Source organism: Pinus tabuliformis, chromosome Q (genome assembly GCF_031772625.1).
Source record: "Pinus tabuliformis cultivar Carrire ecotype Pingquan chromosome Q, CPIR1, whole genome shotgun sequence".
NCBI lineage: Eukaryota > Viridiplantae > Streptophyta > Pinopsida > Pinales > Pinaceae > Pinus > Pinus tabuliformis.
The window spans coordinates 1,043,613,640-1,043,757,818 of record NC_142296.1 but is presented as its reverse complement, the minus strand read 5'-3'; the positions used below and the strand labels follow the sequence as shown (position 1 = coordinate 1,043,757,818).

The following is a 144,179-nucleotide window of genomic DNA, read 5'->3' as shown; positions in this document are numbered from 1 at the left end:
CAAATCCACCTACCATATATCAACTTTTCCCTTCAAGCCAAAAATGGCTACTATGGCCTTCATGTTCTCAGAATATTCATGCACTCTAAATTATTTCTTCATTCCCAAAAACCAAGCTTCTTCCTCTTCAACCTTCTTTATCTTTTCACTGAAGGTAGGGAACTTTGCTTTCTTGAACTCTTCTTACTTCTCATTTGATAATGGTGACTTTTGGTTACAATACTCGACAATTGGTCATGGTTGCTTGAATCTCTTTCTAGAGCATTAAGTGAGATTTTTCCTCTCAGTGTGTCTTCACTTGCTTGCCTATATCTTTTCCTTGACTTGTTGTCTTATCCACTTTTGGTCCCTAATCCCCGCTTCTAGATCTTTGATGGGCTTTGCTTGAATTTTGTGCCTACCTAGATAGTTGGCACCAAGCTCATGTTGCTTCCGCATTTACAAGTCTAATAAGCTCAGCAAAATGAATGTGTTCACCTCTTCTTGCCTTTCTTGTGCTCTGATCAGTGATGATCTTTTCATTGTATACCTTTCAATTTCTCATTTCAGCTCTGAAACTCCTGAGAGTATCCATCCAACCATAAGAATTTTCCTCTGACTTCTTTCCTGGATTGAGGTTAGATAGGGAGCATACAGACTTGGAATCCAAAGCCCATGACGGAAAAAGAGAACTGCAGAGTGAAGAAGCCATTGTCCACCAATTTTTGTTCTCTGTTTGCGCAGTATTCTTTCAACTTTATTCCCTCCATTTGCCTCAAGATAATGCTGACATGTTGAAATATGGATGGTCAAGTGTAAACGACCACAGAATGAAGGACCTGATGAGTTGTTATCTCACATTGCAGTTTTAAATCCGAAAGTAATGTTGGTGTTACTCGATCTCTATTTGCAGTGGTTACTTCGACTTTGATTACCATGTTCTCAATGGTGGATTGTTACATGAACGACAAGCAGGGACGGCAATCAGGGAGGACGGCAATCAGTTCAGGAACGGCAAGCAGGGACGACAATCAGTTCAGGAAACCTGTCAAATGAAGTGAGCAGTATGAGCAGTGAACAGTGAGCAGAGCAATTTGGGTAGCAGTAAGAGCAGCGAGCAGCAAACAGTGAGCAGTGTGAAAGCAGGGAGTTTTTACGCAGCGGAAGTATTGAGCAGCAAGCAAGCAACAACAAATGCATTCAAACATGACAAAGGAACCAGAAATTTCAGAACATGTGGAGACAAATGATTTAGGACAAGTGAGAATTGCATCATCCGCCAAAGCTGGGAAGTGGGTTTGGGTCAATGCCAAACAATATGAGGGCATTCTAAAACGAAGAATAGCTTGTCTAAAATGGGAGAAAACAAGGAAGAAACTCCCTCGCAAAAAGCACCCAAACAAGTCTCCTCCACAAGCACGTGGCAACAAGAAGCCCAAAGGAAAAACCATTGATGATTTTGCCTTATATAGTCCCACATCCACACCTCTCACCTGGTCATCTGATCTTTATGTGAAAGAATTGTTAAATGCAAAACAAAGGTTGGAGGTTTTAGAAGCTAAAGGGCAGGAAAGAGATCATAAAATTCATATAATAACGGCTGAGAACAAGGCATTAGCAGAAAGCAATAAAATTTTAGAAGAACAAGTGGCATTGCTACAGGAAGCTCTCCTGATAGGGAAGACAGAATGGCAACGCATGAAGGCGGATGTGCAAAATGTAAAGAAATCTGTAGTGGAAAGTACAGAGGTGGTGAATGTGAAATCATCCCAGGATAAAGGGAAAATTATTGTCCAAATAAACAACCATGAAGAGAATGCAAGAGAAGAAATGAAAGAAGATTCCACCAAAGTTTCCAAAACTTGGGCTCAAGTTATTAGTAATTCTTCTAATAAGGTTGACAACATGCAAGATAGCAAAGGCAAGGAAAGACAAAATAGGGCAGCAAACATAGTTATTAAAGGGGTGAAAGACTATGGGAAAAATGAATGTACTCTTGACCTTGCAAGAGACTTCTTGAAAGACAAGTTGCTATGGCAAGGACAAATATACCAAGCATGGAGGGTGGGTAAGTTTAACAGGGAGAGAGCCAGGCCCAAAAAAGTCATTATGCCTAGCTCACGTGATAAATATATTATTCTAAGCAAGAAGCATCTCTTGAGGGGTTCTCGTTTTTTACTAGAAGAAGATTTAACTGTAAAACAACAGGAGGAAAGAAGAGAGGAAATTTTAAAGGTTAGGGCAGCAAGAGATGAAGGAAAGAGAGCATGGATTTATAAAGGCAAAGCTGTGATAGCGCAATTTGGACCTCCTTCCAAAATAGAGCAGCAAGATGGTAATAAAGAAGAGGTAACAAACTCTTCAACAGGAAATCAAAAAGCAAGGTCAGTACGGGAAAACAGGGACAAAGACTCAAATGTGAGTCTTGCACGTCAAAATAAATAGCAATCAAGTCATACCCAGGTTTCCTTGAGATTATTTTGTTGCAGCTGCAGAGGTTACCCATGGAGACGAGGACCTGGGTTAGGGCCTATTGCGGAAAATAGAGACATAATTTGCCTCATAGAAACACATGAGCGTGAAGGGTGCAAGACACCTTTGTTTGAAGGATACTGGAAGATGGCAGTTTGGAACAAGGCAACAGGGAATGGCAAAGGGCACGGGGGTATCATGGTTCTAGTAAGGGAGAAAGAAGGTCGTCTCATTCAGTTAGAAAAAGAAGACTCAAATAAGCAATTCATTTGGTTCAAAATATCAGAAAATGGAAACCACATCAGAATTGTAGCATGCTATTTTGCGCCACAGGTCTCAAAAATCTACAAAGGTAGAGGGCTTGACCACAAAGACCCATTTGCAGCTTTAAAAGCGGATATTGCAACATATTCTCAGCTAGGTGAAGTCCTTATAGTGGGTGATTTCAATGCTAGGACTGAAAGTGAGCAAGCTAGCATTCTTTGTTGTAAAGATGATTGTGACCCTATTTGGCTTACAGAAGAAAGCAATCATCAGTGGGAAAGAATTTCAGAGGACAAGGGCTGCAATCTCTTTGGTGAACAATTGCTTACTCTATGTGGGGCCTTTGATTTAGTCATTTGTAATGGCTTGACTAGATGGGCAAAGTCCGGTAATTTCACTTGCAATACTTACAATGGAGCAAGTGTGGTAGATTATGTAATTTGCTCGCATGGTTTGTGTGAGAAAATGGATGAAGTTCTGGTTGGAGATCAGCTGTGGGATTTGAAATCAGATCACAAGCCAATTTATTTATGTTTCTCTTGGATTGGAAAGAAACAATTAGAGTCAAAAATTCAGCATGTCCAACAAAATCTCCCACAGGGCAGAATTCTTTTGACCCCAGAAAATTGTAATACCTTCAAAATGACGTTAGAGAGGCTCTTTGAGAAGGAGAAAATTACAATTCACAGCCTTCATAGTCATGAATTAACACATCTAATTCAATGCGCACTTGCAAAGTGCAAAAGAACAAAAATTAAGAAGTCTGAAACAAATTGCTTTCTGGTTAATGCTTGGTTTGCCGAGGAATGCAAAAAGGCAAGGAGAATCTGGAAAGAGTCAAACAAGGACAACATAAAGCTCAAATCTTACAAGCATTTATTAAGCAAGAAAAAGGTTGATTTCATGGTTTCAAGGAGGGAAGAACTAATCTTCCTTGGGAAAAATAATCCCAAATTATTTTGGAAGGAGCTCCAACCGAAAAAGATACAAATTGGAAATAATATTATAGCTTCTAAATGGTTTGACTATGCAAGACAACTCTATGAGCAGGTTCCCAAGGTTGACCCTCCCCCCTTGGTCAACACGGATACTAAACTCTTCACGGTACAAGAGGTAGAGATGGGTATCAAAAAGTTGGGTGTTGGAAAAGCAAAAGACTTAGCTGAACTCCAAGCAGAATATCTAAAGTGGGGCTCAAAGATCCTTGCACCTCACATTACAAAAATCTTCAACAACATCATACAACAAGGGCTCCCCACAGATTGGACAACTAGTCTGGCAATACCTCTTTTCAAGAGCGGTGACATCAATAATCCCTCAAATTATAGGACCATCATGATAAACCCTTTGTTTGCAAAGCTATTTGGAAGCATGCTAGAAAACAAAATTAGCAAGTGGGCAGAAGAAAGAAATAAGTGTGCTAAAGGGCAAGCAGGTTTTAGACCTAAGCATTCAACAGTTGATCATTGCATAACTTTAAGGCACATCATTGAAAAAGTTTGGGAGAATAAGGAAGAAGTCTTTTGTTGCTTTGTTGATTTCAGAAAAGCGTTTGAATCGGTTCCTAGGGATAAACTTTGGCAAAGAATGGAGGAACTTGGGTTCCTAAACATTTGAGAGCAGCTGTGCATAGGCTGTATGAAGAGGTGAAAGTCAAAATTAGAACTTCGACAGGCATTTCTGAAAGTTTTAGAAGCGATATCGGGGTCAAGCAAGGTTGCCCACTGTCTCCTACCCTTTTTGGTTTATATATCGACAAGCTTGAGGAGTGGTTAAATTCGCAAGGGGGTGATGGTATCTATTTGTGCAAGTTTGTTATAAGGCTTCTTTTGTATGCATATGACCTTATTCCGATTGCTAAATCGGCGCTTGGTTTGCAAGAGCACTTACTATCCCTTGAGCATTTTTGTAGAAGTGTGGGGATGCAAGTCAATATCAGCAAAACGAAAGTAGTGGTCTTCTCTAAGAAGAAAACATAACCAACATAAGTTCTACTTTGAAGGCAACATTCTGGAAGAAGTTGCGGAATACAAATACCTCGGAGTTGACTTCAACAAAAATCTAAGCTGGAATGGTTGTAGAAAGAAAAGAACTTTGGGGGGTTGGAAATCATTTTATGCTTTTCAAAATAGGTGTAGAGAGGCAGAGTTATGGGACTGGAAGACCACTCAAACTCTTTTTGGGCTTCTAGTGATTCCAGTGATTCTATATGGTTGTGAACTGTGGGCTAGTAGTACTTCCGACATGCAATGGAGACAAATTGAGAAAATTCAGAAGCGTTTGATTACAAACAAATTCAAGATTAAAAGTGCAGTGCCTTATGATATCTTGTTAAGTGAAACAGGGGCTGCTCCTATTGAAGCAATCGCTATGGTGCGAGTCATAAGTTATTTAAAAAAAATTGAGCAAATGGAAGAGGGTAGATGGCCTAAGGTTGTCTTTAATGATAGATTGTGCAAGAGCAAAAAAACTTGGATGCAACAAAATAACAAATGGTTTAGTAAATGGGATATTTGCTTGAACGCGTGCCCCATAAATAGCAAAGAGATAAAAGCTTTTGTTATGGAAAAGTTCCACAAACGTACTTGGGAGAAGGAGCTAGGAAGAAAGAAAAATTACTATATTGAAGTGTTTAATCCCACTCATAATCATCAACCAAAAGCATACATAGAGGCCAATATCTCTTGGAGAGCCAAAATTCTTATTGCTCAGTTAAGGACTAATTCTCATCAACTCCGTTGTGAAACAGGGCGCTAGAAAAGGCCAAAGGAAGTGTGGGAGGAAAGGGTATGCATTTTTTGTTCTTCCGGAAAAGTGGAAACAGAAAAACATTTCATTTTAGAATGTGAGGCCTTCAAAGACAACAGGGAAAGTTATGCAGATACGCTGGCAGCTAGCTCTTGGGATAATCTATTTAACGAGGGGTTTGTCGAGAAGACGGGAGCATTTATTGTGAAGCTTCACAAAAAAAGGGACGAATACATCAAGCAGATGAAAAAGTAATCTGTCCCATAGGCTATCTTTAGCCTCGTGGACGTTAAAATAATTTATTTCTTCTTTCTTCCAACTAAGTCCTCTTCTTGATTATGATGGTATTTATTCATGCTATATTGTACCATTCTCGTGCTCATTCCTCTATATCTTGCTAAAATTTTGTGTCTTCTTATCTTTATCAATGTTGTTACACACACATAACCATTAGTTAAATCAAACACAAATAAATATATTTACTCATCATCTTGGTATATTTTCAATACACATGCTTATTCGAAACTAGTTGTAATATGTTAATATGCAGGTTAGAAAACATAATAAGATATTATCAATCTATCAAGCCAATAACCATATCAGTTGTAAGTCTAAAATCAATACACATTACTATATAGAAATTAAGCTATCAGATTAAGTGTTTATATACTTTCGAAACTGGTTGTAAAATCAAATCCCATATTAATATATAGGTTAGAAAACATAATAACATATGATCAATCTGTCAAGATAACAATCATATCAGTTGTAAGTCTAAAATTAGTACGCATGAGTCTATAACAATTAAATTATCAGATTAAGTGTTTATCCTTTGTGTGTGTCTGTGAGCCTCTTCAAGTCTAGCATTTAAACTTCGCTCTGATACCACTTTATAACATTCCTTCCCACCCCCTTGTACTATCCTGGGCTATGAGAGGTGTTACTTATTGATTTAACCCAATCCCCAAGGTCAGTTATGAATATGGGGTTACAAAACTCCTCTTTTTCAACTCAAGGCAGATCCCACCATTGTGTTCAGCTTGTCAAGAGATTTTCGGTGATATAAATTTTATTTCAATCTGACTCTTGAATTGAAAGTTATGCCCATTTAAAGTTTATCTAATCATATTAGATCACGTGAGCATTAAGTTACCACGTTGCACTGCCACGTGAACTCATGCGTGAGCCCCACCTAGCCCTTCCCCATTTTTCCTTGTAAAATTTGATTGTTATATGCAATTCTGAGTTCCCAAAAATCTGGGTGGGTTTACACAAGTATTTTTACACGGGTCCATCATGAGTTAACACCAAGGGGCTAAGGTGAACGTAGGTCATTGATCAAGCCCTTATTACAATTGTATCTCCATGAGGTGGCACCCTTGACAATAATATCCACGTCGGACTCCCCCATCCCACCCCCATTAATTCGCAGTTGACCAGGGGGGCCTCAAAGTGAATGAAGGCCATTAATCTAGCGATGCTTTGATCATGTTGTCTGAAGGAAGCCTCTTGGAAATTGAGGGACTACAGAGGGTGCATCAATGAGTGGTGGGTGGTTTCATTATTTGGTGGAAGTGTCACGATAATTATTGTCATTTTTCCACCACCACCACCCATTCCATGTTATATTGCACACTAGTTATAATCGTGAGCAATGGGCAGTGGCAAGGTCTCACACCACAACCACGGTTGGGTCAACCTCTTCCTTAATGGTGCATTAATATTGCATACTCGAATTTCCAACTTGTGGTAAGGTCAAGTGGCACCCACATGTCCTCCCCGTCACCCCGACAAGTCATCATAAAAGTGACCCACCTCCACATCCAGGCCGTGCCACCTAGGGTTTTCAACACCGTGACATTTAAGGTTAAACAAATGAAAAGAGTTAGTGAGCAGTGGGTGGTGTCAGGGCTCCACATGCACTTGACATGGGGTTCACTGGATCTTTCCATTTGGCATTATGTGACAATTTCACATTATATCATGTCCCAAAGCAATATAGGGTGTCACACATTTATCCAATGTTGACACACCCCCAAACCTTCAAATTGCTTGGTTGCATCAAGAGAGGTCTAACTCAATAGACATTTGGGGCTCCACAAGGTTGTACATTGCATGTCAACCCTAGATCTCAGATACACCTTTAACTTCACGAGTAAATATGGCCTTGTGCATTGAATCACCAATGTCGCGCCCCATTTTATATCTTCGCATTTTGGATCTTTGGTTTAGGATGGTGCATGTCCTGAGTATGGTCCAAACCAAATCCATTCCATTTCCATTGATTACATGTGTTGTCCATCCAGATTTTTGGATCACCGAATGCATCCATGAATGAGATTGGAAAATTCCCCCTTTTAATATCTGGTTACAAACAACACTTGGGTGGTGAAGAAGTATCTGACCCAAATACAAGGTTTATTAAAAGGGCCATCTGGTCCGGGATAAGTTTTGGATTACTGCGAAGGCTTTACATAACAGGAACTCAAGGGAATTTACCAACATTTCCTGAATATTGGGACTTCTGCCAAAATGCCAGATCTCTGGAACAATGGCCAAATCTCAAGGAACACACCTTCATAGGCATTATGCCATGTCCACGAGAGCTACAAGGTACCAATAGAGCTTAACTTATCTTATAGTTTAGGTAAAATAAATAAGTGGCTCCAAAAGCCAAATTTCCCAAGAAAACTTTAGGCCAAGATTTAACCAGTGAATTTCAAGGTATCACGACCATAAAATCATTACACCACTTCTAACTTAAATGACCATCAGCACAAGATGAATCTACATTTAATGCACAACACATAAGTTACCTTCATAACATATGAAACGAGTTACAATCTTAAGTATGGCAATGAGCCATTAAATTCATAAACATGTTAGATAGTTGGAAACACTTCTAATATCAAGTTAGCATAATGACCTCATGCATACAAACATATTCATATAAGTAACCTTGTATTTCATGAAGATAATAACCATCACATAGTGTTAGACGTTCACATATCCATAAACACATATAAGGAAACACATTCACCATGATCATGCAATGAATTCAATAACCTTCTATGGGTAGTGCTAAACCATAAACTTACCATTAACATGTCAAACAAATTCATTATCCATAGTTCATTTGTGCATAGGTCATTATACTTATTTGGATAACTTAAAATCTTTGTCAACTTAGGGAGGGACTTCAACTCTCCACCCAACCATAAGCCAACTACATTTCAAACTTTCTTGTAGCCTACCACCCACGAATCAGATCCAAAATTTGTGGGGATGCTTGCTTAGGGAATTCACCCAAGGCTCAACTACAATATTGCTTAGTTCTAGGAGTCTGAATCCACTATCTAGGTGGTTTATTAGTTGTATTTTCAAAGAAAGAAATGCAGAAGCCTATAGCCCACCATACAAATGCTTTATCAGTCTCATGACAATACTTTAGTGGCTCAGTTCACCCTCCCTTGAGTGGTTTGTCAACTTTACAACATGCACCTGAGTGGTTTATCAACTCATTCAACAAGCACTAGGTAGTTTATCATGTTATTCAACAAGAACTTAGTGGTTTCCAACTTACTCAAAACTTTCTTGTAGCCTACCACCCACGAATTAGATCCAAAATTTGTGGGGATGCTTACTTAGGGAATTCACCCAAGGCTCAGCTACAATATTGCTTAGTTCTAGGAGTCTGAATCCACTATCTAGGTGGTTTATTAGTTGTATTTTCAAAGAAAGCAATGCAGAAGCCTATAACCCACCATACAAATGCTTTATCAGCCTCACGACAACACCTTAGTGGCTCAGTTTACCCTCCCTTTAGTGGTTTGTCAACTTTACAACAGGCACCTGAGTGGTTTTTCAACTCATTCAACAAGCATTAGGTAGTTTATCATGTTATTCAACAATAACTTAGTGTTTTCCAACTTACTCAATAAGCACTTGTTATTTAGTCCTCTGACTAGCCTACCAGGCTTGGACACCCACAGTCAAACGACCTCAATACATTAATATAAGGCTTAAATACCCCGATTTTAAAGAATAGGACTCTATTGAACTTCCAACATTGCTCTTGCACTCCAAGTCCAATGTCCCCTACTTGTTTCTCTATTGTCCTCCCTTCTCTTGCTTTATTTTTCTTCTTGCCTCTTGTTTTTCCTTGAGTCTCGTCATATTCCACATGAGATTGTGTCCCTTCCTTTCCTTCACGTCGCAAAACAAAACATTTGCACTCTCCTCCATCCAATCATGTCTTCCCAAATATTAGGTGGTGGTTTTATCTATTATGCCATCAGATGCCACTCTCACACTTCTCTGCTCTCCCTCAGATTTGGATTCATGTGTCCCTCTCTTCAGGGCAACATTTCATGTTTTCGTCATTTAAAAAAAATAGTTAAATTAATACTCGAATTATTTACAGGACTTTTCTCAGCCAATTGTGGTTGGCATGTTGGCATTTACAATTATTACCAGATATACAAAAATAAGGGGTATAAAGGCGATATTGTCACAATAGGAATGTTTCTCCCTTAATTTGTCTTTGAAGGTGCATGGCTTTTGAATGGGCTCTATTCCTTTTAGAGGAGTAGAGGGTCAAAATTCATTCCTTATTTTTGTTACTCCCAAAGCTTATACATTTTGAACTTAGATTATATCTCACTCCAGTTGGATATTAGAACAATCAAAGTCCTAGAGGGAAGAAATGTACATCCTACAATCTCAAACTCCCGTTGAGCCCCACCTAGACAGTGAGTACAACCTTCATAACATTCATAATAGAACATATCCTCCTCTTAATAGCTTGCACTTCGACTATGTCCCATGGATTCAAAGAGATGGGATTTTAAATGAGGCATGCAAAAATATTTATATATCTTCCAAACCTTGACATCTAAATGGATTCCACAAGGTTCAAGTAACTAGGATTTGAAGGAGTACTAAGACTGTAAGCCTTTCAATGATATATGTTCTAGTCAAGTGGGAGGTTAATTCAACTTTCAAAGGTAAAGAAGGTGAATTTGCATGCCTAATTACTCCAACTCCCCCAAATAGTTGAGTCGTGGGTCCTACACTATAGGAGTATTAAGGGTTAAAGTGTTGAGAGTCTTAACACCATGGCCTTAACAACTCAAAGATCGACTTCTATCTGGTGGAAAAGTGGCATGTGACTTTCTAAGAGTGGACACTTCTAGGTCGTTATATAAGTCAGGTGACAACTCAAACTATTGAGATATGTATGGAGTTATTACTACTAGGTACATGCAAATCAACCATTGAGAAACTATTGAGTGCCTCAAATTACACTTTCATGTTTATGAGAAAGAAAAATTGGATGTTTGATCTTACCTAACCTTGTGGTCTATTCAATGATGTTGGGGTTCCATTTGTCTTCCACCTTTGTTTTATTAAGCTAATAAGTTCCTAATAATAGTTAATCTTGGGCAATTTTATATGCCTATGGAAGTTTTCTTTCTCGATATAATTTTCTTGCTTGAAAATCATTGATTGCAATTATAATACAGCTTCAAAATGGGGCCTAAGATTTCTTTCATTGACATAAATATCGAAGACACTTTGAATATTCAAACTTAGTGGATCTTATAGACTGTTACATCATAAATGTTCGAGGGAGAGAACATGGAGCTATGAACTTATACAAATTACAACTATGCTATAGGGATTTTATTATGAAGAGATAACACTTTAATACATCAATTACCATGACCCAACAAATTGACATATCATTTCAAAGAAAGGTCATCTAGTTGTAGAGTTGACCAAATGTCTATGTCGTCCACACAACATGTAACTCCTAATTCTAATAAGTCTAAGGTTGTCATAAAAATCACAAAGATCCATGTGCTCTCATCCATTCCTAGAGGATTTGCAGCTAATATGAACCTTGCAAGTCCCTTAAAAGACAAATAAATGTGTTTAGTCTCCATACAGTGAAACCATGTGGCTTCAATGCAACTTTTTTGAAAGAAAATACAAAAAATACACAATTTTATGGCTTGGATTATAGTTCAAATAAAGGAGAACATGGCCACATTTAATTTGGGAGGAGTATTTAGTTATACGGCCAATGTCCAAAGGACATATTTTTAAGTGAAGAATACTTTTATGGTGATTTCATGTGTAGTTTATGATGTAATGTTTGTCCAACAATACCATATTAGGGGCCTGCGAAGAGTCCATTAAACTCAAAACACACTCATGTTCATTTTTTGCATCCACTTGCTTGGAATCCCATATGTACAAAGGTGTTTATATGTTGAATGGTCACATCATATTCATGATGTAGGAGTTGTTGCAACACATACACATATGGCTTAACCAGGAGGTGCATGGGGTGTCAAATATTCCAATTTAAGGTCACAAACTAGCTAGACAATGAAGTGATGTATCAAACCACCTTGTTGTTGGGGAAGGCATGTTGGCTCTTTAAGAGGGACCACAACCATGTCCATTTATATAGCGAACATGACCATCTAAAATTACCCCCAAATATATACTAGAGAGAGTTTTGTTGATTGAATTATATTGATAACCATCAAGACACACTATTAAGTTCACGGATACTTATCAAACTCAATTCATATGCAAGCTTTTGTCTTATAATGTAAGAGGTAACAATTTTGGGCTAACTAGATTACAAGGTATAAGTATAAAAAAACTAGGGTTGGTGGCCATCACAATGACCTCTCTTCCATTTCATGAGAACTTCAAATTATTTGGGAATCACATGAAAACTAGGGGATGTAATATCAGTTGCACTCTAGTATGTTAGGAATATGAAGAGAAACCATAAAACCCTAGCAGCTGGGATTAGGCTTAGAAGTTTCTATATGGAAAGTAACAATAAAGTAGACACTAAAACCCCTAAACATTTTAGTGAAAATATGAAGCTAAATAATGAAATAAAGGAAGATGATGAGTAGGTTGGTAGTGATGGGGAAGTTGTAATTGATTCCCCACACTCAATGCAAAGGTTTTAATTAGTTTTCGATGGAAATTTTTATACTCCAACAACATTAAATGGTTTAGGATTGCATAAACATGGTCTAAAGGGGACCTTGACCCACTCATAGAAGACATGGAAATATGTTACAAGTGTTCCACCTCATACCAATAATGAAGAAACCATACAAAGGACAAAAACACCTTTGAAAATTTAACCATATGACATGGAGTAGGTGATAGGGATGATGAGGACTAAAAAAAATGTCAAAATTTCAAAAAGTTACATGAATAAGAACCTTTTCCACTCAATAAATGAAGATATGTGAAGATGATGTCCCTTAAGGAAAAGAGGCATAAAACTCACGTGGGCATGACGTTGGAGTGGAGACCTTTAACTTCTTTTCCCATGGGAAACCTTGTGGGGAAACTTAAGGGACACTTCCTCACATTCATGGTTTGCATCCTTAGTAAACTCATCAATCTACTAGACCAATGGAACTCACACATGTAGATTTAAATAGGCCACCCACTGGCACAAAACTAGCCAAATGCCCAATAACATTCACGACAAGTGATTGAGCTAGCCCCTCAGGTCTGGAGACCTCAAACATAATAAGATAAATCACGCCCAATTGTCTCCTTTTGGTTGTGCTAAACATAACTAGAATGATGAGTACAACAATAGGCTAGGTTTACATAGAACACTGAGTATTGGTGCCTAATAGAGTTGAAACTATAAACTTGAAGGCTAAGGAAGAGGTAGAAAAATAGGCTAAGAAACCTATTTCTTACATAAAACAATGCTCTCAATGATCAGTGCTCCTTAGCTTTCCCTTGATATTGTTGTGTTTGATAGTGTGCATAAAAGATTTGAAGAATTTAACGAGTATGATCATGCTTTGTGGGTGTAGAGGATACAATCCCTCGAGTAGTGAAGAAAAAAGAGAAGGCATTGACACAATTTTGGATGGTTGTCTCTAAGCTTCACAAGGTGGGTACACTGTTAATTACCGCAAATGAGAATTTTAAGACTTGTGTGTCTATAGACGAGACTTCATCACTAGAAACTAATGGAAAATTAATTAAATATACATTGCTAGAGGTCAACTCTTAGGAGAAGAAATCCATAAACATGTTTTAAAATGTGAATATGTTGGAGTTGTGTCACTCTTGGGAACACAAGGTCAGAGTCTTGATCACCATGAAAGTCTTGAGTAGAGTTGAAGATGAGAATAATTAACTCTATTTCAAAATAATAAGGAATAAAAAGATTGTGTTTTATTTCATGTGTCGGGGCAATAATCAACATATCAAGAAAGAATTATAGTGAATCAACACAATAAAAAAAGGAGTCGTCCTCAAAGAGTTTTGAGGGCAAGCCCTAATTAACAAAAATGAAATAATTTACAAAATCCAATTAATATTCATCTTTACCAATGAAACTTAACTTTCAAAAAATCATATCAAAAATAAAATGATAAAAATACAAAAACAATATGCATGAGAGTGTTTGAAAGGTCTAATCTTAGTGAATGCCATGAAGAGTCCAAAGGAAAGACAACATTCCTTTAACCATAATTATTTCCAATAATATGACGTTAACGAGGCACCATGACATGTTTAATTTAATTTCCTTTTACTTTTATTAATTTAGTTATTTTTCCAACATATTACTTCAAATAGAATATTCAACTTCCGTTTCATTTTTATTTTTTCTTTTCAAACTTTACCTTAACTTTTTGGATTTTTCTAAATATGTACGTCGATTTTCCTTTATTTTAAGTAAAAGAAGTTTTGTTAAATTTTATGGTGATTCACCGCATAGTGTTCTCTCTATATCTTATTTCTCTCTCTAATCTTTGTCTCAAAGTTGATTTATAAGTTTCCACCATTATTTAAATAACACTCTTTATCTTTATATTAAAGTAGGTGGCTAGGCCATACAAGTTTTCACATTTTCTTTTTCTTTTTATTTTTCTTTATCAACACCTTTAAAGCTAAAAAACAACAATGTTTCTTTTACACAATTTTCAGTTGGAGTTTTAAGGTTTACTCTTGGATTTTTTTGTGACTAAACTAAAATTCCAATCAACATGTAATCACCTCATACTTAAAAATCAATCTAACACCTTAAAAATCAATATAAGCGTTTTGCACAATTTTCAGTTGGAGTTTTAAGGTTTACTCTTGGATTTTTTTGTGACTAAACTAAATTCCAATCAACATGTAATCACCTCATACTTAAAAATCATTCTAACACCATGGAGAGAGAGTTTGCAACATATTTCATATTACTAAAATTCCAATCAACATGTAATCACCTCATACTTAAAAATCAGTCTAACACCTTAAAAATCATTCTAACACCATGGAGAGAGAGTTTGCAACATATTTCATATTGTAAGTAGAATCATATAGAGATATATAGCAATAATATTATGGATATGTATATTTATATATAAACTGGTAAATATTATTTATAGAAAAGATTATGGTAAATGCACATTGGTAGATACATAGATGGATATTTCTTAAAAGCCCAAGGTGCTTTAGAAGTTGATATTCACTAGCATACATCCGTTGAAAGGTCCAAAGTTATACCTTATAACTATACAAAATTTGCAGATACAAAAATGTACCGGGGTCTTCTAAATTCTTAAGAAAACACTAAGTTACTTGTTGGAAAAAGGCAGATTGTCAGAAGATGTTTCCCTAATTGTTGTAGGTTGAACTTTTGTTTTAAAATAAAGAGTTTCCACCTCAAAACTAGAGAGCATTAAACCTACGCATAGGGACGGTTACGAAGCAAGCTGACCCAATCTGATATGATTACTGATTAGTAGTTCAACGAAATCCATACAACACTTTAAGTGAAGGAGAATATGAATTAAAACCTCCACTCTTAAGCTTGAATTACCCTCGACCATAGATAGATAATGCACCACCACATCGAATTCCTTACACAACTCCTTGATTTCCAATTCATGTTGGTGGAGGGAATCGCAGTCCCCCATAATCCATATTGATCATGTTCATGCCTCCAATAAAGAAAGCACTTGATATTGTATCCTCTATAACCTATAAAGAGAGATGAATCCTCTCTTACGAGCCTTCGCACCAAAACAGTTCCAAATGAACACCCACTGCACTAGAATCCAAATTCTCTAACGTAGGATAAGCTATGAACCAAGGTCGATTTATCCCATAAGCTTTGTATGAGAAGGGATGGGGGGTATTAATTCCCAAGTTGGTAAAGATATAGGCCACAACGGTGAGAGGTGGTAATAAAATATCCTTACTCCCCTCTCTAAGTGTGGTTATAGTCGCTATAATATCCTTGTGATTCCACGATGAGATGAAACTTGGATTATGATTAAGATTATGGGATTGGTTGGTTGATAAGTAATCCATTAATTGAATACACCCCCTTTTTTACCTAGTTAGGTAGCCAAGCTGGCTTGTGAATAAGCCAATATATTATTTTTCCTTCTCACATGAAACCATTCAACCTTGCACTGCACATTTTCCACCAAAGCACAAACTCCGCTAAGTATTGCTTTAATCCTAGAGTCTTTAGCCCTTATTTCATAATGCATGCATCTCAAAATGACTAAAGAGTCTTCTTGGATGAGAAGATGTCTTGGATGACAAGATTGTGTTGAGATAATGTCTTTCAATAAAGCATATGCCTCTGCTAGGTTTTGGGAAAGTACTCCTAGTTTCTAAGCAAATTGTCCTTCTATTTTTACTTTGGGGTTGAAGACTGCCCCCCCCCCCCCCCCCCCCCCCCACCCCACACCCGCCTCCCATAGCTTCCCTTTCAAAGCTCCATAAAAAAAGAGAACATGTGATTCCTTTGAAGTCTAACATCAAAAAAAGTCTTTTGGTTCCAACCCAAGCTACCGCATGATTTATTCAACTTGGAATGAGGGACTAGGGTCGACAAAGGATTTAGATCGGCTAAATGATGCCACTATTGATCTGGATTGGATCATTATATTTTTTTTCATCCATCTTGATGTGTTCATGGTGGAAAAAGTGGAGGAATCAACTCACATGATCATTCTTAAGCCCAATTTCGCAAATTGGGGTTTGAAACCTTTGAAAGCAATTAGAGGCATCAAATGTCATTTTTTGGGGGTAAAACTTTGTTTCTTAAGCGCAAACATTATTACACTTTTCTACACATAGATACCTTTCCAACGACGCAAGAATCATCTCAACTGGAGTCTGCATGCAAAAGTTATGCCACTCAAAAGTTGACCTTCTTGTTTTGACCACCATAATTCGAGAGGATGTCAGGTCAACCCCATTTATTCATGGAAAATGGGATAACCACGTGACTATGCTGAAGAAGATAATAGAATGTCAATATTGTAACTCTATTTGAGAGTCGAGGGAGTCAGAATTAATCACTACTAGGCTATTGGGTTGTGCTGTAATTAGAATACTAGGAGGAAAAGGGGTTCCATTCTATTTGATTGCATTTTGTTCCACAGATGAGCAGAGTAGCCGAGAGTGGATAGGGAGAGATAAAACAAAGAGGGCTTGTGCATTGTAGCAATTCATGGGCCACAAACCTCGCTTCTTTGTACTTGCATCCATTTCCATTTAGAGAAAGAGAGCATGGTGGCGTCACCTTCTAGTTGGGTTTTCCCCATAAAGGTTTCCCTGGTTATATTTTTTGTTAATTTGTGGTTTGTGAGTTTTATTTCACCGTTCTATATTTTTTTCATAGCTTATCTATTGCATGCATAAGAATAGCACATTAACTAACAAATATCGAAATCTAAGGAGAAATTAACTTTCATAGTGTAGATTTTGGATTTTAAGCTTAATTCTATTAGATATGTTGTGACAAATTGTCTAGTGGAATATCTAAGACATTTTACAAATCATATTGGCATCATAGTAGGTTCCTTTAGGTATATTTTGGGGAGTTTCAAGGGATTGAGATATTTAAGACGAAAGTCATAAAACCTTAGCAATGGCCGACAAAACTATTAATAACCCTCAAGATCCTACAAAGGAGAGGTTTGCGTGTGTGGAAGCACAAGTTGTAGAAATAAACCGCAATGGGCCTCCTCATGGAAGCCCTTAGTAATAAGCTCGAGCTATTCCTAGAAGATAGAGGTTCTAATGTAAGGGATGGATTAGAGGGGAAATCAATCGATCAGGAAGAACTATAGAAGGAATCTAAGAAAGAACCCAAAAAGGATCAATCCAATTCGAGTGTTGCAAACCATTCAAAACTCCTATTCAAAATTAAAGTGAAGGTTTAAATCAAGCCTCATAAAGTTGAGATTTATACTTTGAAGTTAAATCAGTAGTTGTAACAATTAGAATTTTATTTTAGTGTTCATAATATAGAGGATTAACATAAGATTTCATTTACTCAGTTAAAATTAGAGGGTCATGCCCTGACCTTTTGGGAAAGCCACACACGGACCCTAAGGTTGGAGGGCGATCCTCTAGAGACTAAATGGGTGGATTTCAAAACTCTCATAAAGTCACAAGTTTACCCTATTGGGTATGTACAAGATCCGGTGGCATTACTTCAAGCAAAAGTAGGGGCAGAGTGTACAAGAGTACTCCACAAAATTTAGAAATATGGCCATAATGTTGGGTATCTTCGCAAAGAACCTAAACGTACTCCTCAAGTATCTAGGGGGCCTACATATGCATTTGCAGAGGCAAGTGATGTTGCTCAAACCTAGATCAATGGACAAGGATTGTGTATAGGCACAATAGATAGGCCAGAAGAAGGGGTAATCAAATGGATCAAAGTGGAAGGAGCACTGGGAAGCTTCCAAGGAGGGGAAGAAAAATTGGAAAGGGAGAAAAGATAAAAAGACAATAGTCACAACACACCAATGTAAAGATCCTTGTAACCAATGTAACATTAAAAGCCATACAGAGGAGAAGTGTTGGAAGTTGCATCTAGATCTTAAGTAGAAGAACAAAAAGAAAGATGTACAAAAGAAGAATCCCATGGCCACTAATTCGAGCAACTAGGTTGAAAGCAACTTGGACATGGATGAGAAGATCATTTATACATTGGTGTAGAAGGAGATGAATTTGAGTAGCCTTTAGCAACGAGAAGAGAAGAAAATGATTAGACCCTTCGATATAATGACACATGTCAAGAAGACAATGGTTGATTCTTTGTTAGACTTAAGATCATAGGAAAATCTCATTGTAGTAGAGCTAGTCAAAAAATTGGGATTGGAAGTTTGTGATCATCCAAGCCCATCTCCATTTGGATGGGTAAATAAGGATACAAAAATAAAGGTAACTAAGCAATGAAAAATTATATTTGCTATGAATGATGATTTTTTTGATGAAGTAGAACTAGATGTAGTTCCCCTTAATATATGTTGTGTGGTGTTTGGAAGTCCCTATGTGTACATGTGGGATGCAATCTTCATGTGGAGAGCCATCTAGTATTGCCTCATCAAGGATGGAAAATCCTTCATCATCAATGTGCACAAGGGTAAGTAAAAAATTCACTGGTAATTACCAACCAAGCCAAGGCATTGATCAATTATAGCAAGAAGTATGTTTTGCTATTTTAAAGAGAAAATTAGTATGTAGAAGAGTTAGTAAGAGCAAAGTAATCACTAGAGGGGTGTACTAAGGAATAGAAACAATATCTGGAAGAGTTGCTACAAATATACAAGGGTTTGTTTTAGGAGCCTACAGGGCTACTAACCAAGAGGGTGGTGGAGCATGAGATCTAACTATTGTCAAACTCCCCATTGCCAAACACTGGGTTTTATAGGTAGTTAGTTATAGAAGCAAGTGAGATGAAGAAGAAATTGCAACAACTACTCGAACAACATGCCATTCAACAGAGTACCTCACCATTTGGGTCACCCATCATCATTGTGCCAAAAAAGTAAGGGACTTGGAAGATGTGTATTGATTACATGGAATTAAACAAAATCATGCTTAATAACAGGTGCCTCTTGCCCTAGATAAATGATCTATTAAATAAATTTCAGTAAGCCAAAAAAATCACCAAGCTAGACTTAAAGTCAGGACATCATTAGGTTTGGGTCAGAGAAAAAGCTACTTGAAAGGTGGCCTTCAAAACCAAGAAAGGTATGTATGAATGGTTAGTCATGTCGTTTGGCCTATGCAATTCACCAACTACGTTTATGAGGTTAATAAATGATATATTATGCCCTTTTATAGGTTAATTTGTTATTGCTTATTTAGACGATATACTAGTATACATCGCTACCTAGAAGGAGCACATCTCACATTTGATATAGGTGTTAAAGACTTTAAAGAAGCACTTGATCTTAAGAAGTGTGAGTTTGCACAACAATATTTGGTGTATCTAGGATATATGAGAGGCAGAGGAGAGCTAAAGATAGACCTTGCCAAGATGGAGGCCATCATGAAGTAGTCGATGCCTACTAATGTTTCTTAAGTCATTAGTTTTGTTGGGGTAGCACAATGCCTAAGGAAATGTATAGCCTTGTTTTTGGGAATAATAGCACCACTCCACACTATAACAATAAGTGGTAAGAGTTTCCAGCGGGGAAAGAGTCTATAGAGAGCCTTTGAAGAGTTAAAGAAGAAGATTAGTCACCACTCATTCTGGCATTACCGAACTTACAACAACCCTTCGAGGTGGAGACATATGTGAGTGGGTATGCTATGGGAGCGATCTTGATGTAGGGAGGAATCCATAAATGTTGCCATTATGGAGTATTTCGTGGGGAAGTTCTTAACTACCCTACCTACTACAAGGAGTTCTATGCCCTAGTGAAAGTTGCGAAGAAGTGAAAACAATATATAATGGAAAAGGAGACAATAATCCACACAGATTGCTAGCCACTATAGTATGTTTAGGCCCAGAGTAAGCTACAACAAACTAGGCATTACAAATGGATGGTTTTTTTTTTATAGTAGTTTCATTTAGTGATCGAGTATAAGAAGGGTGACACAAACAAGTTGGATGATATTCTTTCAATGCCAAAGATCACAACTTTGGGAACTTTGATGTACACATTCACCCATGGTGCATACATAGAGGCATATTCAAAGGATGAGGACTTAAGGGAGGTGTTTTAACACTTTTAGAGCCAGAGTCGTGTCCAAGATGGTGACAACATAATTAACTACCATCTTGAGGATAGGTTACTGTACATGTTGGATACGTTATATGTTCCTAAAGGTGAGTGACTATAGTTGATTAGATCAGTTTGCACTTTTATGGATGTACAACACTTTGGCAGAAGGAAGAGAAAGGCCAACTTGTAAAGGTATGTGTATTGGCTTAAAATCAAGAATAATAGCTAGGTTCATAAGAGGATGCATGCTTTGTTGTACCAACAAGCCAAGTAACAATAAACAAAGTCTACATCATCCCTTTTCTATACCCACTTGTTCTTGGGAAATCATTTCCATGGACTTTGTGGGAGGTTTACCAACAACCAGGAAGGGACATGACTACATGTTCATGGTAGTTGCGGGTTCATCAAGATGTGTGTTCTAATGCCCTTAAAAAGACCATCAATGGCTATGAACCAATAAAGTTGTTCTTTTAACAAGTTTGGGTGCACTTTCGGATACCAAAGAACATTATTTTAGATAGGGACACAAGATTACTTAGTGCATTTTGGGCTACATTGTGCGAGAAGATGGACATGAAGTTAAAGAGGTCTACAACATTCCATCCATGGATAAATGGGCAGACAAAAGTAGTCAACATTAATTTATTGAAATTTTTGAGGGTGTATAAACAGAAGCATATGAAGACTTGGGATGAAAATATGGCAACACTCTTATAATATATCAATCCACACTTCTATTGTGAGTCCCCATTTGAAACTTTTTTTTGGATATTTTCCACCTTCACCTTTGGATATTGCATATGGGAAGCAAGGAGTGAGGGGGGATCTCACAAGGAATGCCTTAAGGGAAGAAAAAATTGTTGAGAAGATCATGCAAATCCATCTATAAGTACATGAGACATTGTAGAATTCATAGGAAAAATACAAGCATGATCCAGAGAGAATAGAGAGGTCATTTAAGGTGGAAAACAAAGTATGGTTATAGTTGAATAAGGGGAGGTTATAGGGTCTTGGTAAGAAAATCAAGGATTTGCAATATGGTCCCTTTGAGACATTGGAAAGGATGGGAGATAATGCCTATAGACCCTGTCTACCCCCATGCATGAACATTTACTCAGTGGTGAATGTAGAGAATCTAAAACTTTATGACCCTTCCATATTAGACCAAAAAGAGGAATAAGTTCTCCCTTGTGTATAGGATTTCACACTAGATGCTTAGGAAAAGTTGATAGAAGATTAAATTTTGCAGAAGATGTCTAAAACCACAATATAGGAGTAGCATGAACTTTGGTAGATTGGGTTGAAAGGACAACTTCTAGGCAAGGATAAATGGTACACCCAAGAGAAGGTGGATGAATAATTTCCTCATCTCATTCAGTAGAAGCTTTTGAGGACCAAAAGTCTCCCAAAATGGGGAGGTGTTATTTGAATTGAATTTTTATTTGTTTTTAATCCATCTTGATGTTTTTAGAGTGGAAAAAGTGGAGGAATCAGCTCACAGGACCATTTTTGTTGTCCGGACCCAATTTGGTAGATTGGGATTTGAAACCTTCTAGAAGAATTTTGAGGCATCAAACAACATTTTTGGGGGATAAAACTCTGCCTCTAAAGTGTAGTACTTAATAGCACCATTTTACACACAAATACCTTTGGAATGACACACGAATTGCCTCAATTAGAGTCCATGTGAAAAAGTTATGTCAATCAGAAGTTGACCTTCCTGTTCTGACCACCATAATTCGATATGATGCCACATCTTCCCCCATTATTCATGGAAAAAGGATAGCCACATGATCACGATGAAGAAGACTCTAGAAGAGTCAATATTGTAACTCTATTTAAGAGTTGAGGGAGTCAAGCTTAACCACTAATAGGTTATCGAGTTGTGTTATAACCAAGACATTAAGAAGAAAAAGGGTTCCATCATGGATATGGAGAGAGAAAATAGAGAGGGTTTTTGCACTGTAGCATCCCATAGGCCATAGGCCTCACTTCTTCATACTTGCATCCATTCCATTCAGAGAAAGAGAGCAGAGTGACCTCACCTTCCAACTGCATTTTCTCCCAAAAGGGTTTCCCAGGTTATATCTTGTGTTAATTTATGGTTTGTGAGTTTTATTTTGTTGTTGTCTATTTTCTACATATTTTATTTATTGCATGCATAAGCGTAACAAAATAATTAACGAATCTAGAAATCTAAGGAGAAATTAACCCTCATAGTGTAGGTTTCGAATTTTAAGCTTACTTCTATAAAATCTGTTGTAATGAACTGTCAAGTGGAATATCCACATAAGTTTATAGATCAATTAGGCTTGTTTTATGTCATCCAAAGAGGGGTTGGCCTAAAGTGAGAGAGTGTGAGAGAAGAATTCCAATTGGAAATTGATAGCTTTATCATAAACATGCTTTGGAAGAAGAACAACTTGCTTGAAGATGGCTTTATTGCGAACTAACTAGATTTTCCATAGCAAAAAATTTGGAATTGCCATCCAAAATTTATTGAAATTTGGTTTGTTGTGAAATGAGCCACAATAATATTGATGCCAATTCATAAATAGATCTATCCAATTTTTTGAAGAATTCATTTGATAGAGTGGATTTTCGAAGAAGTAGTTCCATACTTGTTTTGCATGTTGTCATTCTAACAAGATATGTTTGGATGATTCAAAGGCTGTAAGATAAAAGCTCACATCTCGAAGGCCCTTGGATTCCTCTTTTTATTAAGTTCTTTGCTATTAAGATTTTACCATGAGCCGATGTCCAATAGAAGAAATTAACTTTTGGAGGTGCATTATTGAGCCAAATTTACACCTAGAGAATCTCTTTAGGCACAATATCTGTCTATGTCAATTACCCGTTGTGGCCTTTTTTATAGTATAGGCTTGATTTCCCCAACAATGACTGTCTTTTGTCTTATCATATTTAGGAGCACTTCCTGCTAAGGAATATTCTAAGAGAGATGTTATAGGATCTAATATGCCTGGGTAGTTGCCTAGATTTCGTCCACGTTACATGCCAGCTAAATCTTAAATCGATATGTCCATTGCAGTTGTTTTGCCTATATTATCCAACCACTATTTTAATGGACCAAAGGAAGTATTTTCAGTTAAATGGGGACTCCCCATGATGTTGTCCATCCATATTTTAACATGTTTCCTATTTCTGAGGTTTTTGGATAGATTTGGCTTGATGATAGGAAGAAAAACTTTAAGCACTCTCTAGATTGGAGATCTTGAATTTTTAGATAGTGGGTGATATAAGCATCTCTTTCATGAACCCTTAAATATTTCTTAAAAAATATTTGTTTCCACCATTTGGCTTCATCTATAATCATGTGCCTTTATATTTTTTCTCTCATTGCTAGATTAACTAAGTTTAGGTCTTTAATTCCCAGGCCACTAGATGCAAGAGGGAGCCTTGACACTTGCCTAATTAACTATATGAAATATCTTATGAGCCGCACTTCCACAAAAATATTTGAAGTTCTTTGGAGATTTGAAGTTTGATACCAGGAGGAGCAAAGAGAGATGAAATTTGGAAGATGGGATTAGTTGATAAAATTGCTTTCAAGAGGACCAACCTACTATATAGGTGTAGCCATTGAGTTCCTCGTGATATCATATTACTTTTTAGTTAAGATATGATTTTTTTCCAATGGGAAGAGGAAAGAGAGTGCAGAGTAATAGGAATTCCCAAATAAATGAAAGACTCCCATTCATCTTTGAAGGAGAATGATATAATTCTTGCAATAGAGCTCACAACTTGCTTACTTACATTTGAGTTGTAAACATGGGGTTTATGGTTATTATTTTTTCTTCCTAACACTTTGAGAGAACAATAAAGGACTTTCTTAAATCTGGTGGCCATAATTGCTGATGTTCCACCCAAGATGATCATGTTGTTTGCAAACTATGAGTGGTTGACTCTCTTAACCCCTCAAACTATCTTTTTCCTTGGTACACAACCTAACATTCTTTTATTTTCTAGCATCCTACTCAACAAATCAATCATTATATTGTAAAGGGATGAGAATATGAGCATCCTTGTATTAGTCCTCTCTTTGCAAAGAAGAAGCAAGTAGTTCTATCATTGAAAAGAGGACAAATGCAAGGGGAGTTGATGCAAACTCCAATCCATCTCCTACATTGATTACAAAATATAAATATATTTAAAACTTGGAAGAGAAAAGAATGATTGACCCTATCAAAGGCATTTTCCAAATCAAGTTTGATTGCCATACCTTTGTCACCTATGCTCTTGCATGTATGGATGGGCACTTGGACTACCACGATATTGTACATAATTTGTTTATCTATTAGGAAGCCTCCTTTATTTGTTGACATAATTATTGGCATAAGAGGTTTTAAGTGATTCACATTGATTTTCAGAAGGACATTATAGAAGACATTGCATAAATAAATAGGTCTGAAACAAGAGAAGGAAGAAGGATTTTCTTTAATGGGAACTAGGGCCAATTGTTAAATCCCACCCCTCCACCCCCATTCTAAAAGATTTTAGGACATAGCCCAAAATTCCGATCAAATTAATTTTTATAAGGTGTCAACAAGATTTGTAGAAATTGATGGTGTACTTGTCTGGAATTGAGGCTTTGTCCAACTCAAGATTCCAAATTGGGGCCTTGATTTCATTTTCTTCAATTTCTTTCATGAGAACATCATTATCTAGAATTGATATTAAACTAAGGACATGCTCCAAATTTCAACCATCTCTCCCGAGTCAAGATCTTGGGGGGTTGCATATATTTCTTGGTAATGATGGATAACTTATTGTTTTATGTCATTAAAATTATTTAATACTTTCCATTTTATTGTTTTGATTGATATAGCATTGTTTTTCCACTAAAGTTTTGTTTTCCAATGGAAGTATGCAGTACTTTTATCCCTTGTTGAAAGTCATAAGCTCTTTGATTTTAGCCTCCATTCAATCATTTGTTTAGATAACTTTATGATAATTGAAGTGATCTTCTATTTCCTGATGAAGAAGATGTGGTGTGAATTCCTCTTACTCTAGTTGATGTTCAATGTGTTCTAGTTTTTCTTTGTAAGATAAGATTTCTTGCTCTATAGGAATAAAAATTTTTTTTGCCTAAGATTTCAAGGCTGATTTGGCAAGTTTAATTTTTTTGCTTTGAGATATAGGTTGGTGAGGCTTTTATCCAAGTGTTCCAATCCTGGTTCAAGAGCCAAAAATTTGTATTTCCTTCATTTCCAAGCTTATTAGGCAATGAGTAGAAACAAACCAAGGTATTGTTCTTGAAACTGAGGCAATTGAGAAAGAATGATGAATGAGAAACCTATATACTTTGGTTGTGATATTCCCCGGACCATGTTTTTTGTTGGACTGAGTGTGTTTCCCCAAGTGAGGCTTAATGTATGGTAGATCCTATGATATAATATGATCTTCCATATTCTCTTACTCTAAGACCCCTCCTTTTTTGACAAGTCCAAAGTTTTTGTTAAAATCTCCTCCCATAATTCTTCAATCAAAGATTGCATGCTCCTGAATGATATTCAAGGATTCCAAACAAGTTTGTTTTACTTTTGGATTAACAAACATGTAAATATTGGTAATAAAAAATAACTCACATGACTATATATGGCTTAAAGAAGTCATTAGTGAATGATGATTTTGATCCACTTCTACAGAGAAAATGACATATTCCATGTCTTACAAATTTCTCTTGAGGCACCTTTTGAATGGTTCCTCTAGATACATGCACTAAGATCAATAACTTCCTCACACTTAGTTTAGTCCCATAGATAAGTAGGATCACAGGCCATTCACTTCGAATAATATTTCTCAAGGTTTTCCTCTTTGTTTTAGAACCTAATCCCTTAACATTATAGCAGATGATCTTCATTATTTCTTGTGGACTTTACGATGCCACCCCCCCACCCCCTCTAATGAGGAGGTCCCACTACTTTGACTTATTTATCTAGTGTTGTAACAAAGATTTTAAAATACGTTTCTTACCTAAATCTTTGTCCCTTTCTACAAATTGTGTTTTAGAAGTTCTATATGGAGGATGACCCTTGCGTTTAGACTAGTCTAAAGTAGAGTCATCCCATGAATATGAGAATGAACGAGGGCTTTTTGGATATGCACCTAAAGGAGGGATTAAGGAAGAATACAAGCCATGGGAGGAAATGAAGAGGCTAAAAAAACTACTACATAGGATTATGGAGGAGGATGATCAACTCTAATCCTTGAGAAGGATGGAACTCAAATATCTAGGGGAGAGATAAGTGTCTTTGAGATCCGCTAAAGCTTCGTAGCTATTAATCTGGGTTAAAAATTGTTCATTTCTTCCCTACCTCAAAGAAGGGAAGTTCCATAATTATAACCAAGTTCTTGAAGGATTTGTTCTAGTAGGCTTTATGCTGAGGGTTTTGTTTTAGAACATAGGAGGAGCTTAAGCAACATTCGTCTACTTTTTATTTCCCTTTCACCACTTTGTAGTCTACTATTGGTCCATGTTCACTGGAGAATCCTTTTGTTGAGGAGCAAGTTGAGGGTATGCTCTAGTAAAATACTCGTACTTCTGACAATGCCAACATTTAAACGAAATTTGTTTGTATTCCACCTAGTAGATGTGCTTCTAGTCCTTAAGGGTTCATTGAATGAATTTAGGTAAACCCTTTTCTAGATCTCATTGCCACACATGTTCGAGCAAAAGAGAAAATATAATTTTTTGGGATTGCATGATCTATGTATTTCCCAGGATTATTACCAATAGATTTCAAAGATTGATCATTCCAATAATGAAGAGTAAGGTGAGGAAGAAAAACCCAAAATGGGACAACTAAAAGGATGTCATTCTTGGGTTAAAATTGGAGTCCAACAATTCAGATATATACCTCGTTCCCCATGGAAGTATGGTCCTTTTCAAAATATCATATCACAATCTTCCTTGTGTTGAAGGAGGACAACAAAGTATCCACACCCAAAAAACTAAAAGGAAATCTTTCCTTTAACTAAAGGTTTCCAACTTTTTTGAACCCATACAACGATAATGTTTGGAGATTGCCATAATCCAATAAACTACCCAATCAATCTCTTATTTGCCTAGATGTTTTCCATCTAACAAGATTTTGGAGGTAAAGGAATAACTAGAAGTTCATGACACTACAACAAAACCCTGTGATTAGCATCCCTTTTTGCTTCCTTTTTTGTGTCTAGAGACCATTTTTGGTGCTATTTGTGTCCATTTATCAAATATGGTGCAAAACTTGATGCAAAGTTTTCACCAAGTTTTGCACCAAGTCTTACATCAAGTTTAGCACCAGGTATTGTAATAGGTTTTTGCACCAGATTTTACACCAAGTTTTACACCATGTTTTATGCCAAGTTTTTTGCCATCCTTTGCACCATGTTTTGCATCAAGTTTGGCACCTAATTTTGTTTCACCATCTTTTGCATCCTCTATTGCATCCACTTTTTGCACCTACACTTGCATCAACTTTTGCATCCTCTTTGTGCCAAGTTTTGCATCATGGTTTGTGTCTAGTTTTTGCATCTAATTTTTCATCTACTTTTGTTGCATTGACTCTTACATCTTTTTTTGCATCCATATTTACATCCTCTTTTTCATCTGTTATTGTGTCCACTGTTGCATCCATTTTTCTTGTGCCATAATTTGCATCTAGTTTGACACCTCCCTTTGCACCCTTTTTTGTTTCTAAATTTGCATCCACGATTGCATCCTCATATACATCTAGGTTTTCATTGACTTTTACATCTATTTTTAATCCCTTTTTATATCCACCTTTATGTCAAGATTTGCATCAGGTTTTCTGTCTCGTATTGCATCTACTTTTGCATAGAATTTTGTTGCATCAACTTTTGCATCATTTTTTACATCCATTGTTGCACCCATGTTTACACCCACTTTTACATCCATTTTTGCATCCTATATTTCTTCTTCATTTGCTTCTTTTTTTGCATCTATCATTACATCCACTTTTGTTGTAACACAATTTGTGCCATGTTTTGTACTTACTGTTGTACCCACGTTTTTTCCAATTTTGCATCCATCTTCGCATCCTCTTTTTCATAAAACATTGCATCTATTTTTGCATCCACTTTTGTGTTGGGTTTTACGTCTCATTTGTATCTTCTTTTGCATGTACTTCCATTGCATCCATATTTTGCATCCAATTTTGTTTATCATGTTGCACTCGTGTTTGCATCCACTTTTACATCCCTTATAGCATCTTGTCTTGCATCTAAGTTTGCATCTTTTTTTTTGTCTATTATTACATCCACTTTCTCATCCACTTTTTTTGTGCTATGATTTGTGCCATATCTTATGCCTATCATTGCAACCCACATTTTCTTCCACTATTGCATCCTCCTTTGTGTCCAAGTTTGCATCAAATGTTGTTTATGTTTTTTGCATCCCATTTTGAATTTAGTTTTACATCCACTATTGATTCGTCCAATTTTGCAACCAATTTTGTGTTCACTATTGCACCCATGTTCCCTTTTTCATCCAATTTTTCCTCCTTTTTGCATTCAAGTTTGTGTCTTTTTTTTTCACATTCATTGTAGTATCCACATTTGTTTCACCACAATTCATGCTAAGTTTTATGCCTACTATTGTGCCCATGTTTTCTTCCACTTTTTCATCCATGTTTGAATCATATTTTGTGTTCAAGTTTGCATCAACTATTGCATATAATTTTTCATCCACTTTTGTGTCAATTTTTCTATCTTGTTCTGCATCTACTTATGTTTGCGTCCACTCTTCATCCAAATTTACATCTATTTTTACCCCCAATTTTTTTGTTCACTTTTGCATCCCTTTTCCAGCACACATCATATTTTTTGCATTGATGATATTTCTTATGACATTGAAAATTATGAACAACTGATGACAATGTCAATAATTATAACGATGATGATAATGAAGATGATGACGATGACATGAATTGTGATTGTTATGATAATGACAATGATGATAAAGATGATGGTAGTTACAATGACAATGATGATGATGATGCTAATGACCTTGGCCATTCTTCCCAATTTTTAAATGTTTTCATGGTCAAAATCATAATAATTATCTTTGGCGTCATCATCTGATCATCATTATCATTATTTTCATCTTGGTCATCATCAAGAACAATAATGGCATGAATGATGATTATGATGTTCATGATGAATATGACAACAATTATGATAAAAATTATATTAGTTATGATGATGGGGATGATGACAATTATAATGATGATGATAATGGTAGTAATGATGATGATCATCGATCATCTCTAAAAAATAAAGTTGTTATTTTTCTTGCATATATCATGTGTCCTAACAACCCTTTTCGAGCACTCGTAACATTTTTTAGGTTGATGATATTTCTTATGATGCCTATAATTATGAACAATTGATGACAATATCCATAATCATGATGATGATGATGATGATGAAGACATGAATGGTGATTATGATGATAATGAAATGATGACAATAATGATGACATTGATGGTGGTGATGATGGCGATAATGAAGATGATGACCCTCCCTCTAAACTAGGGAGGTACTCATAATGAGACAAAAAAGTACTCTCAAGTTGAAATATTCATATAAGAAGGGATCTAGATTGATAAGCATCAACGATGATTTACATCATCATAGCCAACATTGTCAAAATAGTAAGGCCTTGACTAACAAGTTTATCTCTCCATTAGATTAGAGCACAATGTTGGGAGGCATAAATTTGGACACCACTGCCTCTCTAGGCACCTACCCCACCAAGATGTTCACCAGGTTTGTCCTCACATGATCATTTCCTAATCCACTATCATAATATTTGACGCCAGGAAATTTCAATCCTCGTGACTATTCTTATCTTGGATTAATGTACTTGACTTATGGCAATTAGTCCTAGTCAAAGTCCAAATTCTCAAAGAATATTGGTCCCAGATGTTTATTCAATCCACCATTCTCCCTACTAGTGTCTTTACTAGGCTTATGATTGTTAGTCCTAGCCATAGTACATGACACATGGAAAATATGGTGTCTACCCTCACTCCCTCTCAACTAGAGAGGAGACATCCACAAGCATAAGACTTTCTCAAGAATACCCATCATTTTCATAGAGAATAACATCATTAATTTGTTTTCATCACATGATGCCTTTATGATTAAGCATTTATAGATTTGTGGCAAAATATTTCCCCTTTTGTCATTTGTGATGAAATAAGATCAAAAAGTGAAAGCCAAAATCATTAAAGATACACTATATTGATTTATCGAAGTCTAAACTCTAAGGTTGAAGTGAAAATTCATGTAAATCTTATATCTATGAGTTGTGCCAAACTTATTGAAACCTTATTCCCTAAGTCCTATATTTAAGAAAATGAAAAAGAAAGAAAAATAAGGGCCAATGAATGGTAACTCATGTATTCACTCCCTCTTTGGAAAATATATGAATATATACACTCCTAGTCACACTTGATCACATGTTTGTGATGGTTAAATCATGAATTCCTCTTTTCTCCTTGCATTTTCACTTCATCATTTAAGCACCTAATTGAGGATCTAGGGAATGTTTGTTGCCTAAGGCTTTCATGTCTACTCTTGGTTTACTTATGTCACACTACTGTCAATTTATGTGACGGAGTGAAATACATAAGTTTGTGGAGTTATTAGAGCGGTGTATTAAGTTAGTCACCACACACACATGTATTACATCTCATTGATCCACATGTGTGGGTTGGAGACTCATTGCTTGACAACTTTAATGGAGACTACTTTATGGCTTTAATGATATAGCTTACAACATATCTTGTTAAACATTGCGATCCATCCTTTCTTTTCCTCGAGACACATGATAATATTGAAGTCACTCCCAATAACCCATGGAGATGGGGAGTATAAATTACTTGTGCTAGAAGTAGAATTGAGAAATAGAGGTTTTCCATTTGCGATATTGGAGTCATAGACATTGGATATATGGTAGTAATCCTTGATGTCAATTAACTAAAATTATATTGTCATAATGCGAAAAGAGGTAAACATATTGGTAACCTTGATGTCTTGATCATTTCAAATAATAACCATTCCACCCAAGTATCTCTAAGCATCAATCACTACTACTTGGAAATTCCTCCCCCATTTTCTAATTATATGAGGTAGAACCTCACTTAATATTTTTGCTTCTTATATAAACATTATTGCTGGGTGCTTTACGTACCATTTTTCTTTTAGGAGTCTTTGTTTTCCTTTACTATTGAGGCCCCTCGTGTTCCATGAGACTATTTTCATCGAGAATTTACATAGAAAGGAAGTATAACGTGACTAAAAAAAACATGTCTCAAGATTTAAGTGCTTGGACAATTCCACCTCATGACTCCTATATTCCTTGACCTGGGACTAAATGGTGAACTTGATGGCCTTAAGGGAAATTGACCAATGAAAATCTAAAAAAGAGGTGAATTTTGACTTTAACACATACAATTTAATATACCAAAAAAAAATATACATAACAATTTCATCAATCAATGAATCATTAAAAAAAATATCCAAAACAATTTCATCAATCAATGAATCATTACATTATAAAATACAAACTATAAACATTTTGGGAACATTTTGCTAAAACATGCTCAAAAACCAACATATTTAACAATAATATGGACAATAACACATTTTGATAAATTAAATAACATATTATCAAGCCTAAAAAATGTCACTAACAGAAAACTATAAAGCATGCAACTAATGGAAGTGACCACTCAAGGCCACCATAAGACAATTAATCTATTAAGATCAAGATTAATGGGGACAAAGATCTACAAAGGACAAAGGCAAACCTATTTTAACTTTATTGTTTTATTAGCCTGGTTCAAGATGAACATTTCAAGATATCATGAAGAACATAATTAGTTTTATTGCATTAAGAAAACCCAAGCACATTCTATAACTTGGCAAGGAAGAGATGTATAACACCCATATCAGTGACACAACACATGGCATTGAGTTACTTTTTTATATATAATTTAAACTCCTATCATAAAATCGCAAATTTAGCATGAATGGAATCTTTAAAATCCATTTTTATAAAAACAAAATATATTTTTTCTTATAGAAAAAAAATACCAAAAACTAAATATATTTTTTTAGAAAATAAAAAAATACTAAAACTAAATATATATTAAAAAAAAACTAAAATGTAAGCAAACTAGAATTTGAATTTGACACTCTTGTTCACTTTTGGAAACTCATATGGTGGAATGTGATCTCTTTATCCTCATCTTTAGCTTTTTCCTAAAAAATAAAAGCATACAAAAGCGGGAAATAGCCATAAAGCATCGTGAAGCTTTTTCCTAAGCACAAAAGCATCTAAAAAGTGGAAAAGGCCATTTTTATATGAGGAAACATTATTCACCCAAAAGATTTTTCCCAAATTGAACTAATGATGAATTTGAGAAATCTTCATAGCCTTCACTTTCCTATATATTGGAGGCTTAGCCATTGAAAAAATGATGGGAATTCTTGTATTGTCACGCTGTTGAGATCTATCTTGAGAGGGAGAGTTTTGGAGCTATGAGTTGGGGGAGGTGTTGTTGCAACTACATCTGATTGTTGTAACTTTCCTCTAGCTCCTTTATTCATATAGATCAGTTGTTCTTCCTTCCATATGTTTCTATTCGTTCTTTACTTCTTCTATTTAACTAATGGATGTATGGAATTTTGGTTTGTATTTATTTATTCAATAATATTTATATGTTTTTGATAGTTTCGATTATCAAGGTATTATGCTATGAAGGTTGCTCTATTCTCTCTCTTATGCGTAGGACCAAGCTTTGGAGCTAGTTAGGATCACTTCCTAGCTATACTAAAAACTCCAAGAAGACATGCATGCGAGGACTCACAAGAATTCATTCTCTTTTTCTTAATCTATACTCTACATCTTGATCTACTAAGAATCCTAAGCCTTAGAACAACCTTTCTCTTAACTGGTTTGTCATAGGTTTCTGAGATAAACTGAGATGGCTTTATTTTCATCTAACCGTGCATTAAATTCTACAGCAAAATGATATTTAGAAACTTTAATATATTTCACGTAAATGAACTTAGTAAAATGAACCCATAGAGGGGGTCATAAATGGAAATAAAAGTAAAACTCTAAACAAGAAGCCAAAAGTGGATTTAATAGTGGATGCAAAATTGGGAGTAGAATTGGATGTTAAACAAGCCATCAAAACAATATGCAAACAATGACACAAAAAGGGTTTTAAAGTAAAATTTAAAAATGGTGCAACACTAGACACAAAGAAGGGAACAAAATAGGGCATATGAAAGGATACTAAATTGGGCACAAACAAGGATGCAAAAATGGACACCAAAATGCGTATTCAAAGATGGTGTAAAATTAGGATGAAAAAAGGATGTAAGAAAAGACACAAAACAAGATGCAAAATTGGACTAAAAAAGGGTGAAACCAAGGATGTCAAAAATGATGCATAACTAGATGAAAATTCAAACTAAAATCTAGGTGCAAAATGAGATGCAAATGTGGACACAAAATGTGGCAGAAAAAAGGATGCAAATTTGGAAGCCAAAAAGGATGAAAAATTAGATACCAAAAAGGACGCAAATTTGGACATAAAAAGTGGTGCAAAATTGGACAGAAAAGAAGAAAAAATGGTGCAAAAATGGGTATAAAAATGGCTCAAATTTGGATGCAAATTGAGATGCAACATTGGATGTAAAATGAGGTGCAACAAATCATTCAAAGCTTGGTGCAAAAATAAATGCAAAAGTAGACGAAAAAATGGCTCAAAATTGAGCGTAACAATAGACACAAAATGGGATGCAAAGGTGGATGCAACATATGGTTCAAAATAGGATGCAAATTTAGATGCTCAAAAGGATGCAAAATTGGATGTAAGAAATGGTGTTAAAAATGATGCTAAATTGGATGAAACAAATGATGCAAAATTAAATGCAAAATATGGTGCAAAATAGGATGCAAAAAAGGAAGATAAATAAAACTCAAAAGTAGATGCAAAAAATGGTGCAAAAAATTTGGCACTAAATCAGATTCAACATATGGTGCAAAATTGGATGGAAAAAATGGTGTAAAAAAAGGTAGAAAAACTGGCACAAAAATAGATGTAAAAATAAGTACAAAATTAGAAGCAAAAATGGCATAAGACCAGATGCAAAAATTGGCACAAACTAGATATAAAAAAGGCACTAAATCAGATACCAAAGATGGTGTAAAAATCGATGAAAATTATGACACAAAACTAGAAGCAAAGAATGCCACAAAAGAGGAAGCAAAAAATGATGCAAAAATAGATGCAAAAAATGACACAAAACTAGAAGCAAAACCTGTTGTAAAACCAAATGAAAATCTTGGTGCAAAATATGATGCAAAAAATGATGGAAAATTTGGCATAAAAAAGATGCAAAATTTGGTGCAAAAAAGGATGCTTTAAAAATTGTACAATAGAGCCAGATTTAGCGCCAGGCTTCTCATCCCAATTGAGAAAAAAATGCACTAAAATCTGGTGCTAAATCTGGCGCAAATTGTGTGTTTTGTTGTAGTGTGAATCTCCTACCAAAGTGAAGGGGGGGCATGCTTAACTATTTAATTCGGAGATGCTACCAATGCTTGGAAAGAAAACATGTAAGGATATGGATTTGAAGAAGCACCACCTGCCTTTGTGGAGGAGGTTGCCAAGGTTGGAGGAAGTGGCGAAGGATTTGCAACCACTAGGGTTTTAGTAGAGCTTTAGGTTCTTTGTGTATGTCAATTTTTTTCGATGCTAAGTTATTATAGATATTTTACTAGTACAAATTGTAACAATAAATTTTATTTTTGCAAATTCTTCATTATGAAATATTTTGCTTAAAACCAAAGATTTGATATTACTAGTCTAGTGCTTAAACATGAAAATACCTTAAGACTAAAATCAAAGCTATTAAAACAAATACTACACCATCCACACAATGAACACAATATGTACCATAGGAAACTCAACATGGAAAAGCCTAGTTAAAAGAGGAGGATCATGCCTTGCTCTTTTCTTCTTGAATATGAAATGCAAATATAAAGGAAGGTGAATTCATTGATAATGTGAATTGTATAACTACTATACCATCTTCTATTTCTCATGTTTTGCATTAATATCCCATTCCCTTACTTGGCTTAGCTATGAAGCAATAAATCAGTACAATAAGAATGAAACCCCTTCCATTCCTAATGTATTGATCATTATATAGGGTTATGGCTAGGGTTATTGCATGCCTCTAATCTCGATCAAGGTTGGGATCTTGCACTCTCTAAAATCTTCTTAAAACTCCACATGTGAGTAACTCTATATGTGTGAGCAATGGGGATTAACATGGCATCCACTCCATATCATGTTGGTCAGTGATATAGGTCAACCTATGGGATGAATAACTTCCTCATACGAACATTGATTGAGGTGATATTTATGCCCTCAGAAAACTCTCGATGCATAGAATAACATTAAGAGACTAAGAACTACATCAACAAAGTTTGACTTCAAAAATGACCATTCATAACCTCAATTGCGTTCCAAAAGTTTTGAGATGCCAAATCACCAAAATAAGATATATTCCTATGAGTTGTTGAAGCAAAAGGCGATTTTACAATGATTAGCAAAACAAATGGGGGTGTTTACACCATTTTGAAATGCTAAAGAGTAAGCCAAATGTTACAAAATTGTTTCGTACCCACTACAACATTAAATGTGACACATCAATTCTATCACCATTACCTAAACCTTATGTAAAATAAGCACTATAATCATGAGATGCACAATTACAAATACAATTGGTAGAGATCTTGTAATGTAATGCAATGTAAACATTTTAACAAGGTAAAATACAAATAAAAATAACCCTATAAAAACAAAATTGACCTATGGTATTGAGAACTCATTGTATTCATGTGAAATATAACCTATTTAAAGGGGGACATTAGACGAACCTAGATCCCTCTTGGCTCTTAGTAATCATAAGCTAAAATAAATCCACAAAGCTTCACACTTAGTAGAATTGTGATAGGCTCTACAATTGGTTAGGTTAGAGAGTACCTCAACTAACCCACTTCAAAATAACAATCTCACATAAATCCACAAAACTTCACACTCAATAAAATTGTGACAAGCTCTACAATTGGTTAGGTCAGAGGGTACCTCAACTAACCCACTTCAGAATACCAATCCCCCTTGATATTGATGCACTTCAGAATACCAATCCCCCTTGATATTGATGTGGTTGTCACTATTTAAAACAATATTTATAGAATTGTGAAATAAAATTTTATTTCAAGTATGAAAGTAAAACATTAATATATAATGCTTTATTTAGTTACTTTTAAAAATAACCACCTCTAATTGGATAGAAAAAATATTTGTTTATCTACCAAGGCTATATTAAACTTGAGCATTCCATATGGCAATTCTAATACCTCACCCCATAAAATTTAAACAAATACCTTAATGGAAACTAAACTCTGCCCAACCTAACTAATACTAATCCACACCTCATAAGTTAGCATTGACTTATAACACTCCAAAAACACAACTCAAACAAAAATAAATTAAATATAATTAATAAAAAAACCATTACCACCACTCATTCAAAATGACATGTACAACGTAGTAGTCAACAAAGTAAGGCGCCACTGAGATTTATCTATCTATCCGGAAATCAAGAACCTATTTTTTCCCAAACACCCTGTCCGCTTAACAATGCCAGCTGGAAACATGGGTCAATGTGGATCCCGCTGATTGAAGGTTCGGGCAAAGAGTTAGACGGTTAAATTGACGGAATATTAATTAACCCGGCAGCTGTCGGAAACGGTCCCTGTTCCCCCCTGCAGTCCAGCGCAGCAGCACAGCTCAGGTGTCCAACTGTCCACCTCGCAGGCAGTCAGATGGTGTCCTCGTGGCAGAGACGTTTGATCCCTTGAATTTCATCGCCGAGTGGGTCGATAAACGCGAAACCCATCACCGTAAGCTACCGCGTGCTGTCTGAACGCCGTTAAAATAACCCTTCAGCAGACACCTAACCTAACCCCACACATTTATGCGGCAGATCAAGAGATAAAATGGGCGTTATTTAACAGGATCTACATCTTACCAGAAGCTCTAGCTTGAGCTCAAGCAAGAACGAAAAATTCCTTTCTTCTCCTTACAGTCAGTGAGTGGGTCAGTCCGTCTTTTCGGTTCAGTTTTTTCTAAAATTTCGTAGGGCTTTCTGTTCTGGAGGATTTTCATGCCCTCGCGGTCCTTGCAGGTGAATGGGTTTATAATATTCGTCATCAAAGCTTCATTCTGATCTCTTTCGGGTCAATTTTTGTGGGTTTTCTCATAAAATTTGGCAGCCAGAATGAAGTTATCCGTGAAAACTTTGAAGGGCAACCGTTTCGAAATTGAAGCCCAGCCAAATGATACGGTGAGTGTGATTATTTTTTAAGTGTGATTATTTTTTAAAAGGAACTTGAATATTTGCATTTAGAGAAATCAGGGTTTAATTTTTTAATCATGGTCAGTTTCGAAAATCTGCAATGTATTGTTGCATATAATTTTCTCGAGATCTGTCTAAAATGCTTGCTTGACGCTTATCATACCATAACCAGCTAAGCGAATCGAGTCTTATAGGCCCGGAGTACAAGCTAACACCAACCAGGCTCAGGATTTATCAGAAATCTTGAAAGATCGTTAGAAAATTATTATCACCATCATCATCATGATTATTTTAAATTCCATTTATATTTCCATGCCGGCATAGTGTTTTATTGCACAAGAAATCGGACAGAACTGACATTCCAAAATTTTCTGGAAATTTTCGTAGCTATGTAACATAATCAAACAACTTTAAAGATGATATATGCCAACAAAGTATGGTTCCTGTGCCCAATAGGTCACTTCTTTCATTTGTGAATTTGATATTATCTCATTTGCGAGAAGGGGACCAGCTTTTCGAGGGAATGCATCCTTATGGTGTGCACACTGGAATGGATAGCCTTAAGAGTCAAGATTTGGGATAAATTGAAATACAGCTATGTTGAAATTTTCTTTTGAATACAGACAGCTATATGGCTGCGTCATTTGATGTGCTGGCATCTATCTAGTTTCACTGTTTGTTCATTTATATTTTCTTATACTGCATCAATTGACCACTGGCAAAACTGCCTGGCTCTAGTGCTAAAATCTGTGAACATTGTAAAAGGGGCAATTGTTGATTCATATGATTGAAGGCCTGATAGATGCCCCAGTTTGTAACTTTGTGGAACTGGAAGATAGAATGACCTTGATCAGTGGAGGAAGATCGGGTCTTTCACTTCCATGTTTTGACCAGTCGTGTAGATCTGTGTTCTCGTTTAAAACTGGCAACTTGAACATATATGCCTGATGTTCATATAATCAACTAAATGAATTTGGGCTTTGAGAGGCAGGACAATTTTACTTTTTTTTATTCTAAACCCAACTTCATTTTCTAAGAAAATTGTCGTCTTGCCCTCTGGTCATTTATTGTAGAGACGTATGATGAGATAGGAATAGAAAAGAAGAGCTTCTGATATATTTATCTGTTTGTGTACCCCTACCATTAATACGCCAAAAGTGTGTGGATAAGGTTCTGATATTCCTCGAAAAGGGTCAACAATTAAAACTTGTAGTCCAAAAGGGTCAAACCCCCTTAAAAGGGTTCATCATTAGTTTTGACTTTGTCTCTTTCAGTAATTCTGTTCAATTCACTACCTCAACTCCCTTTTTCTTCTTGCATGATATAAAAGGTGACACGTCCAAGTGAGACATCTTTTGCATAGTGGTGCCAACTGCCTTGGAGGGAGAGTTCTTTTACGTCTTACATGATATAAAATGTGGCACGTCCAACTGGGCACATCTTTGCATGGTGGAGCTGTTGTTAATGTTAGCTTCAAATGATGGTTTCTTTTTCTTTATGGGTGTTCTTGAATTATTTGATTTGGACGGGGTTTGAAGGAGAACATGATGCATGGCAATATTGTCCTAAACGGATGCCCTCATTGTGTTCAGGGGATAACATGAGAATTTATCATGGAACTGAACTTTTACATGTAGTATTACCTCATTGTGTTCAGGAGATAACATGAGAATTTATCATGGAACTTAACTTTTACATGTAGTATTACCGTGTTAGTATGAAGATGAGTGTTAATGCAATAAGTATGGGATTGTGAAGTGTTTTCCTCTTCTTTGAATGGAATCATGGTTAATAGATGGATAAAAAGGAACTATTACATTTAGTATTACCGTGTTAGTATGAAGATGAGTGTTAGTGCAATAAGTATGGGACTGTGAAGTGTTTTCCTCTTCTTTGAACGGAATCACGGATAATAGACAGATAAAAAGGAACTAACCTAACTCCACATTTTAATGTTTTGAATCCCCTGTTCTTATGTTTCAATTGAGCTTTCAATTGAGACTTGCATATTATATGGTACAACTATAAATGTTGTGGTTCTTAGGTTTTTTTAACAAACAACATTTGAATCACGGATAATAGACAGATAAAAAGGAACTAACCTAACTCCACATTTTGATGTTTTGAATCCCCTGTTCTTATGTTTCAATTGAGCTTTCAATTGAGACTTGCATATTATATGGTACAACTGTAAATGTTGTGGTTCTTAGGTTTTTTTAACAAACAACATTTGATCTTTGGAAGTTCTTGCAACAAATTCTAACACAGGCATTAGACGCCAACCCATTGAATGGGGGTTTCACCGTAGCTCCTATAATGGACGAGCGTGCATTACAACTAACGGTTCAATGGAACTTCTATGTGCACTATACTATGAGACCTTATGCACTACCACAAAATATTAATATATTTATTCAAACTTTCGAATAGTAATGTCTATAATATAGGTCTTAAAAAATGCGAAGAATATATTCGTAATGGATTCTAAACCTCATTCTTGTTATTGGATAAGCATGCCTATTTTGGAATAGGGCTTCCAAAATTTTAATTTAATTATCAATAATTATTAGGTGGACGACAGAGATTTAACTTTCAAAATTTTAATTTAATTATCAATGATTATTAGGTGGATGATAGAGATTTAACCTCCATCGAATATTCTTTGTAGTCTACACAAATTAAGTAAAAAAATGTCATATGGACAAGTGTCATATGAAATGAGTTATGGTTTTTTTTGGACATGTGGTATTGATAAGTCATGGTATTGTAAAAAACTTTTTTATAGAATAAGAGTATCCATGGTAAAGTGGGGGTAAATCTCCATGGTCAAAAATCTTGTTCCATGTTTTAAATGTATATATGTTTAATTTCTATATTAATTTTTTTATAATAATAATAATAATAATTTAAAATTAAGTTATAATTTAGTTAGTTTTTTATGACTTTTAATTTTAGTAATGGAGTAAGTGTTTTGATGTTTATTATGAAGTAAGTGTTTTTTATTATGAAGTAAGTGTTTTGATGTTTATTATGGATTGATGCAATCGACATTTACCAACCATTTAATTTATATGGCTGCACTACTTGTAATATTAATTCTCATGGTTGCCTCTTGAAGATCCAAATTTCTCGCTTCAACATTGTTTCTCTTGTAAACTATATGGGATTTTAATTGTTGACACTTAACATGATATTCCTTCACCTCGTGTTAGAATTTCACCCCCTAGGTCACTAATGCCCTTATGATCTTAATCAGTGTTTTTGAAACCGGCCAGTCGGAACTGGTATCTGGTCAAATCGGCCGGTCAGCAAGGCCACTGGTCCAAACCGGCTGAAAAACCTGGTCAGCCACCCCATTTTGCCAATTTTGAGCCCTAACCGGTCCTAATCGGTCGGTTTAGGACGGAACCGACCGGTTTGTGGTCAAACCAACCGGTTCTGTCCTAAACCGGCTGGTTAACTGCCACGATTGCGGAGGACCCATGCAGCGACTTATCCAAGGTGGTTAGGGTGTTTTGGAGGGAAAGTAAGGGTCCTTTCCCTCCAAAAACACCCTCACCAAGCCTTTAAGAGGTCCTCCTCCCTTTCATTTGTCTCACACATCTCATTTGGTGTGTTTGTGAGTTTGCTCGGGAGCTTGGAGAGTGTTGAGTTTTTGCTAGAGTAGTTATCTTGGAGGCTTGGAGTTGGAGTTGGAGCTATTTTGGAGATAGTTTGTAGCTGTCAGTGGAGTTGGCATCTTCAAGAGGAGGCTAAGGAAGCTAGTTTGCATTTCCAGGTAAGGATTTTCACTTGAAAATTACTCATTTGACTGCTGGCCATGTATTAAATTTTTTTATGTGTTATATATTTATGAACTTCTAACTTCTATCGTCTATGCTATCAAATCTCTAGTTCTATGCTATCAAATTTTGTAGCCTACATGTGCATTTGTTTTCCTAAATTTAGCTTTGGTTTTCCATGTTTCTTAGCTGCAATTTTTTTTAAATGGCTGATTTCTTTGCATATTGTAATTATTTCAAGCAAACATGGCTCCAAAAGGAAAGGACAGTGCATAAGCTCATTGTGATGTAATTGATGGAAAAATGATATGCAAATTATGCCATAAATCTATTGGAGGTGGGGGTATTCTTAGATTGAAATAACACTTGGTTGGGGTAAGAGGCCAAGTAAAGCCATGTGGTGCACCAAATGTAGTGTTAGGTTCTATTAGGGTAGAATACCTTTCCAAGCTTGAAAAGTTTTATGAGGATAAGGCTAGGGAGAAGGCCATCCAAGATGACATTGCAAGGAAGAGGGAATTATTAGAAGCCATGAAAGAGAGTGGGTATGATGATTATGAGATTGAAGACTCCTCTTCTATCCCTTCCACCAATGAACCCTTTCACTATGTTCATCCTTCTTTTGGCCAACCATCAAAACAAAGAGAACAAACATCCAATGTTATTTCTCATCCTCTGCCAACATTGCCTCTTCTAATCCCACTTCCTCCCAGCCAAGTCATCAACCCACTTTGAATCAACATTGGAAAAAACAATGCAAAGAAACTTCTCATCAATATATTGCTAGATGGTGGTATGATTTAGATATCCCATTTAATGATGCTCACTCACCTTATTACAAGCTATGTGGGACTTTGTTATAGCTGCAGGAAAGGGCTTCAAAGGCCCTAGTATGCATGACTTGAGGGGAGCTCTTTTGCAAAAAGAGAGATCTTCCATTGACAAGTATTTGGTTGAGCTTAAAGATTCATGGCTCAAAACAGGTTGTTCCATCATGTCAGATGGATGGAACAACTTGTTTTGAGCCATAACCGATGGAAAGAACCGCACTATCATTAATTTCCTTATTTCTTGTCCTCAAGGAACCATGTTTTTGAGATTAGATGATGCATCTGATAAGGTGAAGGATGCAACCCTTCTATTTGAGCTTTTGGATGACATTATTAAGGAAGTTGGGGAGCAAAATGTTGTGCAGGCCATCACAGATAATGCCTCAAACTATGTTCTTGCTGGAAAGATGCTTCAATCCAAATATTGGACCATATTTTGGATTCCATGTGCTGACATAGGCAAAGTGGAGTGGGTAAAAACACTGTAGAGCATGCCAGGTGCATTACAAAATACATTTACAACCACTCATGGGTATTGAACCTAATGAGGAAAAACACTGGGGGAAAAGAGCTTGTTAGGCATGCAATTACGAGATTTCCAACTCACTTCCTCACGTTGCAATGTCTTAATGGTCAACATAAAAACTTGCAGAAATTTTTTTCTTCTGATGAATGGACTGAATCTTGGTGGGCTCGTAGACAAGATGGAAAAGACACCAAAAAGAAAGTGTTTGACAATTATTTTTGGAAAAGCCCTGTAGAGCTTGTGAAAATTACCGAGCCTCTTGTTAAGGTGCTAAGGATGGTGGATGGGGAAAAATTGGCTATGGTCTACATTTATGAGGCTATGGAGTAGGCAAAGGAGCAGATACGGGCAACTTACAAGGACAGGTTAGCTAAATATGGCCATATATCGGAGATCATTGATAACAGATGGAACAATCAACTCCATCGTCCTATACACGCAGCTAGGTATTTTTTGAACCCAAAGTATCATTATAAAGATCGGCTAGGTGATCTGCAGGATGGGGAGGTCAGAGCTGGATTGATTGATTGCTTGGAGTGCGTAGTCCCTACCCATGTAGACCAGTTGGAAATACATTGACAACTCACTGTTTTCAATATGGCAGGTGGTACCTTTGGCAAAAACTTGGCAAAGATGGCAAGTGATGTGGATCAATCAGGTAAGAAATTCCAATTTCCAATTTGTTTTTCTTTTTAAGTTAAAATTGTTTATGTTGTTTACAATTCAAATTATAAACTAAGTTACTAATTATGTCTTTTTCTTTGTAGCACATTGGTGGGAGTCATTTGATGGTCAGTGTCCTCAATTGCAAAGGTTTGCAATTAAAGTCCTCAGTCAAACTTGCAGTGCTTTAGGTTGTGAGTGCAATTGGTTTGTTTTTGAGCGCATACACACGAAGAAGAGAAACCGTTTGGAACAAAAAAGGTTAAATGATCTTGTTTTCGTGCAATACAACCTTTGACTAAGGAGGAACCAAATAATGAACAAAACACCTGATCTAGATCCCATTGCGTTGGATGATATTGGGTGGAGGAGATTGAAGATCTTGTGTTTGATGATATGATTTTAATATCGACATGGCATTAGCGGGGGATGACATAGATTTTGTGGCGGCATCAGAACCAGGATCAGTAGCGACATCAAGGAAAGGCAAAGAACCAATGGAAGGCACTAGTCGTGCAGGTCGACAAACTTGTGCTTCCATTAGGTCCACTTCTATTGTTATTGGTGGCATTGCTACTAAGGTTGCAGATTAGGCTGAGGCATCCTCAGACTCTGAACCAGATGATGTCTATGTAGCTCCTGATGATGATCCCGTGTCTAGTAGTGGTGATGAACTTGATGATTGATCATGTGTACACTGTAGACTTGTAGTAGGCCAATGGCCTCATAGCTTACAACATTGTTTTTGGACTTTATAGGCCATTTAGAGCTTCATTGCTTATGCATTTTACTATTTTGTCGATGATATGTATTGCACTTGGTGCCATTTTGATATATTCACCTTTACATGGTATATAAATGAGCAAACTTTGCAAATTTTGTCTCTATTGGCTTGGAATCATGGTTTTAAATCTTAAAAATAGTTTTGTTTCATTAAAAATTAATTATTTAATGTATTTTTCTAAACCGGTTCGTTTAGACCTAACCAGTCCCGGTTTGACCGGTTCCAGTCGGTAACCGGTTCATTAGGTGGACCGGTTTGGTCACTGGTTCTGGTTTTTAAAACATTGATCTTAATCAAACAAGTAGATAGCTTAATTTTTAATTATTCTCAAAATTAAGATAATGAAAGCATAAAATTGATTTTACTCGCACATTGGTAATTACTCCTTCAAATCATCTTTTCTTTCATTTGAAAGAAAAATTACAAGGAAACCACCACACACTGTCTAAGAAAAAAACCAGTGTGCATAGATACCCAAAACACTAAGTTGCTAGGAAACATGGGTTCGGGTACGGGGATGACTATGTCACTTTTGAAATTTCAAATTTAATATCAAGCAGAGAGATATGAATCATGATAATAGATATATAGTATATGTCTAGGCTCCATTGTCACACTACATTCAAAATTTGCCTGAAGGGATTTCCACACATGAAATAGAAAATTCCAAAAAAAAGTGAAATTGAACAATGAACAAGTCTCAAGATCATTGATTTGGCTTCCTCAAGCCATTTTATCACTCATCAACATCCATGTCATCATGATCAACATCACTAAGCTCATTAGTCAACACGCTGTCTAGGGAGGCACTCTCATTTGAAGGCTCTTGCTCATCCATCATCCATGATTGACTAAGTAGGCGTACCCTTCACATACCCATTTTTGGGGAACCATGCACCCTTTTATGGGGTAACAAGTACCCGTCACAAAGAAGGAACGCACTTTTAAATTTTAGAGTATTGGGCTCTTCATACTCGAATCGGGTTTGGAAGGGTGTGTTTGAGAAGAACACGAACTCATTTTCAGTGCTTGGGTGCGCAAATTAGGTATGGGTACGCGAATCCCACCCCTAGGTTTGGGTACCCTTGCTTCATAGCGAAAACACCTTAAAGTTGAGCTTTGACAAGATGTTTTAGAGCTACAATTGCTGAGAAAACCAGGAACAATAGTTCTCTGCTTTAAAATATTGTGGTGCAAATTGTGCAACCGTTGTATGGATTCCATACAACTGTATGGAGTTGCTGCCTCAAACTATGTGCTACTTGGGAATGCCTCTTCTCTGGCTGCCTGTTCTTTCTCTCTCCCTCAATTGCTAAGTGTGTGAGAAAGCCTATACCTTGCCTTATCTTTTTAATTTTATAGGAGAATCTATTTGTAAGATTACTCTTAGTCTAAAAATAAGACTTTCACTTTTATTTTTTATAATAAAGTGGTTTACAAAATAGAATTACTTTTCCAAAATTAGGATTATGTTTTGAAAATATCTCAAACTACTTCTTGCATGTTCACATTGAACATGTGTGAAAGTTCTTATCGGAAATATGTTAATTTTAGACAACAATGGTAGGTTCTATGCTTTAGAGCAATTTTATTTCACTTTCTTTATGAGCCCAATATCAATTTCAATTTAGCAATCACATAAACATGTAAGTAAAATGTTGATAGAACATAAACATAAACAATAGAAGACAAGAGGACACAAGATGTGGCACCAACCAGGGACAAACCCCAATGTGGGGAAACCCTTGTTCAATTCTTCTTTTAGTCTTCAATAGTTCAACAAAGAGAGATAGTACAATTTACAAATTCTGATAATTTATAACAGCAACAAAAGAGCCCTAACCAGAAAAGTCAACGCTGGTCAACAAGGCAAATTTCTTCCTCAATTCAACTCGGTCAAACTGAGTCGACTTCGGCCTCCAATAGCAAGTCTAATCAGCGCAAAACAATATGAAAAAGTCTAGTCAAAACTAGTCAACAAAAGTCAACCATGCAGTGAACCCTAGTACAGTCAACGCTAGTCAACACAGGTGTCAAACAACCTCGATTTTTGTGCCTAGAATTGTGGTTTGCCCAAACAGAAATTCCTCACCCAAATTCGCAGTCAAGGAAGGTCAACGCAACCCAAAAACAACCTTTGAAATTTTCAGTCAAACCTGGTCAATGTTGAAACAGAAAATGACTGTCCTTTCCTTCGCATGTGTGGAGAGAGAAGTTGCCCAGAAATCCGTACCCAATCAGATAAGGGGAGAGAGATGTGTGAAGATGAGTGATGTCCAAATGAGGATGAGGCATCATGTATTTATAGGCTAACGTTGAGGATGAATAGATGCGACTGTTGGGCTTCTGAGCCCACATGAGTTTGCTGGTCGACCTTGACAATTTGTCCATAATCAAAATAAATTCATAACTTCATTTGTACATGTCAGAATGGGATGCTCTTTAGATCAATCCTACACCTCTCGGAGAGAGGAATCCAAGAAAAATATCAGTTGTCATAAATAAGATGACCCATGTGGAGTTTGGCCCTAGTTGCCAATTTTAATACTCCCTCTCAACTAGGGGGAACTCCACTTGGTAATCCATTTGCCAATTTGTATTATCTCTGCCATCCATGCACTGCTCTGCTCTGCTAAACCATGAAGAAGTGATTGAGAATGTATCATACCATTCTCTACTGACCCGAAGTCAGTCCCAATCAAAAGATAGTGTCTCATGCCACTTTTACTGACTTGAAGTCAGTTCCAATCAAAAGAGAGTGTCTCATACCACTCTTACTGACTCGAAGTCAGTTCCAATTGATCCCAGATCGATATCAGACATCCTAGCATAGGGAGTATGGTAGTACACAATGCGTCCATCGATAGTACTATGGTCCCTATCCTCATTTCCCTACTCATTGGCTAGATGAGAGGTACTTCCCATGAGTCCCAGACTGCATGGGTAGCATGTCTCGGCAGGACAAGGATGAACCACTCGTCCTGCTCACATTTGCCAAGGGGTATCACAGGGGAAGGATGAACCACTCACCCTGTACATAGCAAACCACTAGGGGAAGGCTGAACCACTCACCCTACGGTTGCTCACTGCTCCAAGAAGTACCCCAAGCCCCTTGGAGCTCCCAGAGCTCAATGTCCATCTCATATAGGACCCTCACAAGAGGGTCTCTCCACGATTCCAAATCGTTCTCGGAAGGCCAAGAATTTGATCTTCCCCAGGGGCTTTGTCAAAATATTGGCGGCTTGCTCATCAGTCCCAATGTGATGGAGCCTTGTTGCTCCTTGTTGTACCATATCCCGGATAAAGTGTTATTTGATATCCATATGCTTGGAGCGATCATGAAACACGAGATTCTCTGATAATAGGATCCCACTTTGGTTGTCACAGAGGATCATGGTGGTATCCAACACATGTCCAAACAGCTCACTGAAGAGCTTCCTCAACCAGACAGCTTCACAAGAGGCCATACTAGCAACTATGTATTCGGCCTTAGTGGTGCTCAAGGCAACCGATTTCTGCTTTGCTCATCCAGGATATCGAAGTAGAACCCAGAGAAAAACAACATCCAAAAGTGCTCTTGCGATCCACCACATTGCCAGTCCAATCAACATCGGAATAACCATGTAGCCTCACATTTCCAGCAGTGTATCTCAGTCCTTGAGTGATTGTGCCCTGAAGATATCTCAGAAGATTCTTGACGACAATCCAATGTATATGATAAGGCTCAACCATGTACTGGCTCAATGTGTTAACTGCAAAACATATGTCTGGATGGTAGTTCACCAAGAACATTAGTGCTCCTATGAGTTGACGATACTCAGAAGCATTTCCCAATTCAGGTCAAGCGACACTACCACACAACTTCTTAAAGTTAAGTTCCATCGGAGTAGTCACAGGCTTGAAGTCCCACCATCCCAAATCTTTCCAATATCTTCACAACATATTTTTCTTGAGAGAGGAAAATTTCACCCGGCTTTCGCCAGACCTCCAACCCTAGGAAATATTGCATTGGTCCTTCATCTCAAATTCAGAAGCCAATTCTCTCTTACATTTGTGAATGAGAGGGTCTGCACTTGTCAGAAAGAGGTCGTCCACATAAAGTACCAGAATGAGAGGTTTATCATTTTCAACCTTAAAGTAAAGGTTCGGATCGGCTTCACTTCTAGTGAATCCCAACTTCATCAGATAGCTATCGATTCTCTCATACCAAGCCCGGGGTGCTTGCTTCAATCCATAAAGAGCTTTCTTCAACCTGCATAGATGAAATTCCTAATCATGAACTTCAAACCCCTCAGGTTTTTCCACATAGACTTCCTCCTCTTTGATTGAACCATGCAAGAAGGCGGTCTTGACATCCATATGATGTAGGTTCCATCCTTGCGAGGCAACAAGGGCTATGATCGAGCAGATGGTGGTGTATCGGGCAACAAGTGCAAATATCTCATCGTAATCTACACCTTCCTTTTGAGAGAAGCCTCGAGCAACAAAGCGAGCCTTAAAATTTTCTGCACTTCCATCAGCTCCATGCTTGATTTGTTGTGGGGTCTAGGGACCACATCCCAGACACCATTCTTCATAATTGACTTGTATTCTTCATTCATAGCATCATTCCATACTTGTTGCTTCTCGGCTTCTTTGAAGGACGAAGGCTCATTTTGAATGATAGTGCTCATGGCGGTCAAATATCCTTGATACCTGTTTCGCTTCTTGCTTTCACGAAAACTCCCCCTTGGTGCAATGTGCCTCTTAACCATTGAGAGTCTCCCTAAGCCATGAGGGTTTCCTCTTGGAGGAGGAAGGCTCATGAGGGAGTGGATCAATAGGATCCATAAGTTCATCAACATCATGCATCGTTTCGTCCTCTTTTTCACCTTGATTTCCCAGTGTCAACTTCTTTGTCCTTCCTTAGGATAGGAAGGTTGTTGATCTTCCTGAGGGCCATATCTTCGTCGAAGGTGACATCATGACTTATCTCAACTTCCTTTTGACCAACCACATAAATTCTATATCCCTTAGATTTTTCACTATAGCCCACAAGGATTCCTTTCTTCCCAGATGCAACCAATTTGCTTCTTTTCTGTTTCGGCACATGAAAATACACGGGGCTTCCAAAAATTCTAAAATGAGAGACATCAGGTTCTTCGGGAATCTTGGAGTCCAATGCTTGATGAGCACATCGGTTTTGAAAATACACGACAATATTTGCAGCTTCAGCCCATAGAAACTTTGGAAGGCCTTGATCATGAAGCATGGCACATACAACTTCTATAATAGAGCGATTCTTCCTTTCAGCCACACCATTCTGCTCGGGAGTGTATGGCGTTGTAGTCTACCACTTAATGCCAACTTCTTTGTAATAATCTTGGAATTCATTGGATTCTAACTTGGGCATACCTATCACCATCTGTCTCACATCAGATAGGGCCTTATAATGAAGATGGGTGAACCTCCGGTGCCATGGTTCAGATTGAAGAGATGTGTCGCAAGACATGGCTCCTAATGGACTTCCTCCAACTTGATACAAAGTGTTAACCCTGAAACCAAGAGTAAAAGCATTCTTGAAATTTCTTTTCCAAACACGTACCTTTCCATCCATAAAAGCCACCTTGAATCCTTTATCTTCCATTGCTGAAATGGACGCTAGATTCTTCTTGAGATCGGGTACATATAGTACTTCTTGCAAATGAATATTGTTACCTTGATTCAATTGAAGGGTAACATTCCCTAGGGCCTACTCCCTTCACGGGATATGTGGCATCATCTCCAAGGATGATCTCCAACTTGTTTCCTTTTCTATCAGATTAGAGAGGGCTTCCTTGTATCCGGTGAAGTGCCTTGAGGCACCACTATCAATCAGCCAATTTCCCAAAGTGTCTGGAGGAGAGGCAGAGGAGAGGGCCGATATAAGATTGTACTCCTTTTGCTTATTGTTAACAATATTAGATTCATCATACCTGGAGTTCCTTGATTTCTTGGAGGGTTGACCATTTCCTTAATGTCCCGCATTCCTTTTTCCTTTGCCATTGGACATGCCATTCCTTTGATCGTTTTTGTTGAAGTTGCTCTTGGAGTTGTTATAATAATCATCATCTCGAGGTGTATCCCTTCTATTAGGACACTCCCTTGCATAGTGGCCAAACTTATTGCAAACAAAGCATCTTCCCTTCCTTCCATTTTTGAATCCTAGTCTTTCTTGACTTTGCTTCTTTGAACCTGGATTGTTCTTCCTCTTGGCATGAGCGGAGAATGCAGTGGGGTTGCTTCTATTAGAAGGCATTTCTTGCTACACCATTCTTTTTTCTTCTTGAATGCATCTCGACATCAATTCTTCAAACCCTGGAATTCGATCATTGTTGAGTATAGTGGTTCTAAATACATACCACTCAGGTGGGAGTCCTCTAAGCGTGGTGAGAGTAAGTTCTCTGTTTGGAATGACTTCTCCAATCGAGAGTAGATCATTCTTGATCTCAGTGATCCTCGAGAAATAGGATTGAATGTCCTCGTCCCTGCCCTTCTTAATATCCTTCAACTTATTCTTGAGAAAGAATTTGATTAGCATTACTAACCTTGAACATGTCGACCAACCTGTCGTATATCTCCTTGGAGGTCTTCAATTCTAAGATATAGGCCACCAGATGCTTGTCAATGTAATCCTTGATGATCTTCTTTGCTTTGACTTCAACCTTATTGTACTCGGTATTTGCAACAGCCGGTGCATTTGAAGGAGGCTCAGGGATTTTACGGTGCACATAATCCATCACTTCCTTCTCTTCCAAGGCCAAATCAAGAGACATCTTCCATCCATGATAGTCAGATTTATCATGGAGCTTGTCTTCAGCCGAGAAGTAGGATGAGGAACCCATTGAGTCTTTTGTCCTTGTCCAACTGTTTTTGGTGATTGCTCTTTCACTCTTGCTTGGGCGTTGTCTTCACCTCAACTCTGATACCATGTTAATTTTAGATAACAATGGTATGTTTTATGCTTTAGAGCAATTTTACTTCAATTTCTTTATGAGCCCAATATCAATTTCAGTTTAGCAATCACATAAACATGTAAGTAAAATGTTGATAGAACATAAACATAAACAGTAGAAGACAAGCCAAGACAAGAGGACACAAGATGTGGCACCAGCCAGGGACAAACCCCAATGTGGGAAAACCCTTGATTAAATCTTCATTTAGTCTTCAATAGTTTAGTAGAGAGAGATAGTACAATTTACAAATTTTGATAATTTATATCAACAGCAAAAGAGCCCTAGCCAGAAAAGTCAACATTGGTCAACATGGCAGATTTCTTCCTCAATTCAGCTTGGTCAAACCTTGTCAACTTTAGCTTCCAACAACAAGTCTAATCAGCCCAAAACAGTGTAAAAAATTCTAGTCAAAACTGGTCAACAAAATTCAATCCTTCGGTCAGCCCTATTACAGTCAATGATGGTCAACACAGGGGTTAAATTGCCTCGGTTTTTGTGCCCAAAATTGCGGCCTGCCCAAACAAAAATTCCTCACCCAAATCTGCAGTCAAGGAAGGTCAACGCTTGGTCAAGTAGCCCAAAAACAACTTTTGAAATTTTCAGTCAAACCCAGTCAATACTGAAACAAAAAATGATTGTCCTTTCCTTCGCACGTGTGGAGAGAGAAGCTGCCCAGAAATCCATACCCAATCAAATAAAGAGAGAGAGATGTGTGAAGATGGGTGATGTCAAAATGAGGATGAGGCATCATGTATTTATAGGCTAACGTTGAGGATGAATAGATGTGATTGTTGGGCTTTTGAGCCTACATGACTGTTGGGCTGGTCGACCTTAACAGTTTGTCCATAATCAAAAGAAATTCATAACTTCATTTGTACATGTCAGAATGGGATTATCTTTAGATCAATCCTACACCTCTCGGAGAGAGGAATCCAAGAAAAATATCAGCGGTCATAAATAAGATGACCCATGTGGAGTTTGGCCCTAGTTGCCAATTTTAACAAAATATGATTCTCAACACTTCCTTTTAACAAGGAAGTAATTTTGCACCAATCCAAGTTTGTCTCTGTATGCCTCAATCTTCCTTTTTTCCAAGGATTTGGTTAGAATGTTAGCTACCTACTGGTCCTTGGGAATATGTTGGAGCTCCCTTCTAAACCCTATCTTGTATGAAGTGATATTTTATTTGATATGCTTGGACCTATCACGGAACATTGTATTTTTAGAGAGTTTGATACAACTCAAGTTATCACAACAAATGATTGTAGGCTCAAACTCCTAATAAAACCAATTGCAAATTACTTGTGAAGTCAGATGGCCTCACAATTGGCAGTACTAGCGAACATGTGTTTTGCCTCTGTCAAGCCAAGTGCCATGGAAGTTTGCTTCTTGTTGAACCATGATACCATCATCGATCCCAAGCTAAAGCAACAACTTGAGGTGCTGTTCCTGTCCGTTGCATTGCATACCCAATCTAAGTTTGAATAACCATGCAACTTGACGATCTCCAAACTATCTTAGACCATACTCCATTGTGCCGTTCAAATACCTGAGCACCTTTTTGTTGCTACCTAGTGCTCCTGCCTTGGTCCAAGTCACATGGTTCGAGCTCAAGTTGGGGTTCGACAATGATTAGGTTTGATTCAAATTTAATTTTTTCGATGAGGTTAGGATGAGGTTTTCCATTAGGTTTTTCTATATATATTTTGTATATTCAACATCAATAAACATAAAAAATGTTATGATAGACTTGGAAACTAAAAGGATAGATCATCAGCTTAAGTTGTGATATGAGGTTGTGAGCTTGAGTTGTTGACTTGGTCAATGAGCCTCAACTTGTTGAGTGGGTTGGTTGTTGACTCTAAATGATTGTAAATGAGTGAAAATATACATTCAATGACATTCCCTTTCATAGTATAAACTATTGAGCAAAGACAACGTTGTATGGACCATCTTAGAAAGTGTGTGGACCATCTTAGAAAGTGTATCACCCATAGGATCAACACCTAAATGCTCATGTTGGATAGTTAATAGAGAGTAGAATGCCCTTCTTGTATTGTTAATTAGAGGTATAATATCAACCCATCGAATACATAGTAGTGCATCAACATGAGGTTTGTTGAACCTCAATTTTTTTTAGGTTCGTTGAAATTTCGAGCCTCAAGGTTGAAGTTCGATGAATCTTGTGACATAGGCCTTGGCTACACCATGAATTGACTAAAGGTGTTCACTGCAAAACATATACTGGGCTTGATGTTGACCAAATACATTGAGGAACCTGTCAATTGCCTATACATCTTGGGATCCACCAACTCTTAATATGAAGTTATCACCTTCTTCAGATTAGTGATCATGGGTGTGGTCATAGTTTTGAGGTTTGCTATTAGGTTTTTCTATATATATTTTCTATATTCAACATCAATAAACATAAAAAAGTGTTATGATAGACTTGGAAACTAAAAGGATAGATCATCGACTTAAGTTGTGATATGAGGTTCTGAGCTTGAGTTGTTGACTTGGTCAATGAGCCTCAACTTGTTGAGTCGATTGGTTGTTGACTCTAAATGATTGTAAATGAGTGAAAATATACATTCAATGACATTCCCTTTCATAGTATAAACTATTGAGCAAAGACAACATTGTATGGACCATCTTAGAAAGTGTGTGGACCATCTTAGAAAGTGTATCACCCATAGGATCAACACCTAACTGCTCATTTTGGATAGTTAATAGAGAGTAGAATGCCCTTCTTGTATTGTTAATTAGAGGTATACTATCAACCCATCGAATACATAGTAGTGCACCAACATGAGGTTTGTCGAACCTCCATTTTCTTTTAGGTTCGTTGAAATTTCGAGCCTCAAGGTTGAAGTTTGATGAATCTTGTGACATAGGCCTTGGCTACACCATGAATTGACTAAAGGTGTTCACTGCAAAACATATATTGGGCTTGATGTTGACCAAATACATTGAGGAACCTGTCAGTTGCCTGTACATCTTGGGATCCACTAACTCTTAATATGAAGTTATCACCTTCTGCAGATTAGTGATCATGGGTGTGGCCGTAGTTTTGCAATCCTCCAATTGAAACCTCTTTAGGAATTCAACTACATTCTTACATCGCCCAAAGGAAATCTCCCTTGGTCTCTTATCCTCCAACCCCAAGAAGTAATGCATCAAGCTGATGTTGTTCATCTTGAACATAACTTTTATATCTACTTTGCACCCTGCAATGAGCTTCTTTGCACTTGTCAAAATTGAGTCATTTGTATACAACACCAAAATAAGTAGATCAATTTGAACCAATATATAATATAAGCTAGAATCTACTTTGTTTTTGGTGAAGCCCGTTACCCATCCACATACATGACTAACTCTAGGAGGAAAATTTTCCCTAGATGCAACATGCTAGCCAATCGTTCTATTATGATCCATAGAAATCTAGCCTTAGATGCCTCTCATCCATTCTCCAAACAGTGCACTCATTGATCTACTCTACTTATTCGATGGAGGTGGGTCATCTATTCTGAGGTACTTAAACCATTTTTGCATTCAAGAGCTTTCATCTAATGTTTAAGGCATTCTAGTGTGGATCACATGTTGAAATTGGATTATAGACCGTTAGTGGTTGTGTACTTGTTCCCTTAGTTCACCTTGGTTATCGTATGTTCCTACTCTAGTGTGACTTTCCTTAGCGACTTTCTTTCATTGTCTAGGAGGAGCACAAGTAGTAGGCTCTGATAATGGTAGCGTTCCATGTTATTTATACTTAATGCTTGTCATGATTCTGCTATGTCTATTATCCCATCTTTTGTTTGGTTGTTGTCAATTGCATGTATTCCTTGTTGGTTTTGTCCTATGAGAAGAAGGGGTTGCAAATACTCTAGGTTGATGCAACTATATGTAGAGAAAAAACGTCAGCCAAATATCAAGATGCAAAAGAATGGTAAAGGGATGTGAAGCAAGCAAAAGGAAATTATAGCTCGAGCTCTACCTCCTCTTATATAGCCACTTGTCCTTGAGAGCATCCATGCATATCATGCCTATCAAAGTAAAAGGAACTCTCAATAAACATATCAACCCTAATGAAGTGATAAATTGTCCATGTGGGACTCCTAAATAGAAAAGATGTTAGTATGGGTATCGAAAGGTAAAGGGTGCTAAAGTTGGTGACACATCAGAGGAAAGCTATCATTGAATGAGTGCAAGAAAGATGCAATATAGTGGTTATGGCAACATGAGTGCAAGAAAGATGCAATATAGTGGTGGTGGCAACAAGTGTGCAAGGAAGATGCAATATAGTGGTTAAGGCAACAACATTGTTCGATGTGGTGGATCCAAATAAGGCAAATAAGGGTGGCAAAAAGTCTCAAGTCCAAGGGCACATAGGGTAGTCATAAGTGTAAATACCAATCTTAGAATGATATCTTTACTAACTCTGATAAATGATATGAATCATTTTTGGTGGTTCCTGCACACGTGAAACTAAACCCATGGCATGAAAGGGACTAGGAAAATACAATTGATAGTGCAGTTAGTGCAGAAATTGGAGATTGTATGGCTCAAAACTAAAAGAAGAATTCATAGGTCAAATCTATAACTAGATTTAACACAAAAAATAGAAATCACATGATGTGCATTCGCTGGTGTTGGAGGGTTTGCCTTATGTTTGTAGATTTAAAGAGTTTTCTCCATTGAACTTCAATTATGTCCATTGCAGGTTAGTCCACATTTGCGACTCCTTGTTTTCAATGTTTTCTTTTCCATCTCATTTTTTGATATCTTTTGAGTTTTCACCCTTTTTTGTCAATGTATGAAACCACATGATTGTCAATTTTTTTTTGTGCCCACTGCTCAACAAAACATTGGATGGATGTGTTGCAACTTGCAAGGTCAATAGATGAGGGAAACAATATAAGAACCTGGGGGGAGAGCACCTCACATGGTGCAATGGTTTGAGGTGATGAACCATGCTGTTGAACGAGAGGTCGACTAAGTGTTTGTCTTTGGATTCTTTGATGCCTTGGAGCATTAGATAATGGTGTTGCAAGACTATCCCTATGATGGGGTTGATTACACTGATGATCGCTAACATCCTTTGCTGTTGGATGCTGCATAGGTAGACATTAGTGAGAAGTTCTTAAGTTTTATGAGTTTTTTATACATACCAATAGTAACCATCATAGGAGATTTTGGACCTATGAGGTGGTTATAGAGTCGTGGTGGACAATGATAACCTATGGAGGGAGAGGGTTGGACGAGGACCATAGGTACTGAGAGCAAGACATTTAGTAAATTTGTAACTATGAGAGAGGCTCTCAAGCACAAATTGGAGGTGCTTGTTAAGGGCATCTAGTCACTCAATCTGAAAAGAGTAGAGGATAGAGTTTTGGATTCATAGGTTGGTATCCCACTAGAGTGGAGATTTCTTTTTAGAGAGGTTGTGAGGATGAGAGCCAATTGTTCAAGGTGGTGGAAATGCAATTAGCAAGAGGTCCTGCAGATCATGGAGGTGACAAAGGAGCACAACTAGCTCTTCCAACCACATGGGGGGTTGATTAGCTATGCTTATAGCGGGCATGGTGCCTCTATTTTGTATCAGCAGTTATTATTTTTCAGATGTTAAAACTTATATATAAAAACTTGTGTATTTAATGAAAATTAGGCTTGCATCTATTGTGTGTCTATAATGTTTGAATGGTTTTGTAAAGAACTGCATCTTATTAGCATGCATTTTACATTCTTCAGTATCAAATGTGATAAATTTTAAGCTACAATATGATAAATTTTAAGCTAAAATATGATTTTGCAAATGATCAACATAAGCATTTTGACATTTAGGTTCATGAACAAAAGTGAAATACTCAAGTTTTCTAGAAAAGTCAACGGTGGCTTTCCAAGTTGGCGAAAGTGAGTATCTAATATAGCCCCCCATCAAGGTTCAAGTGCTACTAAGTATTATGCTAGTGCCTTTGCTTGTGCTTGTGAACATGCTAGCATACACAACAAAAATTGGGGTCAGGTGTGAATCCTAGGCAATTTTGGCAGAAAAGATACCTGCCACTTGAGGCTGCTTAGCTGAAGCTAATGGAACTGAATGGTGCTAGGAACTGAATGGTTCTAATGGGTCCCTCGTAATGCTAAATCTAGTATGTTAAGCCTCGTCATGATAAGAGGGAACCAATCCAAAAAGTATGGAAAATATTTGCACTTTTCAATTTCTTCTCGAGGAGAAATGAATATGTTACTAGGAACAAATGACATTTACTGCTTTGCCGCATATGCAATTTCATAAGAAGGTTTCTTGGAGATCATAATCTTTAAGTTTATCTGGATTAAGTTCTTGCTCATAGCATTTGCTTATGAATCAAAATTGGTGCTATCAACATTTATGCTAGCCTATAGCAGTCTATGAATGCAATCAGACAACATAGCATAAAGGGCAACACTATAGCGGGGGAGATCTGAGTCCTTTCTACAGTCCAAGGTGGAGATCTTTGTGTCTGTCTTTATGTAACACAGTGGGGGATATCTGAGTCCTTTCTGAAGCCCACGGTGGAGGAGATCTTTGTGTCTGTCTTTGTGAAACACTAATTCTGATACTTATATATAGTTTATATTATATTATATTATATTTAAGGCTGACTTTATTCGTATACCCCAGATATCCATAGATCCATGTTAACCCCAGATATATTAAGCACTGAGTGGGATCAAGCTAATAAATTACATTTTGGGTTTGCACCTCAATTATTTTGATGCCTCTTGGGCTTTAATAGATCCAGGGTTAACACAGATCTATGCTAGTGTATGCTTGTTGCATCTCTTTCAGAGGTAAAAAGGCCCAGTTTATGTTTTTTAATATGTTTTAACTATCCCAATTCACGTATATTTGCATCATTGAACTAAAAATATTAGTGTGTATCTGGATCTTCAAAAAAAAAAATCCTAATTTCTAGATATCTTGAGAAATACAAAAATCTGTTATCTCGAAGTTTTTCCTGCTTTGGGAGCTACAACTTTTGACTATGGATTCATGTGGATAATTCTGGTTGTAGTAGTGCTTCCTCAGCTTTCTGTCTCCTGATTTGTAAGCCTTGAATTCTAAGGAATCTGTTACTATAGTCGTCATTTACTGCTTTGCTGCATATGCAATTTCATCAGAAGGTTTCTTGGTGATCACAATCTTTAAGCTTAGCTGGAATAATTTCTTGCTCATAGCAATTGTTTATGAAATCAATCTTTGTGTTACCAACATTTATGCTAGCCTATAGCAGTCTATGAATGCAATCAGAAAACATAGCAAAAACTAAGACATCTTATGTATTTTGGATCTTGTTTCGAGTCCATTGATCATTGTGCCCAGCAGTCCCATTAACCCCAGATATATTAAGCACCAAGTGGGATGAAACTAATAAACTACATTTTGGGTTTGCACCTCAATTATTTTGATGCCTCCTGGGCCTTAATAGATCCAGGGTTAACACAGATCTATGCTAGTGTATGCTTGTTGCATCTCTTTCAGAGGTGAAAAGGCCCAATTTATGTTTTTTAATATGTTTTAACTATCCCAATTCACGTATATTTGCATCATTGAACTAAAAATATCAGTGTGTATCTGGATCTTCAAAAAAAATAAATCCTAATTTCTAGATATCTTGAGAAATACAAAAATATGTTCTCATTAAGTTTTTCCTGCTTTGGGACCTACAACTTTTGATTTTGGATTCATGTGGATAATTCTAGTTGTGGTAGTGCTTCCTCAGCTTTCTGTCTCCTGATTTGTAAGCCTTGAATTCTAAGGAATCTGTTAGTATAGTCGACATTTACTGCTTTGCTGCATATGCCTTTCATTAGAAGGTTTCTTGGTGATCACGATCTTTAAGCTTAGCTGGAATAAGTTCTTGCTCATAGCAATTGTTTATGAAATCAATCTTTGTGCTACCAACATTTATGCTAGCCTATAGCAGTCTATGAATGCAATCAGAAAACATAGCAAAAGTCTAAGACATCTTATGTGTTTTGATCTTGTTTTTGATTTTGTTTCGAGTGCATTGATCATTGTACCCAGCAGTCCCATTGAACTACTTTAGTGGTCATTTGCTGGACATTAGTACATTTTCTCATGCTCCCTCTCTTGCCCACCCACTCTCCCCATATATTTATATCTTTGATTCTATGATCGTTAATTTTTATATCTTTGATTCTAATACAATTAATTTTGTGTGTATATGATATTGTCAAGCATTGATGTTTTTACAAGTAGTTGTAGATATTTCTTTGTCTAATGTTTCATACATCTTGGTCTGTCACGTATTTCTAGTGATGTGCTAGTGCCTTATGATCCAGAGTTTACTTATCTCTTTTTAGTTTGCAGGTTATGGCTGTCAAAAAGCAGATAGAAGAAATTCAAGGGAAAGATACCTATCCATGTGGCCAGCAACTATTAATACATCAAGGGAAGGTGCTAAAAGATGATACCACTATAGAGGACAACGCAATCACTGAAAATGGTTTTCTGGTTGTTATGCTTACCAAGGTATTTTTCTTTGCTTCATGTTTTGCTGATTTTAACAATTTTATCGTCCATGTAATGATTTTCTTTGGATTGCTTACATTGCATATATTACCCAGTTGTCTTATTGCAAACAGTTCTATGGATGTCTTTCTTTCGCCGGAAAAAAGAAAATATTGTCATATAACTGTTTTCACCAGGGTAGGTGATAAGTACTTTTGTCCAATCCTTAGATATCGTACTTCTCTCAGATATACATATTTTTTGAGTAAACCATAAAGACTTTAAGGTTCTTTACATGCAAACTTACAACCTAAAATTACAGAAGTTCAAAAATAATTAAAACAAAGCTAACATAATGACTTATACTATCATCTGTTTCCTACAGAATTCCAGCTCTGTTGGATATCTTAAAAGTTAAGATTGAAACAAAACACCAAAAAATTCTGTGAGAGACTTTGTAGATCCGGATAGTACACTAGGGTTGCGATGAGTGGTTTGCCTGGCCAAGATTTGGGAATCTTCCTGGGTCTTTGTGAGTTTTAGCTGGGCTGAGTACTTACCTCATACTGAGCCATGACCTCACCACTCATGAAGACTTGCCCTTACTTGTTAGACTCGTCAAGACTCTCCTCATACTAGGCCAAGGCTTGTTCTTGCTTGCCAAGATTGACCCTTGAGTTTTTTTGTATTGGCAGCGTCGTGTTGTGTCCCAGGCTAGCTGAGTCTTTGCTGAGTCCAAGAGTGACAACTTAGTGCTCGGTGCATGTCTGGATATTGGCACTTATGCTCTGACTTACTCTTTGGTTCCTCATGGACACTAAGAATTTGGTTCCTCATGGACACTAAGAAATTGATCTTATCTGAAGTGCCTCTTTTATCATTGGAAAGGTGAGCCTTAAGACTGCCAATGTCTACATGAAGCTGTTGGATACAAGAGCCATCCAGCCCTTGGTCTACTTCAATCTGTTTAAGACAACTGTTGACGAGTCAAGTTTTATTCTGCACACCGAGTTTACTTGTGAAATCTGCTTCTCTGTGACAAATTCTTACCAGAATTTCTGTTTTCCATTTCAACTTTTGGAATGCTAGCAGAACATAGTGTATATTTGTTCTTACAGCTTCCAATCCATCCCCTGTGGTGGCATTATTATTGAATCTTTCCTTTTAGATGATTGGTAGTCTCCAATGTTGGTTTCTTCTTTTAGTTGGTCCAGGATGATGTTTGAGTGTTTTGCTTTATACCCTGGTCCATGCCCCCTTGTTAAGACATCGACCTCCATCTTACTACACTCTGCTTCTTTAGTCTTACAATGTGAGAGTGGGGTTAGAGAATAAACTAGAAAGATGATATATTATGGATTGACCTTACTAGCTTTCCAATTAATGTGGAATGATATTGCTTTCTCGAATGGCGTGGATCGTCATTCAAGAACCTTTAAAGGATCTTTTGTAGATTGCCCAATAAAGTTTCCATGAGTATAATATGAACAAGATTGATGATTGGGGGGGAGTGGGTTTGATAAGGTGGGTGGCTAGATATGTTGGGATGACTAAATTAACGTATTAACATAGAGAGCTAGATGATCATACTCTTCTAGCATCCTCATCAAAGGTGAGTTTCACCTAATGTTCTCTAGGGGGAGTCCATGTATTTGGAGGACTTCGTATTTACTATTTTTCTTTATCTTCTCCCCTTAAACAACAATTCATGGTTATAACTTACAATATCTATTGTGTAATAGCTCCAATAGTTATGGGGGTCACCCCATCAAAGTTGAGTTTCACTTGGTGAGTGCCATAGAGGTAAAAAAAGGGGTGCCCCCTTTTACGTACTCTATTTGGGATCTACATTTGATGAGTTGAAATTTTTCCTTTACAAGCACATTGATGATGCAAATGATTTTCTCCTCCATGATGTGTTGATCCCTTTGCTCCTCTTGTTAAAATTGGCAACTAGGGCCAAATTCCACTTTGGGCAACTCATTTGATGGAGATAATGATTGCATTGAATTCCTCTTTTCGAAGGGACCAAAAGATCATCAAATTTGGATAAAAGAAAGTGTATTTTTGAATTATAAGCCCACATGTGCATATTTGATCAGGTCGGCCCTAAAGCAAATTGGACACCCTTGGAAGGCTATAAATACAAGTGATCTCCAACTCATTTTGACATCATCATGAGACATTCTTCTATTCTCTTTCTTGTTTTTGGCTCGCACAAGTCTTCGCGGAGAAATGGGTTCACATGAAGGTGAAATTGCGGGGTTTGAAGCTTGCATCTCTGTTTTAGGGTTTTAGGTCTCAATCGCAGGCATATCACAAAGAATTCTCGGCTATAGTCACTCGCTGGCTGACTCATTCGTCCGACTGGAGCCTTTCAATCGATCACACAACATGTCCTCCATGCGAATGGAAATTAGGGTTTCGTTCTTCAGTTATTCAAAGTTTTCGCTTGTTGACCGCATTGTTCGACAATTGACCACAGATAATGACAATTCATTATAGGCTTTTGAATCAAGGTTTTGAGTATGAGCATGGTTGTGTTCATCTCATGGATATTGTTTAGCTGATTTTCGCTGGATAATTGTACGGATGAAGATATGGAAAATTGTACTTTCTTTTGCTGAATCATTCAATGCCAATCTAATAAGAATAAGAATTTGAAAGGGTTTTCCCCATAGTGGGTTTTGCCCTGGTCTCTGACTAATCCTGGTGTCTCTATGTGTGAATGCTTTTCTTCTATTGTTCCTTTATGTTCTGCTGCATTGATGATGATGACGATGATATTATTCTTCCTACATAGTTGCATATGTTGCTGAATAATGTTGTAAATCTTAATAATGTTATGATGTTATGGGGTGAATTTAATGTGATAATGAAGAAATGCAATTATCAAAGCAAAGAACAATATAGCCCTAAGAAAAATTAACATGGTATCAGACCTGGGCTAGAGAAAAGTCATTGAAGGTAGGATGGAGAAGACCTAAAATTATTCTAGGGTTTGAAGGAAACCCTAGGCAATTTGGTTATTAGGGTTTGATGGATACTATGAGGTTAGGGTTTGAAAGAAACCCTGATTTATGGCAAAGATTTGAGATATGAAATCTAGAAACCCTAGCATGGTCAATGTGAAGATGCTCAAGCACTTGTGACAATTTGATGAAACCCTAGATGGGATACTTTCTATTAGACCTAGTTACTGATGAAGTTGATGAATATATATTAAAGGCAATAAGTGGACAATGGACAGTGATGGCACTTGAAGGATGGTTCAAGAGGGAGATGATCACCTCTCATTGAAGATAAGTGCTTTTCGATTTATGATGTTTTGTTATGTCTTTACTTCTTTTTAGACTCATGGATCTGATTATTGTTTTGATTACTACTCATACATCGTGCATGTATATTTGAGTATTTGGATGCTTCTAACCTCTTGATGGGTTGTGATAAGTGGATCCTTCTTGAGGATCATGGCTAGTGCATGAAAAGAAGAACTAGCATCGGAAAAGGTAAAGAGCATCTGATGAAAAGGTGACAAAATGCTACATGCTGCCCATGTAGCTGCTTATGTAAAATAAGAAGGTGCACATGTATTTGAATACTACAAGGCATGCATGGTATATTGTTTCAATGTTATGTTTCAGCTATAATATTGGATGGAAAGGTAAGCCCTAAGGTATGAGGAGAATATCTCCACAAATGGCTCATGTATGCATATGAAAGAAAGTTTGATTCATGGTACTTATGATGAAATGGTGCACTTGGTATTGAACAAGTATCTTACTTCTTAGACATGTTTCTTGATTCTATGAAGCTACTTAGAAATATTGATTTTTCATATATTGCTATTTAGCTAACATCTACTATTTTAGATATCTTGATCCCAAAAAGAAGGCTTGCACATTGACTCTTATATATGGTAGCTTGATACTATTGATAATGCTTGTGACAAGCATGATAAGCATGATGATAGAAGTGTAACAATGAGATTCGTGATATTTCTTGTTGACCGTGGTTAGGTTTTGATGAGCCTAGTAATTATTATATATGGCAAGATTGAATGCTTGGACTTGATGGATTGCGTTATGTGACAAAGAAGTAATATTGTGATCATGATTCTTGGAAGTATACTCCCATTTTCTATTTGACACTAACCCATGATGAAAGATTGATGTAATGATGTAATGGTGAAGTAGCTGTTGTGAACTTGATATGACCATGATAAATATGAGATATATAGTCTGACTTTATGATCTAATAGATCCATTGATGCATGATAGTATTATAGATAGGTTGATGAATTGAATAATAATGGCTGAAGACGCTGCTCATTAAGAGTAAGAAACTCTCCATAAAGTCTCTACTCCTAGCATTATATGTATATACTATTCTTTACTGCTGAAGTATGATTTATAAGCACGAATAGTCAAATATCTGATATTGTTGGTATGCAGCAAGTTCTGGTCTAAGAAGAGAGTTTTTTTTACTATAAGCCTCAGCCGCACGTAAGCAAGCCTAAGGGTGTGACTGTAGCCTCTCAACAACACGGAGGAAGGCCTATGGGTGCGATTGGCACAAAAGTGAAGCTTTGTGCATGAAATCAGAGGTTCACTGGAAGGATGATAGTCCTACAGACATGAAGTAGACAATAGAAAGTTCTATGAGCAGGGAAGTTTGAATATTTGACTTACTATAGAGAATGTGAATATGTTGACTAAACTTGTGTTTGCAGGGGACCAAAATATGCATATCAATATGTCATTATGATTTAACCATTGAGGCTTGTGTATGGTAGTATTTGATAACAGTTGCAAGGGTTTGACTAGATTTGGTTGATTGATATAAATAAGCAATGTTTGGAGTTTTGACATGATGCTTGATAATGATTTAGAACTTTGACTTGATGTTGAGATATGTTTTGGGCTATAGATCTCACTATGATAGCAAATTTGGGTTTTGACCTGATGTCTAATGATTTGATTTAATGACTGATGAATTGCCTTTTATGGGCAGAGTGACTTTCGATGACTTATATTGGTATTTTGTGTTGACATCATTAGCTTTGACACATTGGTTGAAGTATAAATAGTTGTGATTCAGTATGAAGTAATCTCACAATAAATGGATGGAACCTGTAGAGCTTATCCTTGGTGTATGCATTTACATTTAGTGACAAAAAGGATTTATATTATTATCATTAGGATGACTTGATGAAGTTTGGTTTGATATTGTCTGGTAAATGACAATTTGTTGACATAACAATAGATGAAGTCATAACTTGATACTTGGATAAGAGCTCTACCTGTCACCTGGTCTAAAGAATTTGATACAATGATATTGATGATTTTGATATTAGTTTTGTTTTGGCTTCTAAACTTTGATAAGAAGAAGTAGTTGATTTGATTGCACAATATTGATTTATGTAAATCTAAGCATATTGGTTTGGTAAAGTGTTATGTTTTCTGAAAGCATTGTATGAAGTAAGCTCCCCGAGCCTGATATGTACGCATTGGTAGTTACCTAGTGAAGCCGAGAAGATGTGTCGATCCAAACCTTCTACTTCAAAAGTGGTCCAAGGTATGACTTTGATTTTGGTTTTATATATTGAAGGCCTATTCTTGACAGAAAATGAGCCTTTGATGATCAAAGTAAGAGGGAGATGGCCTCTGAAGTTCGAAATGAGGAATCATGGCATGATATATTATGTCCTGGAGTTGGGAAAATAAAATCTATATATTAAAGATATTAAAGAAAGTGAAAATCCAAATCCTTGGACACTCCAATCAAACTCTGTAGCTTTAAGCACGACCGAAGTTGAGTAAGATGTTGCTAGCATGACTAGCTGTGAGGTAGGATGAAGAAGCTCTTTGGAGAGCTGTTTGAGCCGGCTCTAGATATGACATGGTAACATTGTGATGACAAAGAGTGTGATCTGATTGGCGAAGAATCCCATATATAGTTGGGATGGAGATGCCTTCATATAGACAGTAATGCTCTACGAGACAAGCTTAGGCTTGTAGTTGCTGCCTCCGTGACAGGGAGGATGAATATGGTATCCTTTTTTTGTAATATGTATATTTTTGTTCTAATATGATATTTGATTTGATGACCTGCATGAACATGAGACTGCTGCTATTGAGATATGATGATTGCCAGACATGACCATGATGATATGTTTATGATCTACAAAGAGCATCGCTGTTAGAGTACACTGAGCCAACTCTTCCCCCCTTATCCGAGCTCCCAGGGTGTGGAATTGAGATGGAGGGCTCTTGGGTTTGAGGGATCTTTGGACAATAGGGTATCACCCATATTTTTTACCCATAAGGTTGGAGATATTGCTCCCCTATCTTGGTTTTTGTAAAGTATACCCCAGTTGGCATCATACCCACAAGCCGGGCTTGTTGGGATTCTCCCTCCCCGTCTGGCCAACGGGTTGAGGAGGCTTGGGGCATGTGATCCTTACCTTTTCGTAAGTCGGGTATCTATCCAACCTCGAATTATGATGTAGGTGTTCTACGACATGACTCTTGAGGGTCATTGTTGGGAAGATCAACAAGCAATAGGATGGGTTGAGATGTGCTCCCCTATATTACTTATTGCTTGACATGGGGTTTTAGATGTTTAGCTCCCCCATGAGATTTCGGGTTGAGATGTGCTCTCCGATGTTGATGTGGGTCGTAGATTTGGCTCCCCGTTGATGTTTCTTTGGTGGTAGCATTGGGTTCCCCATTGGCAGTGATTCCGGGTAGTAGTAGTGGCTCCTCTATGAATAAAGGGTGGTAGCATAGGCTCCCCTTTGATGTCAAATTCTTCTTTTAGATTCGATAATTTTTAGCATATAAGCAGGGATAATCAAGAGATAAACATAAATAAGCAAGAGATGAGCAATGATGGCATTTGATGATGAGATATTTGAGATTGGATATGACTTGATGACAGGATACACATGACATGATGCAGGTGGAATTCTCCCTAGTTGAGAGGGAGTGTTAAAATTGGCAACTAGGGCCAAATTCCACTTTGGACAACTCATTTGATGGAGATAATGATTTCATTGAATTCCTCTTTTCGAGAGGACCAAAATCGACCTAAAGATCATCAAATTTGGATAAGGGAAAGTGTATTTTTGAATTATAAGCCCACATGTGCATATTTGATCAGGTCGGCCCTAAAGCAAATTGGACACCCTTGGAAGGCTATAAATACAAGTGACCTCCACCTCATTTGGACATCATCATGAAACATTCTTCTATTCTCTTTCTTGTTTTTGGCTCGCATAGGTCTGAGGCAGATTCACGGAGAAATGGGTTCGCACGAAGGTGAAATTGCAGGGTCTGAAGCTCGCATCTTTGTTTTAGGGTTTTAGGTCTCAGTCACAGGCATAACACAAAGAAATCTCGGCTAAATTCGCTTGTTGGCCAGCTCATCCGTGCGACTGAAGCCTTTTAGTCGCTCGCACAACATGTCCTCCATGCGATTAGAAACTAGGGTTTGGTTTTTTAGTTATCCAAAGTGTTCAACAGTTGACCGCAGAGAGTGACAATTCATTACAGGCTTCTGAATCAAGGTTTTGTATATGAGCATGGTTAGGTTCATCTCATGGATATTGTGTAGTTGATTTTCGTTGGATTGTTGTATGGATGAAGATATGGATCATTGTATTCTCTTTTGTTGAGTCATTCAATGACAATCTAATAAGAAGAATAATTTGAAAGGGTTTTCCCCATAGTGAGTTTTGCCCTGGTCTTCAACCAATCCTGGTGTCTCTATGTGTGAATGCTTTCCTTCTATTGTTCCTTTATGTTCTGCTGCATTGATGGTGATGACATTGTTCTTGCATATTTGCTGAATAATGATGTAAATATGAATAATTTTATGATGTTATGGGTTGAATTTAATGTGTTAATGAAGAAGTGCAATTATCAAAGCAAAGAACAATATAGCCATAAGAAAAATTAACACCTCTTTGTTGATGTCTTGATCTTTTTGGCCTCCTTAGCTAAGAGCCCAGAAAGACAAAGCGATGCATTGGCCAACTTGATCTTGTTGGCTTCCTCACCTAGGACCCTACAGAGACAAAGAGATACCTTGGCCGACTTTTGTGACTTTTGACAGTTCAGAGTCAGCTTGGGTAAAACCAAAGTTACAATATTTAACATTTTAGTGAAAGCTACATTTGTACTTTCAAGGGGAAGAGATTGAGATCATGATGCCCTACACTTACTTGGGGTTCTAATTTGTGGGACCTCTCATGCATAAGGACCTCCAACGCTAATGCAAAAAAGGGTATGGCTCCCTCTATTGATTTTTTCTTGGCACCTCAGAATTAGGTCTATGTCTAAAACATGATCACAAACACACTGAAATACCACAACTCCTAGCACTTTGCACAACGGATATGTAACAACAGCGAATCAATAAAGTACACAAGATTTGCAGACCCAAAACTTGTTTATGTTACAACTCTAAGACAACAAACCATGATCACAAACACACTGGAATACCACAATTCCTAGCACTTTGCACAACGGATATGTAACAACAACAAATCAATAATGTACACAAGAATTGCAGACCCAAAACTTGTTTATGTTACAACTTTAATACAACAAACATAGGGCTTCTGTACCAGGGATCATGGATCTTACAATAAACCCTGATACAAGGAAAACTGGGGCTTGAGGTCAACAATATTTGACTCTCGATCTGCCTAAGAACAAGAAAAAACTTGACTTGCTGAAGAAGTGCTCGATACCAACCCTTTCAGTCCACTTGTCTTGAACACCTGGCAGGTCCTTTGCCACCTATACTCACAAAAAATACCACTGCTCAAATACCTTTCCCTTCAACTACTCACAAGGATGTTTACACCTTCATATTCCCTTGCACACATCAGCTCAACAAACCGCCTTCACACAATGACAATGCTCCATCAAGGTCATTGTTCTTAGGCTCAACAAGTCTTGCCCTTTAACAATGGATTTGCTTCTCCAATATCACTGTACATAGGGCAAAAAACAAGGTTTCCACACAACTTGAATTCACCCTAGAATTCAACATCCAACGTAGCCCTAAAACCTAGACTTCACAACCCTTATCACAATCAATTCTTTGCAATTATTATCCAACACATAATAGAAGGAACACATTCGTAACCTACCTTCCTTCTAAGCTTCACAAGGACCTTAGCCTTCCACAGAGAGATATGTCCCAATTTGAGGCTCCTTTACTCTAATGCTTCCCTTCCTTCAAGTTTACCCACAATCTTGAGATTTTCGACCCTTTTACCAGCCACCATGAGGTCTTGACTTTCCTATAGTAAGTAGATTATGGCTTTAGCCCTCCCCGAAAACACATGAAATAACTCTGTTATGACTTCGACCCCTCCTCCATGGACAAAACAACCCCTCCAAAACCCTCTATCAACCCTTCCTTCAATTAGGTATGCTTAGAAATGCACAAAAGTGATTCAGACCTCTACTAGAGTGTTTCTCTTACTCATAATTGCTTCAACTCTGTTCTCCTCAAAGTCCATGACTTCCTTCTTGTCTTCTATTCACAAATGGATGATTGCCATGTGTACCAAATGAGCTCAATCTTCTTTCTTCTTATAATGTTCTTAATGGAATCAATTTGCCCCCAAGGGTAATGACTTTAACATAAGCCGACTTGATCCTACATGCTCAAACACAATTAGCATAAGAAATAAAATTATTTTCATTTGAAGTTTGCCCTTTTCGTTGTAGCCTTAGGTGCCCTTTAGGACATCAAAGGTGCCCCTCATGCAACCAATGAAATAAACAATGATTTTACCTTGGGTCTTTAGCCTACAACTTTGGCCCAAAGCCCACCACTTGGGTACATTACCCACATGATCCAGGTGGATGTTGGTGGCCACCCAACTATCCCACTTGGACCCCCACAACTGTTTCTTTCAGTTTTTCAGTTTCCTTAATTGTAGCACAGTTTACTATTTTTAGCAGTTTTTCGGGTCCTAAACTTCCAGAGCCATTTTGAGGCCCTAAACAACGCTTTTTTGGCAATCTTGTACCAACGATTTTTTGTCTAAATTCATCTTTTTTGTCGTAGTCCTCAGAGAGATCTTTCCAACGGTGTATCATGCGCATCAAATAGAGATAATATGACCAAGTCACGACCCTGGGAAGTTGGCTGTCCAACTAACCCCAACAGGGCCCATAAAATCTTGGTGTTACATCTCCTCGGGTTAGGGTTTTGGTTGTTTAGGGTTGGCTCTTATTGTTCAATAATAAAAAGGCCCTTGAGCCTCATTGTAACGAAGTTCAGAGGCATGTAGCTGCCACATCTCTTCTTAGAGATAAGCTACCATTGCATGAGCTAGTCTTATTTCCATTATGTTTGTAAGCATATTTCAGTATTAGATATTAATGAAATGAAATGTTATTTCTACTGCATCTTTGTATTTATGGTTATATCTGTAATTTGTTGCATTCCTGTTTAAATTTGGATCAGTTGTATCAGAGCATTATGCTCTTTCTCTGTTTTTCTTTGCATGTCCCCAACGAGGTCGGGATTTAAAGTGTTAGGGCTTGAACTGGTCGAACCTTTGCAAGACTAGCCTCGCAAATCCCGACGGCCTTCCATGGCGGAAGACAAAAAAGATGAGGGGCCAGGAGATCTTATCAAAATCTTGCTCAAAGAAGCCCTTGAGCGAAAAGGAATGCGATGATGAACAACTTTGCCCAGATCCTTCAACGGCTACCCAGGGGCGACGCAACTACTTCTGGCAGCTACTCTGGAAATACCACACCCTTTAAGGTACAAGTTAACTTTGATATTCCCATATTCGAGGGTCAGATAGATGCATATGCCGTAGATAAATGGTTAAATCTGCTAGAAGGGTATTTTTCCAGTAGGGAAAAGATTACTTTCGCTCTTCTCAAAGCTGTGCTCCACGTCAAGGACTGGTGGGAAAGCTACTGCGAGCAGAAGGATGAAAGTACAACTTCACTGTTTTTAGTGGCACCCACTTGGAATTCGTTTCGGGACGCCATCAAGGAGTAGTACTACCTGTCGAGAGCTATGAGGATAAATACATAAAGTGGACCACACTGCGACAGGGAAGGGACCAAGACGTGTCGGAGTTTACCAATATTTTTCATACCCTTCGCACAAAGTTGGGTATCAAGGATTTTGAGCGGCATTCGGTATTCAAATACCACGATTGCCTACATAGATACATTCAGGATGAGATGGAGTTCCTGGACATCTCCTCGCTCGGCACGACATACCAATATGCTGTCAAGATCGAGCAGAAGTTTAAACAAAAGAAGCGAGACTTTGGATTTGCGAATCCGAAGCAAGGGAAAGGCTTCCCCAAACCGCAGAACCAAGGACAAAGCCAAGACAGTGTGACCCAAGACAACCCATCAAAGCGACAAGAAATGAACAACACCACGAAGTCAAAGAAGGACACAGGAAAGTGGTGTGAGTTCCATTAGAGCCCCACTCACAACACAAGTGAGTGTCAGACCAAGCAGTTGTTGGTGGCTGAGTTAAAGGCTTCAGAATCAGATGCATGTTTTGACCCTGAGTCAGAACCCGACAAGAGGAATGGCAAAGGAAAGCAAATCATTTACGCGGAGCCCAACGCCATTGTTGCCATCGCCAAGATCTAGAAGAATGAGCCTGAAGATCTAGAGAAGGGGGAGTGTCTTTTCCACTCACAGATGTGGGTGAAGGGTTCGCCACCGCAATTCATTGTTGACAATGGGAGCCAAAAGAACTTCATTTCAACAGAGGTCGTGAAGCGGCTGGGATTATTGACCATACCACACCCGCAACCGTACAACATCGGGTGGCTTCACCAGGGACGAGATCTCCGAGTCTGCCAGCAGTGTTTCCTGTCCTACAACATCAAGCCCTTCATAGATGAGGTATTGTGTGATGTTGCACCTTTGGATGTTTGTGATGTATTATTTGGCCAACCATACTTGTGGAAGCGACATGCTGTGTATGAGTTAAGGCCTCACACTGTTATTATTTATTTGTGTAATATATTATACATGATACCTGAGGTAGCCCCACCTACCGCCACTTCTTTGATTTCTGCTAAGAAAGGTAGTAAGATCATTTCCCAGACCAGGAAATTTATATTCTTTCTGGTTCGCTCTCAAAGTAAGGGGAAGATCGTAGCCATATCCATGGACCCCGGGAAGGGTTTCTCCACGCGGCAGAAGCAGTGGGATACGGTCATGAAAGAAGACAGGAACATCTTCTCCTCACCGACAGGGGTATCGTTACACTGTTAGGTCAAGCATTCGTTTGATCAGACTCCTGGAGCACCTCTACCCAATGGGTTGATATATTGTCGCTCATTATGGAAAATGCCAAGTACAAGCAGCGACATGATAAGCATCGGGTGCCACGCAAGTTCCAGGTGGGCGACAAAGTTTCGCTACGTTTGCAGAAGGAGTGCCTCGCTGGGCCCCACCGCGAGATTTGCCCTCTTTGATATGGGCCTTACACCATTACCAAGGCTATGGGAAACAATGCTTTGGAGCACATCATTCCCCCATTCCTTCGCTTGCACCGAGTGTTCAATTTGGACCGCTCTCGACCATGCTTCCCACCATTACTGGACACATCAGAGATTGCAGAACAACTCCCCAGGGACCAAGTTCAACAAAAGTTTCCTCATCTCATGGAGGAACTCAACACAATGGGGACCATTGCTTCCTAAAGGGGGAGGAATGATCCAGGTGGATGTTGGTGCCACCCACCTATCCCACTTGGATCCCCACAACTGTTTCTTTCAGTTTTTCAGTTTCCTTAATTGTGTAGCACAATTTACTATTTTTAGCAGTTTTTTGGGGCCTAAACTTTTGAAGCCGTTTTGAGGCCCTAAATGACGTTTTTTCTTGTACCAACAATTTTCTGTTTAAAATTGTCTTTTCCGTCGTAGTCCATAGAGAGATCTTTCCAATGGGGTATCATGCATGTCAAACGAAGATAATATGACCAAGTCACGGCCCCAGGAAGTTGGCTGTCCAAATAACCCCAACGGGGCCCATAAACTCTTGGTGTCACATCTTCTCGGGTTAGGGTTTTGGTTGTTTAGGGTTGGTTCTTATTGTTCAATAATAAAAAGGCCCTTGAGCCTCATTATAATGGAGTTCAGAGGCATGTAGCTGCCACATCTCTTCTCAGAGATGAGCTACCATTTCTCGAGCTAGTCTTATTTCGATTATGTTTGTAAGCATATTTCAGTATTTGATATTAATGAAATGAAGTGTTATAACTTATTTCTACTGCATCTTTGTATTTATGGCTATATCTGTAATTTGTTGCGTTCCTGTTTAAATCCGGATCACCACAAAACTACTTTTTCATTAGTCAACTCCTCACAAACCTAGTAACCCATGGGTTGTGGTAGTACCTCCCAAGCTACACATCTCAACACTCCCTCTTAGCGAGGTAGGTACTTCCACTACTTGGAAGTGGCTTGTCAGTGACACTAGCCCAATTCTCTGGCATCCACCATTGCAACATACCTCTTAGAATGAACCACACTATCCTCGGTAGTGCCCCTACCACCAAAACCCTCTCACTGCTTCTTCTCATGGCAGGGCTTCAGCGCATTCCACAGTTCTTTCTTGCCAGTGGTAAAAGTCTCCATACTCCCCATTGACCATGTGCTCTTCTTGGGTTGCAGATTCTCCCTTCGAGCCTACAAACTCCTACTCGAATTTGACTCTCTTTTAGTCTCAGGAACCTTCTTCTTCTCTTAATCTATAGGCTTACTCGTCAACCTATATAGACCCTGCTCCCTAACTCCAATGACTGCTCCAGTAGAGTTAGAACCTTTGGGCCTGAGTATCGCTTTGCCATCTCGGAATATCACCTCAGACACCTTCGCCTTGATTATTGAGAGAGACAACATATTGTACTTGAGCTCGGATACCACAATACGTCTTGTACTTGTAGCAGCCCACGTGACTCCATCCTGATGGCACAATACTAGACCCTCTGATAGCTTTTTGACTCTTCTTGCCAATCTCCATGTGCAATTTTGAGTCCCATTTAGTTAGAGTCTCAAAAACTTCATGTGAACCTCTCATTTGCTTTGACGCGCCACTATTCACATACCATGCACCCTCGTCAATGGTACTCTCGGAGAAATGAGAGACTAGAGCAAAGTCTTCCTCGAACCTTCTTGAGAAGTCATCTAGCTCACTTGACGATGTAGCAGCCCCAACTATCTCCTTCTTCTCATTATCCCCCTTCTTCTGCGGATACTTGCTTGCATAATGACCATAGTCCCCACATGTTTAACACTTCAACTTCCTCAAGTCCTTTGCTTTGCCCTTCATCTTTCCTACAAGAGCCACTTTATCTTCAATAGAGTCATAGACTTCTTCTTCATACGAAGATCCTTGTCCTGTAGTTCTTCTTGGATGAAGTCATCCCATAACTTGTTCCAATTTGGTAGCTTATCTCGAGTGACAATTCCTTTGATAAATGGCTTCCTTTCCTCGGTAAAGCCCTTTGAAACAATCTTCACTAGCTCAGAATCTAGACTGTTAACTCCAATGGCAATTAGCTCATCTCGAACTTGAGAAATCCTTGTCGGATACAAAGCCACACCTTCGCCATCCGACATCTTGGTGTTCTTCAACTTCTCTCTCAATACCAACAACCAATTCTCGTTCTTATTCTAGAACAAGTCCTAAAGAGCCTTCCACATCTCTTTGTAATGTTATTCTTGGTTAGATGAGGTATCAAGTGATCTTTGACACCATCTAGGATGATGAGCTTAGCTTTCACATCCAACTCCTCATACACCTCCGATCCTTAGGGTCAGTTGGTTTTTGAATCTCCTTATCGACAAGCTCCCATATCTTGTTCATCAACAAGACTAGCTTGATCCTTTCCTTCCAAGGACTATAGTTGGACAAGCCATCCAACCTATCTTCATACCTTAGACTAGTGACCGACTTTGCCATGCTGCTAGTACTTCAACAAAAAGGAAACCAACTTCCTCTTGAGCTGTTTGCTATGCACACTCTGATTCAACTGCCCCTTCAAAGTAGCTCTGATTCCATGTTGATTTTTCCTTGTTACTTCAAAATCAGGTCTATGTCTAAAACTGGATCACAAACACACTTAAATACCACAACTCCAAGCATTTTGCACAACAAGGGTTGTAACAACAGTGAATCAACAAAGTACACAAGATTTGCAGACCCAAGACTTGTTTATATTACAACTTTAATACAACAAACATAGGGCTCCTGTGCGGGATCACGACCCTTACAATTGTGCCTGATACAAGGAAAACTAGGGCTTGAGGTCATCAATGTTTGACTCTCAATCTGCCAAGAACAAGAACAAGAACAAACTTGACTTACTTGCTAAAGAAGCGCTTGACACCAATCCTTTTAGTCCACTTGTCTTGGACACCTGACAGGTCCCTTGCCACCTGTCGTCGCTTGAGATGCACACCTAGATTAATGTGGGAAAAACCCCCAATTCCATCAGGTGTGGCCTTAAGGTGAAACCCTCAAAGAAGGGGCTGTCACCTATTCCAAACACTCTCCATTTATGTTCTCTCCTAGCTAAACCAAAGGGGGGTGGTCCCTAAAGATATCTAAAACAATCAACCATTCAATATAACTTGAAGATGAATTAGAGATTAATTTAGCAAGTATGATTTTTTTTGAGCATATAAGTATTAACAAGATAGATTCAATGAAATCAAAGAGAAATGTATGAGACCAGTGCCTTATAAATATGTGACTTGCAAGAGATATACGCTCAATAAGAAAATCATAACGCTTGGTAATAAAATATGATTTCCAAGTTACAAGTATAAATATGTAACTTGCAAGAGATATACGCTCAATAAGAAAATCATAACACTTGCTAATAAAATATGATTTCCAAGTTACAAGAATGAGAAGTTGCAAAACATGTGTTAGTGAAAGAAGATTATATGCAGCTTAGAGATATGAGCAACAAGATTTGCAAGAGAAGAAACCTTGTACTTTAAAAGAGATACTTAAGATAAACAATTAACATGAGCACATGAAATATGCAAGTACAAAAATGTGTAATGAAAGCTTCCAAGTAAATCATCAGCTCATAATCCAAAATTCAAATTGTACAATAACCAATGGAAAAATGAGAAAATGTTATGTGAGTGTATGAAATCAAGTGGTCTTGGTAAATTTTAATTAAATGCCTAGTCTAAAGTTAGAATTCCCCTCAATTCCTCAACGCTTGTAAGGGTTGAGGTGTGAATTGCAAGAAGGCTAGGGTGAGCAGGCACTTCTCCTTCATTAATGATTTCCATCTAGACTTCAATACAACCCATATGCTGTCGTTCCTACAAGGGTTCAGCGACAAGAGAACTGCGAGGTCACGTGTTTTAACCTTTGCTCCCAACTCAAATTTATAGAATTGAATGACAGTTAGGGAAGGCTGTCCTAAAATTGCCATCAACCATGCTTATGCTTTTAGGTAGATTTTAGAGAATGCAAACTAGATCTAAAATGCAAATTAGTAATGAGATCTTAATCAAATGCTTCAAGTGAGATCATAGATCCAACAAAAATGCTTCAAAATGTGAAATGATTTAGATATGCCAATAGTAAATACCACTTCACTTAAATGATCAGATTAGATTAAGTGGTCGTGTTGGCTCAGGCCATGGACTGTTTCCCTCTTTAAGGGTTTTAACCACGTCAAGAACATTGGTGTACTGATCTCTGATCTGTTTGTGAGCAGCGTTCTTTGGTGTTCAATCTAAGGAACTTACCTTGTAAATTGCTACATGGTATCAGAGCTATTCGAGGGCTGCATCTGTTGGTGATCCAAATCACAAGCTGACACAACTACATCTGACTGTTGTTTCCTAGATCTACTGTTTCTGATCGCTTTCAGGCCGAGAGGACTACTCCATTATGTTAGGAGCATCTGTTCCAGTGGGGAACCCCTTTCGTTTCATGCGAAAAGGTTTCCCGTAGCCCTAGCTACGTTATTTTTAAGATCTGGAGAAACACAAAGAAATGATTTTTCTCATGTGTATGCTCTTTTCCGCTGCGCCTTAGTGTGATCTCGGAAAATCAGATACATTGAGGAAAATATATAGTTTTTTGCCAAATCTAACTTTAAGCCGTAAGGCTTGGATACTTGTGCTTGTTCGTATGGTTTGTGTGGTTGTTTTTTTGTTTTGTAGGCAAAAAGGGTTTTTTGAAGTGAACACGCACCCCAAAGCATCAGTGAGCAAAACCCCCCCTCCCCCCTACCCCCCTTCCTCCTTTCCAAAAATTACTAACTTTTTAAATTTACTCACTTGGTCTAAAGTTACTTTATCAGAATAGAGGTTTTGGGTTCAAGTTTTTATTTTTGTTGAAAAACACATTTAACTTATGTTTTGAAGTTACTTTATGTAAAAGTGTTCTCACCCATTCTAAAAAGTGAGTCACTCATAATTCTAAAGTCACATTTTTATTCAAGTTACAATTTAGTGGATATTTCATAAAGTACAATTGTAAAAGTGACTCTCACTTATTTATAAAAGTGGGTCACATAATTTTTTTTTTTTTTTTTTTTGGTAAGTGAGCTAATTAGATTAAGTTTGGAAGGGGGGGGGATTTCTGTTAAATATAACATTATCATCAACTTCCCAACATTCATGTGGTTCGTTGGCATCTTCAACAACTTTTCTTCCAAAAGCCATAACTTCTTCATCCGGAAGCCATTTTTAGAGTCGTTTTTTTGAATCGGCGTAATTTTTCGAGATCTTTCCATTGGAACACTTAGTTTCAACATATACAACTTCAATTTCTTATAAAATGGAAAGTCCATGCCTAGTTATTCTTGACATCACCAACTACTTCCAATGGCTATCCTATATGATGGATTTACTTAGAAGTAAAGGTCTTTATAGAATAGCCTCAAGCCAAGAGTCTAAACCTCAAGATGAAGATAAGCAAGCCAAATGGGACAATAAGCAAGATCAAGCACGTGGGTTGATAGGGATGTCTGTTTCTCCAGACCTTCTATTCCATATCGCAGAAATTGATACTGCCGTGAAGCAATGAAAAAGCTTAATAATGTTTTTGGAATTAAAAATGAAATTAGAGCCCACCGACTCGAAAATGAGTTGCTTATGTTGGACCCCAATTTTTTTTTTTTTGTTTGTCTCCATTGAAGACTTTTTGTCTAGGTTCAAGACCCTTAGACTTCTCTTGGAAGGTGTTAAGGTTAAGAAAGAAGATGGTAGCCTTATCTATTCCATTCTTACTAAGTTAGGACCACCCTACTTTGTGTTTGTTTCCACCTTCCATTCTACTAGAGAAGCTTTTATTTCTCAAGTACAAGACTACAAGTCCCCCTCTTTTGGTGCCTTTTGTGATTCTTTAATAAAAGAGCAAGAAAAACTCCTACATATTGGGCTTCTTAATACTGAAACTCTTCTAAAATGCCTTACCAGCCTAGCAGCAACCAAGTTCAAAGAATCCTGAGAAGCATCATCCTAAAAAAATGGTCCTAAACCAAACAAGGGTCCTAAGCAATTTTAGTCTCAAAATGAAAAATCAACTCAACAAAATGAGAAGGCGACTAAAAACAAAGGGAAGAAGAGCAACCTTTGTAATCGTGATGGCCACTTAGAATCCAAATGCTTTAAGAAGACAGAAGCCTTGGAAGCAACAATGAAGAAGCATAACATCCATTTGGAGCAGTCTTCAACTTTATCTTCAGGAATAACACTTTCTGCATGTGGTTGTCAAGCATCTCGGTCTGGTTATGCACTAAATGTATCTTCTTCTTCTCATTCTCATGAGTGGCTCATTGATTCTGGAACTTCTTATCACATGGCCAAAAACAAAGCCATGTTTTCTTCTTTAAATGATTGTAACACAAAAAATATATATGTTGGTGATGATAGATCTCTTAGTGTTGTAGGGACTGAAACTATTCATCTAGAAAATTGTCAATTTAATGATGTATTATGCGTTCCTACCTTATCCTGCAACCTTTTATTTGTATATTAGATAACTCAGGAGAAGGTAAAACCATTGAATTTTCACCTCATGATGTTGTAATTAAGGACTTTAGAGATCCTAGACAGATTTTAGCCATTGACATTGCTGATGATTCTACAAGGTTGTATAAGTTTAACAACTTTGGGTCATCAACTCTTCCCTCGGTATTTGTTGCTCATAATGATGAAGTGAGCAAACTTTGGCATGAGCGTTTTGGTCACTTAAACTATCGCTCCTTTCAAAATCTATGTAAAGAAAATTATGGTGATAGGTCTTCCTATGGTATCTTGCAGAGATGGTGTTTGTTTTGGATGTGTACTCGGAAAACATCATTGAGATAGTTTTGAAAAACGTGCCTCTTGGCACGCCTCAGCCCTTTACAACTTGTGCATAGTGATTTTTGTGGTCCACTTCCGGTTGTTGCATTCTCTTAAAACGCCCTTGGGTATACTTCTTAAAACTCAAGAGTGAAGTCTTTAACATGTTCTTGGCCTTTAAGGCCTTTGTTGAGAAACAATTTGGACATCAAATTCTTAAGCTAAGATTTGATAATGGCGGAGAATATGTTAACAACAAATTCATCAACTTTTGCACTGAGCATGGAATTCAATTGCAACAAACTGTTCCATATACTCTATAGCGAAATGGTGTAGTTGAAAGGAAGAATCACACCTTAAATGAAATGGCTAATTGTATGCTTCAATCTAAAGGAATTAGTCTTAATTTTTGGGCAGAAGCAATTAACTGTGCAAATTACATAGTAAATTGCACTCCTACTAAGGTTTTAAACAATATCACTTTAGGAGAAGCATGAAGCTCAATTAAACCAGATGTAAGTCACTTTCGTGTTTTTGGAAGTGAAGCATGGGCCCATATTCCAAATGAGAAACATAAAGCCTTAGAACCTAGGAGTGAAAAATGTATTTTTGTTGGATATTCTAAAGATGTCAAAGGATATAGACTTCTTCAACCTAAATCCGAAAGTGTTATTATTAGAAGAGATGTAGAGTTTGCTGAAAATATATTGGTCTACGAGCCTAGTTCGGCGGATGTGCCACCTCGTTCTATCCCTTCTACTTCTGAAAATATTCCTTCTTCAGATGATGACAGTGAAGATGACAATCCTACCCCACCTTCTTGGGATCCTTCTTCAGCTCCTCAGCTTCCAAAATGGGTACACGCGCTACTTGGGATGTAGCAGGTGCTCTTGCAGGTGATCCTACAGATCAGTGTCGTACACGTTCTCAGTTTGATAGAGCCTCTTCTTTATTGGCTCAAGCTTTTGTGAATTTGATCCTGACACCTTTGCAGAAGCTTCAGGCCATCCAGATTGGGACGCAACTATGAATGAAGACTATCGTTCATTATTGGCAAATAATACATGGGACCTTGTTCCTCTTCCAAAGGGACGAAAACTTGTTAGACGCAAATGGGTTTACAAAACCAAGTAGGACCAGATGGTAAAGTTGATAAACATAAAGCTCGTCTTGTTGCTAAGGGTTTTTCACAAATTGAAGGCATTGACTATACTGAAACCTTCTCCCATGTTGCCAAAATGAACTCTATCCGCCTTGTTCTTTCCCTTGCTGCCTCTTTCAAATGGGAAGTCCATCAGATGGATGCTAAATCCACCTTCTTGCATGGGGACTTGCATGAATAAATCTATATGGAACAACCTCCTGTCTTTATACAAACAGACTCTAACCTTGTATGCCGGCTTAAGAAATCCCTTTATGGTCTCAAGCAAGCCCCTCGCGCTTGGTATGCCAAAATGGATAGCTTTCTTTTAGATACTGGTTTTTCTAGTTGTCATTTTGACAATACTGCCTACATCACGAAAGTGGTTAAGTCTCTTATCATTCTTATTCTTTATGTTTGATGATCTTATCTTTACTGGTAGTGACCCGACCTTATAAACTATGTGAAGTCCAGCCTTAGAAAGCAGTTTGAAATCCAAAGAAGGTATTTCCCTTTTCCAGTGCAAGTATGCCTGTGATCTTCTACGCCACTTTCACATGGAAGACTATAAGTTAGCCCCTTCTCCCTTTCAGTCTGGAGCCAATCTTTCAGTCACTTGTACTTCCCTTGAAGTTGATGCTACCTTATACTATCAACGTGTTGGAAAACTTTTGTATCTGACCCATACCCGTCTCAAACACAAATTAGCATAAGAAATAAAATGATTTTCATTTGACTTTAGCCCACTCGATTGTAGCGCTGGAAAACTTTTGTATCTGACCCATACCCGTCTCAAACACAAATTAGCATAAGAAATAAAATGATTTTCATTTGACTTTAGCCCACTCAATTGTAGCCTTAGGTGCCCTTTAGCCCAGTAAAGGTGCCCCTTCTGCAACCAATGAAGTAAACAATAATTTTACCTTGGGTCTTTAGCCCATAACTTTGGCCCAAAGCCCACCACTTGGGTGCATTGCCCACAAAACCACTTTTTCGCAGGTCAACTCCTCACAAACTCGGTACCCCAGGGATTGTGGGAGTACCTGCCAAATTACACATCTCAACACCCTCACCCTCCTCGAGCCATAGTTTTTCCAAAACCAGTTTTTTTGGTGCAAATTATAGTGCATCTTCTGGTGCAAATTATAGTGCCCTCACCCATTGTTCAGGTAGAGTTTGAATTCCATCCTTTTCGCCTTGAGGTTATCTTTCGTTTGGTCTTCTTCCTACATAGAGCTTGGACGTTTGGGGACTTGACCTCTTGGAGAGAGAGGAGCCCCTATCTAACACTTCGCTCATCCAATGCCATAGCCTTAGCCTGTCCCACATAGTGTGCACGAGTTTGGTACTCTGAGACATCTTAACTTCTCTAGTGGGTGGTCATTGCTGTAGACTGTATATCCCTTTTTAGGATCTCTTCAGATGTGCTAGGCTGCCTCCTCACAATTAATCAAAGAGGACATTTACATAATGTATATCTTGGTACTTTGAGGCTTGAGCACACCTTTTGAGATCCTAGTCTCAAAGATGAATTTCTATTTGGAGAACATAAAGTTGCAGGATGGCATCATTATTTGCCCCTCATAGACATGGAGACACTGGATGCATTCACTTAGGATCCCACGAGGTTAGTGTTATGTGGGCTCCCAAGGATTGTGAGATAGACATTGACCACCATATCTCATGACCAAACATGACTTGCCAGATGTGTCATTTCCAAGATCTTGCAATGAAGATGCATCTCATTTTCATGTGCCCCTTTTGCTATGTGATCATAAATCATTACCACTGTATATATTAGGAGTTGGGGAGCTACCACTCCACTTTCTTCAGATACAACGAGTAGAGATGCCTTGCTCTTTTCATGAGAGGAATACTCAGTCATAGATCTCATATTTCGCTTGTGGTGCACTGTCTTGAGACCACTAGGATTATCACCTCATATATCTATGTTGCCTCTTTTGATCAGAGCAAGAAGGAACCAGTAGAACACCAAAAATAGATCAATGAGGCCATGGCCCTCCTCTTGGCCTCCCCCATCTTTGGTGGCCGATCGATGGCTTTGAGGCTTGTGAGGAGTTGTTCTGGTGCCCTATCTTGAGATCACTAGGAGGATCACCTCATATCTCTATGTTGGCTTGTTTGATCAGAGCAACAATGAATCGGGGTAGAACACCAACAATAGATCAATAAGGCCATGCGCCTCCTTTTGAGCTTCCTCCCCTTTAGTGACTGATCGATAGCTTGAGACTTTTGAGGAGTTGTTGTGGTAGGCCATGCACCATGCCAGACTGATAGACATACTAGATTTAGATGGATCCAAAGTACGGTTCCTCATGCCTATTGGACTGACTACCCTCCAGATTCAGAAGACTAGTTACAGTTCTATCAATAGTTTCCCTCCTTAGACCTTGGATGGTAAGAGAGTGGGCCTTCCTTGATCCTATGCTCCCGAGGGATTGAAGAATTAGTTCCTTTCTCCTCGAGTTACTCCTTGGAGGACATTACTTGCTGTTGTATTAGCCCTTTCACAGTGTTTGACGACTTTAATAGTGATCCAATGGTTTGGCCCCTCGCCAGTTAGGACCAACAGACCTTGAATCCCTTCATTCTTTCTTGTAAGATGCCTTGATCTCCAATCTCTGCGCGCTCTATTTTATCACTGCAGTCAGACTATAGTATTTTTTGGTTACACTTAGGTAATAACGTAGTGTGACACTTAATTATGTGTCCTCTTTTTCTGCCTTTTGTTGATTCCAATATTGAAATTGGAGTTACTTCTGCATCCCACACCGTAATTAGATTGGGTGTACCTTTTAGTCCCATTGACATATTTTTGTGGTTTTTTATTGGATATCATACAATTATTTTATTTAGTCTTCCTGGGGTAATAACCTATAATGTCAATTGCGTGATAGCTTTAATAGTTATGGGAAAAACCTCAACCCCCATAATGGCTATATCTATTACAGGGGGCCAACATGTCCACCCGAAGCAGTTTTGTCTGTTATGGGGGCCAAATGTAAGATCCTGCAATGGATCTGGCATTTATGGGGACTGAACATTGCCCCCCATAATAGGGATGGCTGATTTTTATGGGTGCTGATCATTGGTGCCTGTAATAGATAAAACAGAAAACTATATTAAATTTTAGTTTAGTGTAGAAACTTAGAATTTGATTATTAAATTAAAAATTTTCAGTGTTATGTCACATTTCTTTTATCATTTTAAGACCCTTATAAAGCATGCAGTCCTGTGTCTGATCTTTAAATGTCTCTTTATGCAATCAACATATTACATTTCAGATATCCATTTCATTCTTGAATCTTTTGCAATGTCCCAAAGACGCTTTGTTTGTTTGGGCCATTTTAAGGCCCTCCTTATAAAGTACACAGTTGTCTGTGTGATCTTTAGATGTCTCTTTAGACAATAAACATACTACCTTTCAGGTATCTTGTTTTGCATTTCCCAAAGACTTGCTTTATTTGATTGGGGGGTGATTCTTTATTCACTAAGATCATATTGTTATTAGGCCAAGGCAAGTCACAAAAGTTTTCTTATTAAAACAATTACCAACAATTTCACTTTAGGATTCGCCTTATGCTGCAAATCCTTACTTGTAGGATGTTTAAGGCCCTTATAAAGCACACCGTCGTCTGTGTGATCTTTAGATGTCTCTTTAGACAATCAACATACTGCCTCTCAGGTATCTTGTTTTGCAATTTCCCAAAAACTTGTTTTATTTGATTGGGGGGTGATTATTTATTCACTAAGAGTCATATTGTTATTAGGCCAAGGCAAGTCATGAAAGTTTTTTTATTAAAAGAATTACCAACAATTTCACTTTAGGATTCACCTTACGCTGCAAATCCTTAATCTGTTGCTTGTAGGATGTTTAAGCCCTCGGTTATCCTTTTATTTTGTGTAGATTTTATCTTATCTTTATACATGACATTATACTGTGCTTCTTGGCAGAGTAAGACCTTATCAGCTGCAGGAGCATCATCAACATCAACTGCTTCAACGGTTCAGGTTTCCTGATTTTTTTTTGAAGAATTAGTCAAATAGCACTGTTTTTGCACACGATTTTTGGTTTAAAGTTTTAGTTTCTCTATTATAAAACATGATTTTTGGTTTCAAGTTTTAGTTTCTCTATTATAAAAACTAACGATGCTTTTTCTTTCGAATGTAGCCTACCCAAACAAGTACACCACCAGCTCCAGCTTCAAACCCTGTAGAAGTTGCATCCCCAGTTGTGTCTCAGCCCCTAGCTGTGTGAGTCAGAAAATGCCCATGTTCTGTTTGTTCTTAATATTGGAGATCATACTTGTTCAATTATATTAGAGACGCTTATTGTTGAGTAATGAAGTGATAATATTCCTGTACATTTGAAGTCAATGTGCATGTACAATTGTAAATGTCCTGTGATCTTTTTGATAAACAGGGCTCCTGCAACTTCTGTGTCATCTCCTGAGACTACAGCAGTGCAGTAAGTACACTGGGAAATTATTTCTTAGTTATAAGAAGTTCATATTTACATATTCATTAGTTTCAGCTTCTCAGACCTTGTTTCTTCTTCCGTATACATGCTCTTGTCATGTTAAAGCTGCTTATATTTTCATTGTATTTCTGTCTTGTCACAGAGCAAATGTTGATCCATACGGTGAGGCGGCATCAATATTAGTAGCTGGTAGTAACCTTGAACAGACAATTCAGCAGATGCTTGATATGGATGGGGGTAGCTGGGACAGAGACACAGTTGTTCGTGCACTTAGGGCGGCTTACAATAATCCTGAGCGAGCTGTGGAGTATTTATACTCTGTAAGATTAACGACTTTGAAGTTTGGAAGATACTCTGGGCTGCTGTTGTTATTATATCACAAACTTTGTGGTGATGCTGGTTCTATCCATTTACCCAGATATTTTTTATATCTTGTAGGGAATTCCCGAGACAGCAGAAATTGCTGTTCCTGTTGCTCGTTCCCCACCTTCAAATCCAGGTGCTACAGATCAAGGTACAAACAATGTCATAGCAGGTGAATCTGATTTGGCTGAGGCAACAGCTCCATCTGGTGGACCTAATGCTGCTCCATTAAATCTGTTTCCACAGGTGAGAATTTTGCAAGATATTTAGTTAATTCATGTTTCATCATATTTTGAAATTAGGCACTAGCTCATTGTTTAGTTGAATTCTTCTTCCATTTGTAGGGTCTTCCCAATTTAGGTGCCGCGGCAGGAGGTGGAGCTCTTGATTTTCTTCGAAATAACCCACAGGTATACTGGGTGCTCCACTTTAATATTGAGGGAAGTTATCAATTTCTGACACTACTTTTTATTGATCTCTTGTATGCATTATCAAAACATAATATTTAAATAACTGTTTCACACCTGATATTAAAAATTGATGAGCGCCATAAGTCATAGGCATTCATTAATATTTTGTGTACAAGGAGTGTTTGTTGCGATTATCAGTAGTTAGACGTTTGAACGCGATGTTAGTAGACTGTAGATATCCATTATGCTGACTCATATTCATATGTTAGAGATTATGTCAACTTCTACACCACACCTTGAGGAGCTGCTCCCCCCCATGCCCCACTTCAGGGCACTGGATACAGCCACAGAAAAATACAAGACTTTCCATGGTCCTCAGGGAAGTAGCCTGTGACTTCTACCCCCATTTTACTCATCAGCACACCCATAATCTTACTCTTGCTCTTGCCCTATGAAGCACTATTTCAACACTGATGCAAATTCTTCCACTGACGGTTTCATCTCACCCTCACCCACGATTCATCTTCCTCCGCTTGCCTTCAGAAAACTATTGTAAACTCCTCCATGCAAAAATCAAACCTTTCTCTCCTGGAGGAGATTTGAACTTTGTGAAGGCCTCTGCCACTGTTTGAAAGCTTTCTGGTGCTTCCTTTTCTGTCGATAACATGCCATCCCATCTGATCTTGACCTGCCCCCATTATACTCATCGGCACACCCATAAGCTTACCCTAGGTCTTGTCCCATGAAGCACTAGTTCGACGCTGAATGCAAATTCTTCCACAAACGGTTTCATCTCACCCTCACCCACGATCCTCCTTCCTCTGCTTGCCTTCAAAAAACTACTGTAAGCGTCTCCATGCAAAAAGCAAACATTTCTCTCCTGGAGGATATGTGAACTTTGTGAAGGCCTTTGCCACACGTTGAAATCTTTCTGGTGTGCCCTTTTCTGTTGACACCATGCCATCCCATCTGATCTTGACCTCCAGTCCATGTTCTCCCACACAACCTCCCTTTACAATATTCTTGGACCACCACCCAACCACATCTCCTCTCCTCCCTCATTATGCCACCTTTTCTTTGAGTGGGACATTAGAAGAGTAGTCAGAGCCATGAGTACCAATAGAGTAATAGATGAGGAAGAACTTTGCGTTGAATTCCTCAAAAATGGCATCAAGTCTCCTAGGTCCTCCATTTTTGATCTATTTAACCATGTCGTGTGTTGAGGCTTCCTTAATCTGACACTAACTCGATCTCGCTATTGCTGAATCTTGGGCTCCTGTAGCAAGGAATTGATCCAAGAGGTGGACTCCTCAAAGATCCTGCCCATCTGTAGCTCTTTCGAACTACAACTCTAAATCTCCCCACCTCCCTCCCGGAGATGCGACTGCTATCTCTGACAAATGTCGATTGACCTCCTCTCTCCTCTGCACAACACTAGATCGACCTACGCGCTCCTTGCTGGAGCTTGTAGATTTGCCCCTCTCCGCTGCCGTTCAACAAGTGAAGATTCAAACTCCTTGGCTGGAACTCCTCTAAGGAGAAAATTCCCCTTCTACGTGTCTTCGTTCTTTTCCAGCGGATTTCTAGCCCGACAGAAACTGTGCCCTTCAAGCACTGCGTTGAGGCTCTACATCACTCCCTTTGCCTCTGGAAACTCACGAACTGGAAATTGTACCTCTCCGTCGTCTTACTCAGAGAGAGATTTCCTTGGATCTGCGTCTTGGCAAAGATTGGGCAATCCCTCGAAGGGATTCTACTTGCTGCCAAGTGCAGCTTTCGGCCTCACTGCTTAGCACTAGATCTGGTCTTCCTGTTTCAAAATCAATGCTCTGATACCATGTGACAATTCCTACTCTGAAGGAACCCCTATTGCAACAAATCTGAATCTACTTCACCTACTTGGATTTTAAATTACATTCATCAGGTTATTCTTCCGAATACTAAAGCAAATTACTTCTGCAGCCTACACTAATTAAATATTTCATCTCATAAAACAAAAAACAGAGCAAAGAACAAGATACATAGGACACACTTATTTTTGGACACAATGTCCTCGGGAAAACCCAATGCGGGAAAACTGGTGCAACTGTTCTTAGGGTTTATTATTATGCAGGAGAAATATCTGAATACAAATCTAGGATGCTCATCTAGCAATCCTTTACAGAAAAAATATTGGCGGAAAATCTGAGTGAGTTTTACCTCACTTCACCCGGTAGAATTTTGGCTGATCCGACACAAGACTGGCTAACCCCCGACTATTTCTGCACTGGCTTTACGTTAGCCCTGCGTCACCTTCTCTACCCTCTGCGTCAACTCTCCCGGCGGTTCTGGATTCTGCGTGACAGGCAACTTTTCTGTGTTAGCTCTCCCGGCTACTGCGCTGCCTCTCTACTCCTTTGTCAGTATTCTCCAGAAAGTCCTCCTTTCAGATTCTCACTACCCCTCTGTTGCAAGATCTCCCCAATCGATTTACCTCCTGAAAACTTCTCACCTCTGAAAATTGATCTTCTCAATCTCTCTGTGTGTGTTTTCAAATGAGCCCCAAGCCTCCATTTTATACATTTTCTGTTGAGTCTTCAACGACTGAGATTAAGTCTCTAATCAACGACTAAGATTAAAACATGACTTGATCCGCCTTCTAGATCATTCTCACCCATATTTTGATTCATACACAATAATATTTTGATTTCCCTAAGTTTAGACTTAGGAACCCCATTAAAAATATTAATTATTTTAATAAAATACAATCCAGGTGGAATTCAGCAAATGGTTTCTGGGTTCCTTAGAACTCATGTGTCTTAGCCTCCCCACCAATTTTCAAGGCTAGAGCACTTCCGATGCTACCAAAAACTAACATAAGGAACTATAGAGTTGATACCTCAGGGCTAGAGGACAAGAAGGTCCAACCAAATTACTAGATGGTTGATCACATCTTCACGTCTAGAGGACAAGAAGGTCTACCCAAATTACTAGATTGTTGATCACACCTTCACACTTTGAGCCATTATTGAGGAGGTTTGTCACTGCTCTTTGAAGGTCTATAGTTGCTTCGTAGACTTTTGAAAAGCATTTGACACAATTTCAAGGGGTGCATTATTCTAAAGACTTTGCGACATTGGCATATTTGATACTCCTTTTGATAACAATCCCAAGACTCTAGGAGCCGATCTTGGGATGCCTCAGGATGGCACACGACCTTCCCAACTTCATCCACAGTACTATTGGGGTTAAACAGGGGTGCCCTCGTTCTAGATCATTCTCACCCATATTTTGATTAATACCCATTAATATTTTAATTTCCCTAAGTTTAGACTTAAGAACCCCATTAAAAATATTAATTATTTTAATAAAATACAATCTGGGTGGAATTTCACCAAATGGTTTCTGGGTTCTTTAGAACTCGTGCCTTAGCCTCCCCACCAATTTTCAAGGCTAGAGCACTTCTGATGCTCTACCAAAAACTAACATAAGGAACTATAGAGTCGATACCTCAGGGCTAGAGGACAAGAAGGTCCACCCAAATTACTAGATGATTGATCACATCTTCACGTCTAGAGGACAAGAAGGTCTACCCAAATTACTAGATTGTTGATCACACCTTCACACTTTGAGCCATTATTGAGGAGGTTTGTCAATGCTCTTTGAAGGTCTATAGTTGATTTGTAGACTTTTGAAAAGCATTTGACACAATTTCAAGGGGGGCATTATTCTAAAGACTTTGCGACATTGGCATATTTGATACTCCTTTTGGCAGCAATCCCAAGACTCTAGGAGCCGGTCTTGGGATGCCTCAGGATGGCACACGACCACTATTGGGGTTAAACAGGTGTGCCCCCTTATGTTAGCCCTCTTTGGGATCTATATTGATGAGCTAGCATCCTTCCTCCATGAAGACATCCCACAGGGGGATGGTTGTCTTCTACATCAGGTGTTGATTCCGCTCCCACTATTTGTCAACGACTTGGTCTTGTTAGCCTCTACTTTTGAGGGCTTACAAGATAGCTAGCTTGATGCTTTGGCCAACTTTTGTAACCTTTGATAGTTGATGGTTAACTTGGGTAAAACCAACGTCTTGATCTTCGACGTATTACATTTCCACTACTATGGGACAAAGATTGAGATCACCACAACTTACACTTACTTGGGCGTACATAGTTCATGAGACCTCACTTTGGTATGTAGTACGCCCTCCACCTTCGACTTAGTAAAGGGTATGGTTGCTTGGCCCTCATTGAGAGATAGTGCTTCTAGAGTCAATTTTAGGACATCTCGTCCAAAGTCTACCTCGTGAAAGCGATTATCCAACCCATGATTTGAGATTGGGGTGGGGTGGGGTAAGTCTTTCATAGATGGATTGGATCAAGATGGAGAGAGTTCAAACCTTGCTTCTCAGGTTTGTCATTTGCTACAAGTGGATGGTTTCACAACCCATTATTCGGGCAAATTTTGGTGTCCACCCATTTTAACTCGAGGTTATTTTTCAATTGGTCCCTTTCCTTCATAGAGATCTCTCAAAGAATGACACTAGAGAGAGAGGTACCCGTACCTTGCACTTTGCTCCTTGGAGGCTCTTGCTTCAAACCCCCTGTTATGCTATGAACTAGGTTGGCTTTTAGAGGTGTCTTGGCTTCTTCAATCAATGACTATCTTCGTAGTGCCTTCCTCCATTCAAATTTTGTGTTGATGCATCATGCCATCTCTTTCCATCTAGGTAGATACTAAGTCAAGCTATTGGAGCGGACATTTACAGATTGTACTTTCAAGTCACATTGACTTCGCCTCGTAGAATGCTGGGCTCAAAGATGTCTTTTTACCTCGCACACTTTTTGGAGTTGTGGGATGGCATCATTGTTTGTCCTCATAGGCATAAGCATTGGATGCAATCACTTAAGATCCCCTTGGGACAATTGTGGGTTGTTTCTCATAGAATCGGATAAAGATAAACTATCATGTACCATTTTTTGATAGTATTTTCCAAAGGCACAAATGCAAATCATTTCTCGCTACCCCGTATACTATGAGATTAGAGGAAATGATCACTTCCTATTTGGGAGATCGTCCAATATAATTGAGACCGATTCGAACAAGTATCAATCCATACATCCTTAGAGTGATAGAGGGATCGACTTTAGACAGACCTTAAGCAAGGTGGATTCCACCCATTAGATTACCTCCCAGATTTAGAGAAGTAGCTAGAGGTCTATCCAAAGTTTCTTTTTTTCGACATTGGATGCTAGGAGTATCCCCAACTCTAACATCCCCATAGGATTATACAATCGGACCCCTTGATGGTTCCATAGGACTTTGACAACGTGCCAATACACACTTCACTCTCCTCGTCTTTGGCCATCAAACTTTGACCTTGACATCATTAGCATCATCATCTAATATCTCTTTCTCACTCCCTCTTGATGGGTTCTTGAGTCGTCCACTTTTCCAATCTTGGACTACTTATGGTTTGTATTTTTTATTACTATACCTTTGTCATGGTTTGTTATGAACTTTACCTACAAGAAAAATAGAATGCCAAAAATATGAAACAATATAGCCCAGATATTTTATTATTCAGAAGTAGAATACAATGTTCACTTGCCTCTTCGAGGGGGCAACCTCCAACAAAGTAGAGCTCGATTACAATAAAACTCGATGATTCTTCCCCTACTATCTAAGACTATTTATAGCTTTATGACATCCAAAACCCTAACTATTAGTGGTCCCTTGCATAATACAATTTAACCTCTTTATTTATTAACTACTGTCCATTTATAACGAATTGTGGTCCCTTTTCTATAATGTGGATCAACCACTCACAATTATTATTAATGCGGATAACCGCTTATGGGCTTTATTGACTCAACTAACTAAATATGACTCTAACTAGGCCCCTTGGGCTTATTACATAGATAAAGGGGTTAGGGGTGGACCCTAACATGCCCTCCCCCATCAAAAGCAACCTTGTCCTCAAGGATGAAGTTGTGGAAACTGCTGAAGAATAGTGGCTGGTTCCCATGTCGCATCTTCTAGAGAGGTGTCTTTCCACTTGATGAGGACTTCCTTGATTGTGTGTTCGTGGAGATGTCTTTCACGAGTATCAAGGACATGTTTGGGTCGGAGCCAAAGTGAACCTTCCTCATTGAATTTTGGTAGACTTGTTTGAACCCTGCAATTGTTCCCCACAACTTTCTCGAGGCAGGATACATGGAAGACTGGGTGGATTTTAGAAGCAGGCGGTAGGGCCAGTTTGTAAGTGAGTGTTCCTATACGCTGAAGTACTTGATAAGGATCATAGAATTTTGGTGCTAGTTTCTGGCAGGCCTTTTTTTGAGAGAGTTCTGCTTATAATGTTGGAGTCACAGGAACACCTGGTCACCTACTTGAAATGCTCTCTTTGAACGATGTTGGTTGGCCTGTTACTTCATTCTATTATGAGCTTCGTGTAGATTATCTTTGAGATGAGTGATCATTGCGGCACGGTTCTGCAGAAGCTGATCAACTGCCTGTACCTTTGAAGATCCTAGGATATAAGAAGTTGGTGAAGGTGGGAGTTGGTCATACACTACCTTATATGGTGTCATCTTGGTGGCTTCAAGATAGTATTATACCACCATTCAACTAAAGGCAACCACTGTACCCATTGATGCTGCTTGTTTGAAGTGAAGCATCGCAAATAGGTCTCCCAACATTTGTTGATTGCTTTTGTTTGACCATCGGTTTGGGGGTGATAAGCTATACTCGACTGGACTTGTGTGTCCTGTAGCTTGAAAAGTTCCTGCCAAAATTTGCTGGTGAAAGTGGGGTCTCGATTAGACACAATGGAAGTTAGCATGCCATGTAGTTTGAAGATTTGGTCCATGAAAACTTGAGCCACCAATGTTGGGGTAAATGGGTGTGGTAGAGCGCAAAAATGAGCATATTTGGAAAGTCTATCAACAACCACCATGATGATTGATTTGTTTCCTGACTTTGGGAGACCTGTAATGAAATCCATGGAAACACTTGTCGATATGAAAGCAGGGAGTGGCAAGGGTTGTAAGGTTCCCGATAGCTTGATTGTTTCCCCTTTGTTGTGCTAGCATACGTCGCATTCGGCCACAAAAGTAAGAATGTCGTTCTTCATGCTGATCCAAAAGAAAGAGCGGCGTGCTTGTGCATAAGTCTTTTGAAAGGTTGAATGTCCTACAATTGGAGAGGAGTGCAACTCTTCCAAGATGCGGTTTTTGAGGGTGGAGGTCGGGGATAGCACTACCTGATCCTTATAACGAAGAACCTTATCCTTCCAAGAGTAGTCCTCTGAGGAATTAGGATTTGCTCTTAACCTATTAATGAGTTGGGATAGAGGGGTGGGAGAATCATTCTTGACGGGCTTCAACGATCCATTTTGGTATGGGTAGAGAGAGGGATAAAAAGGTGCCCTCATCGTCAAATTGGTGCGATAAGTCATCAACCACTACATTGCCATACCCCTTCTTGTAAACTATCTCATAATTATATGCCAACATTTTTACGAGCCATTTATTTTGTTGTGGCGACGATAGACGTTGCTCGAGGAAATATTTTAGGTTATGATGGTTAGTGCGGATTTGGAAATGATGCCCCAATAAATATTGTCTCTAAGTGTCCACTGCATGTAACATGGCCATCATTTCTTTCTCATATGTAGATTGACCCAAATGCTTGCCACTGGGTTGTTGACTCGTGAAAGCCAATGGTCTACCTTCTTGCATTAATACTGCAACAATTCTCATACCTAAAGCATCAAATTCAATCACAAAATGTTTTGTAAACTCTGGTAGGACCACCGCTGGAGTGGAGCACATGGCCTCTTTGAGAGCTAAGAAGGCTTACTGAGTTGCGTCAGTCCAAAGAAATGAGTTTTTATTTAGAAGATTAGTGAGGGGTCGGGCAATGTGTTCATAATTGTGGACAGACTTGCGATAGTAGCACGTGAGACCCAAGAATCCCCTCAAACACTTCAAGGTTTTTGGTTGGGACCAATCTTGCATTCCCTGAATCTTTTTCGGATCAACCCTTACCCCTTCACGACCCACAATATTTCCCAAATACTTTACTTCTTCCATGCCAAAGGAACACTTAGATAATTTGACAAATAGTTTATGATCTTGGAGCAACTGTAATACCTGGTCAACATGCTGAAGGTGAGTGTTCCTTGCTATGCTGTAAATGGGAATATCATAAAAAAAGATCAGGACCAATTTTTTGAGAGGTGGTTTCAAGAGGTGTTTCATGAGGCTTTGAAAAGTGGATGGAGCATTACATAGACCAAATGGCATGACCATGAATTTATAATGACCTTCATGAGTTCAGAACGTTGTCTTGGGAATGTCCCTTCCCTTCATCCTTATTTGGTGATAGCTCGAGCGGAGGTCCAGCTTGGTAAAAATTTGGCACCATGTAGTTCATCAAGCAGACTTGTCCTTGATAGTGAGCTTGTTAAGGGCCCTAAAGTCTAGACACATGTGCCATTCATTGTCTTTCTTTAGAGCCATGACCACTGGAGATGAATAAGGGCTTGTGCTGGGATGAATAACACGAACGTCGAGGAGTTCCTTGATGATTTTTTCAATTTCATTCTTTTGTGCAAAAGGATATCGATAGGGGCAGACATTTGGCAGCTGGGTACCTGGGAGCAAAGGGATACTATGATCATGTTCACCCCTAGAGGGTGGGAGCTCCTTAGGTTTGTCAAAGACCTGCTGGTGGCGATTTAATACTTGTTGCATATCGGGATGAATGTGAGGAGTAGTGTATTCAATAACCCTGGATGGCCTTAAATTGTACTACTATCCCATGATGGCCCTTTTTTGACAGCTTCTCCATTCGATATGAGTTGATGATAGAAGGAGCACCTGCTTGGAGTCCCCATAGTGTATGAATGTAGTTGTTCTGCTTAAAGCTCATATATAACTCCTGGAAGTCCATTGTGATAGGGCCCAATATGTGGAGCCATTCAGCACCAAGAACAATGTCACAACCACCCATTTCAATGGAAAACATGTGGGTTTTGAGGTGATAATGCCCCATTTGAAGCTTAATATTTTCTCAGCGTCCTTCATATTTCATGGCCCCCCCATCAGCGATAAGGACTTGGAAATCATATATTGCCTCGACAAAACAATGAACCACTTTTGTTACGTTCTTATGGACAAAGTTATGCGTGCTGCCACTATCAATCAACACCACCAATCAACACCACTACTGGCTAATGTTTAAGAAAACTTCGAATTTTGAGAGTCTGGGGAGAAGAAATGCCGGCCAAGGCATGGAGTGAGATAACCAACTCATCTGGCATAGCTGTAGTATCAATGTTTGGGGTTGTTAGGGGTTCACCCTCTTCCTCCTCAAGCACTTCAGTGGATGGACCTTCATTCACGAAACTGTTTTCAGTAGCGTCAATTTGAAAGAATTTTGGTTCCTTGCATTTATGTCTCGGGGAGTATTTTTCATCATAGTAGTAGCAGAGTACTTGTTTCCTTCTTTCGGCCATTTTTGCCGATGACACCTTTTAAACCTCGAGTGTTTGGGTGGGGCCCGTAGTCGAGGTGGGACGTGTCTGTGTGATGAAATTTGGACAATTGGATTGGGCATTTAAAACAGGGTTCTACCTCGAAGGCCATGGTGCATGCTCCCAATGAAGTAGTTGGGTGATGCATTCAAACATATGGGCTTGGATGGCTTCCTTTAGGCCACTAACGAAACATTCCAAGTAAAAGGCATCTTCTAGTCCTTCAATCCGGATGGCCAATTGTTCAAAGGTTGTAATGTAGTCCTATACTGTACCCATTTCCCTGAGCTTAGTCAGACGACCCAGGAAGCGAGATTCCCGATCAAAGTGGTCACAAATGGATTTTGACAAATGTTCCAATTTGGCCTCCCTCAATAACATTTCTGATGCCACTGTCACCATTGCCATCGCTCTTGGTCCAAATAAAGAGCTCCCACATGTAGTTTAATTTCATCATCCCAATTGTTATTAAGGCAAAAATATTGTTCCATTTGTGACACCCATATTGCCGGGGTTAGAGCCATCAAATTTTTACATGTCCAGATCAGGTGTCTGGTGGCTCGATTATTGGTGGCCTCCATGGAAATGAATGTGATGGCTAGATTCTCCTTCTACATGTGCATCAGTGTTGTTTTCGTCCCTCGTGGGTTTGTGAGACGTCTTCAAGGTTTCAAATACTTGTGTGATTTGGTTGGTAATGTATGCCTGGAAGTCATTGAATTTTTCCTCGAGGGCATTGACTTTCTCTGTAGCCATAACTTGAGACCTAGTATTGTACATATAGTAGCCTTGGTCAAATTTTGAGCTTACTTAAGAGTGGTATGGTTGGAAAGAGGGCAAGTTCAGGAGTCTTGTGATATGTGGGTCACTTGAAGCCACACCAGGTAAAAAATTGGGATTGCATGAAAATTAGAGGCTTACAGGTGAATGGTACCATTGCGATCAACTCGTCATCCTGAATCTTATGGGCTAGGTCTCACGCAAGCGTCTTGTGATGGCCCTAGACCTTTTTTTTTAAATTACTTTGAATGGAGTTTTACTCCCAGCTAATCAATAGTGTGGTGGCTGAAATCCAAAATGCTTGATACTGCCAAATATCCTGCCAAAATCAGGGTTGGATTGTTGTAGTAGAAAATCCGAGGTCTTGGCACTTCAAAATGTGCTGCAACAATCTGATCTGGACTATGGTAGTCGAAACCCTTACTGCACAAAAATTCTAATATGTGTTGTGAAAACCCCAACTGCTGAATTTGATCTGTACGACGGCAACAAAACCCCAACTGCTGGATTTGATTTAGACAAAAAGGTGGGGGCGATTTTCAGATAGTTGAGGGAACTATGGTCACAAGGAGTATCAAGTGCTACAGATTGCGATATACACAGGGGTCCAATAGTAGTACTCAGACCAATCTTTCAAAGCGCTAAACAAGGAGGATTGACCGTACCCTTAGCCGTACTACCTGAATACCCTATTGTATGTGCGAGTAATCTCCTCGAGTGTTGTTCTCAGTGTACTGTAGTAGCAAGATGACCGACGACTTATCTATGGTTAGGTTTCAGGTTACCATAGTGGTGGTTTCGGATATACCCAAGGGTACGTGGAAGTGTAATCCGTGCACGGTTCTGTCTAATGCGCTACTACTCGAAGGTTTACTCACAGGGGTTACAAGGGAGTCTTCTTGTAGTTCCTACGTGCATGGCTCCCCAAGTCCGCTGGTTTATGCGCTCAACAACAGATCCCGTGGTTCGAAGATGTTGAAACACCTCTAGCCTAAAAAAATTCTGCAAAAATTAGAGGTACAACTAGCCCTAGAAAATGCTCTGATACCACTTGTTATGCGCTTGACTTGTGAGAAAAACAAAATGCTAGAAATACGAAATATAGCCCGAAACATAGAAATACCACATGAATTGAGACAAGCTGTAATGATATTTTACCATTCAGAAGCATAGTACAATGTTCACTTGCCTCTTCGAGGGGGCAACCTCCGACATAGTAGAGCTCGATTACAATAAAACTCGAAGATTTTTCCCTTGCTATCTAAGACTATTTATAGCTTTATGACATCTAAAACTATTAATTGCTATCTAAAACCCTAACTACTGGTGGTCCCTTGCATAATATGGTTCAACCATTTTATTTATTAACTATGGCCCGTTTATAACTAATTGTGGCCCCTTTTCTATAATGTGGGTCAACCACTTACAATTATTATTAATGCAGATAGCTGCTTACGAGCTTTATTGACTCAACTAACTAACTATGAATCTAACTAGGCCCCTTGGACTTATTACATAAACAAAGGGGTTAGGGTTGGACCCTAACATGGTTATATATATTTATGTGTGTGTTTTACCTTGAGGATGTACTATAAGTTCCTTTCTTTCTTTGTAATTTTTTTGACATTCTCTGGGAGTTATGCTTGCAATTCCACATTGTATTCATTTGGTTGTATTCTTTAGTCTCATTGACCTACTTTTGTGGTTATTAGTTGGACATTAATAGAATTATTTTATCTCAGCTTATCTTATTAAAATTCTCACTTAATGAGTTCCTCATGTGATTGGGAGTGGCTACCTTGGGAGTTCGTGAGAGTTAAGTTTTATTTTTTAAATGTTTATTTTCTATAATAGAAAAATATTTTTGATCTTTTAGATTAGAGTTCACTTAGGAAAAGTGATCTCAACCACACATCTTGAGATTTGGAAGTTAAATCTCAACCATTGAATCCTAGGGTTAGGGATTCAATCTTTGCCAAAAGACAAAAGGAAAAAAGGGAAACTCATGAGTCATTCCTTACTACACACTTAGATACGGAGAAGAGAGGAGGAGAGGAAAATTTCAAGGAGAGTTTGCAGCTTGAGGAGGAGAGCTTGAATTCCTAGGAAAGGGAGGCAGCTACACCAACGCAGAAATTGAGGAGCAAGGCAGCCATAGAGGAGCACGAAAATCGAGGCAGAGGCACATATTTCGAGGCTGTGGGATGTACAATTTCTGAGGAGTTAGCGGCACGCATTCCGAGAATTCTGGGCACGAAATTCTGAGAAGGGACAGCGCAGAAATCGAGGCACAGTCAGCACAGATTTTAGGGCTGTTTACAACACGAATTTCGAGGCAGTTGTGGCACATAAATTGAGACAGACATCACAAAACTCGAGGCTGTTGCAGAACAGATTTTGAGGCTGTTTTCTGAGCACAGAAATCGAGGAGCTAAGCTGTGGATAAGTGCAGAAATTTCTGGGCATGAAATTTTGTAAATCTGGAAATTATTTCAGTGGGCACAAATTTCCAGAAATTGCATTTAAAGCTTCAGCTAAAGGGAGATAAGTATTGTGGTTATTTTTATGTACTTAGACTAATTTTTCAAGCAATAAAATCTTCATTTGAAGACCGGTTTTTCCCAAAATGCTGTGGGGGTTTTCGGGGTCACCTTGACAAAAAATAAGTCTCTCATGCTTGCATAAATTTTAATTTAATTACAGCTGTTAGGAAATGTGAAAAATAGTAGAAGCACTCATTAAATGTTTACAATGAATGCATACTGAAAATTATATCAGCGTGACAAAACATGTGGGTTGGGTCAAATAAACATTTGCAAAATTGTAAACTGGGCTTGGGATGCAGATCATTAAATTTCTAGATGGTATCAGAGCAAGGTTGAGCCAAGTTGAGGCTCAAATCTACATTTTCAGTTAGCTGATAAAGAGAGCAGCAAGCTACCGAAGTCTTCAAACAGTGAACCATACCTTTGAAACTTTGCTAGAAACCCAAAGATTTCAGCAGTTCAGAGGGAGAGTGGTTCTAGCTTCTAGTTTTGCTTCATTTGGTTGGTTGTGTGGTCATGGCTATTGTGTTGAGAGTAGAAGACAAATTTGTGGGGCCTGAAAATTTTGGCCCATGGAAGGAGAGAATCATGCTTTTACTGGAGGATGTGTAAGTGTGGGATATTGTACAAGCAGTTGTACAACTGCCCACTGATCCAACTCTATTGATAGAGTTTATTAAGAAAAATGTGAAAGCAAAGAGGATCCTTCTAGATGCCATCAAGGATCATCTGTTCCCTTATGTTTCAGAATGACATATGCATATCAGATGTGGGAGTCCTTAGTCTCTTTGCACCAGAGTTCTAATGAGAACAGGAATGGTGTTGAAACAAAAATTATGCAACACCAAGATGACCAAGACTGACAGTGTTACATCTTTCCTCACCAAAGTCTCACAGGTGAAAGATGAGTTCGCTGCTGTTGGAGAGACTATTTCAGAGGAATAGTTGGTTTGCATTACTATAGAGGGGTTCACTGAAAAGTGGGATAGTTTTATCCACAGCTTGGTGGCTAGAGAACATTTTCCTGGATGGAGGAGGATGTGGGATGATTTCCTTTGGGAGTAGATCAAGAGAAGCATGTGCAGTGGCAACAAGAGTGGTGGGGGAGGTGAAGAGGAGAATGTTTCTCTTGTGGCAAAGGGCAAGAGGACAAAGAAGATCAATAAGGGGTCTTCTAGTGGAGCAAAGCAGGATAAAGGGAAGCAGAGGCTAAGGAGAAGGACACGAGCAAAATGAAATGCTTTGCTTGTGGGAAGATGGGTCACTATGCCGTACATTGTACCAAGAAGAAGGGTAAGAAGAAACAAGGATTTGCAGCTACAATAGATGTGGATGGGTTTGCAGCTATGTTTGACTCAAAGTGTGCTTTGGTGGTGAGTTTAGCTACTCACATCACATATTCACGTGCATGGTTCATAAACAGTGGAGCATCTTGCCATATGACCGGAGTTAGAGAGCACTTCACGAGCCTTTTGGAGGATGACATTGACTTGGAGGTTGTGCTTGGCAACAGCTCCAAAGTCAAGGCGGCAGGTATGGGGACAATTTTATTTCAGAGGGAGTCATTATCCCCTTTGACGGTGACAAATGTTCTTTATGTTCCAGGGTTGATGAAGTGTTTGATATCAGTTTCCAGCTTGGAGGATAGGGGGTATAATGTACTGTTCCGAAAGGGTCAAGTGTTATTGTATCCTAGAGGATCTAGTATCGAGTTTGCTCGTGTGATTGGAGCTCGCAGCGAGAGACTATACAGACCAATGCTGCATCAAGCGGGGACGTTTTTTGGAAGCAGGGATGCGGAAGCGTCATTTCCCAAAAATCTAGGAAGCGAAGCGTCTACTATATATATAATTTTTTATTATTTTATTTTTTGCATTTATATTAAAGAAAATTCAAAATACCAAATTAGTTAGTTGTAGAAGAGATGAAAACATGCATATTTTTACCTAAATCAAGATAGATATGGCATCCGTTGTACATCAATGATTAATTATTCTAGCATCAACCATCTAGAATCTAGATTCCTCTTCTCTTGTCTAGCCTTTGCCTCTACTTTGATTCTCTAGGGATATTAGTCAACATTGCCCAATTTTGATCAAATGACCTAATCTAAGCCTTATATTATGGTAGAGAAAGTTTAACATGCTTGATCAATGATTTCAACTTAAGTGAAGGGTACATATTTGCTAACTCCATGACAAAGAAGTTCAACAATCAATCACACTAACATTGGGAATACATATAGGGCTTGGTGCTCTTGATTAAATGGCAATCACATGCCCTCATACATGATATAATCCAATGAAACGCCACAATCCCATTGACCCTGAAAACTGTTAAGTCTGTTGAATTTTGAATGGGATATGAAATTCTATTTTCTCCATATGAAGTCTGATGACGCTGGAACCACTCTCAAACATCCTGAGTCATTTCATGCTAATGTTAAAAATTTAAGTAAAATGATGAAAATGAAAGATAAAGGAGAATGTCACTTTTAGTTTAAGAATTTAACATCACCATTAGGGAGCATCTAGGAAGGTCTAGGGAGCATCAAGGGGCACCATGGGAGTATTCAGAAAGCATAGTTCTTCACATAACAATTTGAAATTTCAAAAACAAAAAACAAAAAAAAGCTTCGCAGAACCGTGTGAACCATCCACCTTCTCTCGGATTTGTGATGGATACGCACCCGAACCTCCACAAATCCGTAGTTGATCCTTTCTGAATCCGTGGATCGGGCCCTCACGGATCCATTTTTTTAGGAATTGCCAAAAAATGGCGGAACATGGATTTGATTTTCGGATCCGTGGTTCTGCCGGAGGATCGGTGTCAGATTCGTACGGGACGCGGTTCCACCTCCTGATCCTTGGGGGCGATGGTTCCTGCAACTATGATACATACTCATGTTTCAGTCTCTTTGAGCTATGGTGGCTTAGACCAGTAATAGTGGTTTATGTGAGCTATGACACAGAAGGATGGCCCAGTTGCACCATAGAGCTTTCAGGATGTTGAGGGAGATGGTTACCCGATTGCCAGACTTCAGCACTGATCATCATGATGTGTGTAGGGGGTGTGCTTTGGGAAAGTACACCAAGACACCTTTACTTTTACTTTAAGAATTTAACATCACCATTAGGGAGCATCTAGGAAGGTCTAGGGAGCATCAAGGGGCACCATGGGAGTATTCAGAAAGCATAGTTCTTCACATAACAATTTGAAATTTCAAAAACAAGAAACAAAAAAGCTCCATGGAACCATGTGAACCATCCACCTTCTCTCGGATTTGTGACGAATACGCGCCCGAACCTCCACAGATTCGTAGCTGATCCTTTCTGGATCCGTAGATCGGGTAGTCGGAACTGCAGATCGGGCCCTCTCGGATCCATTTTTTTAGGAATCTCCAAAAAATGGTGGAACATGGATTTGATTTTCGGATCCGTGGTTCCGCCGGAGGATCGGTGTTAGATTCGTATGGAATGCGGTTCCGCCTCCTGATCCTTGGGGGCGATGGTTCCTGCAACTATGATACATACTCATGTTTCAATCTCTTTGAGCTATGGTGGCTTAGACCAGTAGTAGTGGTTTATGTGAGCTATGGCACAGGAGGATGGCCCACTTGCACCATAGAGCTTTCAGGATGTTGAGGGAGATGGTTACTCGATTGCTAGACTTTAGCATTGATCATCATGATGTGTGTAGGGGGTGTGCTTTGGGAAAGTACACCAAGACACCTTTCCAAAGTAGTGACAGTAGAGCTGCAGGTGTCCGTGATTTGATTCATTCTGATGTATGTGGTCCTGTGTCCCATGTCTTATTGAGTGGATACGAGTACTATATGACCCAGAACTTGTAGACCCAAAAAATGCCCATGATGCTTCCACTTCTAAGTTGCCTTGGGATCGAATTGAGTAGGAAAGAAACGAAGGAAAAGGTAAAACAACTGACAAAGGGAAAGGTAAAGTACCCAAGTCCGCTCATTATGTTGTGGCACATTGCAACATTGGAGTAATTGAAGACTTGTTCTATGCTTCACTTGCTTCATGGAAAGATTATTGGTTGCTTGATTCAGAAGCAACTTGCCACATGACTTTCAAGAGAGATTTCTTTGAAGAATTCACTGAGAATGTTGATGGAGTAGTATACTTTGCAAACAAGTCAAAACTGAAGCCATCAATGCTTGGCACCTTCACGCTCAAACTGCCTGGTCTTCCAGACTTTCTTCTACATGATGTTCTATACCTCCTGGAGCTTAGGAGAAACTTGCTGTCTTTAGTGCATATCCGCTAGCAAGGGCACTCCATTTATATATTTGATGGCAAGGTCGAGGTCAGAAAAGCATCAGATCACTCACTTGTCATGATGAGGATAGAAGAAGAAAGGTTTTTGGAGCTGCAAGGAACCTCTGCTCGTGCACAAAACTTTTCATACAATTCTCGCTATTATGAAGGTACATTTCGATCAAGTCTTTTATGGCATGCTAGATTTGGACACTTGAACTATGACAACCTTTGTTTGTTGAAGAAAAATGGTGTTATTGGTTTGCCTACAATTCCTAGGAAACTTTAGCGATGTGATGCTTGGATCATAGGAAAACACAACAAACAATGTTTTCATGATTCTCATTCTAGAGCACATAGAAAACTTGAACTCATTCATTTTGATTTATGTGGCCCAAATTCCAATGCCTGTTCTTTCTGCAAATGGTAATAAGTATTTGATAACATTTATTGATAATTACACCAGAATGTGTTGGGTTTATTTATTGAAGAACAAATTTGAAGCTTTTGAAACATTCAAGAACTTTCATGCATGGATTGAAAATGATGCACAATCTCATATTGGATCTATTTGTACTGATAATGGAAAATAATATAGATCAAATGAATTTGAAAACTATCTTTGCCAACATGGGATCAAACATCAAACAATTGTGCCTTATTATCCCCAAGAGAGCGAAGTAGTGGAAATAATGAACAAGAGAATCTTAAATATGGTACGTTCGATGATGTTTTTCAAGAATGTTAAGTTGATGTTTTGGGTTGATGCAGTTCTATGTGCTATGTATATAAAGAACAGGTGTTCATCCAATGCTATAAAAAACAAGACTCCTTATGAAATGTGGTATGGCCACATTCCTTCGGTGAGGCATCTTAGGGTTTTTGGTTCCACCTACTATGCTTTGATACCTAAGCATACCGTCTCTGCGATGAAGTGAATAAAAAGTTTATAATATCTAGATATGTGATGTTTCTTGAATCTTCCGAGACTGACAGTGTTGTTGAGCGATAGCTTGATTGCTTGGATAGATTCAGACATGCAAACATTTTCAAGAATTTGATAATGAGATTACACATCTTGGAGGGGGGATTCCTATACTGGATCAATCTGTGGAATCTTCTTTTGAAGCACTCTCTCCCCGGCGTGAAGCTCCAGCCACTCATGACACTTTGAATGATGTGATTGACAAAATTGGGAGACTAAATCTTGATTTAGCCCCATCTCCGTCGACTGAGCAGCCTGGGCCATCTTAGAAAGGTCCTTTAAAATCATTGACAAAGACACTTGAAAGTGTTCGTCTTGATGAGGTTGGAAAGACGTGAACAAGAAGCTTAACCAGACAGAATGGAGGTGATGTAGACGATTCTGATTCACCTGTTGATATGGATGTTTCTTATGATTGTGAACTGAGTTTATTACAGATTTCGAACCAACTTCCTTTAAAGAAGTTGCTTCCCATGATGAATGGAAAGAATTGATGTAGAAAGAATATGATGCTTTGATAAAGAATGGCACCTGGAAGCTGGTTGATCCTCCATTGGTAACCAAACCAATTGGCTGCAAGTGGGTCTTCAAAAACAAGTATAAAGCAAATGGCTCACTTGACAAACACAAAACCAGGATTGTGGCAAAAGGTTGGTTTTGCATAAAAGGAAGGGGTCAACTATGAGGAGACTTTTGCCCCCACAGCAAAATGGGCTACCATTCGGGCACTCTTTGCCTTGGCAGCGTAGAACGGTTGGAAAGTTCATAAAATGGATGTAAAAACTGCTTTCTTGAATGGATATTTGAATGAGAATGTTTTTTATGTCCCAACCAGAAGGATTTGTTGTGAAGGGTTACGAACACAAAGTATGCAAGCTTGTAAAATCCTTGTATGCCCTCAAGCAAGCACCGTGAGCTTGGTACGAGAAGTTAACTGAGCATCTTCTAAAACTCAACTTCAAACATTATGATCTTGATGATGCGACTTTGTTTGTCAAGGAAGTTGGCAAAACAATTGTATAACTTGTAGTGTATGTAGATGATCTTCTGATGACAGGGAACAATGAGTGCTAAACTGCATCCATAAAGAAGGAATTGAGGAAAGGTTTTGAAATGACAGATTTGGGCTATGTTCGCTACTATCTTGGTATTGAAGTAACTCAACATCCAAAGTTTGTATTCCTCTCTCAGAAGAAGTACAAGTACATTGGAGACATGTTGAATAGGTTTGGCATGGTTGAGTGCAATCCTTTGAATACTCCAATGGAACAGAACTTAAAGCTCATATCCGCTGAAGGAAAATAATTTGAGGATGCAACAAAGTATAGATTGCTCATAGGAAGTCTCAACTACCTGACTACTATTAGACCAAACATTTCATTTGCTGTTGGAATCCTCCCCAGGTTTATGCAAAAGCCTTGTGAGGGTCACTGGTTTGCTACAAAAAGAGTTCTAAAGTATCTGAAGGGAACTTAAGACTTTGGACTTAAGTATACACAGGTGGGCGACTTCAGCTTGATTGGATACTCTGATTTAGACTTTGATGGAGATAAAGAAACCGAGGTATCTACTTCAGGTTATGTTATGAGTCTTGGATAAAGAGCTATCTCCTGGAGATCATGCAAACAATTAGTTCTAGCAAATTCCACAATTGAGGCAGCATATGTGGTAGCAACTGAAGCAACAAAGGAAATTGTGTGGCTTAGGAGGTGCGAGCTTGGTACGAGAAGTTAACTGAGCATCTTCTGAAACTCAACTTCAAACATTATGATCTTGATGATGCGACTTTGTTAGTCTAGGAAGTTGGCAAAACAATTGTATATCTTGTGGTGTATGTAGATGATCTTCTGATGACAGGGAATAATGAGTGCTACATTGCATCCATAAAGAAGGAATTGAGGAAAGGTTTTGAAATGACAGATTTGGGCTATGTTCGCTACTATCTTGGTATTAAAGTAACTCAACATTCGGAGTTTGTATTCCTCTCTCAGAAGAAGTACAAGTACATTGGAGACCTGTTGAATAGGTTTGGCATCGCTAAGTGCAATCCTTTGAATACTCCAATGGAACAGAACTTAAAGCTCACATCCACTGAAGGAAAATAATTTGAGGATGCAACGAAGTATAGATTGCTCATAGGAAGTCTCAACTACTTGACTATTATTAGACCAAACATTTCATTTGCTGTTGGAATCCTCTCCAGGTTTATGCAAAAGCCTTGTGAGGGTCATTGGTCTGCTACAAAAAGAGTTCTAAAGTATCTGAAGGGAACTTAAGACTTTGGACTTAAGTATACACAAGTGGGCGACTTCAGCTTGATTGGATACTCTGATTTAGACTTTGATGGAAATAAAGAAACCGAGGTATCTACTTTAGGTTATGTTATGAGTCTTGGATAAAGAGCTATCTCCTGGAGATCATGCAAACAATTAGTTCTAGCAAATTCCACAATTGAGGCAGCATATGTGGTAGCAACTGAAGCAACAAAGGAAATTGTGTGGCTTAGGAAAACTCTGGAAGATTTGCAGGAGAAACAAGTGCATTCAACTCCTCTTTTGATTGACAACGCTTCTGCAATAAAGTTTGGCCAAGAACCCAAAGTTCCATGATCGAATGAATCACATCAATACAAAATACCATCTGATTCGACATCATGTTGAGGCCAAGACAATCCACATACGCCATTGTTCCACAAATGAGTAGATTGTAGACATCTTCACCAAAGTGCTTGGAAGAGAAAAGTTTGAAAGATTCAAAATGATGCTTGGACTCACCAACATCCCTTCAGATTAAGGTGGGGGGGGGGAATGTTGACACCTAATCTTTGGGATTAGGTAAATCCATGTAAATAGAAAAATAAAGAGAATTGGAAAATGAAGAGACATTGGAAGATGAAACCCAATAATCTCCCTCTCCATGTATATATCCATGTTCCATCTTAATGTGAAGAACAACGAAATTTGTGGAGTTACTCTTGGTCTGACACTAATGATGTTGAATTGTTCATTGTGGGATGGTGGGACTGCTCATGACTTCAGTTGGATTGGTGTCTCAATCCATCTGAGAGCATGTCGCGATTTTATTGAGGTGGTAAGCTTGCTATTTTCCCCCTTGAAGGAAAATCGAAACTGAAGAATTCTTCCTTTCATGTTTGTTTTTGAGCAACAAGCTTCAAGAACACAGTGCTTCTTGGACAAGGCAGCGACAATGTCTGCATAAATGGCAGCATGATTCAAGAGCACAATGCTTCTTGGCAAGGTAGAGACAGTGTCTATGACTCTACATAGATGGCAGCAAACGTGGCTCAATTGATGCCAATTGCTTATGAAAACTAGCCTTATGAACATGGAATTGGAAAGATCCTTGTTGAGTCATCGATGTTCAAAGACATTTGTACTTGATGCAGTACTGCTAGTCTTTGGAAGGGATGACAGAGGAATGCATATATTCTTACTATTCAGTTGCATCAACACTACGTCACAGCTCTTGGGCCATTTTCAGAATGGTTTGTTGTCTTTGGTTGTGGATTGCTCTGACAAATTGGAGATCAAGAGGTTAGAGGATCTTGGACAAGGCAGTGACAATGTCTGCATAGATGGCAGCAAACATGGCTTGATGGATGCCATTGGTCATGAAAACTAGCTTTGTGAAGATGGAATTGGATAGATCCCTCTTGAGTCATTGGTGCTCAAAGACATTTGTACTTGATGCAGTACTGCTAGTTTTTTTGGAAGGGCTGACAGAGGAATGTACATATTTTTACTATTCAGTTGCATCAACACGACATCACAGCGCTTAGGCCATTTTCAGAATGGTTTTTTGTCTTTGTTTGTGGATTGCTCCGACAAATTGGAGATCAAGAGGTTAGAGGATGACAATAAAACCACCGTGTCGAATATATTGATGTGAGGAAGAACCCTAAAGATCCTTGCGTACTGCTTAGTGTGTTAAAGATTGATCATGGACCACTGCATATAGATTCCAAAGCAGTCTAGTGTTGCACATTTTGTTCTGACCCTGATATATTTGTGAAGCATTGCAATTGATCTGGCCTCTATTTAAAATTGAACAAGTACACTCTGACTAGTATTTCATCAGTGTTATGAGCAGCTTCAGAACACAAGCACCTACCAATTGTAGTATTTCAATGTGAAGTAGATATACAGGGAAATTCTCCATTCTTTCAATGTGAAACTAGCACACAAGGAAATTCTCCATTCTTTCAATGTGAAACTAGCGCACAAGGATATTCTCCATCAAAGTTTGCAGTAGGAGAACAAAAACAGTAATCGCATATTTAGATTCCAAAAGAGAAATCTTGTAAGCTTGCACGTTCTGAACCACACCCAATGGAAAAGAAACATCCACAACAACAGCCACAAGAATCAGAGAGAGCAGAAACCCAACTCATAACATATTGGAAACTTGCTCTGATACCAGTGGTGGGGGAAATCCCACTCATGAGTAGAGTTTTGGGAATTCGCTCTGATACCGATGATATGGGAAATCCCAATACAATGTAGAATGCCACACTCATGAGCAGAGTTCAACACCGTAGAAATCTCTGTTTAAAATTATGTCTCTCATTGACGTGGGAAAATCCCACATATGACTAGAGTTTTACGTGGAAGTGCAAAATAAAATCTCTGACTGATTTTCATTAAACAAAGCAGATCTATATAGCTTTACATCAAGAGAACTACAACAAACTAGGAGATAAATGCTCAACAGGATGCTAAAAACTAGCAACTAAGCACAATGTTAGTAATAGTTAAAGATGGGATTTCAACTACTCGATGAAAATAGCAAAACCGAAATGCTTTGCCATATCAAACTGCAATAATAATCTGCAATACAGATAATAATGTGATATACTAAGTATGCTAATCCTTATCACTTGAACACTCAGATGGAAGACCGATCTTCATTCATCTTTAACTACAATTTTTTCATCAATCGTGAATGGAGCCTTGAAATTTATGGGAAATAATATACGAAAAAACATTTAAAATAATCCCCTACATTGCAAATAATAATGTGATGTATTAAGTACATATGCTAATCCCTATCACTTGAACACTTAGATGGAACCGAGATCTTGCTTAAGCTTGAACTAACTTCAAATTTTCATCAATCATGAGTGGAGCCTTCAAATGCATGTAAAGTAACATATAAAACAAAGTTTGGATTCTATGAATGGCTAGTCAAGTCATGCCATTTGGGTTGTTTGTTGCCATTACCGTTATTGCGAGTGCAATCAATGACATACTTTGAGCACATCTTGGGAAGTTTTTCATGGCATATTTGTATAATGTTTTTATCTTCAGCAAGACATTAATAGATCACTTTGCAATTTGAACAAATAGTTTTGGATCTTCTTTGGCAACATTAGCTCAAGGCCAAGCAGAAGAAATGCTTCTTTAAATCGATTTTTATTTCTTACCTTGGTTTATCATAAATTCTGCAGGAATTCATGTCCATCCTGATGTTTCCCCTATAGATTGTGTGGGTTTTAGCACTATAAATCCTGATGCTTTTGTCTCTCGTGGGCTGTACTGTATCTGTTGATTTGCTCTATATTAATGGTGCATCTACATAGGAGATTAGACAGATCCAACAGGGATGTTTTGATGTCCCATAGTACTATTCCCCAGGGCCCTATCAGTCCATGTCTGTCTCTAGAGGACACTATTCAATATTTAACTGATTTGGATGATGAGTGACAACAATGAGTGGTAAATGGTGGTGCACAACTGCCAAAATTCTTCTGTTTTTGTGTTTTTCTGCTCATGTTGTATTTTTTTTGGAAACTTAGGGAATCTTATCTTCAGAACAAGTTGAAAGAACTATAACCTGACAATGCTAAGTGTCCTATATGTTTTCTTATCAAATTTTTGTTATGACTTTTAAGTTTTTAGTTTTTAAACCGTAACCGGGGAATTTATATTAAGCAAAATCTGCTCTCAAGACACACAGTTGAGTTACATAGAGAATTATTAGTTTGCTAAAAATCTGAGGCAGGAAGATCTAAATTGGTGACTGTCACAACACCCAAGAAGTACGTAATTGACTTATTTTTCCAAAAACTCAAAAGAGCTACATCCAACATTTCTCACATGAGTATACTCAAAAGAGCTACATCCAACATTTCTCACATAGTATACTCAAAAGAGCTACATCCAACACTTCTTACATGAGTATATTCTCACAAATTGGTTACATAAAAGTAGACAAAAGCAATACATGATTACACTGGTTTTCGGGCCTGATTCCTTGTTACCATTTTTTGGAATTCTACAAGAGATTTCTTCTTCTTCCCTGCCTTTTTCCAGACTTCTTTTGGAGTAGGTGGAGTACTTGCTGGTTCTTCCAGACCTGGAGTACCTTGAACTGAGGATTCTTTTTGTTCCAGGGATTTGTTTTTAACTTTTGTCAGCTTGATCTGCCCAACTTGCCACTGGCTGAGTGCTTGACTTACCATGGGTTTCTTGTCCTTAGTCATGTGGGAGCGGGTCTTCTGAATTTGGGTTTTTGGGAAACCTGTTCTTGTTTTTCTTGAGAAAATGGAGTCATTTGTGGCAGAGGGGCAACTGGTGGAGATTTGCCCTCTGAAGAACTGACCCACCAAGTTGGTTTTTGGTGCTGATTTCTACTTCTTAAATCCATTTGGGAATTGAGCAGCTATATGGCCTGTTTCAAAACAAGCCCTAACCCACGAAGAGACTCACTCATAATCTAATTTCTGATTTCTGAGCTACTAGTCAAAATAATTTCAGCTGGGAACCCTAATTTTTTTAAGATTGTTATCCAAAATATAGATTATAATTATGATTTGATGCTGCCAGTAAGCATCTGCTCAGATTTTGCTAGATCCCTCAGTACGTTTTATACTTGTACATGGTTCATCATATTGCTACATAAAACTCGTATATGAGGTCTTACTCACACTTAATATTGGGATGCCTATATGGATTCTATTTTTACTAGGCTAGCAATCTGTATACACTATCTATACAGAATTAGATGATTAAGCATTGCAGTTATATTTTTCAGGTTTTAATGGTTTATTTATTTTTTGTAACTATCCAGTTCCAAGCTCTGCGTACAATGGTTCAGGCAAATCCCCAGATTCTTCAGGTTAGCTGATTTAATAAAACGATTGGTTCAAATTTTCATTTCAAGTCTTTCCTCTGCATAGAATCATTGCTGACAGACTGCACATATGAACAGCCAATGCTTCAGGAGCTTAGCAAACAGAATCCACAGCTAATGAGGTTGATACAAGATCATCAGGCTGAGTTTCTTCATCTGATAAACGAAGAAACAGATGGGTGAGTGTAGGTACTGTTATTTAAAATAAAAGTTGCTTATGTTTGTTGTAGTGCAAAGAAAAACATTGTAAGAATGTACATCCACTGTTGCTTGATCTGGTTTCTAGTTATCATTTGTTAGAAAACCTTGCTATGATAGAAACTGATTAGTAAAAGTATGTTCTTAAATTAAAATTTTGTCTTTACCGTTCATATTCTAAAAATCCCCTCTAGAAGATAACAATTCTCACAATGTCATTTACATTGTGAATAGTGTATATTATGTTTTGAAAATGTTAATTCTTTCAATTAAAACTTGGAGGGATTTTTAGTGATTTTCTTAATGGAGAGACACACACCGATATATATGTTTTGCTATATAAGAATAATATTTTAATTAACAAAAACTAGTCACCATGGTGAGACTATACCACACAATGCTACGTATGGTAATGAGATTATGCTACGTATGGTAATGAGATTATGCTACTTATGTATGGTAATGTGATTATGCTACTTCTGATGACTTCCTTAAAAACTATGTGAGATGCAACATATATTTACATGGCTAGCATACATGCTGTTCTTCTTACAGACATCCCAAGAAACATGCTACTGGCAACTACAAGGCCAGATTACTGACTGGATGATGCAAAAATAAAAAGAAAATTTTAGATCGACTTTGTCTTTTATTTTCCCCCTTCCCTTGCCTTCTTCCTTCTCATTGTAGCTGGTTAGAGCTGGCATGGCTGATTTGATGTGCACCAAGTCCTTCCTAATTACCCACAGATGCTCATTTGTCAGGCGTTTTGAACCAGCAAAGATTTTTCCTGTGGTTAGAGTGGATTGGGAGCTCTTTCATACAGGGTTAAACTTCAATGTGATCCATTGCAAGAACCCTGTCTCAGATTCTGAACTCGCTTTTCCCTTCTTCTGTGCTGGAGTCCAGGATTATTTTCTCCTCACCCTTTCTGGGGGTTTTCTATTTTCCTTGCCCAACTCAGATTGAGATAGTCTGATAGGGATAGCTCTATAACACTCATGCCAAATAAGCAGAAATGTCCTGGATACTAAAAGGGCACAATGTCTACTTTGAGGACCATTTTAAGTGCCCGTATTTATTTCATAGATCCTATCTGATATTTCATGTGGCTGAGAGGCAACTGCCACTTCTCTCAGGGACCTGGCAGATTTAAGATTGAGGGAATGAACTTTGTCATTTGTGCCTCTATTGTCCAGATTTATATCCTCTTCCCTTGAGGTGGAATAGATGTCGCACAATGCTGAGTGGATGATAATATGGAGGAAAGCTTTGCAAAGATATCGAGGGCGTCAATCCTGAAGGGATTGATGGCTTCAATCACATCTGGATGGAGTTGAATCATGGAACCTGGGACTTCTGCTTCTTGACTCTCACTCCTGACCTCTTCTTCTAATTATAGATTGTTAAGCATGGTCCTACAATGATTTTTAATCCAACCGCTGGAAACCTTGCTACCCATCTGATCAGCTTACTTAGATGACACATAAAGTGACCTGCGGAGGGTTTGCTTCCAATTCCCATTTCCTGTGATGTTCATCTCTTCAAGCCTAAGCACTCCATTGCTCTTGGAATCACTGGAAAAATTTGCTATCTATTCTCCAACAGCATTTGCAGATATATGGATGTGGCTAAACTTTGTTTCTTCAAGGTCATGTAGGGGCTTTCTGCATCTGTTAACTATGCTTTCGAGTTCCCATGCTTTACTGACAGCTTTACCAAGAGAGTTAACATATTGATGAGGAGTAGAGAATATCCTTTCAATCCACGCATCAAATTCTTAAAAAAGAGTGCCAGTTCAATTTCTTCTATAAATGTAAGGCCTGCCACTCTATTGTGTGTTCCTTTCTCTAAGAAATAGAAATACACATATTTGAAGGTACCTTCATGATTCCTTATCACTGCTCCTGCACCTGCTAAGCCTGGATTATGGCTAGATGCACTATCAAGGTTTAACATTGACCATCCCCTCCTCTGGCAGCGTCCAATGTTGTCTTTGGGTTTCTGCTCCCAATGATCCCCTGGGCTCACAGAGACTGAATTTGAATTTCGAACATTTTAATCAATTGACTTCCTCCCATAGGAAGAGGGCCCCGGGGGATCATTTGGGTGCATACAAGCATTAACACATTCTCTGGTTGGCCTCAAGGTTTTTTACCAAATCTGTTCTGGATTGGCTTTTTGATTAGGAATCCTCAGGTTATGGGACTTTAGAGTCCACAACATGAAAACTGGGAATCGCCCCAAAGTTTAACCAGTGTCGAGGTTTAACATGGTGCTCCCTTCTAGCTTTCAGAAACACTACCTTTTGTTCTGGTAAGGTCATTCCCCGAGCATTAGCGTTTATCTCCTTCCCTGCTCCCAGGTCAGGATCTTATTTACCTGCCTGAGAGATTGATCCTGGCCCCTGGCCCCTGGTCCCGTTGAATGACAGCACCTGAACATTCTATCTTTGTCAATTGATGCGATCTGTTAGTATTGGGGGTTTGCACCGATGCCTGACACTGAACACTCGCTATTTTGACATTTCGATAGCTGATAGTCTGTTATACACTGTGACAGGAAAACCTCTGCTAGTTGATGGATGTGTCGGGTCTCTCAGTGTTAAAGGTTAAAACCTGATTGCTGTTATTTCAATCTGCGACAGGAAAACCTCTGCTAGTTGATAGATGTGTCAGGTCTGGCAATGTTAAAGGTTAAAGACTGATCGCTAGTATTTCAATCTGCGAACCCGATGACCCAAAGGCTCTTTTGGCTAGCCTTTGGTAACGACCTTGGTCGGACCATGTGACCAGGGGCTAGGGCCAAAGCCACAATCTCTGAATTTTCAGGATTTCTGAAGCCAAAGGGATCAGTCCTCGAAATTCTGAAGTTTCTGATGAAGCTTTCAAGCCAAATTTTCTAAAGGCCTGAATTTGACTCTCACAGGCCTTCAAACCTTTTCATCCCAACTAGTTCAAGAGTTCTTCCATGAATTCTATAACACTTTACTCATATTTTCTGTGAGGACTCCTTCCTTTGAGTCTCTACTCTGCTATCGAGGCTTTACTCCTACATCTAAGTTCATACCATCAAAATACCCTCTACCCTCCACAACAGATTAAAGCTCTTCTGGCCTATCTAAACTTTAAAGCAGGCTAGGCTTCTGATTAAGACTCATTAAGAGTCTTCCACAACCATTCAGCCATTAAGTCTATCCAAGAGACGGAGGGGGAGAGGTTAACCTTACTTCCCTGCTCAGTTATAACTTCTTGCTTGATTAAGGCTTTCTTGCTTGATATCATATCATGAGCAAGCATCACATAGGCTATACTGTCTATTCAACAGGCGAACTCATAGATATACAATTTATCAACTGTTCGTTATTAAAAGATTTACAATACAGAGATAGATTACACAATGGCTCTTATCTGATTAAGGTCAAATACTGCCTTCAACTGATAAAAGGTGAACCACATTCCACCCCACCATAGGCTCAGCTGCATTGCAATCCTTCTTGCAGCTGGCCACCCTGAGCCAGACCATTAAGCCATGAGGGATGTTCTCACTCAACTATACAGGGTGGAGTCATGAAGGGCATTCTCCTTCATCAAGTTAAACTCGTTCTCTTAGAATCTCACTAAGCTTAGAGTTTGTCCCGTTGTTGTGGGGTGGGTTCGCAGTGGCCTTGCACAGCGAGCACCACAAAAGGGCAATTCTCTCTCAGGCTATCGGTGATGTAAGGAGTAAGGCCATTTTTAATTTATTGAGCCAGGGTTTGTTCTTGTTCACAATGTGGCTACAGTGGGTCTGCACAGCACAAAGAGAGCCCTTCTCCAAATTAATAGTCCCTATGCTTCCCTTTGGTGCTTTTGTGCACAATTCAAATAAATTCTTCAGCAATTCCAGTTGGCCCTCCGGCTTAGGTTAAAGACTCTTAACACTGACCTCACTCGCAAACCCAAGTAAGACTCTTAACACTGACCTCACTCGCAAACCCAGGTAGACTAAAATCACGCACAGGGTTTTGGGTACACACGAGAGCCGCCTCTTGTTTCTCATCTCTCTCTCTGTATGTCTCTCTGTCTGCCTTGCTCTCACACTCCACAAGTGCCTGTCTTTTGTTTCTCTATGCTCTTGTTCTTTTTGCCTCTGCTTACAAGCGCTCTCCTTCTTCCTTTACGGGTCATCTTCCTTGGTAGATTTGATAAATTTTCCTGTCAGGGCTGTCCATCTGAGTCAGATCAGAAGCTTCTGGATAGACTCCAGAAATTTTCTTGTGGTACTCTACCCATACCTTGGATAAGATAGTCAGGGTACATCCCCACTACATCCATAAAGGTTATTACCACACCTTCCCATTAGATGTTTTCTTGGGAAAATTTGACAATCTTTGATCTTATGAGCATTGGATTAGCGGAATAATTTATTATCAAGGATTAATTTTGAAATCCCTCTTGCTGGCTGAAGCGAACAAAGTTCCTTCTTAAGATTAATTACTCCAAAAGACTTGGAATATTAAATTATCCATTAAGGATATAAATATTATATTAAATATGTGAATAAGAATAAGAATGATAATTTACAAATGAGAACGAGAGGCTTGCTTATATACCAAGCAAGTGTCTCTTCATGAAGAGTCATGTCCTATTAGACATGCCTCTTCAACCTAATTACTAGCTTAACTAACTATTATTTATGATTATTATCTTTTACATTATATTTATATTATTTATATATTTTATTCGTTACATTGCCTCCTTCCTCAAAAAGCTGTCCTCAAAGCTTGTCGATGAAAAAGGCTTGATCTCCTTTTCGGCTTCGAAAGTCTCTCTCTCTTGGAACAATCATCTTCGTCGATACAAGCTGATATGATCTTCTTAGCGACAAACAAAATTGTCGCACTGAGAAGGGATCAGACCATCCTAGATTAATCTTATGTATAGCATTCTGATCACTAAAACTTTGTAATGACTTGTCCTCGTAGCACTGGGTTGAGGTTACATTACTCTTTTTTGGAACATTAGTTTGTTGTTTCGGTTCTGATTGGTTCAAATATGTAGCATAGTTGATTTGTCTGTTCTCATGATTTGGATGCCGATATGGAACCTTTTTTGTTTGATTTTTCCTTACTGGGCATGTGCCAATTTTTATATTTTCTTCTGGCGAAGATGTTGTTGAGTTGGTTATGAAACGTTCACTGGGGATGTTCATTGTTTGAACTGCAACATCCAAGCGCGTTTTTTATTCAACTTGCTCATCTTCTTCCTGAGTTGTGACATTCACTTAATCGATATTTGTTGTTTTGTCATCTACTTGAATTCCTACATTTGATGCTTCCTTCTTGATAAGTTGTTGGACCTGGCTTTCTAATGACTTCTTATCCTTCTTAAGTTTCTTAATTTGTGTCAACAATTTTTCGCTATGGTTTTTAAATCGAGAAACTTCTTCATTTTTGTCAACATTGATTTTGTCAATTTCTTTTTGCATATTTTGTAATACCTTTTTACCTTCTTGAGACATTACTTTTGAAATATCTAAGATATCTTCTGGTGTTACTGAATTTGGTTTTAGTGTAAAATCTTGGAGCGTTATTTTCTTCTTCTTGTAAGAAAATGTTAAAAACTTTTTCTTAGTATTTAGAATAAAGGAACCTAAAGTTTCCATCCAAGGTAAACCCAAAATAATGTCCCCTTGATTGTTCCATAGGGTCTGAACTGAGAATTGTGATACAAATGTATAATCTTCAATGTTTAACGGTAAATTGGCTATGTCATATATTTTATTGCGAAAAAGGTCTAATTCTAATTTTTCAGTTATATTTGACTCTGGAATCACTAGTTGGTTTGCGATTTTAGGTGTTATATAATTTGCATCTTCTGCCGGAGAAATAGAAATAATAACATCTTTTCCTGCGAGAGTTCCTTTAATGTTAAATAACGCTTTACCATCTCTGGGTGCGGTTTCTGGGAATCTTATGGCCTTCATTTTTGTATTAGACTCTATTTTTGCTTCTTGAATATTAATTTTTTTTTTTAAATTACTTTTTTTTAATAATTTTTTTTCAAGAATTTATTTATTTATTTTTTTCTATTTTTTTTATTATGATATATTCTCTCTCCTTTTTTTTTTCCTCTCTTTTTATATAATTTTTTTTTTTATAGTATATATTCTTTTAATCTATAAAATATATTTCCACTTCTCTCTTATGAAAATCTAATATATATATATTTCAAATATTCTCTTCTTCTTCTTCTTTTTTTGTTCACTCTATTGATAAAATTTTATATAACAATAATTTTTTTTAATATATATAATTATAAATTATATATATTATATAATTTTAATTTATATATATTATAAAATTATAATTATATAAAACTATATATACTTTTTTGAGACCCACTTTTCCTTTTATATGTAACTATATAAGACTTATATAGTTTTTTTTTTTTTTTTTTAATTATAATAATATTTTTTTTTTGAAAATTTGGATGAGTCGCGACCAATGTTGCAGGAAGCGCCCCCCCCCGGATCCTAGGCCCGAAGCGTGCCCCGTACGGAAGCGCCCAGGAAGCGCGCTTCCGAAATTTTTAGACACTTCCTGGAAATTTGGAAGCGCTGGCGCTTCCGAAGCGCCGAAGCGCGTTTCGTACGGCGCTTCCCAGACGCTTCCCAGGCGCTTCCGAGACGCTTCCGAGAAGCTTCCAGAAAAGCTTCCGGAAAAGCATTTAGAAAATCGTTTTTTTTTCAATTTTTTTTTAAATTTTAGGTGAGTTTGCTTGTTGGGGGTGGGTCCACCTTGGGTTAGGGTGACAAATGAAAGCAAAAAAAATATAAATATAGTAGATGCTCCCTCATCTGGTCCCTTGGTTCCTAGGTTCCATGGTTCAACACCAACAGCAGGGGGTTCTTCTTCATCAGTTTCAGTGCCACGACTTCCAGAGGCACCATCTTCTTCATTGCCACCACGTGGAGGCCCGCCACCACGTTCTATTCGTGGTGGAAGGAGGAGAGATTAGTAGATATATTCACAATCTACTACTTTTTGTCATAGATTGCTCATTAGACTTGTAGACTTGTGAATTTGAATTTTGAACCTTTTTGGCTTGGCGGTGACCAAGTGACATATTTTGTAAACATTATTATTTGAATTTTGGACATGACAAATGTTGACAGTTGCTCACTTGCTAGATAAATAATAATATGCTCTATGTTTTATGTTTTATAATATGCTTAAATGTTTTATGTTTTATAATATGCTTAAAAATTTGATGTATGTTTGTAATAGCTAGAATATAGATGATTGTTGTACATACTAGTAACTACAATGGAATCATGGATGCATATCTATCTTGATTTATGCAAAAATATGCATGTTTTCATGTCTTCTACAATTAATTTGGTATTTGGGATGTTTGTTTTGAGTATAAATGCAAAAAAATATAAAAAATATATATATATATAGCAGACGCTTCCGCGGACGCTTCGCTTCCTAGATTTTTGGAAAATGGCGCTTTCGCTTCCGCTTCCGCTTCGCTCCCGCTTCGTGCAACATTGGTCGCGACTAATTTGGATGAGACGTGACTCTTGGTACAGTCACAATCTTAAAATATATAACGAATAAAATATATAAATAATATAAATATAACGAATTTATATTTTGCAGCAGAAAATTGCGACTCCCATTGCGAATCCCATTTCTAACGATTTTGCAGCAGAAAATAAAATCACGAAGGCACAAGCATAAATAACAAAAGCCCAAATATATTCAGGAATCCCAACTAGGGAAAATCTGCTAATTTGTGTTTTTATTGATTTGCTCAGAAAAAATCTCAGTGATTCAATTACAAAGCAATGGGAAAAATTCCCTTTGAATTCTCTGTTCCTTCACACAATACGTTGCACACTCTAGAGCAACTCGGGCTTTCTTGCATGGCTGTATGAACTGTACTGGCTGATCCTGCCTACTTGCGCAAGTTTGCTCGACCACTCTAAGTTATACGATCTGGAACGAATTTTCTTTTGCTCAACACACACAAATTCCTGCTCGTGCATAATACAATGATCCACAAAGTCTGCGCTCTTCTCTATATAGAATCGAACTGTCAACAATTGAAGCGATCTGCTTCCTTGAACTCAAGTCGAATTGCATGCCTTGGACTCAAGGCGAGCTGTTGCCTTGAACTCAAGTCAAACTAACTTCTCGACTCTCAAACTGGACTCTCAAACTCAAGTCGAATTGAGATAAAAACTCTATGCTTGCTGGGTTCAATTTACTATTTTTGAACATAGAAAATTAGAAAATTTCCCTATGTCAACACTTGGAGAAAGTAGACTGTGCCTTAGCTTCACATGCGGGTTCTTTTGCCAGATACAGTGCACTTCTAAATTTAGTAGAACGTTCCATCTCTAACTTCAATTAACACTTCCCCTTAGAGAGGAAGGTGGTATGTACAACACCCAATTTATCTTTGAAGTAGATGAAACTTCCTCTTGCCAATGCCTTGGTCAAGATATCTGCTGTCTGCTCCTCTGTGGGTACGTACTAAAGGCTGACTTTACCCCTGTAAACACAATCTCTAATATGGTGATTGATCTCAATGTGTTTGGAGCGGTCATGAAACACTGGATTTTCAGAGAGCTTGATGCAACTCTGATTATCACAGTTTATGACCGTGGGCTCCAACCTCTGACTGAACAACCCGACAAGTAGCTTCCTCAACCAAATAACCTTGCAAGCTGCCAAGCTGGCAACCATGTACTCAGCCTCAGTTGAGCTCAGTGCCACTGATCTTTGCTTCCTCCTTAACCAGGAAACAACTGTTGACCCAACACTGAAAGCACAGCCTGAAGTGCTCTTCCTGTAGGTTGAACCCCCTACCCAATCTGCATTTGTGAATCCCCAAAGATTCACTCCATCAACTTGCTTGTACAACAATCCGTAATCTACTGTGCCCCTGAGATACCTCAACACTTGCTTGGCAACAACACAATGCACTCTGGTCGGCTCAACTAGTTAACTTCAAAGCAAATGTTTGGTCGTGTCTTCACAAGATACTTTAGCGACCCTATGAGCTGCGTGTATATAGTGGGGCATCCACTCGCTCACCTCTGGTAACATCTACCTTCCTCCTGGTAACATCTACCTTCCTCTAGTTTGTGACTAGAGGAATGTCATGGGCTTGCAATCTTGCATGTGGAACCTCTTGAGAATATCTTGCATATATTTGCCATGTCCCGAGAATATCTTTCCATAACTCTGCGATACCTCTAGCCCAAGGAAATATATCCTTCATCTATCTCAAAGTCTTCTGCAAGATCTCTCTTGCAGTCACATATAAGCTTCTCATCCCCTGTCAATATCCAATCATCAACGTACAACACAAGAATGAGAGGTTGGCTCTCAACCACAATATAGTACTGATTAGGGTCAACTTCACTCTTGGTGAAGCCTAATCTGAGAAGGTAGTTGTCTATCTAGGCATACCATGCCCTGGGTGCTTGCATGAGCCCGTAATGATCTCTCCTCAGCTTGCAAACATGTATGCCTTTGCTGAAGGTCTTGACTCTCAAATCCCTCAGGCTGCTCAACATATATCTCTTCCTCAACAAGTCCGTTAAGGAAGGTAGTCTTCACATTCCTCTGGTGGATCCTCCACCCCATCTGTGGTGCAATTTCCAGAATAGTCCTAATGGATGAATATCAAGTCAATCCCTTCGACTTGAGAGAACTCTTCGGCCACGAATCTAGCCTTACACTTCTCCACACTCCCATCAACTGCATGCTTAATCTTGTACATCCAACATGATCCCACAAATGATTTTCCAACCAATGTTGGTACAATCTCCCAGACAACGTTTTGCATGATGGAAGAGTACTCTTCCACCATAGCGTCACGCCAAACTTGTCGAGTGGCTGCCTCTTTGTAACAAGAAGGCTTTGAGTCTATCACCTAGGTCATAAGTGCCATGTACCCCATATATCTTTGTGGTTGTTTACACTATTTGAGTGTGGTATTGGGAGGTCCAACTCTCTCCTGAGCGCCCCTATTCAACTCATCTTCCTACTTGGCTCAAACTCTCCTTGTACTGGGAGTCACTCGCTGAGTGGGGTCCACTCGCTTTGTTCTCTCCTTCTATACTTAACGCTTTCTTTTCATTTGCATGCTGCGCGGCTTGTCCCACAATTGGCCGTGGTGAAGTCTGAGGAGTTGACTAGGCCTCTTGGTTGGGAGCTTGCTGCCGCTCCTCTTGTGCTGTACCCTGCGCACGCTCCAAGTTCTTCCTAAGAGCCCTTCCTCGAACTTCACATTATGTTTGATCACTGTCTACCTGAGTGCTGAAATATACACCTTGTACACCTTAGATGTCGCACTATAGCCCACGAAAATGCCCTTCTTTGTTGTGGGCTCAAGCTTCCTCTGTCTATCTGAAGATACATGGCAGTAAACAAGACTGCTAAAAATCCAGAAGTGAGACACATTAGGCTTATTGTATGTGAAAACCTCCTCTGGTGTGACTCTGCCTAACACTGTATGTGGATTTTTGTTCTACAAAAAGACTGCAGTGTTGCATGCCCATGCCCAAAGAAACATGGGTAGCCCCTAGTCATGCAACATAGCCCTGACCGCTCCAACAATGCTTTGCTTTAGTTCTTGTGTCAGCCATCCCATTTTGCTGAGGGTTATGAGGTGCAATGAGCTCTCTCCTGATGACCTCCTTGGCACACAAATCCCTTAAAGCATTGGAGATGTACTCTCCACCATTGTTTGACCTCAACGCCTTGATCCTCCTACCAGTCTGGTTCTCCACCAATGCCTTGAACTCCACAAACTTCAAGAAAACTTTATCTTTCTTCTTCATGAAGAAGGTACATGTCTTTCTCGAGTGGTCATCAATAAAGTTGACACAATATTTGTATCCCATCAGGGATGGAGAGGAAAATGGTCCACATACATCTGGATGTACTAGTTCCAAGATACTCATGGCTCTGTTGTCTCTCCTGGAAAAGAATGTCTTAGCATACTTGCCAAGTGTGCAACCCTTGTACACATCATGCTGATCTACACTGCACTGTGGTAACCTTGTGGCAATTTGCCTCAAAATCCTCAGCGCTCCATGGTTCAGGTGACCCATACGCCTACCTATGCCAAAGCTCCCTAAGGTCACATCTATGCGCACTGATCTCTTTGCTCAGGGTCGCTTTTGTCTCACACTATAGCTTGTAGAGGTTCTTCACTCTAACTCCAATTTGCTTAGCTACTTTGGAGTTGAGATGCTTGATGAAGGCCTTCCCTCTGCTGAAGATAACCTCAAACCCTTTGCTCTCCAAGGTTGAAACTGAAACCAGGTTTTTCTTCAACCGTGAGACATAGATGACATTTCTAAGGTAGAGAGGTTTTCCGACTCCCTCTCAAACTTGACTGTACCCATGCCCCGCGCTAGGTACTTGCCATCATCTGTCCTCTCTTTATGAAACTGCATATCCCTCGCTGTTCACTAGTTGAAGTAACCCTTGTTCCCGGTCATATGAAAGGATGCTCCATTATCAATATACCATACGCTGCTGGCCGCTGATCTTGCCATGCAAGCTATGAGTGAAAACTCCTCAAACTGAGAAGAGATCTCTTCCACCTTTGCTGATGCTACCAGATGATCCTTCTTGGACTCCTTCTTGTTTGGAAACATGGTGGAATGGTGCCCAATCTAATGACAAGAGAAGCACTTCATTTTGATGAGATCTTTCTTATTCTTGCCCTTGGCCTTGCTCCCTTTTCCAGCCAGGGAAAAGTTATCCTCTTCCTCAGTCTTCGTATGATACATAGATTTTGTTTGCTTCCGGATCTCCTCTTGCACACAATACTCCATAGTCGCTCCCAATCTAGAAGCTTTTCTCTGCCACTCACTTCATCAATGAAAATTTTCCATGACTCGGGAAAGCCCAATAATGCAAAACTGACAAGGTGTCTGTCTGAGACTGTCGCCCCAACCCTGGCTAACTTGGTCTTCACTTGGGTGAATCTGGTAAAGTAAGAAATCACGGACTCCGACTTAGTCATCTTGATATTTCTGAGCTTATCTCGGAGTACCAGCGTCCTGGCCTCACTCGTACCCTGGTACAATGCTAAGATAGCTGTCCACATAGCCTGAGCTGTCTTCTTTCTGGAATGATGTGGTGTGATGTGATCATTGACTCCTTGAAGGACTATTCTTTTGGCCTTTGCATCCTGCTTATTATGTTGGGCTAGTTGCTGAGGATCTCCTGGTGCAGCTGGTGGACTCTCCACAAATTCCCAAACTCCCCACTCCAAAACTATACCAATCCTCTCCTTCCAAGAGCAGAAATTCGAGGCCCCATCAAGGTGGTCCTCAAATCTCAGACCCAGGTATGCCATGCTCTAACTGGAACTGCTCAAAACCACGCTTGCGCAAGCCTGCTAAAGAAAACACCTGTGCACTTGCGGAAACTGCACAATCTGCATTGTAACTGTTACAAGCTTTTGAGGAAAAAATATACCTGTGCACTTGCGGAAACTGCACAATCTGCATTGTAACTGTTACAAGCTTTTGAGGAAAAAATATACTGCTTTCTGGTCTTCAATCAGTCTGTAGCTCTGATACCATGTTAGTTTTCTAATACCTAGCGGTTTATTTCAATGTTCCACCAATTCTCTGGGATGGGGAGACGCAGGTGCGGGGAGACGCACAAGGGGGACGTGGGGGAGTACCCTAAATTTTTAGGTAAATTTAGGGGGGACGTCGGGGTATATAATTTTTTTCCCTTTTTAATATATATATATATATATATATATTTCAAATTCATATTCAATAACGAAAGCATATATAGAATGATACATACATAATTGAATTAAATAATGAAATACATTGATCCATACTCATCATCCTTACTAATACATACATGATTCATCCATAAACCATGAGATTCAATAATGAAATACTTTGATCCATATTCAATATTCATTATTCACCATTCTCGAATCTAAATTGATTTAAAAATTAAATTCATCATTCATCATTCTAGATTCTAAATTGAATTAAAATTAAAATTCATCATTTATCATTCTAGAATCTAATTAATACTAAGCAAAATAGACTATAATAGATACTGAAATCTAAAGACTGGAATAGTAAATTGATATAACTAAACTCAAAAACAATGGAGTGATGAGTCTAAAAGTCACTCTTAAAGTACACAGAGGGCTTGATGCTCTTGATTAAATACTAATTCCATACCCTTGTACATGACAAAATGCGATCGAAACGTTGCACTCCATCGAATCTTGAATTCCTCAAAAATTGATCTAAAGACTGGAATAGTAAATTGATATAATTAAAGCTCAAAAACAATGGAATGGTGAGTCTAAAAGTCACTCTAAAGTACATAGAGGGCTTGGTGCTCTTGATTAATTACCAATTCCATACCTTGTACATGACAAAATGCAATGGAAACATTGCACTCCATCGAATCCTGAATTCCTGAAAAACTGTTAAGTCTGCTGGATTTTGAGTGAGATCTAAAATTCTACTTTCTCCATATGAAATCCAATGAGGTCAGAACCACTCTCAAACACCCCGAGTCATTTCATGGTAATGTTAAAAATTTAAGGAGATTGTCACTTTTACTTTAAGAATTTAACATTACCATGAATAACATAGCATTAGTAGGGAAATATGGTCAAATACTACGTTTTCCTTGTCATAAATCATTGTTTACAAGCAAATTTAAGGGGGGACGCATAGCCCATTTTGAGGCTGGGAAAACGTCCCCCCCTGCGTCTCCCCAAAAGGGGGACGTGGGGAAACGTTTCCCCATACGCCCCCCCGTCCCAGGTGCGTGGGGTGCGCGCACTCAACCCTGGGAGACGCAACTCCGTGGAACACTGGTTTATTTGAACAGTTTTCTGAAATGCAAGTACAATGCTAAGATAGTTGTCCACATAGCCTGAGCTGTCTTCTTTCTGGAAATATGTGGTATGGTGTGATCTTTGACTCCTTCAAGGATTATTCTTTTGGCCTTTGCGTCCTGCTTGTTATGTTGGCTAGTTGCTGAGGATCTGCTGGTGCAACTGGTGGACTCTCCACAAATTCCCAAACTCCCCACTCCTCCAAAGTTATATCAATCCTCTCCCCTCCTTCCAAGAGCAGAAATTCGAGGCCCCATCAAGGTGGTCCTCAAATCTCAGACCCAAGTATGACATGCTCTAACTTGAACTGCTCAAAAACACGCTTGCGCAAACCTGCTAAAGAAAACAACTGCGCACTTGCGGAAACTGCACAATCTGCATTGTAACTGTTACAAGCTTTTGAGAAAAAAATATACTGCTTTCTGGTCTTCAATCAGTCCGTAGCTCAAAAACACGCTTGCGCAAGCTTGCTAAAGAAAACACCTGCACACTTGCGGAAACTGCTCAATCTGCATTGTAACTGTTACAAACTTTTGAGGAAAAAATATACTGCTTTCTGGTCTTCAATCAGTCCGTAGCTCTGATACCATGTTAGTTTTCTAATACCCAGCGGTTAATTTGAACAGTTTTCTGAAATGCAAGTACAATGCTAAGATAGCTGTCCACATAGCCTGAGCTGTCTTCTTTCTGGAAAGATGTGGTAGGATGTAATCCTTGACTCCTTCAAGGATTATTCTTTTGGCCTTTGCGTCCTGCTTATTATGTTGGGCTAGTTGCTGAGGATCCGCTGGTGCAGCTGGTGGACTCTCCACAAATTCCCAAACTCCCCACTCCAAAACTATACCAATCCTCTCCTTCCAAGACCAGAAATTCGAGGCCCCATGAAGGTGGTCCTCAAATCTCAGACCCAGGTATGTCATGATCTAACTTGAACTGCTAAAAAACGCGCTTGCGCAAGCCTCCTAAAGATTGCGGAAACTGCACAATCTGCATTGTAACTGTTACAAGCTTTTGAGAAAAAAATATACTGCTTTCTGGTCTTCAATCAGTCCGTAGCTCTGATACCATGTTAGTTTTCTAATACCCAGCGGCTAATTTGAACAGTATCCTGAAATGCAAGAAGTAGAAAACTGACTCCGAAATTCATTGATCAAATATACTGAATACTATACTGAATATTCTAGTCTTCAATCAGTCCGTAGCTCTGATACCATGTTAGTTTTCTAATACCCAGCGGTTAATTTGAACAGTCTTCTCAAATGCAAGAACTAGAAAACTGAACTGCGAAATTCATTGATCAGATATACTGAATATTCTGACGAATTTGTAGCAGAAAATAAAATCACGAAGACACAAGCATAAATAACAAAACACCAAAAATGCTCAGGAAACCCCAACGAGGGAAAACCTGCTAATTTGTGTTTTATTTATTGATCTGCTCAGAAAAAATCTCAGTAATTCAATTACAAAGCACTGGGAAAAATTCCCTTTGAATTCTCTGTTCCTCCACACAATACCCTGCACCCTCTAGAGCAACTCGGCGTCTTTCTTGCGTGACTGTACGAACTGTACCGGCTGATCCTGCCTCCTTGCACAAGTCTGCTCGGCCTCTCCAAGTGATATGATCTGGAACAAATTTTCTGAGCTCAACACACAAATTCCTGCTCCTGCATAATACAATGATCCACAAAGTTTGCGCTCTTCTCTATATAGATTCAAATTGCCAACAATTGAAGTGAACTGCTTCCTTGATCTCAAGTCGATCTCTTCCTTGAACTCAAGTCGAGCTGCTGCGTTGAACTGGACTCTCACACTCAAGTCGAAATGAGATAAAAACTCTATGTATGCTGGGTTCAATTTACTATTTTTGACTATAGAAAATTAGAGAATTTTTGTAAGTCAACAGAGAAAGTAGACTTTGCCTTAGCTTCACATTCTGCCAAAGAGAATTTTCCTAAGTCGACACTAAGAGAAAGTAGACTTTGCCTTACCTTCACATTCTGCCAAATATAGTGCACTTAAATTTAGCAGAACCCTTCCATCTCTGACTTCAGTTTACATCTTAGTATTATGATAACTGTATTTACATAAATTCTGGTCAATACGGTTCTGATACAGCTTGTATTCTTTTGTATTTTCACTGAAAATCACCTGCCTTATTTGTCACTCACTGTCAACAAGTTTTTAAAACACGAGATCTTCCCTCTTTTGCTAATTTGCCGGACAGATTTTTTCGTGCCCTTTTTAAGACTCTCTGAGACAACTTTCTTTAGCTGGTTATTGTACAAGGTTGGATTATCATTTCTTTTTGGTACCTTCTCCCATGTTCTCAGCCATTTTTTTTCCCTCAATAACTATTCATTCTTTTCAAGTACTTCCTGTCGAGGACCTCCAACTGACCTTATGTATTTCTTAGGGATTTACTCGGCCAATTTGCTGCAGAAATGCCTCAGTCAATAAATGTCACACCAGAAGAACGGGAGGCAATAGAACGGGTAAGTGTTAAGAGACTCTGTATTTTCGCACTATTATACAGTGAAATTTTGATTTGATTTTCAACCTTATTAATTGTCTTCCTGTCTTTATAGCTTGAAGCTATGGGTTTTGATCGAGCTCTTGTCATAGAGGCTTTTTTGGCATGCGACAAGAATGAAGAATTGGCAGCAAACTATCTTTTGGAGCATGCTGCTGATTACGAAGATTGACAATTTTCTGTAAAGAATCTCTTCTGAAGCTTTGTATCAGTATCGGTTGGCTTTCCTGAATTGTTCAGTCATGCAAGTTACAACCTCAAATGTTATCAGCATTCTTCCTGTACTACTTTAATTTGAAATATTCATCCTGTTGTGTATTTGACGGATCTTTCTCTTGTTAACAATGGCATTTAATTTTACTCCATTGTTCTTCTGGGACGTGTCCCCAAGTCTTATTATATTGAGAAAGTCGAAGAGGTTTGCACAACTTCTCCACGTGGTGTGTAGAGGGAGTCGGTAGTATATAGAGAATAATTGGACCTGAATATGGTTTTCGTGGAACTGATCCTGGTAATGGTGTTATTCATTGCTTTTATTTATCGGTTGAAAGGTCTGAAGCATGGAAAAACATTTGCAGTACATTAGCATAAATTCTCGGTTTGTATTATGCCTATGAAGCTTTACTTTCAATCTTTATTTGCCCTATAATTTGGGCCTGAGTATTTGCAGTCCATTGTGTCGCAATTTGCCTGTTTTACGTTTCGATGTAAGAAAAAATGGATAGCTGATTTGATTGAATCAAAATCCTTAAATGCTTATACCTTTGACGCATGCTAAGACATTGGAGTCCTACGAGATGCCCTAGGGAGGAAGGAAACAAACGGCAAAAATCATAAATGATTGTACAGTCTAACAAGTTATTCATATTTTTTCTTCTCCACCTTCAGTTTGGTTAGGTAGAATCGATTGCTTATATGTGAAAAAAGTTGTGGATTCTGATTATGCGGTTAGTGCAATTTGATTGTCAAATTCATTTGTATATCATCTAAACCAGTGCTTTGACAAATTGAGTACTGGTCATATAGTTTGTTCATTCCTAAATTTTGGACTAGTAGTGCAAAAAAATGCATTTCACAGTGCTTAACAATTTAAAATCTATTTGAATCCTAGGCTAGTGCGTGGGATCCAGTGTGTCGTGCCATGTCATGTTAATTGCATATCATAGTGCTTAGGAATCTAATATAGATAGAAATCCTCTGTTAGTAGCATAGTTCCAATGTTATGTCATGTGAGAAGGAATACCTAACCACAGGAGCAAAGTCATGCTTTAGTCCCATATAAGTAGAGATGTGAAATTAGGTTTCTTGCCCATTGACAAGGTGCTAAAATCCGTATTCCAAATGACATGTTATTTCTATTCTTTTTAGATCTTTGTGAATTGAATACAAATTATTTTACCCATGCCCCGGTGGGTTTGAACTATTGTTGAGCTGGTTAGATAGTGTCACACCACTTCAGATTGAGATAACTTCATAGTGCGGGGTTTGAATTATTGTTGAGCTAGCTCTAAAGGGTAGAAGGTGGGTTTAAACTGTTGTTGAGCTTGTTAGATTTAAGTATCACACCACATGAGATAATTATGGCGCTGGTTAGATTAAGTGAGATGGTTAGATTAAGTGCACAGCACTTCAGATAACGATGGGGCTCTTTAGATTAAGTGAGCTGCTTAGATTAAGTGTCACACCACTTGAGATAACCATGGACCATGGAGCTGGTGTCACACTACTTGTAGGGTTGGCAACATTGCTATGGGGAAATATTAGGTAACATTCTAAAATTACCATGCGAAGTATTAGGTGACATTCCACAAGAATATCGCATCGCAAATCTTGTAGGTTAATTTATGGAACATTTGTGGACACTAACCTAACATGAAATTATATTTCTTTCTTGGCATACCAATTATCCCCAACAAATTATGATCAAAACTGGAAGGTTTTGGAAACCCATTTACGCTGATTACAATATTTTTTGTTGTTGTCTAGTTGATTAAGCTTCTTCCATCATTTCTTTTTTGGTAAGTGTGGTGGTTGTACTGGCATAATTTGGAATTTAAATGTGTAGCAGTGTGTCGATATGGTTGTACATATGAAGGAGGAGAATTTTGTATTGAATAATTATAATTTCAGAGGAGAATTTTGTATTAAATAATTATAATTTCAGAGGGTTGTAATTTAGTAAGAATTTGGCAGAATTTCAGGTAAGTCTTGGAGTTCTACTATGATCTAAGATTTATGCATTTCCCAATTCTTAATCCATCTAGTTCATTGAAATTTGAATCAGAGTATTGAATCAATGGAATCTGTGTTGTCAAATTTCAACCACGGGATTGGAGTTTGCTGGAAGCAGTGCAATGATTGGAGTTTGCTGGAAGCAGTGCAGTGAATCAATCTTCTAGCGCAATGAATCGATTGAGTATTTGGATTCTTATCAAATCATTTGAAAATCTAGAGGCAGCAAATTTCAATTAATATGTGCAATTAGGTAGTTTTATTGTATGTGTTTTTGTGGGAGTATTAAACATCAAATAAATAATTATGATTACAAATTTATTTGATTTTGGTATATTGTGAATTGCAACTACTAATATAAACATTTGAGTTATAAACCGTAACATCTGAGGCAGTAATTTCAATTAATATGTGCAATTAGGTAGTTTTATTGTATGCGTTTTTGTGGGAGTATTAGACATCAAAACCTAATAAATAATTAAGATTACAAATTTATTTGATTTTGGTATATTGTGAATTGCAACTACTAATATAAACATTTGAGTTATAAACTGTAACATCTGAAAAGAGTAGACATTTGAGTTATAAACTGTAAAATCTGAAAAGAGTGCAATGACTCGATTAAGTATTTGGATTCTTAACAAATCATTTGAAAATCTAGAGGCAGCAAACCCACATTTCAATTAATATGTGCAATTAGGTAGTTTTATTGTATGTGTTTTTGTGAGAGTATTAAACACAACCTAATAAATAATTAAGATTATAAATTTATTTGTCTTTGGTATATTGTGAATTGCAACTACTAATATGATTACCTAGACATTTGAGTTATAAACTGTAAATGCAAAAACTGTAAAACCAAAAATGAATGCAAAATAACTAGCTCAATGCATTAGTTATAAACTGCAAAAGCTAGAATTATAGCTAAAAGCTAGAATGGATGCAAAATGGAGCAAAAACTAGAACTATAACTAAAGCTAGAATGGATGCAAAATGGATTAGATGAAAACAATTTTGATTTAAGAGTATAAAGTTTAAATCTTTCAATAATTTTGAGTTAGGAGCGTAAAGTTAAAATCGCTAGAATGGATGCAAAATGGATTAGATGAAAACAATTTTGATTTAAGAGTATAAAGTTAAAATCTTTCAATAATTTTGATTTAGGAGTGTAAAGTTAAAATCTTTCAATAGGAAACAGTTTTGATTTAAGAACACAAAGTTTAATCTTTTTATAGGAAAAGTGGAATGTGTATAAAAAGGGACAGCTATAAAAATCATACAAAATTTAAAATCCACTTTGACAACAATATGAAAGAAGTGCAAAAACACAAAATCCACTGGTAGCAGATTGAAAATTCTAATACTAGTAGTTTCTACCAAGGAAAGTTGAGGCACAATAAAATTGATAATGTAGATGGATCATTTTAAGAAGAAAGAAATTCTAATACTAGTAGGTTCTACCAAAGAAAGTGGAGGCACAGTAAAATTGATAATGTAGATGGATCATTTTAAGAAGTAGATACCAAATGGTGAGATTTAACATTTGTATAAAATTTGAATTAAATGTTTAGCATTTGGAGCAATCTGTCAATCAAAAAGTGATTTACTATATACAAGCATGATAATGGAGACATTTTACGGGTACTCTGTTAAACATTTACAGAAATGCTACGATTTTACCATTCAAACCATAATTTAATTTCTGCTTTATTTATAGAGTTTACTATTGATTTGGATGCAGTTTTACTTATACATTGTAATAGTCTAATCTACATCTCAAACACCTTTTGAATAATATTCAACTAACTACTAAGAACAAAATTCTTGGTTGTGAACAATGAATTATGTTGATATCATTGCTAACTTAGATCATCATGGCAATCTTCAGCAGCATAATGTTTTTGTATATTCATAATTTTGCTGCAATTGTATGGTTTGAATCAATACCCCATTTATTGGACTTATATTTTGATAGAGTATAGATATCCAGTTGATTAGACACATAATTTGATAAATGGTAAATAATACAGAAAGGGAGAGGAAAAAAATATAGTAGATTAAGTCTGTTAAAAACTAGAATGAACTGAAGTTTCATTGAAAAATAGTTAAAGTGCAATTGTGGTTTTTATTCGACTTTATAAAGGTATGTGATGGAGACACCTAGTTCAAGTGAAAATGAGGAGAATGACATATGCAATTCAAACACATCATAAACATCATTTTTTATATATAGAGATTTTGTATTAAACAACTTCTATAATTTTCTCAATTTTTTTTCTTTTCCCAATGAAAACCTTACACAATACTTTTTTCCTCAAGATATGGGGATGGAGAGGTTCAAATATCAACCACAATAATTATTAGTAATCCCAGAGGACTTAATTAGAGTAAATTATGATCTATGACCTCTTTATCAACAACACACGTAGTACAAATAGTTCATATGTTTGAATCAATCCTTGGGGCTGGACAAATTTTATACACACATTATGATTGTAATTTGTTTTAATTGCGTTGTAAGCTTGCCGAAGGTCTAGAACTCTATGTTATAGTAACATGTATTATAACACTTAGATATATATTTGTGAAATGGACATTAAGAATGAATACAGGATTATGACTTTGAAAATAAAGGATAATGTGGTACTTATATGAAAATAAAATGAAGACATGTTGCCATTAATAAAGTCATCAATTGTGAAAATAAATGGCCTTGAATTATTATTATTGTATGTTTTTTATGCCATAGTTATTAGAATGTAATAATTTCATGTAATATATACTATAAAGACGTCACATATCACTAATTTTTTAAAGATTTTATACTAAATCCTACAAAATATTCTATTGGTGCTCTATATGTTTTTTATGCCATAGTTATTAGGATGTAATAATTTCTTGTCATATATACATACCATAAAGACATCACATATTATTGCTTTTTTAAAGGTTTTATACTAAATCCTCCAAGATAGTTTATTAGTGCTTTATATGATTTTTATATTAAAAAGCGAAAAAATGTATATTGTATTAAAATACTAACATTTTTCATCACTATTTCAATTTAGAATTTTATCCATGGTTAACACAAACTTGGTTTCAAGTCATACATATAACAAGTGGGTGCTATAATTTCAGCTTTAACTTAAAGGTTAGGGGAGCCAACTTTGATCTATCATGAGATTATTTGTCAAATCTCATGATTATCAAATAAAAGGTTGAAGATTATGGTATAAATAGGTTCAAGGCAACCATGTTTAACATGCAAGTGATTCCACACGAATGTTTCAAAAGAATTACAAGAGACCTCACATATATGCTCCTTTCAAATTGTCATTAATATTATATAAACAATATTAATTAATTGGCTAAGTTTTAGCATGTTTACATAAAGATATCAATTGTTAACAATGTGGAAAATACAAAAGACAGAATTTGAGATTTGAGAATTAGGATGTTGAAGTATATGTTAGCAAATGTGGTACAATGCATCCTTTTTCATCCTCCATACATATTATGATTCACATATATCTACATTTAAGAGTAATAACAATTGATAAATAATAATAATAACAATTAATAATAAGAACAATTATTAAAATATATTTGTAAATAAATCCAACATTTCATAGTGAAAGCTAATGGTTACAAAAATCCAAAGCCTAGTTTGAAGTATATATACTATTAAAATATTTTGAATGACACCCAAAAGGGGGAAGAGCATGACTATGAATGAAATGATTGTGAAAATCATAAAGCATATGGTCATTAATGGTTAATAAAAAATGGTTTACTTATTACAATAATAAATTCAATTAATCTTCTAGAAATGCAATGAGAAATCTATGAAAAATGGGAAAAATGAAGTAATAACAAACACTCTATACATGCAAAGAATAATGTTTCAAACAAGAGTGCCTTTATTAAGAATGCAGTCATCAAACTACTTATTATCAGGGTACTTTTATTTTCGAGGAAAAAAACCATTATTTTATTTATTTTGATAAATAAAATTACGTTTTACATATACACAACTAAATGTGTATTCAACAGGATCTACCCAGATCCCAACTGTGGCAAAAAAAAAGCATAATTGACCAGCGAAAAAAAACACAGATACATGATCACCACAAGGGTCGACAGTAGTCCAAAAAATTATGGATAAATGATACCCATTGTCTAACAAAGAAAACAAGAAATAAGAGCCTCAGAAGGCTCCAAAAATATGCCATGAATAGCCTAACAACAATGATAATGATTAAAAGACATAACACCAAAGTATCTAAAGCTGAGAATATTGATCATCCATATAAGGCTTGTGATAAAAGCTGATATGTTCATCATTTAAAACTTCTTCAATGTGCCATAAGCCCCGATCTAGCAAAAGACCTTCCTTAGAAAGTCTATTTGTTTCCCTATTTCTACCTATGTAAATATGATTGCAAGAAAAATATGAATAAGTAAGCTTCACTCTTTGTAAAACCTCCAAGATATGAACAAGATGAATACTATGACATTGTTGTATCTCATTAACTCATTTAATGACCAATAAAGAGTCACTAAACACTTGAAGATGATCACATCCCTTTTGTCTAGCAACAACAAACAAAGAACAAGAAGATAATAGTTCGACCAAATTGTTAGTTCCCCTCCCTAACCCCATACATATTTTCAAGCGATGCTGATCAAATATATGTAAAATGAAGTTACCTCCACATAAGTGATCCTCCACCTGTCCAACACCATCAAAGTATCCCCACAGGCAAGATATATATGGCTCTTCTGAAATAAAATTTTTGGATCGAGGAAAATCTGACAGAATAGGCAATACTTTTGCTGCCACTCAATTCAGAATGGAAGACTTATTTTGGGAATTTTTTTATTTTTTATTTTTATTTTGCGCTAGCCAAACACCCCAATAAATGATTATTGGTAGATCCGTATAGATTTTGGTGGACCTGTTTTATACCCATAAGCACCACTGCTCCAACGATGGTCCTTGCCAAACATAGTCTTGACCAATGGTCGAGCACCACCTATACTAGACCTGGTGAAAGAAAGGGCATTCAACAAAAATATGCTCAATGGAATCAATATTAGATTTACATAACAGGCACCATCAAGGCCCAATTTTGTATTTTATGCGAAATATGCTAAGTAGAGACTTTTTTGGTCAAAATGCACCACATAAAAATACGAGACTTTGCCAGACTTTTTATCTTCCAATCTTCTTTCCACCACCACCCCCCCTCTCCATCCTCAACCACCACATTCAGATGAAGATACCCCGACTTTGGAGTATATATATCCACTGGACAGTGGAGAGTGAGCCTAGACTAGCTCATCCTTAGCCTGAGAAATTATGATGTGACTAGTAACCAAGTTCTCCAAGAAACCCCACTAGGTTTCATGATGTTCCTGAGCAATTTGCAAATCATCCATTGAGAGCCACCCCTAACACCAAATAATAGTATGGGCTAGATAATACATGCAAGTATCAAGCCAACTTATTACCTTAATAATTAATTAATTTGTATATTTAATTGTCAATTTGGGGTTCAAATATTTGCAAGATGCTGTGATCTATATATGCTAATTACAAGTTCTCATATTAAATTAGTTCGTCTAATTTGCCTCTAAGAAAAGGGAATTGCAACATCAATAAAAAAATTAATGGAAATAACAATCGACAATTAAACACATTGTGGTAGTGATCAATGGAAATAAAAAAATATCCTACACCAAATGAGTCTTTGTTTCCCAATCATAGGTCCATCCTGTTGTTGTAAAATGTAACTAGGTTAGATCTTCATAATCATCATTGTACTTGTATCATTATGTATTTTATGTAAAAAGCAAAAAAAGAAAAATAAATTTTATTATCATCATTTTATTAGTTAAACATGTTCTTCATACCTCTAAGATTTATTGAGTCAAATAGTCAAAGTCCTATTTAAAATTGTTATAAAAAAAAGGAGAATTAAAAAAATGTGATTTTGGTCAATTCATCTCAAGAAACCAAGTCGACAATCCTAGATGTTAACTCACTAAAAGGATGTTTCTTTTCACATATGAGAACAACTATATATTGGCATGTGTCCTCAAGCAAATGGAAAGCAATTCAATGCTCTTTTTGTGATGAGTTTAATGTACAAAGGTGCGAAGTTCAGAGACTACATTCTTGTGAAGGAGTACGAGTTCCTAAGGCTATACTTCTGCAACATTTGTGAGTTTTCTAGTTATATGTATGAGATAATGCGATTCCTGGATCTGAGATAATGCGAACTTTCTGTGAGAGATCGTCTGAAATAATGCGAGTTTTCCATGAGAGTTTATTTGAGATAATGCAAGTGCTCTATGGAAGATGATTTCAGAATTTGGAGGGTTTGAATTGGTTTTTTGGAGGTTGGATTTGGGACATGGATTTTTTACTTTGATTTAATTCTGTAAGAAGAGGATTTTTTCCTGGGTTTTTCCTTGTGAAATTTTTTGTCCTGGCTTGGAACCTATATCTTGTGTGGCTTGGAACCTATATCTTGTGTCCCTTGTTATGTATGATCAATTTTTTTTTATAAATATAAGAATAATAAGCCAATAAAATTCACACGTAATTATCCTGATAAATAAATCAACACTAACACCAAATCCCACTGATTTCTCAATATGGTACTTGAAGATCACGGCATTTTTGAAGCAATCTTCTCTCTCTTTGAAGAAAATCATCATCATATAAGGAGATTCTAAGCTTCTTTTGATAAGTCAGTCCAAGATACACTCTTTGTCTGGATTCCAAACTCAAAGTACTATATGCGAATTTTGAGTTATGCATCCGAAGTTCTGTGACATTCGAAAGAACTGTGGTAACATTTGAACCTTGTGGTTATACGATTGAAGAGATCAAGAGATCCGCATCTGAAAGAACAAATGGTTTGCAACTTCCAATTACAGTATAGACTCACATATAATTCCAATGTATTATATGGCTCATCTCATTAGCATGTTATGTTTATGAGGTAATACTATGGTATGGCTCACTATTTTTCTATGATGGCTCAGTTCTGTTCTAGCATGCACCCTTCTCCGGTGGCTCGCACAACATTCTATGACTCGTATGCCCTAAACAATAGATCACATTCTCTATGAGATTCATATTACTCTTTCAGTAGCATCGAAAACAATGATTACTCTATGCCACGCAATATGTATAATGACTCGATCGCTTTACCTATGAGGCTCGATGTATATGTTCTGTGACTTGCTATAATAAACAAAGGCTCATTGTGTCTTGAATATATATATTTCAGTGGCTCGTCACGTTCTCTGGGTGCCTTGCATTCTTTATAGTTCATTGTCTACTTTCTGTAGCTAGAAATATGCTCTGAGGCTCGATCTCTATGGTTCACAATACACCATGGCTCAGTAGGCTCACACCTATAGACAATGAATCATTATTTTTATGGCTCACATTACACACTGTGGTTTGTTGTTTTTGTGACTCGCACTATATTTTTATGTGGATTGATCATACTTTGGGGCTCACACCCTTCTTTTGTGATCCTCTATGGCTCGTCTCGATGTTAGTCTTTGTGATTTGAATTCATTCACTATGGCTCATTGTGGGTGGGTAACATATCTTGATAGTATTGTGTGGCTTTGACCAATATGATAATGGGACAACAAATTATATAAAAATGTGACTTGAATCTATTTCACTGTGACTACACCATATGCATGACATTTGATATGGATGTAACCTTGTTAACAATGATTACGATGTATGAACAATGACCTTGCAGTTAGATGATGATCTATATAACAATGATAATAATAACATGACTGTGTTGCACAACATAGATACCCGAAAAGTCTCCTCATCATATAAGGCAGTTGGATGGCAAGTCATTGACTTCAATGGATGACAATAATAGTAATATTGTCATATGCCAGAAGGATTCTCACAATGATAGTAATATAGTTGTATGCAAGAATACTTATGACATAAAACTACAATATATGATAATGTTGGATTGTGAAATGTTCTCAAGCAACCATGGGATCTCATTTCACCATGAAGTCGCCCTGTTTAGAAGGAACCAAAACTATGAGAAAGAAACCAAGATTATCACTAAATAAGGAACCAAAACTATGAGACAGAAACCAAGATTATCACTAAATATGAAGTACTTCAAGGACATCTCATAGGCACAAATGGACAGAAACTTTGAGTTTGATGAAGCTCATCTTTGTGTTACAAATATCATAAGTAGTCAAATGATGGAACCATGACAAAACTAGCAACTCAACAAAGGTTTTGAAGTTGAAGAAATTGAGGCGCTTGAAGAAGAACCGAATCTTTGCAAGAAAGAGATAAGGTATAGTTGCAAAGGTTTGTATAATTTTTATGTGCATTTCATGATATATGTCAAGTTCTCTAGATCATGGTGATGAACAATTGAAAGGACCTGCATAAATATAGATTAGAGGCTGTGACATATAAGAGTTTGATGATGAAGTATTTAATTGCATATGAATACTAGGTCTTATGGATAAAAGACATGTCAACCAATATCATTAAGGTTTTGCAACATGACAGTAGAATTTTGCAATGCATGCATGACAATGAAGGATCTAGGGTTTACATAGAGCTTTGCGATTTTTGAGTAGTAGCTCTTAAAGACTTTGGCATCTAGGGTTTATAAGCCCTAACATAGTTTGGAATAAAATAAACCCTAGAGACATTCTCGTTGTTAGAAGTCAATTTAACCTTTGATTTTTAATGTGAGAACAAGGTTGGTGAACAGGTCTAAGATTAAGAGGGAGATAATCCTTCTCAAAAGATAAGTACTCTATATCTCTTTGTTTGTTATCTTTATGCCTTTTTCTTTATTTTCTTTCATGATCTTATAACAAAAGGTATAGGTCAAGATAAGTTCTTCCTAAAGCTTGACTAGCAGAAGGAATAAGTGGAAGAACGTGGAAAAGCATGAAGATGAAGAAGTAGACAAAAATTTGAAGGTTTCATAAAGGAAGTAGATTAGAGGACAACGAGTCCACTTACCTTAGATGAAAAGAGGGGGTTGTAAATGCCTTAATGGATGCAATATTGAATCTTGCTAATTGGTTCGTTCCAGGAACACATTGATTGATGATTGAAAGTTGAAAAGAGCATGAAGCAGAACTTTGCTGTAATATGAAAATAGACCATGCAAAGGAATGTTGACCTCAAAGGGAGCAAGTAGCAAGATCTTTAAGAATCCCAAATCTTGACTAAAAAACTATTGTGATTTGGAAACTTTGATAATGATGGTATATGGTTTGGCTTCCTAAAAGAAATTATTGTAGAAGTATGTGAAGAGGCTGAAAATATAACTTGCTTGATGATATTATACTCGCTGTTGTTTGATTTGATATGGGAGCACATGGATTGACTGGATGACACTAATGATGGCATGGAGGAGAATGAAGACCGAATATTGTTATGTATGGATAAAATGCATGTGCTAGCAACTGTGAGGAAGTTTGGCTCCTTGAAGATGTTAAATGAACCATTTAATGACAAAGTTGCATGGTGATTTTCAAGATCTAGGAAGCTCAGAGTTCAATATGACGTGATGCTATTAGGAGCTGAGAAACTCTGTCATGAAGGTAAAGTGTGAAAGAATTTGGCTCGAAATATAGAAAGATTAGGTATGATATAGTGCGAGAAAGTAGCCCTGTAGCGACAACTATATCTCCACGGAAGTACAAGTAGCTGACGTATTGATGAAGTATGAGACAATATAACACTGTAGTTATGCCTCCTTAGTTAAGAGGGAGTAAGGGTCTCCTCCTTGGTAGGGAGGGAGCGATGGTGGACACCGTATTCTCCATGTGTCATGCATTGGGCCATGATTAACAACCGTAAGTATAGTGAAGGCACTGATAGGGAGAATGGAGGATTGGATAAGCATATAGGGAAAATACTCCTTGAGTATTTGGAATCCAAGTTAGGTAGTAGTCCCATGGACTGATAATCTTTGAGGATAAGATAGAGTATCGAAGATAAGAGTAGTCAAAGAGGATTGATATTCTTTTAGGATTGGGAATCCAAGATAAGAAAAGTCCTATAAAGACATACCTAGTGAACATCCGAATGGGGTATGTGCATTGAGAGGTTGTGGTGTTGGTGTCCAAATGTATGACTCCTAGCATTGTGCTCTAATATAGTGGAGAGTTAAAGCTTGTTACTCAAGGCCTTGCTATATTGAAATTTGAAAATGCTGATCATGACATTGATACTTGAAGATGGCTTATCAATTTGACCCTTCTTATGAGAATATTTCAATTTGAGAGTATCATTGTACTAATTGTGTAATTATGAATACCTACCTAGTTAAGAGGGAGTGTTGGAAAATGTAACTAGGTCAGTCTTCATAATAATCATTATACTTGTATCATTATGTATTTTATGTATAAAGCAAAAAGAAGAAAAATAAGTTTTTTTTTTTTTTTTTTAATTATCATTCTATTAGTTAAGCATGTTCTTCATGCCTCTAGGATTTATTGAGTCAAAGAGTCAAAGTTCTATTTGGATTTCTTGTAAAGAAAAGAGAAAAAAGAATTTTCAAAAATGTGATTTTGGTCAATTCATCTCAAGAAGCCAGCTCAACCCTCTTAGATGTTAAGTTGGCTCACTAAAAGGACGTGTCCTTTCGCATATGAGAACAACCATATATTGGTATGTGTCCTCCACCAAATAGTAAGCAATTTGGTGCTCTTTTTGTGATGATTTTTTCGGTAGAAAGGTGGAAAGTTCAAATGCTACTTTCTTGTGAAGGAGTACGAGTTCATAAGACTATACTCTTACAACAAATGTGAGTTTTCTGGTTATGTGTCTGAGATAATGTGAGCTTCCTAGTTTTGAGATAATGCAGAGTTTTTGTGAGAGATCATATGAAATAACATGAGTTCTCTGTGAGAGTTTATCTGAGATAATGCAAGTGATCTATGGAAGATGATTTGAGAATTTGGAGGGATTAACTTGGTTTCTTGGAGGTTGGATTTGGGTATTGGATTTCTCACTTTGATCTAATTCTATAAGAAGAGGAGATTTTTCTAGGTTTTACCCCTTGTGGGGTTTTTGCCTTGGCTTGGAGCCCATATATTATATCTCTTGTTCTTTGTGATCTTCATATTTTTTGATTTTGGTAATTAGTTGATAAAAAGAAGAATATAAATGTAATAATAATAAACCAACAAAATTCACAAGTAGTTATCATGATAGAGAAATCAACACTAACACCCAAGCCTATTGATTTCTCAATAACTATCATATAATAGAGTATCACTATTGATCTACATCATTATTAAATTAGTGAATCTTGCAAATCAATCCAATATAAAATAATCTATTAATACTTTCGTTCTTCTTGGGAAAAAATATGTAATTTCTATTTACGAGGAATAAACAAAATTACAAACTGTAGATGCTTATCACATTCCCATGGTTTGTGTCCTCAGAGTAGTTCATCAACTTTCAAAAAACATTACAAGTTTCTTTATCCTATCATTGTTTATGATCAACACAAAAGCAATATATTTTTTTATATTGTAACAACCATGGTGAGAATTCCATGTAATAAAAGTTAATAAAGGAAAAATAATAACAACAGTTATGGGACACTTATTCCAAGCTGAATGTTGGACAAGACATCCTAGTGTGGGTGTTCCTTTGGTTTATTATGGCTAAGGAAATTGACAAAGCAAATGGAAAATGATTTGGAGAGGCAAGAGACATTATTTGGCATTTTATTTATGAAAATAAAGGAAATTAGGAGAAAATGAAGGTGAAATGTCACAGGTTGCATGTGAGGAGGAAAATGAAGGAAAATAATGGAAAATTTAAGAAAATAGAGGCCTCATTAATAAAAAGGATTTTGAGGATCAGTTGGTACCTTTTATTAGTTCAAGTTTGGAGCTCTCTCTCATACTCTTGGACACTTAGAGTTTTCTTGGAACACTTTAACATTGGATCAAGAAAAGAAAAGAAGGAAAGAGGAAGCAAAGATCAAGCAGGGAAGAGTAGGATCTAGCAACTACAATGGGATTATTTGCAGGTATCAATTTTCATGTGTGATTTCCTTGCTAGGTATGGAAATGCATGGTAAATGCATGTGTGTATTTGGTTCTTTTGTTGTCATTGGCATGGGTTTTTCCAGGTGTGACAATGTTTTTTCAACCTAGCCTTTCCATTTCTGGATAGCCATGGTGTGGTGGGTTCTTTTGTATGTGGTTGAGATGAATTGTCGGATGGATTTGAAGCTGAGTGGGGTCGTCCCAAGATTATTCACAAGGCCTAGCAATCCCGGGATGGGATACACGGTAAAGTTTGAATGTGAACACCTCAATTGAGCCTAGGAATTCCTTGACCGGTGAAACATGGTAAAGCTTGGTGGTGAGCACCCTTGATTGGGCCTAGGAATCCCGATATGGGATACACGGTAAAGTCCAGAGGGTGGAGACCTCGTAGGCCTAGGAATCCCTTGATCGATAATGGCGGGATACATGGTAAAGCCGATAGGTTGGGATAGAAAAATCCCTCATTGTGTAGGTGGAGAGACTCGGTGGCATCCATGCTTTTTTTTGGCCTAGTGATTCGATGAGGATTGTGGTAAACCCTAGTATTGTATGATTTATTGTTTATTGCCTGGTGATCTGGTGGGGATTGTGGTAAATCTTGGGTTTATTGTTGAGGGTGAGGTGTTGTAGCCTCGAGAAGGCTTGGTTGATTTTGGTTATAAGTCCCACTTTCATGCTTGGAATATGGCACAGGGGTGATTGGCTGAAAGAAAGATTTGATTCAGCCAATCTATGGTCAAGTGGTACATGGAAGTCCCGAACCTGGTTGGCATAATCATTCATTAATAAGAACTATTTATCCTTGGTATTTTATGAGAAAATGTACTTGTTAATATGAGGCATTTATGGCTAATGTATCCTTGTTATTCTGTTGGTTATATGCTAGTTATGAGCATGTTTTATGACAATGATGATGTATGGCTCTCATCATGTTTTGATTTGTAAATGAATGTACAATGAATATATGACCTAATAGATGATAATGCAACTAATGTGATAAGGAATCAATTATTCTTAGCGATTCTCAGATAAGTATGAGACCCCTATGCTCAAATATGTTGTTAGGACCTGTAGAATGCATATTTGTGACATGTTTGACGAAATGTCTTTCATGGCTAGAAGGGGTCTAGCCAAGTCTTTGTTTAAGTATTTGCATTTGTATCATTGTTTAGATGTTACTTTTCATTCCTGAAAGTTTCATGGAATTTTTGGCAGTGGCCTGAGTCGTGGCTATGAAAAAGTGGCACAAAATACAGGGTCACAGGTTTAGAACTAATTGAAAAAGACCTCAGTCACTTGCATGTCTATGCTGTGAGAGCGAATGGAGGGACCTAGTCATATGCATGCCCATGTCATGGGAGAAACCGAGGATTTAGGGCAGTGAAATTTCAGTTTGTATCAGGGGCTAGTCACCTAGATGGGATGGATGGCTCATGGGGGTTCTGTTGCAGGTGTAGAAGGCTAGGTTGTTTGTGTTCTGTCGGTTCCACTTCCTTAACTATACATGGGGAGTTGAATCAGATTGCAGATTGGTAACTTAGGTAAATGTGGGAGGAGGGTGTTACAGAGTGGTATCAGAGCATGGTTCACCCCTTGGATTGGATGGGTGGTGTGTGTTGGTCATGCATTCATGTCGGTTGCATATGTGTTACTTATACTTGTGGTCTATGTGCTTGTTGCATATGCATGGTGTTGGTCATGGTTGCAGTGATGTCGCCATGTGAAAGTGGATGGTGTGTTGTTGGGTGTGTTTATCATGAGTATAGGTTGGTTATGCATTGGTTATGCATGTCAGTGTTTGTATGTATCGTGTATGCATGCATGTTGTCCATATGTTGATTATGCATACATTGATATGGGTGTAGTTGTCATGCATGAGGTCATGATGTGTGGTTGATATGGTCATGCATTGATGACTAGACTATGGTTAGGATGATATCTATATGTTGTTATGATTATGTTTATATATGTATTGTGCTAATATAGTTGATCTTGCAGATGAGATATCCTCCCCGAAATATATAGAGGTACGTTGATTATGTTTATATTTTGGTTTAGCTCACACAGTATGATTTGCAGGAAGAAAACAACA

The 144,179-nt window shown here is 37.9% G+C and overlaps 1 protein-coding gene across 1 annotated transcript; it reads left to right on the top strand.

The window, feature by feature from the left end:
- Positions 1–37,531: 37,531 nt before the first annotated feature.
- Positions 37,532–128,410, top strand: LOC149223074 (ubiquitin receptor RAD23b-like). The gene is made up of 13 exons (XM_089385740.1): positions 37,532–37,727; positions 37,824–37,982; positions 59,931–60,092; positions 84,539–84,595; positions 84,756–84,838; positions 85,008–85,052; positions 85,207–85,384; positions 85,503–85,673; positions 85,772–85,837; positions 111,038–111,085; positions 111,179–111,279; positions 127,622–127,700; positions 127,794–128,410. Exons 2-13 carry the CDS (start codon positions 37,917–37,919, stop codon positions 127,908–127,910), a joined length of 1,173 nt encoding a protein of 390 aa, XP_089241866.1. The 5' UTR covers positions 37,532–37,727; positions 37,824–37,916; the 3' UTR covers positions 127,911–128,410.
- Positions 128,411–144,179: the final 15,769 nt, after the last annotated feature.

What these genes read in the sequence shown, in the direction of transcription:
- LOC149223074 (XM_089385740.1), top strand. Translation starts at nt 37,917, where the DNA reads ATGAAGTTATCCGTGAAAACTTTGAAGGGCAACCGTTTCGAAATTGAA. An exon ending in TTCTTCGAAATAACCCACAG is followed by an intron (nt 85,838 to 111,037) that starts GTATACTGGGTG and finishes GTAACTATCCAG; the next exon opens with TTCCAAGCTCTGCGTACAAT. An exon ending in ATAAACGAAGAAACAGATGG is followed by an intron (nt 111,280 to 127,621) that starts GTGAGTGTAGGT and finishes TGTATTTCTTAG; the next exon opens with GGATTTACTCGGCCAATTTG.